Below are 101,054 nucleotides of genomic sequence, written 5' to 3'. Positions count from 1 at the left end.
TTCAATAACAATTTGGAGGAGGGCCTTTATTCCAGGGCCCAAGGGTGGGGTTTGGCCAGACTGGCCCTGCTGCATCAGGAATTCTTCCACTATTGCTCAGCAATTCTGTTACAAAGTATAGATCTGTTAAGATATTTTTAAACAGTATCAATTCTGCTCTGTCTTTGTTATAGTTCCCTTTGTCCTGAAGCTGGGCCCCAGCAGAAACATTTTTTTTTTTTGCATAAAATATTCAATGGGGTTCTTACAAAGTGACAGTGGATTAACTACTGCATTTATGATAAAGTCCCCTCCAGCATGCACACACGTCCTTTTTTTTTTTTTTTTTTTGGCTGGGCACCAGAAATCAAATACTGAAAAGGCAACAAATTTCAAACAGTTTGAAATAGGCTAGGCTAGTCCAAAACAAAGGTAGTTTCATTTTGGACACTGTGTGACCCTGTGTTTGGGCCTGTTGTTATTTTATTTTTTTGCAGGGGGGCGGGGAGGCTTTTTTGTTTTTGTGGGACTGGGTTTTGATCTCATGGCCTCATGCTTGCTAGGCAGTTGCTCTACCACTTGAGCTATTCCACCAGCCCTGGGCCTGTTATTAAATTAACAAATGCATTACCATAGTTAGCATGGGTCCCAGTGCCTGGCAGAGTGCCTGGCCCATGGCAGGCTCAGTAAATTTAAGAAACCCACACACTGGGTTTCTGTGACCTCCCTGAAAGGCAGTAGATTGGAGTTGGCGAAGAACCCTGTTATTTGAGGCTTTCTATTCTAAATCCAAGTCTTCTCATAGTGCTTTAAACTTTATAAACACATGCCTATGGACGGCATTCCCAGGATTCCTAGTGCCTAGCACAGTGCAGCTCAGAATAATTAATAAGTCATTTGTTAAATGAATGAACCAGATAAGGAATTAACGTTTCAAGATGCACTTTCATGCATCCTGCTATGTCCCAGGGAAGGGCATGGGGGACCCTTCCCTGTAGCAAATGGAAGTCACTGTATGCTGGAGGAGTGGGAAGGGCAAAGTGACAGCTCTGGGGCCTAGGGAGAGGCAACCCCCTCAACCACCGCTCTTACCCCCTGCCCACCCCAGTCTAGCTACCTGTAGATCCCACTCCCATTTCTTCCCACTTCACTTCCCCTTTTGCAGTCTTTGAATCCCCCTCCCCACTGGCTCCCCACCTCATCCCTCTACCTTCTAGTCTTAGCGCCTCCTTTCAGTTCAGAAGGCCAGCATGGTGTCAAGACCCCCTTCCCCCCATCGCCCAGTCCTCTGAGGATATGCGTGGGGTCTCACTTGGCTCCTTCTGGCCAGCATCACCTACCTTGCAGAGGAGGGGACAGGAGGTGCAGGTTGGGCCATCAGGGTGGAGGAATGGTGGGGGTTTTAGTTCCTGGGACTTAGGAAGCAGTTGCGGGGCCTAGTGGAAGATCAAGGGAGCAGATACCCACAGGAAGACTGGGGCGGGGAGACAGAGGCTAAGGCCCTTCCTCCGCCCCTCCAAAGTGTTTATCTCTCAACTTTACTCCTACACTGAGATTAATATTAATAATATTAACCCTTTCACTTATATTTAATTTTCTTCTTCCATAGTAGTATGTATGTCTTAAGATTATAGCTTTTCCTATAGAAGTTTTCTCTTTTTATGCAATTAAATCTGTCAATCTTTCTCTTTTGTTTTTCTAAAGATTACTAAAATATTATCTTTTGTTTTCTTCTATACTTTGTGGGTTACCTCTAGTGTTTTTGTTGCCGTTAGTGTTGTGTTGCTGTTGTTTTTAACTCAGGGTCTCAAGCATGTGAGAAAAGTGCTCTATCTCTTGAGCCCCATCCCTGAGCCATCTGCTTACATTTTGTTTTTGAAATAAGATCTCACTAACTTTACCCAGGCTGGCCTCAAACTCACAATTCTCTTGATTCCACCTCCCATATAGCTGGGATTAGAGGTGTGTACCACAATGCCTGGCTTCTTTTTTCTTTTTCATCTTTGTTCTGAGTTTTATTTTAGAGGAAGACAGAGGACAGTTTCTAGCCTAACTTTTTATCTGAATGACTAGCAATTTAGATGCCATTTAATAAATAATTCATTTCCTCCCCAAATGTAGTGGGACCTTCAGTAGATGTGGGATAGCCATGTGACCTGGAGTCCATACCTACTCCGGGCATTCTCTGCCTCCTCTGCTCGGTTCTCATATTTTACCTATACGAAATATAATCTGGTAAGTGGGGTGGGTAATGCCCCTCATGGTTGTTTTTGGGCATGTCCCTTCTATTTCATTCTTCCAGATTCACAGTGATTTGGTTAAGCTCCAGTGATGCACATGGGGTGTTTTATTGAGATTATACTGAATTAAAGGTGAAGAGGCCCAGGCATCCTCACTATACTAAATCTTCCTATCTACGATGTACCTACAATTATTAAAGTCCTATTTTATTTCCTTAGCTCATTAGGCTGACATTTGACTATGGGCCAATGGTGCAGATAGGGACATCACTCAGATGCTATTTATCCAGGAGAGAGATCACAATGGCATAGGACAGAGTGGTAGCCATGAGTATGGTAAGAAACTGGTGGATTCTGGGTATTCTGTAAGGATAGAGTCAATGGCATTTACTCATGAAATGGATGGAGGGAGTGAGGGAAAAGCTGAAGATAGCTTCAAAATGCCCCCCAAAACTTTAAGAATTGAGTTACCACAGGGCTGGGGATATAGCTCAGTGCTAGAGCACTTGCCTAGCATTCCCAAGGCCCTGGGTTCAATGCCTAGCACCACAATAAAGAAAACAAAGAACTGAATTACCATTAAGTAAATTGCCATTAAGGTTTAGAATGGTTGGGCAGGGTGGTTCACACCTGTAATCCCAGCACTTGGGAGAATCACTAGACAGAGGCCAGTTTGGGCTACATAGTAAGACCCTGCCTGAAAGAAAAGGAAAAAAAAAAGATATCAAATGGAGCAACTTAAGAGTTCCCCGAGTTCAGTTGGGACAAGCTATAGTGGAAATGTCTACCTCCATCCAAGCAGAGAGAGATGAGTGTCAGCAGAGTGGCCCAGATGAGCAGCCCAATTTTAGGATAAAATAAGATAATGTAATACAAATAAAGTGCTTTGCCCTTCGTGAACCTTGGAACAGAGGCAGATGGGCATGTACTAGATACTTGTCTAGCTCTCTTCCTGCTAACTAATTTGCTCTGTGTATCAGTGTGCACAATTTAAATTGATACCCCTGTAAAATCACACATTTTTAAAAAAACACATCAAAGTGCTTGCAGGCCTGTCACAGATGGGTATGAAGAAACAGCTTGCTTCAGGAAGACCTGAAGAACTTTCTGTAAATGCCCCCTCCTTGAGTTAGCCCTTATGAACTGAATTCTAACTCAATGGATTTAGATCTTTATTTTGTAAAAGTGTCCCAGGGTGGTTTTCACAGGCTCTCCACTATCATTCAGGGGTCAAAAACCTTGAATTCTAAACTCATAATGTCAAGAATACTGTAAAAGAAAAAAATGGAAACAATCTTCAAATCCATAATATAGGGAGAGTCATTCTTATCTCCACCTATGGATGAGAAGTCTGAAACTCCTTTTCCTAAGATCCCATTGCAGTCCAGGTGCCAGTGACTCACACCTGTAATCCTTGCTATTCAGGAGGCAGAGATCAGGAGGATCATGATTTGAAGCCAAATAGTTCTCAAGACTCTATCTCAAAAATTTGCAACACAAAACAGGGCTGGTGGAGTGGCTCTGTGGGACAGCATCTGCCTAGCAAGCGTGAGGCCCTGAGTTCAAATCCCAGTCTTGCAAGATAAATAAATAAATTTTATTTTATTTATTTTTTTTCATTTTTCTTTTATTATTCATATGTGCATACAAGGCTTGGTTCATTTCTCCCCCCTGCCCCCACCCCCTCCCTTACCACCCACTCCACCCCCTCCCGCTCCCCCCCTCAATACCCAGCAGAAACTATTTTCCCCTTATCTCTAATTTTGTTGTAGAGACAGTATAAGCATTAATAGGAAGGAACAAGGGGTTTTGCTGGTTGAGATAAGGATAGCTATACAGGGCATTGACTCACATTGATTTCCTGTGCATGGGTGTTACCTTCTAGGTTAATTCTTTTTGATCTAACCTTTTCTCTAGTACCTGGTCCCCTTTTCCTATTGGCCTCAGTTGCTTTTAAGGTATCTGCTTTAGTTTCTCTGCATTAAGGGCAACAAATGCTAGCTAGCTTTTTAGGTGTCTTACCTATCCTCACCCCTCCCTTGTGTGCTCTCGCTTTATCATGTGCTCGTAGTCCAATCCCCTTGTTGTGTTTGCCCTTGTATAAATAAATAAATTTTAAAAAAGCAAAAAGCTGCTGAGAATGTGTAAAAGAAGGGTGGAGCGGTGTCTAAAACTCATTCTGATGACAGCATCCTGACCCAAAAGGTGCCAAGCAAGTGTGAGGCCCAGAGTTCGAACCCTAGTACCGCCCAAATAAAAAGGTCCCATGATGGGTGACTGGTGGCCAGGGTCTGACACAGGTGTTAGGACTCAGTGTATGCTCTTGTCACCTCACCATGCTGCTTCCTGAGGGCTGGGTCACTCACAATTCCACTGAGAAGCCTGGAGGCTACTGTGATGGGTGAGTCACAGACACCTGTCAGCAAGACCCCCACCTTCACCCCTCGCTCTTTTACTCGCCTCTTCACCCTGAAAGCAGTAAGGATTTGGAATCCCCAGGGGAACAGCTGTGTCTCAGTCCCAGAAGTTATGCTGTTAGGTCTTAGTGAAAACAGCCTGAGATGCAAGTGCAAGCTGTTCCAATATTCAGTGCTCTTTCCCACTTCCCTCTGGGTGCCCGGCCTCCCCACTGGTCCCTGGGGTCCCGGCAGGAGAGGGTTAAGGTTCTGAGAACGAGAGGCTCTTCTCTCATAAGATTGGAATGTGGAGGGGAGCTGAGGGGAAGCTGGTGGTCCAGCACCCAAGCATGGCCATTGTTGCAAAACAATGAAGTCCCAGGAACAGAACAGCAGAAGCTAATTACGGGACTCTTGTGTTGTCTGTAAGCATGAGACCTTTGTGACCATTCGCAGAAGAATCTCAGCTCGCTGGCTGGTTGTGCTCCGACTTTCCCCCAACTGCCTTAGGAGTTTGAAGAAGTAAAACAGTTAACTCTTCAGAAAAGACTCAGCCCAGAGATTCTTGATTTGGTCACATGGGAATCACCCAGATGCTTGAGAAACATGCAGATTCTCGGGCTCTGCTTCCAGAAACTTGGATTTGGTGGGCAGAAGTGGAAATGGAGGGGTTAGCCATTGAAATTCACAAGTCCAAATGTAGCCCTCCTTTGGAAGGGGCAGCAAAGTGTCGGTACCACATGGACAGTACCTAAGCACCCCACTCCCTGAACAAGGGCTCTCAGTGCCCTGCTGATGCTGCCCAAGTCTTGCAGTTAGTCAGCACATCCCCCAACACCAACTAACCCCAAGCCAGCTCACCAAGACCAAAACTATTTCCCTGGCCACATAGAGCCTCAGATCTGGTGAGGAAGGTAAGACACATGCAGAGAGAACAAAAGAACAAATCTGGGGTGGAGAGAGGGTGGTGACGGGAGAGAATGGAGGAGAAAGATGATCATACCCGAGGGTTCCCTTGTCCCCGACTCTGAGCCAATCAGGTGACTTCATGCAAGGATCAGAAACGTATCTCTATTCAGTTCAGGCAAAAAAGGTGACAGAGGGGTTGGGCTTGCTTAATTAATGTGGAAAGGGCTACACAGCTGGCTATAGAAATAACCAGAACTCACAGCTAAACGCCCCCTGGGCTCACTCTCCAGGCTTCGTTCTCACACATAGGCTTTCTGGGCCTTGGGCACCACCCCTCTTCCAAGCTCTCCCATCCTCGGGAGGCTACTTCGTCCTCTTGTAACTCCAGTTTGAAAACTCCCAGACGGATAGATGCATGGCTTCACTTATGTGCCCAGGAAAGAAAGCTGCAAGGCTCCCAGGGAGCCAAAGGGTAAAAATATGAAGGAGGCCTCTTCCCTTCCCTACAGAGGGGAATCCTCTTCTAAGCATGATAGGTTCCCGAAGGTCTTCACATGCTCTGTGCACTTAAACCTAACGATCGCCAAGTGAGGCAGGTGGATGGACACAGTCCTCATCTTGACACATAAGGAAACAGACTTGAGAAGGTGAAGTGACTATAGCAGAGTCCCTTCCTAACCAGGTCTCCCTGTACACCACAACCATGCTGGCAGCTCTGTTATGCTAAGTGGCATGTTATGTGCATGAGGGACATGTCTGTGCTCACTAGAGTGTTTGGTCAAGCATCCCACAGAAAGACAAGAATGGCTGGAGAAATACTGCCCAGGAGACTGGACAAGCGAGTTGGATCATCTAGAAAGATGTGAATGTCAAATAAAAACGTTGGCTCTTGTTTACAACGCAGTGGGTTCTTGAGCAGTGTTCTATTACTGGATTTGAATCCTGGTCTCCAGAGCAAGGCCTGGGCTAGGCGGGGCAGGAGGATCAGGTTCCCAGGGCCACATGCTGCCCACAGAACCATGGAGTTTCTCAACTTCTCCATCTTAGCAGCTGTTTGTATCATCTGCTCCAGGACAACTGCAGTCCCTGGAGTAGCCAGACTCTGGGCTCCGTGTCCTAATACATATGCCCTCTGATTTCACACCCAGGAGGAAATAGGGCTGAGGATCCTTGTTATGGAATCCTAGCTCGCAGTAGACACACACATATAAACATATAACATAACTCGTAATAGGCACACATGCATGTCAAAATGACAATCACTACTCTATTGGTTCTGCTTCTCTGGAGAACCTTACTACAGGGACCAAGTGGGGCCAACGTGATGGCAGGAGGGCCTCCAGATAAACAAAACTGGTAGATGTAGGACTTGGGAGAGGTTCCTTTTACTTTTAGAGTTCTAGTCATGCCATCACCATCCTATTTTCTTAATTGAGATAATTCATATGCGGTAATACTCACCCTTTTAAACTCTGTGTTTCAGTAGTTTTCAGTATATTCACAAAGTGATTCAACCATCACCACTATGGAACTTCAGAACATTTTCATCACTCTAAAAAAGAAGCCCTGTAGCCATTAGCAACCATTCCACATTCCCTCCCTTTCCGAAGCCCCTGGCAACCATGACTGTTTCAGTTACTATGGATGTGCCTCTTTGAACTTTTCATGTAAGTAGACTCATACAATATGTGCTTCTTTCTGGTTTCTTTTGTTTGGCGTGTCTTGAAGGTTCATCCATGTTGTATGCATTGGCAGGTCATTCTGTTCTAAGGCTGGATAACATTTCGTTGTATAGACAGATCACATTTGGGGTGTCCACTCATCACTCGATGGACATTGAATTGTCTCTACTTTTTGGCTACTTTGAATAAAGTTGCTGTGAACATTCATATACAAGTTTTTCCATGGATGCAGGTTTTTCATTTGGGGAAAGGGTATAGATCCAGGAATGGGATTGCCGGATCATATGGCAGCTCTCTGTTTAACATTAAGAGAAATTGCCAAACTTTTTTTTAAAGCAGCTGCACCATTTTACATCCCTACCAGCAAGGTACTAGGACTCCAATTTCTCCACATCCTCACCAGCCACTGTCATTGTCCTCCAGTGGTGTTACAGCCAGCGCAGTGGTGTTTTGATTTGTACTTCCATGATAGCTAGTGATGTTAGGAATATTTTTACATGCTTATAGTCATTTCCATATTTTCTTTGGAGAAATGTCCACTGATCTTTTGCACAGTTTTTTAATTGGGTTATTTGTCTTGTTATTGTGAACTGTAGGTGTTCTTTATATATTCTAGATACAAGTCCCTTATCAGATATATGATTCACAAACCTTTCTCCCATTCCATTCTTTGTCTTTCACTTTCTTGAGGGTGGACATTGGAGCATAAACATTTTTAGTTTTAATCACATAATTTCATATAATTTCTGATAGGTTTCATGCCTGCCATTCTGTTCATTTATATGTCATATCAGTTTTTCATTCTTCTATTCCTCCATTACTGCTTTGTTTTGGTCTAAATAACATATTTTCTAGTATTCTCTTGTTATTTCTTTGTATACATTTTAGCTGTTTTCTTAGTGGTTGCCCTGGGGATTTCAATTAGCATCTTGATGTATAATTTGGATCAATACCATTTCAATTTCACATGTATAACAAAAACTTTTCTCTTAGGTATCTCCACTCTCTCTCTACCTCTTATTTTTGTCATACAACTTCCTCTTTATATACCAGCACAGATACATAATTCTTACTTCATGCAGTTGTCTTTTAAAACACATAAGAATAAAAGAAAGATTTATTTCTATTGTATGTTGTATTTACCTATGTTGTTACCTTTGCTGTGCTCTGAATTTCTTTATGTGGCCTTGAGTTTCTGTCTAGGAATGAACATCCTTTAGTACTTCTGTTAGAGCTAGTCTTCTGGGACAACTTGTCTTTGTTTTTGTTTTTCTGGGAATGTCTTAATGTCTTCTTCATTTTTGAGGGTTGTTTTCCTGCATATTTAAATCTTGCTTGGCAGTCTTGGTCTTTCAGTGCTCTGAATGGGCTGTCCCATTGCTTTCTGGTCTTCATGGTTTCCGGTGAAGTCAGCTGTTGAACTTATGAAGTATCTCTCATATGTGATGAGATGCTGCTCTCTTGCTAAACACCTACATGGCAAAGACTTTCTTTGTCTTTGCCTTTCAGCAGTTTGATTGTGTATGTCTAGGTGTGGATCTTTTTGAGTTTATCCTACTTAGAGTTTTCTGAGCTTCTTGGGTGAGTGTCAAACTGGAGGAGTTTGGACTATCAGATTTTTCGATATCCTCTTTTCTCTCCTAGGACTCTCATTATATATATCAGGGGTTTTTTCTTTTGCTTTGTATGGTTTTTTTTTTGAGGGGAGGGGGCAATACAGGGATTTGAACTCAGTGTTTGTTAGGCAGGCACTCTATCACTTGAGCCATGCACCAGCCCTGATATCTTAGTATTCTTGATGCTCAGTGGGTCTCTGAGGCTCTGTTCATTTTCTTTTTTTTTTCTTTCTTTCTTTTTGTTCCCAGACACATTTGATCTCTCGTCAGGACTGCTGATCCTTCTTCTGTCTGTTCAAATCATATGGTCTCCTCTAAGTGAATGTTTCATTTCAGGTACTGCACTTTCAACCTCAGAATTTCTTTTAGTTCTTTTTTGTTACTTCTATTTGTTGATATTCTATACTTGGTGAGACATATTTTCATATTTCCCTTTTGTTTCCTACACGATTTCCTTAGTTCTTTTTTCTTTTGGGGGGTGGGGTGGGGAGAGTGTCAGAAGAAACCAGGTTGATTTAAGGGCTGCCAGTCTTGGAAAGACAGGAGTAGACACTGCATCAAAGTTCCATCTTGAGAGTCTCAGGGGTGCAAAGGACTTTTACTGGAGGGAAAGAAGGAGCAGGGCAGAATGGCTGCATGCCTGGTGGGGGTCTTCATCATCCAGGGCCACATCTCCTCTCTTTTGTCTCTAGCTATAACACTGCAGATTTCAACCTCCTGTGGATTAAGGAAGAATGTTACAAAGACCATCAGATGCCCTGGGTTCTGTGAGTCTTCATCCAATTTCCTTATTGTGCTTTTTTCATAGATGAAAGAATGAGGTGCAGAGACACCTCCCTGCACACACTATATACATATATATATATTTTTTAAAATTTTACTTTATTTATTTATTTGTTCATTTATTAGGCAGTACTGGGGTTTGAACTCAGGGCCTTGTGCTTGCTAGGCAAGTGCTCTACCACTTGAGCCATGGTTCTACCTCTTTCAATAATAGACATTTTAAAGTCTTTGTCTAATAAGTCTAACATTTGACTTCCCCAGGGAAGTTTCTATTGATCATTTCTCCTCCTCCTCCTCCTTCTCCTCCTTCTCCTATTTGTAGACCACATTTTCTGGTTTCTTCATATATCTTATATTGCTTTTCTCTTGGACTTTTAAAGTAGTGTAATGTGACAACTCTGGAAATCAAATTCTCCTGATCCTAGAATTTGTTTGGCTACTTTTTGCTTTTTGTTTAGTGTCTTCTAAATGATTTTGTATCTGAGTCCATTTGCTGTCACTATAATAGAATACTAGAGGCTAGGTAATTTATAAAGAATAGAATTTATTTCTTATAGTTCTGGAGGCTGGGCAATCCAAGAACATGGTGCTGGGATCTAGTGAGGGGCTTCATGCTAGACAGAAAGCATGTTAGGTAGCTCAGGCCTTTGCTCCTCTTCTTATAAAAACATACTCCCATCAGGTCCCATCATGGCCTCATCTAACCCTACTTAACTCATAGGATCTACCTCCATCATTGACAAAGGAATTTGAGGATCAAGTTCCCAAGACAGGAGGGCATGTTCAAAGCACAGCACTCTGAAAAGTCTGTGTTCTCTGCTCCATGTCACACCAAAGCCTCTGCTTGGTTAGCTCAGGCACTAATGATTGAACAGAGACTTCCTTTAATGCCCCAGACCAATAGTTCTCCATCCTCTGCCTGGGGCTCTGTGTGGCTATTGGGGCACAATGTCAACACTCTGCCACATAGCAAAAAAAAAAGTATATGAAAAAAATCATACTAAAAAAAAGTTTAAGTTCAAAATAAAAATTTTAAAGACATGAAAACTACGAAATAGAAGATGAGAGAAGAAATTAAAAAATGCAATATTATGGGATGCACAGAGCCTGACTGAAATTGTTTTTAGTGTGAAAAAGTAATATAAGAAATAAATAATGCAATTGCTGAATTTTAAACTGTGACAGAAGCAACAGCACTGAAGCAAAATAATAGCACAACAAGCCATCAACATTGAGAAGATGCCAGGGATGCAGTGGTAAAAGAAAATGGGTGAAAATTATGAGAGAGGAGGCAGAGAATGGAGTACCGAACATGGGGTACTGGGATTTCTAAAGAAGATACTTGTTCATGCATTCATTTAGGAAATATTTATGGAACACAGGCTTGATACTAGGCACTGAGAAGAAAGTGTGAACAGATTACTTTCTGCCTTAATTCTGCCATTCTGATGGGAAAACAGCTAATACACAAGCAAGAGTAATGAAAATGATAACTGCGAACATATAACAACTATTGTAGCCTGGAATGGTGTGAGCTGTGAGGAAAAGAACAGAGAAAGCAGATTACAGAGTGACAGTGACCCTTTGTGTGTGTTGGAGAACTAGAGTTGGGAAGATGACATCTAAGAAGACACCTGAATGAAAAGATGGAGAGAGCCCTGAGGCTATCTGAAGAGAGATAGCCAGAAAGAGGAGATCCCACACAAAAAGCTTTAAAAAGGAAATGAGCTTGGCAGAATGCCAGAATGGATGGTGTGAGGTGAAGACAGAGACAGTGGTAGGAAAAAAATCAGAGGGCAGGAGCCAGACTGTGACTGGTTCTAAAGACCATTGCCAACCCAAGTGCCCTCTGTGGGCCAGCAGCTCTGGCATCATCTGGAAGTGTAATGCAAAGTCCCAGGTCCCACCCCAGACCGAAGGAATCAGGTCTGTGATTCACAAATCCCTTGTGATTAGAATTCACTCTAGGCCACAAGAAAATTTTGGATTTTATTCTCCATGTCAAGAGAATTTACTGGGAAGATCTGAGCAAAGGATTTAGGTTTTAAAGATTCCTCTGCCTGCTGTGCAGAGAATAGGTCAAGGGGGACAAGAGTGAATAATGCAGGGAGATGAGTTTTAAGGGAAAGAGAGAAGCTTGGGCCACAGTGAGGATGGACAGTAGAGGAGGTTAGAACTAACCAAATCAATGGCCAGTTTTGAACAGATAGCTAACAGAATGTGCATGAATTGGGTTGTGGGAGTGAATGAGGGAAAAAGAATAATCTAGAATAACTCATTTAGGTATTTGCACCTGATCAACATGGTAGATGACTGAGCCATTAATTGAGGCAGAAAAGACTGGGGGAGGAGGGGGAGACTGAGGAGGAGCAGGTTCTGGGGAGGGAAGGTATCAGTGTCTTCCATACTCTGTACTGGGCATTGTGATTTTGAGGTGTCAATTAGATGTGATTGGAGGTGCTCAGTTGCCAGGTGAATACACAAACTGAAGATCCAGGGGGATGTTGATATGGGAGGTACAACACTGGGAGGCATCACTGACTACTGGATCAAAGTGTTGGACCCAGAACTGAGAAGATTGTTATGGAAAGGGACCAACAGTGAGCAATAATTAAAAACAATCTATCGTGCAATTCATTCCAGATATCTTACATTTCTAAAATTTAACTCAGAAAAGATTTGCCCTAAATTTGAGTCCTGACCAAAATCTCCCTCATTATGGAAATGCTCTTCCAATTTCTTTACTTTGAACAAAAATCTCGTTTCGGGAAGAAGCACCAGCCAAGAATGACCTCAATCAATGCTGGTTTGTGATGATTACAGATGTCACCTGACACAACCAGTAAGGAAGGAAGGCAAAGAAATTTGACACAGATTTAGCAATTATTGCTGAAGGTATCACCTCCCAATTGCAAGTGTCAGATGTCTTTGTAAACAAGCCTTCTAAAGCTCGCTTTAAAATCAATACAGGAAATGACTGTCTGTGGAAACCAGCACATACACTGCCAGGACAAATTAAACAACCGAAACCCTGTCCTGACACAATGGGTTATTGGGCTTGGGATAGAAATGTCTGTAGTAGCAAAAAACATAGATTCAAACAGGAATGCATCACAGTGCTCAAATGGAAATGAAGATTCTGCACAGTAGAAAACTGTTGAGTGATTCAAAAATGGGCCTAGCAATACAAAGACACACTGATATCCAAAATGCTGGTGAAGAATTTGAATAAAATAATTTGTTAAAATATGAGTGGGAAAAAATAAGTAAATTAAATTATTTTATAATATATAATTTTAAATTATATGTATGGTGAAATTATTACAAATTTATAAGTGTACGTCTATTTCAATTGTGCCCTAGAGCTTGTTTTGTATTTAAAATTGGCCAAAATTTTAGAAGGTATCTACAGTTGGAGAATGGATGGAGGTGCTTTAAGTTCTGGGTTACCCTGTATTTAAGCATATATGATATCATATATGAACATATAATATAATATATGATAAAACTAAGGCATGAGGAGAAACTTAACTAACAACATCTACAGTTAAGTTCTAACCCAACAGAGGATAAATCCAAATTCAATCAAATATGCAATAAAGAACCCCCCAAATATCTCAACAATTGTTATCTAGTATCTCTGGAAATAGTGGAGAGGGTTTGACTAAACATTCAAGGATTGATTGAAACTCTGTTTGAAAGACAGTTGGACACCCTTGCACCTCCATCCCCTACAGAGGATGGAATGTCTCATCTCTGCACAGGGGACCCCAGATATAGTAGAAGGACATAAAGAGAATTAAGTAAACATACATATGGAATCCTGAAGTCCCCAAGCCTCTTCCCTGACTCGGTGTGCACAACCTGATGACCAGGCCTTCTTCCTCTAGGCAAGAGACAGTGAAACTCTTGGGAGAGTCTACCTGCCCCAGGAAAGACACTGAGACCCCCACATGGGGGCTGCCCAAGGAAAAGGCTTATCTTAGTACCCCCAGTACCCAATGAATTGGCTTTGCTTGTTTGCAGACTTTCTAAAATCCTTGTTAGACCCTGTTCTCACATATGTGCTGATGACTAAAGATTGCCAAACCTCTGAGGAAAACCTCTAACAAGAACATCAAAGAACAAAGCAAAGTGGGGAGGGGGTAATGGCAGGCAAAATAATGTCCCCCCCCCATCTCCCTGGCTTAACCCTGAGAACCAGTGAGTATGTTATGATATGTAGTACTTTTGCAGGGTTAAGGTTGGAAATTCAAATAAAATTGCTAATGAGCTGTCTTTGAGATTAAAAGATTATCCTGGATCATCCCAAGCACCCCAATCTAATTCTGTGACTCCTTAAGTGCCAAGAGCTTTCCTTTGTCATGCTGGAAGATGTGACAAACTGGAGAAGAGACCGAGACTATAGTATCACCGGCTTTAAAGATGGAGTAAAGGTGCTATAAGACAAGGAATGTCTGGGAAAAGGAGGAAAAGAGATTCTCCCTAAAGCCTCCAGAAGGAAGTATTCTTCCAACACCAAGATTTCAGCTCAGCGAAACCCATCTAGAACTTCCAACCTGCAGAACTGTAAGATTGTACATTCACACGTTAATGTTTTACAGCAGCAATTAGAATCAACACAGGGGTATTTAGAAAAACAGATGTGATTCGGCAGAAGAAAATCTCTTTTTAAAAAGCATTAGTTTCCTCAAAGGGATGAAGTGTTGCAAACATGAAATAGGAACAAGATTCTATTTTAAGAAAGTAATATTCTGAGACCAAAGGAGTACACTTAAAGTTAAAAATATGATAGGAGAAAAAAATTTAAAAGTCAGCTGCAGGCCTGGAAAATATAGATGAGGAAATTTCCCAGGAAGTAGATCAAAAAGACAAAGATCTAGAATGCAAGCAAGAAAAGATCAGGAAATCAGGAAAACCATCCATGAGAAGCCAGCCAAATGAAAGGAGCTCCAGAGAGAACAGAGAAACAAAACCATGATCAAACTTTTCCCAAAGAAGGACATAAATTGTCAGACTGAAAAGGCCACAGGTACCCAGGAAGATGGATAAAAACAGGCCCAGGCTAAAGTCATCAAGTGTGAAATTTCAGAACTCTGGGAGCAAGGAAGATTTTTTAAAAATCTGATTATTTTTAGACTATCAATCTATCCATTTCTGAAAGGAATATGATTTAAAAACTCTAATTACAAACAATGAATTACCATTCTCTTTCTGTGTGGTTTTCTCTATTGTTCCTTGGTATAGTTTTAGGTGCATATATGTTTGTGTTAGTTATACTTTCTTTCTATATTGTTCCTTTTATTACTTTACAATCTCTTGGGGGTGTTCACTATGATATTTTTACATTAAATGTTACTTTGTTGTATGTTGAAATTGTCATCTATTTTGATATTTGAAAGGAATTCAGTCTAATTTTTTCCAAAGTTCTTTGCCCATTTGTGTTATTTATTTCTTATTTTTAAAAGCAAACATTGGATGCCTCTTTAGCATAAAAAATAATAAAAATAAAAAACATAACATTGACCCTTTTAAAAATTTAATCTGAGAAGTCTGTGTCTTTTAATTTATTATTTAATTCATTTGCATTTATTAAATTATTGTTATATTAGAAAATATCTCACAATACATACTTGTAGGGATTTGTTTCTCTTTTTCTCTTCTTCTTTCTTTTAGATAGAGAGAATTACTTTTTGCTGGCTCAAAAGTTACATATTTTGGTCTGGTGTTGTTTGCCATTAGTTTGAGACCCGTATTCAAATTTATTTACCTTTTAAAATTTTTTTTTTTTTGCGGTACTGGGATTTGAACTTGGGGCCTATGCCTTGAGCAGCCCTTTTTTGTGAAGGGTTTTTTTGAGATATGGTCTCAGGAACTATTTGTCTGGGCTGGCTTCAAACTGTGATCCTCCTGATCTCTGCCTCCTGAGTAGCTAGGATTACAGAGCTTAGCCACCAGTGCCTAGCTTATTTATTTCTTAAACTTGACAATATTTATATCTACTTCCTCTTATTTTCTATATTACTTATAATACTCTCTTTTCTCCCTCCATGTTCACATCAGAAGGATAATGTGCCCATGTTGTAACAAGGTTTGGGGAGGCACATGTCACTCAAAGGTGTGAACACCCAATCATCATGCTTATGAGCCAAATGAGTTCTATTTGTAATAGTCTGATGTTGGTTTGATTCTTGTTTGTTGACAATCTGCTTCATCTCCAAGAACGTCAGAATTTGTCTTGGATGTTCTTATGTTTTTTGTTTGTTTGTTTTGGGCAGTACTGGAATTTGAACCCAGAGCCTTGCACTTGGTAAGCAGAGATGCTCTACTACTTGAGCCACTCCACCAGCCTGATGTTCTTATGTTTTACTTTAAAGTAGGTATAGATTTTTCTTTTTTTCTTTCCTTTTCTTTTTTTCCTTTTCTTTCTTTCTTTCCTTTTCTTTCCTTCTTTTTCTTTCTTTCCTTTTCTTTCCTTTTCCTTCCTTCCTTCCTTCCCTCCCTCCCTCCCTCCTTCCTTCCTTCCTCTCTCTCTTTCTTTTCTGGTGTTCTATTAGTCTGTCAGGGGCTCTTGTCTTTAATTTTGGAAAGTTAAGTCATTGCTGTTTCTTTAAAGATCTCATTTTCTCCATTTTCTGCTCTCTTGGAGTTTAATGAATATTGGCACTCTACTTTAGCCTCCAGATTTCAAAGCATTTTAATTTTTTTTTTTTTCTCTTTCCTCATCATTTCAAACTGCTGCCTGCCAGGAGAATTCCTTATCCTGACCCTCCAGTTTCATTAATCTGTCCTTCAGCTGTTTCCTTCTCACTAGCAATCCTTCTTGTGCTCTTTACTTCAACTATTGTACTTTATACACTTAATATTCCCACTTGGTTCTACTCAGTGGCCTCTTACTTTTTCTTTATATGCTTAACATCTTATTTCCCTTAATTATTCTTATGTTTATTTTAAATTCCAAATTCATCTCTCAAAAATTCTGCCTCACACTGGATGTATTTTCATAAGCAAGGTACTTCTCAGGTGTCTGGGTACTTTGGCCTCTGAGTTCACATTCCTATGATGCAAATGTATGAAACTCTGAGGGCCAGTCTCATCTGTGCCCTTCTGATGGGTGTCAGTTAAGCACAGGGATGAGCATCTGCATAGAGAAAGTTAGTTCCTTCTTTCTGCTGCCATTATAACCAACAAGTCCTCTGGATTTCATTTGGCACCAGTTCCAACCTCAGCTGAGCACCCAGTTGTCCTGTGTGACCCCGCTCACTGGAGATTTGGGGTGCTGCCCCCAGTTTCTCTGGTGAATTGGAAGTCAAAATGGCATCAAGGGACTTCAGGAGGAGCAGGAAGAGCAGAATCTTTAAGAAGCTTCACACCGACCCCCTGGCATTTAATCCTGGTTCTGCATTAGAATCACATGTGAACCATTTTAAAAAATGCTCTCCCAACAGGTTCTGCCTGGACGGGGGAGGGGAGGTGGCCCGAACAATGTGTACCTGTGTGAGTAAATATAAAAATGGTAACAAAAAAAATTTTTTAAAAAGATGCCACAGGCTATAGATCTGAATCATTGCTTATAAATGTTATTCTTATGCCATAGATAATCTGGTTTTCCTACTCTAGCTTCAAAGTCAGAATTTCTTATATTATGCACATATGATCATGTGACTCTTTTAATGTACTGTATAATTGTAGAAATGTTTCATGGTATGTTCAAAGGGATTCATAAATAATATATACTCTCAGGAGAAACTGTACCACATTCAGAAGGTGTTTTGGAAATCTGTTAGGGCTTTTTTGGTTGTTAAAATGATTGAGTATAAAAAGGACACATAAAATCTAGATGAGAATTTTGAACCAGAACTCTCTGACATCTGTGTATGAAAAATGAATTGGTACAACCATTTTTGTTTGGCAGTAAGTTACTAAAGTGAAATACATATATGTGTGTGTGAATATATACATATATGCCCCAGGATTTCCTCTTCTGTGTGTATATCCATTAGAAATATAATCACATCATCACCAAAAGACATATAAAGAATGTTTGTAGCAGCACTATCTCCTAGTCACCCAGAATGAAACTTAAACAAATCTCCATTGATAGTAGAATAAAAATAAGTTGTACAAAATTAGAGATAAAGGTAAAATAGTTTCTGCCTGGTAGTGAGGGGGTGGGGGGGAGAGGAAGGGGGCGGGAAAAAGGGAGGGGGCGAGGGGGGAGGGGAGAGAAATGACCCAAACATTGTAGGCACATATGAATAAAAGAAAAACAAAGAATAAGTTGTAAAATATTTGTACAATGGAAAAATATACAGCAGTGAGAATTCACACACTATTGCTAGCCACATCAATGAGGATGAGTTTCATAAACATAATAGTGAGCAACAGAAGCTGGACACAGAAGAGGATACAAATTGGATAAATACATTTGCATAAGGTTCAAACAGAAAAAACTTTATTCTACAGTGTTAGCTATCGTTTGCTTTTGGGAGGGTGTAGTGGCTGGGATAGGGAGGAAGGGGAGGCTCAAGGTACTGATAATGGTGGCTCTTGTCCCCAGCGCTGATTACACTGGTATGTTCACTCTGAAAGTTTAACAAGCTGTGCAGTCAGGATTTGTGTACTTTTATTTGTGTGTATTATATTATGTTATTACATTTTATTTATGTGTATTTTTTTTTAAATGCTATTCCATCACTTGGATAAAGGTGATAAAGCCTGGAAGTGAGTATTGGTTTTCCCAACATTGTCTTTTAGAAAAAAAAATTGTATTAAAAAAAAGGAAATGAACCTACAGAACAGTTGAAAAAATAGTTCAATAATAAACACCACTAGAGTCTTCACCTGGATTCCCCCAAAGTTGCCACATTTGCCATTCTCTCTCTCTCTCTCTCTCTTTTGCTGCAGCATTTGGAAACAAGTTGCAAGTATCTACATCTAGTACTTCAACAAGAGTCTCCTAAGAGCAAGGACACGCTCTCTCTCCCTTTGTTGTGTGATTGAGTGCTTTTCAGAGCTTCCCGAGATGTATTTAATGTGCTGCAGGACTGAGAATCAAGGCTCCACCCTGTCTTCCCACCTTTGTCTTTGGCTGCCTTGCCCCCCAACGCACATGAACGTGTGTGCATTTGACACACACCGCACACTTCAGACCCGCCAGGGCTTTCTAACAGCCCTTCTTTCCTCAAATCCATGTTTTCTCCCGTTTCAGTGGTTTCTCCAGGGTAGAGGTGAGGATAAGAGACATCAGTATGGGCTCAAGGTCACCTTGGCGGGAACAAAGCCCTCAGCTTCTGTTTATTTATTTTAGAATGTTGATATATTTGGTCAAGTCTAACTCTTGATAATGTGGGGGAGACATCAGCATGCTAGCAAAACATAGCAGTATGGAAAATCCAAAGGCAATCCTAATGCTATTCAATCTTGAATGTGTTCCTAAGTGTTCTTAAATGTGTACGAAATTATTCTTTAGTGAAAACAAAATAAAACTAACCTATGCTGTCCAAGGGCCCATATCAATTTGGCTTAAAATGCCTCAAATGGTATTTTAAGTTGCACAATCCAGCTTTTAATTTCCTTTTTTAGAAGTTTCTTGAAATAGTGTGTGTTCCCCAACACCTTTACCACATTGGATATTAGAAAATTGTAATTACTGCTTCTCAGTCCCTGGCTATTTTGCCAGTTGCTCTTGGCACTCCAGGCAGGAAGATGGTGACTGCAAAGAAGATGAAAAAGTCCGTGGAGTTGATGAACTCTAGGCTCCAACTTGCTCTGAAAAGTGGGAAGCATGTGCAGGGGTACAAGCAGACTCTCAGGATGAACAGGCAGGGCAACGTGAAACTGGCCATCCTCACCAACAACTGCCTGGCCCTGAGAAATCTGAAATACTATGCTGTTGACCCAAACAGCAGCAATAATGCTGAGCAGATACAGAATGTGAACACACTGCAGAGAATGCACGCAGACTCTCATTGACCCAGTGAGTCTGATATTAAGAAGCATGTCAGAACAAGCTGGAGAGAAGTTAACAATGCACATTATTTCTTTAATAACACTTGCCAGAGCTGGTTTAAAAAATTGTAATTATTTTTTTCCAGTCTAATGTGCAGGAGATAATGCCTCAGTGTTGTATTAATTTGCATTTCATTGGCTATCAGCAAGGTCAAGCATCTGTTTACATGGTAATTTAGTTACTTAAAAATTTTATCTGATATTCACAATATTTGTACATGCAATTTTTTTAATGAAAAGTCAGTAGTCTCTCTTACCTACCAATTGTACCTTGAAGTATCCAATATGTTCTACTGGTTTTGCTGTATTCTAATCTCTACATCATCCCCACACACATATGTACTTGTAAAGCTATAGTAAGAACATTCGGCCAGGCTCTATGGTACACTTCTATAATCCCAGCATACAGGAGGTTGAGGAAGGAGAATTGAGAGTTCAAGGCCAGCCTGGGCTACACAGTAGAAACCCTGTCTCAAAAAACCCAAGAGCTGGGGATGAGATTCAGTGGCAGAATGCTTGCAAGACACTGGTTGAAGTAGAGGGAGGAGGAGGAGGAGGAGAGAGCGAGAAAGGGGGGGTGGGGAGAAGAAGGAGGAAGAAGGGGAGGAGGGAGAGGTTGTCCTGAAGTTACCCAAACACTTAAAGGCAGAGTGAAAAGTGAGGGGAACCATCAAGGAAAATCTATTCATGCTAGGCTAAGGCAAACGCAAATCCTAAATAGAATCCTATCCGAAGATGAAGCAAAGAAGACACAAACGAAAACAAAAGAGAAGGAAAGGAACACAGCAGCAAAGAGAGATGAAGAACATGTGTCTGAAAATTAAACCCTCAAGACAGATGAAAATTTTGGACACATTAACTTTCTAGTTTTGGTGCAGTGGGGAAAAGATCTGGGACCCCAGAGGAAAAAGGATAAAAGCAGATCCTTGCACAGCATCTAGTGGAGTTGGAGCTGTCTGAGCCCCGTGGCTTTCTGTTCCAATGATTCCACCTCAGGGAAATACCCCAAAGGAACCCTCGTACATGGGCCCAAGGGTACTCACTGCAGTGCAGCTGTGATTGGAAATGCCTGTCGGTAAGGGATAGATAAGTACATTTTAAAACATTCTTAGACTAAAATGCCATTCTAAGGCAAATGAACTAGATCTACTTATAGAATGATAAATAAATCTTGGTTGCACTGGGGTTTGAACTGAGGGCCTCACACTTGCTAGGCAGGCGCTCCACCACTTGAGCCCCTCCCCCACTATAAAACAGAGAATCTAAAAGTGCATGTTGAATAAAGCTGGGTTGCAAGGATACACATATTTTATGCAAACATCAGAAGTCCATCCAGCAATGCTGCACACTATTTGTAACCATACACAATACAGAAAAACCCCAAAACAGGGGGACCGTCACACATGGGTAGTGATGGTTGTTTGCTTTTGAGACTGGGATGAGGACGGCTCCACCCATACCCATTAGGTTTCATCTCTTTAAATAAATTCAATTTTATTTCTTTATGAGGGAGAGTGAGACATGAGGACAAACTGAAACAAATATGGCTCTCTGTGACAGTTGCTAAATCTTGGAGATAGATTTGTTGGCATGATTTTGCAATATTAATCTCTGTATTTTTCTAGGTGGTCATAACATTTCTGAATTTAAAAGAGAAATTACTGGGATGGTAGAAGTATTCTATGTCTTGATTATGGCTGTAGGTAGATGAATGTGACTACCTGTCCAAAAAAACAAACTCACCGAAGTGGACACTCACAGTGGCTGCATTTGATCGTGTGTAAATTACAGTCAAGTTGATTCTGGAAGAGAGAACAACTGAGTGAGGTGCTTGCTGGTGGGCGCTTTCCTAAGGCACCTGGTACTGGATGGAAGTAAAGGGAGCAAAGAGAGGCCACCGGCTATGGCTGGGGCTTGAGAGTCTGTCCCCTGTCCTGGGATCTCAGGACAGAAGGAACATCCTCTGCTTTGGGAGAGAGGGCGGGGGGAGCCCTCCTTTCAGGGTTTTGCAGAGTCTCATTTTACAGCATTGGGTGGGGAGGGGTGGGGAGGAGCTGACTGCTTGTGATGAGTTCATCGTGTTCTTTGGCACCTCAATGTTCTCTTCATTTAATTTTTCAGAAGCACCAACAAATCAGAAAAGAAGTCTGCCCTGAAATTGCTATTTGGATGAACGTGACATTTGTAGGCCAGCAGCGGAAGCTGGAGGAACTGATGTGTTTGCAGTACGAGCCTGTGTGTCACAGCCCTGGTTCTCAAACAATGCACACACTTGTAGCGGGAGAGCAGTGGCCTGGGTGGAAAATTACAGCTCAGCAGAGAGCTCTCAACATGGCAAGGAGGGAAGAAGGAAGGAAGGCAGGCCAACTAGAGTATATCACAGCCTTGCTCTGTGCCAGGATGGCCTCCATCTATCCCCAAAGCACACTGTCACCCACGTTAGAAGCTAAGAAGTAGCCAGGCTGGTCTGACCAAATCTGCTTGATGTCCAATTCCTGATCACGTGTCTATATTCAAGGGAAGGAGCTCAGTTTCCTTCTTTTATCTTCCTGTCCCCTCTTTTTCTTCCTTTCTGAGGAAACTAAGGCCCAGAGAGATTAGGGGACGTGTTAACATTTACCAAGTTGTTTTGGAAGCTGAGTCAGACCAGCCAGGGTGCTAACTGAATGGTGAAGCTGAGGATTAAGGGAGATCCCAGCTTGTGCACTAGGTTTGTGTCCTGGGTGCCATGTGCAGAGACGAGGAGCTTTATGGGGAAAAGAGCATAACTGGGGAAGGGAAAGGGAGCTACTAGACCTGAGGTGTCTTTGGAGTGACCCAGAAAGAAGTCCTGAGACATTACAGTATCTGGTTCTAGATTTGCAGAGAGAGAGAGAGACTAGAAATTTGGGGACACCTCTACAAACAAGTCTCAGTTGATTAGACTTTCTTCTCAGAGTCAAGGGGAGCCCTCAGTGCAAGGAGAAGAATGGACACTAGAGAGCCATGCAGGGAGAGGAAGTCACAGAAGGCAAATACACGACCTAATGTAGTACACTCACAGAGGACAGTCGTCAACGGGACTGATGTCATTCCCACCCTCCCATGTCTTTATGGCATTACAGGGTCACGTTGATATTTATGATGATACCCCTTCACACCAATAAATAATGCCCCTTGCCTCACACTAAATAAAGCAAGATGTCTAGCTCTGCGTTGATTTCCATCCCACAGCAAACCAGAATGGTGTTTAAAGGACCAAGTTTCCATTTCTAGAATGTTCACCTGGGGAAACCTCCTTCAGGGAGAGGTTATATGGGAAGGAATATCTTGGAACACTTTCTTGTTTGTTCGTTAACAATAGAACACTTTTGCAAAGTGTTCTACAGAGGTCTACCACAGAAAACATGAGCTTGACTTCTTGTTTTCCTCCACACTTCCTAGGGTTCCTTGGAATAGAGTTTGAAAACCACTAGGTTTACCTAACAAGATTACTTGGCAGGTGGACAAATAAAGGAAGAAATTGCCCAAGGCCACTTCAAACCATACAGCAAAACCCAGGACTGAGCTATAGTCTGGGGTCAACTCCCAGCCCTGGAGTTCCTGAGCATAAAAACATAAAGGCAGGCAGAGAAGTGGAACTCAGAGAAGTTAGGTAACTTGCTGTTGGTCACACTGTCAAGATCACAGTGTTCTTTCCTCTACATAACTCAGACAAAGTGGCCTGACCCACAGGATAACAGAAAAGAGATACAGGCTGAAAATTCAAACTATGGGCGCCAATAGAGTTCTTCCACTTCCAATCGGCAGGGGAGAAAACCAAATTCAATCGTAATTGCACTCAGTACAACACCTGCTTTTAATGATGGTGAGATTTTGCAGTTGCTTAACAGTGAGATAGAAAAAAATAATAATAAAATTTAAAGACCCTGGGTAGTTGTTCCAATTAAGTTCAATTAAATAAGCCCTCAGGTAGAGTAGATACAATAAGCAATGTCTTGTAGAATCCAATTTCTCTGACAAATACACTCTCCAGAATACAAGGAGGTTATTATTTCATTTGGTGAAAAGGAGTGCAGTATAGTGGAAAAGACACAAGATTTAGAGTCGAACAGATCTAATCCACATCAACTCACAAGCTATGGCTGAGTGAAAGCCACTACCAAATGCCTATTTCAATAGGCTGCCGAGAATTAAATGAGGTGATGCACAGGAAGTGTCGAAAACGTGCCCCAAACAGTCATCACATCTTCTGAAATAGATCGAATGACTACCTTATTTTTGAGGTATTCTTTGAATTTATCTGAAACATTCAAGGAAAGATAGTAACATAAAAGCAAACTTACTAACAGCCCTGTCCCCAAACCGAATAGAATGAGAACAGCAAATAAAAAGAAATTTCAAATGACCAAGAACATGAGGGAGGTTTTGCAGCCAGGGATGGCTGGACCTGCTATGGGCTGAACGTGTGCATCCTCCATAACTCATGTGTCGGAGCCCTACTCTCGGGGTAGTGGTGTTAAGAGGCAATTGATTGTGAGGACTCCACCCTTATGAATGGGATTAGTGATCTTACGAGAAAAAAAAAAAGGCTCCAGGGACTCTCTCTGCCCTTCTACCTCTTCTCTGCATTCATCCCTTTAGCCTTTTTGCCCTTTCCACCCGTGAGAATGTAGCAAGAAGGTTCACATACCAAATGCCCGTGCCTTGATCTTGGGCTTTCAGCCTCCAGAACTATAGGAAATAAATTTCTGTTTGTAATCAGATGCCAGCAGCACCCTTTCCTAGTTGTGCCAGCCAGCTATGTCTCTAGGCTTTGCACATGTCCCCTTTGGGGGTGGGTCTTACCTTCAGAGGAGAATTGCTAGTCTAAGATTCTAAGATCCTTTCTTATTCCAGGTAGGAGTTAACCAAATCCAGACAAACCACCATGATTGCCTCCAGTTAAGAGGGAAGCAGAAGTCTTTGGAGGCCATAAACACCAGAACAAAAGCAAGGTTGGAACAGAAAGGAGAGAAAAAGATGTCCTGTGGGGGAGGTAGACCAGGTGAGATACAGGCCTGTCTCCCAGGGTCCCTGTGTAGACAAAGCAGCTGGAATAGAATTCCAGAAGGCAAAAGATCTGAAACTGATTGTTCTTATACCAAGGACACACTCTCCCTGGAGCAAGGACCACTGACAGCACCCCAACATTGGATGTGTGTCCAGCAGGAACAGAGGCTCCCCTGCAGGGCTTCAAGCCCTTGCTATACAGAAAAAGCCACATAAGTTTCACTCACTACCACTGCCCAGAGCCCCAGTGCCTCATCCCCTGTCTTCCAACACACAGAAAAGTAGACTTTCAACCCAAGATCACAGGGGTACAGAGAAGAGCCAGGTAGACAGGAAGAGAAGTTGGGGAGACACCTAACTTCTGTGTTCTGTATTTGGGCAAATAATAGACCTGATAAAAACATCCTGGTTCAAAGATAAATTCACTAGAAAAACCACAGCAACAACAAAACAGAGTATGGAAATTTCAAACAAAAACAGTAAACAAAAGAAGTAGTCTCCATTTTGGGAAAATACATGACCTAGGAAACTGGGAAAAAAATGCAGCACAAATGTATCATAGTCTCAAGATAATAAAGATGAGATGCTACTTTAACAGAACAAGATTAGAAGGATGGCAGAGCCAAGGCAAGAAATGTTGAGTGGAAATAATGTCTCTATAAATCCATTATATAGATAAGAACCAGTGAGGACAGAACAGACATGGCAGAAAGATAAGTAGGGAATATTAAAGATAGGCTATGGGAAAATCACCCAAAATGCAGAGATAGAGCCAGCACAAAGAAACCAATCATTATGGATGACAGACAATAGAGATGAACACACAGAGGAGTAGCATCCACAAAGGAGAGGACAAATGGATCACAAGAGTAATCAGCATGTAACAGGGCTGGACGTGTAGAGAGCTTACCAGCATAAGGCCCTGAGTTCAATGCCCAGTACCAGGAAGGAAGGAAGGAGGGAATGAGGGAGAAAAGAAGGAAGATCCTATGTCAAAATAATCACTGTATAATAAGGGAAAAATGAATATGAAAATTGGAAGAGTATAATGGCACTCAAAAACCTTTATCAGAGCCAGGTGAGGTGGCTCACACCTGTAATTCCAGCTACTTGGGAGGTAGAGATTGGGAGAATCTCATTTGGAGGCCAGACCAGGCAAAAAGTTAGTGAGACCCCATCTCAACCAATAAAGATGAGTGTTGTGGTATGTGTCAATTATCTCAGCTACTAGGGAGGTGTAAATAGAAGGATTATAAATGGGAGAATCAGGTCTAGTTGTGTAGGGCAAAAACGTGAGGACTTATTCAAAAATAACTAACGCAAAAAGGACTGGGAGCATGGCTCAACTGATAGAGCACCTGCCTAGCAAGCACAAGGTCCTGAGTTCATTCCACAGTAACACCAAAGGGGAAAGACCCTTTATCAGAGAGAGATAAAAACCCAGATACATTCTGGTGAAGATGCGCAATTTCGGGGATTTGAGAAGGAAGTCTATATAAGCACCTGCCCCACACCAAGTTACCAACAAGAGGATGCATGTCAGATGCTCTTACTCATTTCTTCACAGTGGCATTTTGGTTTGTTTTGCTTTGAGACCATGTAGTCTAGGTTGACCTTGAACTCCCGATTCTCCTGCTGTAGCCCCCAAGTGCTGGGATTACAGGTATGCACCACCATACCAAGCTTCCACAGTCACGTTTGCTCTCCAAAGTTTGAGGAGATTAAAATATAACAATACCCAATAATGTTCTAATCCCATGTATTCAGGACCACAGAATCCATCAATATTTCTGTATTTAAAGTGTTTTTTGATCATGAAATCCAGCTAACCAAAAACTAATTTAAAACAAAGAAGTCAGGAATGGGAACTTTCTGAAGGCAAGGGAAAAAGTGAGTCTTGGCTCCTTTTCAATATATAATAACAGAGAAACTTAATTTAACTCCTTAATTTTATAATTCCTAAAAGAAAAATCTGTATTATTTTAAAAGAAACAATAAAATACCTAAAGTAGACTATGACAACAATATCGGATCCTATAGAATTGGGATGGGGAACAAGTATAAATCCCCAAATCTTGTGACCTTCACAGCAGAAGGTCACTGTGGACTGTCACACGCTAGCTTGTCTCTTGAGCTGACAAATCAAGAAGACAGATTTAAGTATTTGTCTTTTGTTTCTGACTTTTTTGTTGTTGTTTTTGGTACTGGGGTTTGAACTCAGGGCTTCGTGCATGCTAGGCAAGTGCTCTTACCGTAGCTTGAGCCTCTCCACCAGCCCTTTTTTTTTTTTTTTTTTTTTGCAGTACTAGGGATTGAATTCAGAACTTTGAGTTTACTAAGCAAGCATTCTACCACATGAGGCATTCCTCCCTCCATCCTTTTGCATTTAGTTTTGTTTTTTAGATACGGTCTCATACTTTTGCCAGCCTAGCTTCACACTTCAATCCTCCTACCTTTGCCTCCAGAGTAGCTGGGATTGCAGGCATGCACCACCATTTCCAGCTAGGGATTTTAGGAGATACAGTCTCCCTGACTTTTGCCAAGGCTGTTCTAGAACCTCAGTCCTCCTGTTTCTGCCTCTAGAAGGTATTTGTCTTTTAGTCAGTAAAAATATATGACAAACTACATCAGTAACTGGGCAGTTGCATTAGGGACAGAAGGAGTGGAAGGGAAGGAAAAGGATTGAAAAACATTGGAAATAAAATGATTTTCAAAGACCTGCCAGGCAATGGCAATTTAGAAAAACCCAGAATCCACAAGACTAACATTGGTAAAATTAAACTGAACCCAAAACTAATTAAATGACACGAGCATCTCCCATAATGATACAGGACATAAATCACAGTATTGATAACTGTCATGACACTTTACATTGTACATAATGTAGGATCGATACACAAAGCAAAAACTCTAGATAAACACTGTATAGCTGGCAGAGTGGCTCAAGTAGTAGAGCACCTGCCTAGCAAGCTTGAGGCCCTGAGTTCAAATCCCAGTTACCGACAAAAAGAAAAAAAAAGACACAGTGTGAAACCAGTAAAACACAAGAGTAGGAAATTTAATCTCCTCTCAGCTTTCAACAGGTTAAATAATTAAGGATACAAATAATTTAAATAATCTAATAAAGTTGATCAAATAGAATGTATGATATATTAACCTGAAACCTCAAATTTTTTCCCTTTTTTTTTATTATGCATATGTGCATACAATGCTTGGGTCATTTCTCCCCCCTGCCCCACCCCCTCCCTTACCACCCACTCCGCCCCCTCCCTCTCCCCCCCCACCCCTTCAATACCCGGCAGAAACTATTTTGCCCTTATCTCTAATTTTGTTATAGAGAGAGTATAAGCAATAATAGGAAGGAACAAGGGTTTTTGCTGGTTGAGATAAGGATAGCTATACAGGGCATTGACTCACATTGATTTCCTGTGCGTGTGTGTTACCTTCTAGGTTAATTCTTTTTGATCTCACCTTTTCTCTAGTTCCTGGTCCCCTTTTCCTATCAGCCTCAGTTGCTTCTAAGGTATCTGCTTTAGTTTCTCTGCGTTGAGGGCAATAAATGCTAGCTAGTTTTTTAGGTGTCTTACCTATCCTCACCCCTCCCTTGTGTGCTCTCGCTTTTATCATGTGCTCAAAGTCCAATCCCATTGTTGTGTTTGCCCTTGATCTAACGTCCACATATGAGGGAGAACGTATGATTTTTGGTCTTTTGGGCCAGGCTAACCTCACTCAGAATAATGTTCTCCAGTTCCATCCATTTATCTGCGAATGATAACATTTCGTTCTTCTTCACGGCTGCATAAAATTCCATTGTGTATAGATACCACATTTTCTTGATCCATTCATCAGTGGTGGCACAGCTTGGCTCTTTCCATAACTTGGCTATTGTGAATAGTGCCGCAATAAACATGGGTGTGCAGGTGCCTCTGGAGTAACCTGTGTCACAGTCTTTTGGGTATATCCCCAAGAGTGGTATTGCTGGATCAAATGGTAGATCAATGTTTAGCTTTTTAAGTAGCCTCCAAATTTTTTTCCAGAGTGGTTGTATTAGTTTACATTCCCACCAACAGTGTAAGAGGGTTCCTTTTCCCTGCATCCTCACCAACACCTGTTGGTGGTGGTGTTGCTGATGATGGCTATTCTAACAGGGGTGAGGTGGAATCTTAGTGTGGTTTTAATTTGCATCTCCTTTATTGCTAGAGATGGTGAGCATTTTTTCATGTGTTTTTTGGCCATTTGAATTTCTTCTTTTGAGAAAGTTCTGTTTAGTTCACTTGCCCATTTCTTTATTGGTTCATTAGTTTTGGGAGAATTTAGTTTTTTAAATTCCCTATATATTCTGGTTATCAGTCCTTTGTCTGATGTGTAGTTGGCAAATATTTTCTCCCACTCTGTGGGTGTTCTCTTCAGTTTAGAGACCATTTCTTTTGATGAACAGAAGCTTTTTAGCTTTATGAGGTCCCATTTATCTATGCTATCTCTTAGTTGCTGTGCTGCTGGGGTTCCATTGAGAAAGTTCTTACCTATCCCTACTAAATCCAGAGTATTTCCTACTCTTTCCTGTATCAACTTTAGAGTTTGTGGTCTGATATTAAGATCCTTGATCCATTTTGAGTTAATCTTGGTATAGGGTGATATACATGGATCTAGTTTCAGTTTTTTGCAGACTGCTAACCAGTTTTCCCAGCAGTTTTTGTTGAAGAGGCTGCTATTTCTCCATCGTATATTTTTAGTGCCTTTGTCAAAGAGAAGTTGGTTATAGTTGTGTGGCCTCATATCTGGGTCCTCTATTCTGTTCCACTGATCTTCATGTCTGTTTTTGTGCCAGTACCATGCTGTTTTTATTGTTATTTTTTTGTAATATAGTTTGAAGTCAGGTATTGTGATACCTCTAGCATTGTTCTTTTGACTGAGTATTGCCTTGGCTATTCGTGGCCTCTTGTGTTTCCATATAAATTTAACAGTAGATTTTTCGATCCCTTTAATGAATGTCATTGGAATTTTGATGGGAATTGCATTAAACATGTAGATTACTTTGGGGAGTATCGACATTTTTACTATGTTGATTCTACCAATCCATGAGCATGGGAGATCTCTCCACTTTCTATAGTCTTCCTCAATCTCGTTCTTCAGAAGTTTATGGTTTTCCTTGTAGAGGTCTTTCACATCTTTTGTTAGGTTTACACCTAGGTATTTGATTTCTTTTGAGGCTATTGTAAATGGAATTGGTTTCATATATTCTTTTTCAGTTTGCTCATTGTTAGTGTATAGAAATGCTAGGGATTTTTCTGTGTTAATTTTATATCCTGCTACCTAGCTATTGATGATGTCTAGAAGCTTCTGAGTAGAGTTTTTGAGTCTTTAAGGTATAGGATCATGTCGTCTGCAAATAGGGATATTTTGACAGTTTCTTTACCTATTTGTATTCCTTTTATTGCTTCTTCTTGCCTAATTGCTCTGGCTAGGAATTCCAGTACTATGTTGAATAGGAGTGGAGATAGTGTGAAACCTCAAAAATTTAAAAGCAAGTATGCTACCCACTTTGATATAATAAAAATGTAAATTAATAGTAAAGGAAAACCAAAATATAGGAGACATATTCTCCTCTACGTCACTCTTGGCTCAAAGAAGAAGTCAACTTAAACAGCTAAAACTGTATTCAGAGGAAAAGTCATAGTCTTCAACAGGTGCACTCCAAACAAATGTCAGTTGAGATGTTCTTGGTCTTCAACAGTCTGTGGCCACAGCAATTTTAAGATTCAAATTACTATGACCCTTAGCCTCCCATCTCACTAGTGAATTTTAAATTGTTAATATTTTTTAAGGACTTACTACATAGTAGAGATAGTTTCATGAAACAGGTATTATTTTAATCCTTATGTTAAATGAGGAAATTGAGGCTCAGATGGGTGAAGTCAGTCTCCTGCCCAGAGTCAGATCAAACAGTTCATGAATGGCAGAGCCGTTTGGTGGAAACCGAGGTGGTCCTATTTCAAAGCCCATTTGTTTAACCACCAGGAAGCTCTATCTCTTGGTGCACTTTCACATGTGCAAATAATAGTTAGGACATAAGATGGAATAAAAGACTAATTCCCCAAAAGCAATCAAAACAAGAGATTATTAGGAATGAATGTACAAGAAATGTTTGAAACCTAGAATGCAGAGAAATAGAAACCCTGCTCAGGGTTATAAAATATAATAGATGACTTGTATGAAGAATGGTCAGTTCTGTGTAGCTCTAATATCATAAAAATATAAATCCTCCTCACAATAATCTAAAATTTACTGCAACTCAAAACTCAAATAGTTTTGGGATCTTAATAAAATAATTATAAGTTTTGTCAAGAAAACCTATAACTGGGTTGAGGCGGTGCGTGCCTGCTATCCCAAGATACTCAGGAGGCTGAGACCGTGGTTCCAGGCTAGCCAGGCCAAAAGCAAGACCCTATCTCCAAAATAACCAGAGCAAAAAGAGCAGGTGGCATGACTCAAGGGGTAAAGCACCTGCCTAGGAAGCACGTATCCCTGAGTTCAAACCCAGTACTGTCAAAGAAAGAAGGAGGAGGAGGAGGAAGAGGAGGAGAGGAGGGCATGGTGACATGTTCTGTAATTCCAGCTACTCAGAAAGCAAAGGCAGGAGGACTGTAGCCTAAGGCCAGCCCAGGGAGAGGTGTAAGACCCTATCTGAAAAACCTCTAAAAGCCTAAAGGGCTGGGGGTGTGGCTCAAATAGGATGGCAAGTGCGAGGCTGTGCGTTCAGGCTCCAGACTGAAAAAAAGAAAGGACAGAGAATGTGGAGCATCTTCCTCACCAGGTATTAAAATGCAGGGTAAAACGAGAGCAATCAATAGCACCGGCTGCCCAAAGAGACAGGACAATGAGTGAGACAGAATGGAGAAGGCAAGGCAGATCTGAATGCATGCTGAAGTTTAATTTACAATAAAGGCAGCAGTTGAAGTGGGTCAGAAGATTACGCACTGCATAATAAAAGGTGATAGGACTATGTCTAGCTACTGGGGGCAAATCCCAAACCTCTCTTAATACTAAAGTGTATTCTAGAGAGAGTCATGATTTATATTTTTTAAATGATTGAAATGTTAAAAACATATGTTTAAATAAACATTGGAGAATACAAACTTAAAAGAAAAAAATTTGGGGACAGGTCCTCTCTGTAGTGCAGGCTGGCCTCAAATTCTTGGTCTTCCTGTCTCAGCCTCCTGAGTGCTGGAATTGATTACAGGTGTGTGCCACCACATCTGGCTGAGGGAGTTTTATTTTATCATGTACATTTTTGAGGAATTAGGCTAGAGATTGAACGCGGGGCCTCAAACATGCTAAGCAGATGCTTTATCCCTAAGTTACACCCCCAGCCCATGATGTAAGCTTTTATAATAATAATGAATTCTATAAAGAAAATCAAAAGACAGACTACATTACCCAAGGTCTCTATTACATAAAGAGCCCTTTGACATCAATAAGAGCATGGCAGAACTTCCTAGAAAGATGGGCAAAATAAATATATAAGCCATTGAAATAAGAAAAACACAAAGAGATGGTCACCCCACAAATGGTTAAAGAATTTACCTTACAGTATTTCCTCTTTATCTGAGATATTTTATCTACAGTTTCAGTTACCAGCAGTCAACTATGGTCCAAAAATACTAAATGGAAAATTCCAGAAATTCATACTGGCAGGGCCTGTGGGCCTGATGACAAAGGAAGCAGGGTGGCGAGGAGAGGTGAGGACTGGCGTGGCGACGTGGGCACACATCAGTGGAGCCAAGGTGAGGGTGGTGAGAGGATGCGGGCCTGGTGAGAAGGGAAGACAGCAGGCCAGGTTGGGAGGTGGGCTATCTCAGGCAAACTAGCAAAGCAGTTGATCAAGTAAGTACATAGATTGACAATAATGAGAGCCAAGATTCTAGCTGCATAAGAAGATACTTACAAAAATAAGAGGAGAAAGAACCCTGGGGTGCTGGATTGGTGTTGGAGACGCTGGTATGAACTCATAGGTCTATAACATATATACATGTAGATTTGGAAATGATTTATAGATGTGTAAGTGTGAGGACACACGTGTATACACACACACACACATATACCCAGACTCAATACCATCCCAGATGCAATGAATGAGTCGAGTGCCCAGATCTTGGTTTTAAATGTCACTCTCCATGGAAATGAACCAAAGTTCCCCAAGGAAATGGCTGAGTCCAAAGCTGAGACAGAAAACACAAGATGAGAAGATGAACCTGGGCTCTCTCACTGTGCCTGGAAGTGCTGTCATGCTCCATGATGATGGAGCCACGTCAAAAGGGCTCAGTGGCGCCATGTTCCTGAAAGGCCTCCCTCTTGCCAAATCTGGGACCACTGGAGCTTCAGAACAGATAATGACGGAAATGGATTATAAAATAGGAACCCATGAACTCCCACTGATATAAACACATGGATGCACATGTACACACATCAAGGAAAAGCTTTTTCTCCCAATAAAATATTAACTCGTAAATGTAGAGGGACTGACGAGAATAGAAAATTGCCATTTGGTACATCTAGCTGAAGTTGTCCCTGGAGTGGTTTAACAAGATCAGAATATCTGCCCAGCTCAGAAAACCTGCCCTCGACTGAGCAATTACAGAAGGGAAGCAGTGAGTGTAAGTCCAGCTAGGGCGGGTCACAGCATCCTCTCCCCTGTCCTCTAACCCAGAAAGCTGACCTGAGCATCTGGGTTCAAGGTCATGATAGACAAGGTGAAGCTCATAGCCTTTAAGACTGCTGCGGATTCACAAGACAGAGGAGAAGAGGAACTGCTCCAGGTTGAAGGAAACTGAAAACGTGTAAGAACGAAATGCAGTATGTGTTCTTTCTGAAGAATCTGGATCAGAAGGGGACGATCCATCGCAGGGACAGGTGAATGGGACCTGTGGGGTGTCTGGTGGGGTTGGCACTGATGTTGATAGCTTCATTTGGAGTGTGGCATGAGGCTTATGTAGAGGAGGGACTCGCTTTGGGGACACGCACACAGCAGTGTTTACAGAAGAAGGGACAGGATGCCAAGATTCAGAGGAGGAACTGAGAGGAGAGTGGGAACGAGGAGAGGCAAGAGGAGAGGGGAGGAAGGGAGAGAGAGAGAAACAAATGTGATGAAACGTTGACAATTTGGGAGTCTTGGTGAAGGATTGCCTTAGAAACTTTTCTGAAAGCTTGAAATTATTTTGGAATATATGACCTTTTAAAGTATCCAGAAGAAGGAACTTCCTATCATTGTAATGTTAGTAGAAAGAATTGTTAGATGCGACATCAGTATGTTTAAAATAGATTTGATTTCTGTTGAATAAAGTGTGTTTAAATCTGCTAACTAAATAATAAAATAATGTTAGTGAAAGAAGAGAAAAAAGACTGGTGGTAGGTTATGGTTTGATACAATCTATAGAAAGGCACTTTGGAAATATCTCTCAAAATAATCCTGAGTCTAAAAAATACATAAAGTATGCAAAGACATACATGTTATAAGCTGGCTGGTGTAAACGGGAATAATAAGCTTGAAAAATGGGGACAATGTTCCCATGAGCGGTTATTGAAAAAGTCCACCACACCCGACACCAGTTCCCAAGTTCTCTTAGCGCAAGGTGGGTCCACTACCTTGAAGCAATGAGGTCCTGTTCACTGGCCAAAGGTGTTGATGATATATTTTTTGGAAAAAATGAATTCATGTATTCCCTCATCTGGTCATTGCTCATCAAATGTATATATTGAGTCCTGTTATTGAATAAGTTATTTACTAAAGTTGCATGAAATTACATGAAAGGCACTGTGTGCGAGCACACACTGGGAACAGAGACGAAGTCCCATCCCCTATTCATGGTTCTCTCGGGAAATAAGTTGGAGTGGGGGAAATTTTACTGTCTATAGTGGTTGTTTGAACTTTTTTACAGTGAGCATGGTTGCTGGTCTAATCTGGGGGATAAAAGCAGTACGAGTATCCATGACCAAGGAGAATAAACATTCCAATGGTACCTGAGCAGTAGGTCTTGGTCTCTAACACTGAGCTACGGCTTTGTCCCTGGAGAAATTGACCTAAATTAGGATTAATTGCAGTTGTGGGCCTCAGTGCTCTGCCATGTCTGCAATTTTAAAAAGTAAACAAACATCTTGTTCTCAAGATAATCCCCAACTGTTTATATTTGGTCTTCCTAAGAAAGGACGGTTTGTGACTCAGCAGGCTGAAGGGAGGAAGGGGCGGGGCCTTCACCACTCTCAGGTTTGCTGTTGCCCAGCCCGGGATTGGGGAACAGCTGCCACTGCCCTCCATTTTAGCCACAGAGGGTACAGGGGTCATGAGCACCTCCACATGCAGCAACATCCTGGGGTCCTTGCCCTCCCCCGCTCACTACTAACCCTGTTGATGACAAGGGACCTTATCAGGAGAGAGGCTAGTAAACTGGAAAACTGGAAAAAAAAAAAAATTACAATGTCCCTTCACTAACATCTATATGAAATTTAGCATTTCCTTCTCTGTGAATGCCGACAGCAAACCACAGTCACATTAGGAAACCAAAGATATTTTCATATCACAGTAAAGTTACTGCTGCTATCTCAAAAGACTGTTTACACTCATCACAGTCTCAAAATTATGATATTAATTAGACCTGCCCCTTGCTCTTGTCATTTAGTATGTTAATAAAGAAGAGCATTTATTACTCTATCAAAAATGTGGTTTTTAATATTTTGATGACTGTATTTCAATATAATTGGAATCCTTTGTAATGTGATGCATTTTCTTTTGTGCATTTTAAAGATTGGCTCAGAGAAGATTCCAGACTGAGACAGCTTAGGCATCTTTGCTGTTGAGGACTGCAGGGGTCAAGAGTCCTGGGAGGTTCAATCACCCCAACAGCCAGGCTGTCTCATCCTGACCCTTTGACATGAAATCTGATGTCCACTTGCTCCTAAAGACCACTAGCAACACTGGGCCTGCCTCCCTTCCCAGCACCCAGCCCTGGCACAAGTACATCCTGCTCCCTCAGTCAGGGCATCCTCTCTCTAGTGCCTTCTGCTCACAGTGCCCCAGGCCCTGCCTTCCATGAAATGTCAGATCTCATGCTGGTCACATCTACTTCTTGTCTCCTGGGTCCCTTGTAGGCATTTGCTTTTGTCACTCTTAATTACCCCTGGCCACCCATTTTCTAGCTGCCACAACTGTAGCCTGGCAAGCAAAGAGGCAGGATCCCATTGCTAAGTTGGTGGCAACCCCAAGATTCCCTCTCTCTTGGGCCCCAACTGTTCACTGGCCAGGCTGTTCTCCCCGGAGCACGCAGGCTGTCTCCTTATACTCTGCAGGACTTCTCCTGGAAAGATCTAGCTTCAGATCCCTGGAGTTCTGCCATGGAATCCTGAAATAATCATGGTACTACCTGAGCCTTAGCTCCCCCATCTGTAAAATAGGTGTGGTATTACCAAGTATGGATCAAGGCACAAAACTTAAGTCGGTGCTCACTGGGGTCACCTGGCATGTTCCCTCCTGCCTAGGGACTCAATGAGGCCCACAGGAAAAGAATGGGAACAAAGTCTATGTGGCTTGAGAGACAGTCCCATCCACTCTGCTGCCCTGTCGTTGACATTCTCCAGTCTTGGAATCCTTTCTGCAAAACAGAACTGATACCCACTCTTCCTAAGAGCCCTGTGCCCCATTACTCACCCTCACTTCCCTGCCCCTGTGCCCACCCATTCAGAGGACGGGAGAAACTTGCTACAAGCACAGCAGAAAGTAAGTCATTTAGGTTTTTTGGCAGTGCAGAGTTTGAACTCAGAACCTCGTGCTTATCAGGCAGGCGCTCTACCACTTGAGCCACGACTCCAGCCCTGCCAAAGGTAATTTGTCAGCAGCAACTACAAGAATCTTAAATACCCATGCCCTTTGACCTTACAATCTGATTCTAGACACCAGAACCACCTGCGGATCACCTAGGAGCAAAGCTGTGCAATTGGAGAACTCACCTGGAGCACTGGCCTTCCTGCTGGAAAGAACTCCCAGATGGCTGTGGAGCAGGAGATGGGGAAGGAAGGTGATATCAAGCATGATGCCACAGATAAAGGAGGCACACATGTGCTTGAGAGTTTTAACCCACCCATCCCCAGCTCTCCCCTCACCTCCCTGACAGAGAGGGTTCCTTCCCTGCCTTGTCCTCCCTGGAGAGTCCGGCCTGCACTTGGGCTTCTGCACAGGAGTGGAAAGGGTGGAGAGGATGCTCAAAGGTGTGGCTGAAGGATGGGAGGGGCTCCAGCACGTTTGCAGGTGTGGTGTTTCCACAGCTCTCAAATGGACAATAGAGCAAAGACCTGGCAAATCAGGAAGCACGCACAACAAACTGGTCTCCAGCTCCCACGTGGGGTTAAGATGGTCTTTCCTTCCTCACGTTGTATTTGCCTAAAGTGATGGGGAAAATGACACAGACCTTCTAGTAATGGCATGCAAAGATGTCCCCAGATTACAGCAGTGGGCAAGTGCAGAATAATAGGATTAAATCACTTTTAAATGACCTATGGATAGACACCCACAGCTGCATGGTGAGCTGTTCATTCTCATTACTCCCTGGAAATGGGACAGGGTGCAGGGTGAGGGGTCTACACTGTTCTCCTGCCTCCCTTCTTGCAAAAGTTTAGTGTCCAAATCGCAGCATGAAGCGTTGAACACGGGGCATGTCACCTAATGAGTCCTCAAAACTGTGGAAGAGCTAGCAGAATGGGGTGCTTGTTGAGTGAATATTGTGATTCACAGAGAGCCTCTGGTCAAGATCGACTCTCAAAAAAAAGTTGTGCACAACACTGGCTTCTCTTGTGAGTCTAGAACAGTGCCTGGCACACAGTAGGTCCTTGATAAATGTTGACTCGAGTGTGAGACTGAAGGAGGGTCAAGAGTTCTGGATGACTTTCGGGAGTCTAATTGCTGGATGAGAGCCCTCTGGGCCCAAGAAGAGGAGGGGCAGGTCAGGGGAGTTGGGGTCTGAGTGTGCAGACCTGAGGGCCTTGTGAGGGAACCCTCCCGGCAGTCTGCAATCTGGAACAGGAGCTCGGAGAGTTATCTGATGCTGCAAAGGAGCCTGGTCTAAATGTCCACCTCCAACAGGAAGTGTGCCCTTCCCCTTCCACCCCAAACTCAGACTCACCTGGGTCTGGACCCCAGCTCCTCCTGTTACTGACTGTGAAACCTTGAGGGGTTCTTTTACCTGGCAGAGCCTCAGTTTCCTCATTTATAAAACAAGACAGTCACTGCAAGCCTCCCCATGAGGTTGTTAGATGAAATGAGCTCATTTCCAGAGCACCGATCACGGTGGCTCCTGCCTCCTTTCAAAGGTGACAAGGCCGGCAGTGGGGCCCCAGGAAGCTGACCCGGGGACTCTGGTTCACCTCCACACCCTGGACCCTGATGCTGGCATGGCTCAGTCTTCCAGCCTGTCTCTCAAAGGGTCCCTTGGCCCCAGCTCTGCCACCTCCGGAGTCCATTCGCTGGCCAGAGCAGCCTTTCTGCTGGTGAGTTAATGGGCCTCTGACCCATTTTTCAAGCAGACCATTACTGCATGCTTAGCCTTGAAGATGCTGACTGCTGATCGGCATGGAAGCTTTCTGATCGGGGTCAGCCTCTCATGTCAGAATCAGGCAGAACGAACTCACTGACCCTAGGACTGTGTCCATCCCATCTGTGCTCCCTAGGGTCTCAGCCTGGCCTGCCTTCCATGTGGTCCCATTCCAGTCACCAGGGTGGGGAGTCTGAGAGAAGGCGCAGGCTGCTGAGGCTCCCTCAGAAGACAGTCACAGGCCAGGAAGTTAGAGGCTGTGCTGCCATCCTAGCCTGACTGTACATGGGCAGCACCTCTCCTGGGAGGCCAGCCTGGGACGGGGCTGGGTCACTCTCCAGATAGGAGAGGGCTGGATACATTACACAGCCGGGCAGTGTGGGGAAAGTCAGCAGGCTGCATCCCCCAGAGCCACTCACTGCTCCATGCTGGGCCGTTCCCCACCTGTCAGTGAAGGTCCAGATCAAATAATCCCCACTTGTGCTGGTAAACGTGACAGCCACTAGCTACATGTGGTCATTAAGCACTTGAAATCTAGCTGTTCTTCTCAGTGTAAAATACACACCGGATTTCTACAACAGTACCCAAAAACAAGAACGAAGATATCTCACCAATGAATTTCTACTGGGGTTTCTATGTTGAAATAAGAATATTTTTTATGTATTGGATTAAATAAAAACATTCAAATTAATTTCACACGTTTCTTCGTACTTTCAGTGGGGCTACAGAAATTGTAAAACCATGTATGTGGCCCGCATTCTATTTTGATGGATAGCTCCTACCTCTGTCTTAGAGGCCTTCAGAGTTGAAGTTTGTCCTGCTGTCACAAGTGGCCGGCTGGGGGTGGGGTGAGGGATCTTTGGCTCTATCCAGGGAGAAGTCACAGCCAGGCCAGGGAAAGCTCCCTTAGCGCTGACAGCCCTGAGTTCCAGTGACTCACAGCTGGGCTTGCAAACCCAGAGGCTCCAAGCTGTCAGAGACGAGGGTAACTGCCCAGAGCTCAAGGCAGAGGCCTCTCGCTCTGGTCTTGAGCGCCAACATCCGGCAGCCAGTGTCACAGCTCCTGACCTTTGATGGCGGAGCCCTGCTCGGCTTTTTAATCCTTGGCCACAGTTCTCCTAGTCACGGGGCTTGCAGTCCTTGTACTCCTAGGATCCTGTTTTGGCTCACAGCCTTCTGCCTTCTCAGTACTTCTACCGTCCCTCAGTCACTCCCGGAATGCTGCGTTCATCTCCTAACACTGCTCAGAGCTCTGGGTATCAGGGCCAGCCACCTCCCTGTGGCTCTCAGTGACTCTGGAACTCTTGCGCCTCCTCACCACCACCGCTGCCGCCAGGACTGGAAGCCCCAAGGTCTCTGACCTTTGTGCAAGTAACCCACCCTGCCTGCTCACGATGAAGACCACAAATAAGCTGAGCCCACTCAGGAAAAGCCTTTATTTTCCCACCACAGGACTTTTGTACATGCTGTGCCTTTAGCTTGGAAGGCTTGCCCTGCCCACTGCTGCCTAGCAACTGCTGACTCATCTCTCACAGCTCAGCTCCAGGTCATTTCCTCTGGGAAGGCTCTCATAACTAATCCTGACGATAATGATGACGACGACGAAGACAAAATGATGGCATTTGAAGTAACATTGTTGAACTCTTACCATGTGCGTAAAACATTAACCACTTTGCATGACAGTACTTCAATTCAACCTCACAACAAACCTACGAAGCAGGTACCTTAAGACGAAGCAACTGGAGCACAGAAAGGGTTAGCAATTTGCTCATGGTCACACAGCAGGTTAGCTCCAGAGCCCAGTGATCCATTTATAGCTACCACAGGACACTGGTAAAGGACAGGAAGCCTAATGACAGGGAAGGTGAAATGCAATTTAAGAGCAAGGGTGAATAATTCAGTGTGTGTGCCAACACACCTTTCACGGGGCCCTCTGACCAGAGTCCTTATAAAGCACACCCATGTGCTTGTAGCACCTCAAAAACCAGGGAGAGAAGAAATCCAGGGGAGAACACCACCAGTTTGACTTTCCATTATTGTTGGAGGAAAAGGCTACACTCACCACAGATCCTTGAGAGTTCACCAACACCAGCCTGGAGCCCTGTCTCCTATTCACAGATGATTTGAAACAAACCTCAAAATTAATCAAGAAACCAATGGCTTTTGTTTAAGGCATAAAATGCAAAAATCCCTAACGCCAGGCCATTAAGGCAGGTTTTCTCACTTTCGGTGACAAACACAATTAAATGCCAACGTAAGCAATCATGTGCGTTTGTTTCCTGAAATCCAACAAGGTATGCCATCCCAAAGACGCGTGTGTCAACAAGCTGTGCAGTACATCACATAATTAATTCAAAATAAATCAATCGTGTGTACCTCTTTGTCAAGGGGCAGAATAAAAAATGTCTTCATATTAAACATGAACTTTGTAACGCAATCTTTAACAGTAGGCTGATCCAAAGAATTAAGTGCCTTTACGTATACCGTGTGAAAGTCATAAAATAGATTCCAAATCTTCTCAGAGGGCTGGGAATCATTTTCCCATGATGAAGGAGGAAATGATCTCTTCAGAGGAAAGTGAGGGCCACTTTGTAAGACTGGTCACTCGGGAAAGGACGGGGGCCACAAGCCAACTCTCCTGCCTGGATGGGAATCCATCGTCAATCCCAAAATACCCCGACCCCAACCCCCTTCTGAAGGGTCTCTCCTACCTCTCCCCCAACACTTACGTACACTCTCACTGGCATCTGTCACAGCCTGCGGACCACATCTTCAGTCCTGCGGGGCTCTGAGCCCTACCCCACACCAGAGCTCGTCTGTCACCCAGCTCCTGCCTGGAGGAGGGTGTGCTGTACATGGAGGCTGTGTCAGCCCTCAGCACTTGCAGGATGGGGCCTCTCCTAAGCTAAACCTGCTCCCCTAATAAAGGACAGTGTCCCTGGGGCCAGGTCACCAGGGTGAGCAGGGCCTTGTTTGGAGGTGTGTGTGCTGGAGAGAACCCAGGCCAGGTGATCCCACCAATCAAGTGTGAGAAAGGCTCTGCTCTGGCCACAGCAAATCTGCAGATACCCCGAAGTCAGCCTTGGTCCACCCCACCAGCACCTGAGGCTCAGCTGCTAAAGCCACCTGCCCCCCACTCAGCTTTCTTCTCCAACCCTTCCACTGGATCCTGTTTCCCTACCTTGGGCTAAAATATCCTTTGTGTCCCCACAGCTGCCAGGATCACCTCAATCGCCCCCATGCCCTGCTCTCTCTTCACACCTCGGCAGCACATCGAGCTTCCTTTTAGTTCCACACACATGTGGAGCCTTTTCTCATCTTCCAGCACATTCCTTCCTTACCTTCAAACAGCTCTCGGCTGAAATGTGGTCCTGAGACAGGTCCTCCCCGACCACCCTCTTGAAAGTCCAACACCTGGACCCCAGCAACACGCTCTGCCTTTGTCACAGGAGTCCCAGGAGTTCATTAGCTAATTACCTTGCTGATTTAGCATCTGGGTCACCCCCACGGTCCCTCCCAGTGCCTGGGACAGTGCCAGACACATAGTAGACACTCAGTAAATACTTGGAGGCACAGCGAGGGGTGGTTGAGTGGGGCGCCCTGTGAAGGCCTTACTGGGTGTGAGGAGCAGCTATCTATAAACAGCATAAGACAGACTCACCAACAACTAGTCACCTGGAGGAATGTTCTCCAAAGCTCGACCTCTGTCTCATCCGAGAAGCCAACTCTGCACACCCTCCACTTCCCTCCTTGTGGATCCCCACCGCGCTGTGCTCACCTCCTCAGCCAAGCTGGCCAAGCCATGAGCAAAACTGTTTTTAAAACAACCTGGATGCAGGGGTCCAGGTTTATAAGTCCATCCCTCAGGTGGCTGACACAGGAGGATCATGAGTTCTAGGCCAACCTAGGCTACATAGCAAGACTTTGTCTCAAAAAATAAAATTAGATAATTAAAATTAAATCATCACAGGACACATCACTTCCCTGACCTCACTGTGTAGAAGTGTGATGAGTTCTGCCACAGAGATCTGTCACCCACTCAGATGCCACCACGATCTGAGCCGCCACTTTCTCGATGTATAAGTGGGGATGGGCCCAGTCACTCACAGTTGTGCAGCTGAGATGTGAGGACAGATGGATAGAAACTTGCAATTATAAGCGTGTGGCGGCCCTCGAGACCCATGTTCATCTCTCCAGTCCTGTCCCATACTTGTTTCCCCAGCAGCCCTTGAATCCGGGAGATTCAGGGACGCACACCAAACTTCTCGGTATTCAGAATCAATCGCCAAATTTCTACGGGTGTCTGGCTACCTCTTGGGGACACAGAGAGTCTTAATTAATTATGATCTGAAAGGGTTTGATGTTCCAGGAATAAAAAGGCATAAGGGAGCCCAGACTATTTTCAGGAACATTAATTATTTAATGGACACTATTCATAGAAAATTAGGACTGTTAAATATAAGTTTAGGGCTGGGAGAACTATGATTATTTTTAATCCCAAATCCCATTCTCTCATGCCTGTCATAAAAAAAGGCTGTCCATCTAGCAGAAGAAAGAGAGGTTCTAGTCTGAGCTTTGCTGTGTTCTTGCTGTGTGAACTGGGCCAGGTTGCTGCACCTCTCTGATCTTAGAGTTGGTATTAGATGGTCTCTCAGGGGCCTAAGCTCTGACAAGAGAATTCAGAAATGTCCCACGTTGAGCCCGCCTCTGAGGCTCTCATCCAGTGGGTCTGGAGTATCCCCAGAATCTATATTTAGAAACCTCATGAACCTGTCACTGAGGTCTTTGGGCCACACTCCAAAGAAAGCTGGCTGTGACCCTGTGACATCGACAGAGGACATTAGTACATGAAAAATATCCTTTTCATTTGCTGCTTACATGCTGACAGGGCTTATCAAACTACACTTAAATGACTGCACCCAGCCTTGGGGGTTCCTTTCCATAAAAGTTCATGTGGTTAATTCTGGGGTCAAAACATAAAACCTTCCTTGTAATTAGTTCCTAATCAGCTCAGCACAGTGAGTCCCTGAGGAAAAGTCACGAGTCTTATCCACAGGAACTAGAGAGGGAACACACGCAGTTCAGACCCCTGAAGAGAACCTACAAGTTAGGATGTCCTGGTGAACAGAGAAGACACTTGCATCTGAGAAGCTGGAAGCCATCACTCCTCCATCCATCCATCCATCCATCCACCTATCCATCTCTCCATCTACCTCTTCATCCATCCATCCATCCATCCACCCATCTCTCCATCTACCTCTTCATCCATCCATCCATCCATCATCCATCCATCCATCTCTCCATCTACCTCTTCATCCATCCATCCATCCATCTCTCCATCTACCTCTTCATCCATCCATCCATCCATCCATCTCTCCACCTACCTCTTCATCCATCCATCCATCCATCTCTCCGTCTACCTCTTCATCCATCCATCCATCCATCCATCCATCGATCTCTCCATCTACCTCTTCATCCATCCATCCAAGAAACACTTACTGAGGACCTACTACGTGGTAGGAACCAGAGGTTCAGACAGCAATAATGTCAAGTTGGCCTCTCCCCTCCTGCATCTACAGTCTTTTGAGGGACACAGACATTAAACAAGTAAAACAAACTAAATGCGAATTGTGCAAAAAATCATAAGAAGGAACCCAATAAGCCTCTGAAATAGATCCTGGCAGGACAGGAGAGGAAGAAACCCACATGGAGTGAGCTATCAAGGGAGGCTTTCCTGGGGAGGTGACATTAAAGCTGAGACCTGAAGGGTGAGAAGGCAGACACAGTGCAAAGGCCCTGGGCATGAAATACTTGGAAATCTGAATCCCTCCCTCTCTTCTCCCTTCCCAAGTGCCCCAGTTAAACAATTTAGCTTCTGCTCACACACTTTAGGTAACAGGGAACTCACTGCCTTCAGTAACTACCCCATTACTGAGAATTCTGATAGGTCAAAGTTCTTTCTCACTGGAACCCCATAATGTCCACTGACTGGTCCAGGACTGGCAGAGTGGCTTGAGTTAAAAGCACCTGCTTAGCAAGTGTGAGGCCCTGAGTTCAAACTCTAGTACCAACCAAAAAAAAAAAAAAAAGGCGGGGTGAGGGGGTGGGGGCAGATAAGATTGGGGAATCATTGTTTAATGGCACAGAGTTTCCATTTTGCACAGTAAGAAGAATTCTGGAGATTGGTTGTACAACGTCAATGTACTTAATTCTACAGAACTATATCATTTTTAAAAGGTTAAGATGATAAATTTTAGGTTAAGTATATTTTACTGCAATTAAAAAGAATGAAGCCCAACCTTACCTGGAGGCAGGACCCTGGACTGTTTGATTTAAAATACAATTAACCGCAGTCTGAGAGCTGAGCGTGCCTTCTAGTGCCTTCTACTCATGACCATCAGTGAGAAGATGGTTCATTAGATATCTAATGAATGATTTAAAAATTCTTACTGAAAGACTTTTATGTGTATTTGGAATCTGCTTGTCCTGGAAACCATGAAGAACGACTTATGATAGAGAGTCAGACATAATTGCTACCAGTGGAGTCGGCTGGTAAGAATATTCTGAGTATTTAATTGACTTTTAAAAGAATAACTAATTAAATATCAAGTTAGGCAATGTGTTAATTGATATTTAATAAGGATGTCAACTGATGTCTAACTAGCTAATATGTCTCTTAAAATATGTCAATTAGATGCCTCCAGATCCTTTCCAGGGAATTAGGAGTTGAAGGTGTCGAGGATGTAATTTGTTAATTTAAATTACAAATCACGTGCTGACTTTCTCTGGATTACAGAGCACTCTGAGAGCCACCTTTGCTGCCACCAAACTGTTATTTACATATAGGCCCAGAGACCTGGGTGGACTTTTGTTGGACACTTCTCCAACATCTGTATAAAAACAGGGCCAGAGGGAGTAAGTGGGCCCTCCCCTAGTTCTCCATCAGGTCAGGGTGGGGCTTTGTCTGACGCACTGTGGCTGGTCCTGGATGATCATGATCTAAGACTGCAGACACAGCCTGTGTGGACTGCTCGCCCTGCATGGCCATCCCGGCCCCCTCCTATCCTGGGACAGAAGGGTGGGGGTTCGAAGGCACAATCCCAACACCTCTTCTCCAAAGAGACTCTCCTCCCACCTGGATACCACCACACCTGAAACCTACACAGACTGTCTTCCTATCCCGCCTGCCTGTCACAGTGAGAAGGTTAATCAGGAGACAAGTTTTGGTGACTGTGTTGACTTTCTGTCACTATACTGAATCACCAAAGATAATTGATTTATAAAGAGAAAGGTTTATTGGGCCACAGTTTTTGGTGGTTCCAGTCCATGATCAGGTGGGGCCTGTAGCAAGGGAGCACACCACGGCAGGAGTGTGTGGTGATGCAAAACCACTCGCCTCGTGGCCAAGAGCCCTGCCATACCCTGAGGGACAAGCTCCTAGTGACCTAAAGGTCACTTAAAGGTCCCATCACCTCCCCAACAGCACAACCCTGGGAACCAATCTTTTAACACAAGAGTCTCTGGAGATACTCAAGATCCAAACCGTGGCAGTGAGGAAGACCCATTTTAATTATGAGTGAACTTGAGATGCCTTGGGGACATGCAGAAGAAGACGCAAAGGTCTAGAGCTCAGAGCAGAGGTGTGAGGTGGACACTCACATTGAGTTACTCACAGTTAGGTAGGAATTGAAACCATGATGTGGTAAATGATGTCATCTAGGATCAAGCCTTGAGCCACTCCGACATATGGAAGAAGAGAAAAGGCGACTGTGAAGGAACAATTGAGAGATGAGAGAAAACCCTGGGGGTGGTAGCATCACGGAGACCAAGATGGGAGATTTTCGAGCTGGGGGAAGCCATCACTTCTGGACATATCAGGAGTCTTCTTCTTAAGAAGGGTACTAGAGGCTGGGCTCTGTGGCTCATGTCTATAGTCCCAGCTACTCAGGAGGTGTAGGTAGGAGGACAATAGTCCAAGGCTGGTCTAGGCAAAAGCATGAGACCTTACCTGAAAAGCAAACTAAAGCGAAAAGGGGTGGGGGCGTGGCTCAAGTGGCAGTGCACCTGCCCAGCAAGTGCAGGGCCCTGAGTTCAAATCCCACCCTCTAGGCCCTACCTCCTGAAGGTTCCATCACCTCCCAATCACACAACCCTGGGAGTCAATCCAGAAAAAAAATAAGGTACCAAGTTGAAGGCTTTTCTTATTTCCCTGTGGTAGCTTTGTACAACTCCACTCGAAATGTCAGAAGCATTAGTTCTGAATTCTGAAAATCAGCTGGCAGAAATCGATCTGGAATATTTCAGAAGGATAAAGGGAGGAGAGAATGAGGGAGAGACAGAGACAGAGAGCCCTAAACAATGGCCAGAGGACCTGAGTGAGCAATCCCTTCACCTCCTTCAGCTTCTGCCCCCCTATAATTCTTGGGCTATGGTGCCTAGAGGTCCCACTGACCCCACTACATGTCCAAGCTAGATCACTTGGAGAATAGCCCTTGAAGCCTGTCCCCACAAATAATTTGGCAGACCGATGGCATCCCATGGGAGTGCTGAAAAGGCATCTGTGTGTTCTCAAAGAAGGGGAACATAGGTGGGACAGCTGTGTGCTTGCAGCATGGGTGTCAGCATCAAACAATTCGGGGTTCAACTTCTGGATCTTATTTGCTGGATGCCCCAGGCTTGTTTCTCAGCCTCTTCAAGGAAGCTGGCAAATGGATGCTAACTCAGTGTGTCGCACCTTCTCCAATGACAGCAGTCAGAGGGGAAATGGAAGGGTGGCTTCAGCCTGCCTGATATCAAGTGGAGAGCCTAAAGTGAGGCACTTAGGTTCCTCAGGAAAGAGCCTAGCTTCTCTTGCTTCCAACAAAACCATCAGCAGCTCCAGCCACTGTTCTCAGAGATGCTTATTCAGTTTCCCATAACAACAGTTGCCATGGAGATGGGCGGTCCAGACAGCCAGCCTGGAATTACTCTTAGGCCAGGACCAGATTAGCCACTTCCACACCCTTTCCAAACCAAAAAGGCAGTCTGAACCCCAGCTCTCCCTCAATTACCCAGTGGTGGGGCGAGGAGCACCTTTTCTTTGCCTCTGCTTCCTGTCACAAGGCGCTGCTATTTGAAAGTCAGTTGAGATATGGAGCAAAGGCATGGAAACCTAGTGGATGGCGCAGTTCCTGATTCTTGTAAAGTCAGAGGACAGCCTACATCAGGGTGGTGTGGCCATGATAGAAGAGATGAGGTGGCTATGACAAAGAGCTGCAGCTAGGACTGTGAACTCAAGACTGCTTTGGAGATCTGGGCTGGGGTCAGCTCCATGGAGAGGATCAGGGCTCTGCAGGGACATTTCTAGAGAGAGCTGACTGGCTGGGCAGCTGGAGACAGAGCCCCACAACAGGCTCTCAGCTTCTGAAAGCCCTTGACAGCTGTTCCTGCAGAGAAGACAGTCACATTAGGGAAACAAATCAACGTGCTAGTGACAAAAGGGAGCAGCTCTCACCACAGGGAAGACATTAAAATCCTCAGAGGGGCTGGGCTTAAGCACAGCTCACCTGGTCCCATGTCCAGGAAACTATACTCCCAGCCTGGGTTCATCCCTTCACAGTTTGTTCCTTGATTACTACTCCATGTGAGTAGTCTTCTAGCAATGACTACTTCCAAGGACTGGCCATTGCTGTGGTAGATACAGTCCCTGTCACTGAAGGTCAGGCGACTTTGGGTAGAGCATTTCCTGGAGGGTTACTTGGCAGGCAGGCAGGACTCGATGAACTTGGGGCTGTCTTCTCTGAGTCCCACCATCCTACAGTGAGTAGAGGTGTCTCTAACTCATCTCAAGCAGAACATGCAAACCCTGGCCACCTGGGTGTTTTGGCTGTCTTCCTCCACAGCCAGGGCTGGGCCCACATTGGAAAGTGGACATGCTCTCCCAGCTCAAGAAATGACCCAGGGGACTTCCAAAGGCAGCATCCAGTGTGGCTCTCTGTCCAGTGGTCTGGACAAGGCCTGGCCCAAAGCACTCCTCAGAAAGAGACCTACAGAAAGAGCACTGCAGGTAAGCAATGGAGGCAGTGAGGAAAGCCAGAGCCATTCCCAAAGTCCCAAAGGACAAAGATGCAGGCACAGGGCACCCCAACAGCCGACCCTGAGGTCAAAGTGAGGAGATGGCGCCATACAGCGCCCTCAGCTCCTTTCAGTGCCCTCAGTTTCTGCTGTGTGACTTAGGGGATCTCCTAACGCCTGAGGCCTGGTTTCCTCACACGAACACCAGGTATTCCTAGGCCAATAAAGCAGATTTGTTCTGACAGTTGAGAAGAAAAGGCAGGAGAGCACTCACCACAATGGTGCCATCGCTGATGATTGGGGGTTTGCTTCCAAATGATAAATGGAGGAGATGAGCAAGATGGCACCTGAGTTGATGATCAAAACTGAGGTGGGCAGAGTGAAACCTATATTCCTAATATTAAGACAAGTTTGCCTTTCTCCCTCTCCTCTCCTCAGTTTTCCTGAGCTCACAACAGGTTCAATGCAGCAGACACCAAAGCCCAGAGGCCTGTGAAACCAGAGTAGAGAGACTTGTAAAATCTGTGCCTCTTTTCTCACTGACATTTTTTGCTTGGGGAAAAATCATAGTTTATTTTTTATTGAAAATTTATTTGGGGAGAGGTGACCCAAATAATGTATACACATATAAGTAAATGTAAAAATGATAAAATAAAATTAAAGTAAATAAGAATCATTCAAAGCATTGAAAAAAGATTTATTTAACACTCATTTGGAAAGGTATTATTTTTTTCAAAAAACTAATGTTGGTGAGGATGATGCAAAACTGGACCCCTCAGCTGGGCGACAGTGGCTCATGCCTGTAATCCTAGCAACTCAGGTGGCAGAGATCAGGAGGATCACTGTTCCAAGCCAGCCCAGGCAAATAGTTCTGCAAGACCCTATCTCAGAAAAACCCTTCACAAAAAAGGGCTGGTGGAGTGGCTCAAGGTGTAGGCCCTGAGTTCAAACCCCAGCATAGCAAAATTAAAAAAAACAAACAAACCTGGAATCTTTGCATGTGACTGGTGTGTATGTAAAATGGTGTGACCACTGTAGAAAACAGTGTGTTAGTGCCCCAGAAAGTTAAACATAGAATCCAGCAATCCACACCTGGGTATATAGCACACATATTCCTATGCTAGTGTTCATAGTAGGTGGAAACAACCCAAATGCCTGTCAGCCAATAAATGGCTGGGCACTGTGTGAGTTGTGCAAACCATGGAATATTACTCAGCCTTGAAAAGGAAAAGCATTCTGACACAGCTATAACACGGATGAATCTTGGTAAAATTATGATAAGTGAAATAAGCCAGTCACAAAAAGACAAATACTAAATGATACCACTGATATGACATACCCAGAGTAGTGAAGATCATAGAGGCAGAAAGTATAGTAGTTACAAGGGCCGGGGGAAGAATGTGGAGTTATTATTTAATGGGTAGAGTTTCTGTATGGGATGGTAAGAAGGTTCTGGAAACACTTAGTGGTGAGGGTTGCATGACAGTGTAAATGAGCTTACTACCACGGTTAAAGTAGTAAGCTTTATGTTGTACATATTAAACTGCAATAAAAATAAAGCCTGCTAGATAATGTGTAACTGCCAACTAAAAGTCCATAGTAGAAATGGTGTCAAAACCAAAAAAGTTACTTATGTTGAGAGGTAATGGAATTATTGTTATTTTGGAATGGAGTTAGTAAACATTTAAAAATGTTTCAGTGTCTCATAGGAAAATAGCAACAGCCAAGCAAAAAGCAAGACCCCATCTCAACCAAAAAAGAAAAAAAAAAGATGAGTGTGGTGATGTGTACTTGTAATCCTAACTGGGGGGAATAAGTAGAAGGATCAGAGTCCAGGACATCCCAAACTCTATCTGAAAAATAACCCACTGCAGGTGTGGCTCCAGTGGTGGAGTGCTTATGAGGTCTTGAGTTCAAACCCCAGTATTCACTCCACTCCCTCCTCAAAAAAACACTCCTGAGACCAAAAAGTTTGAGAATAGTTACATTTTATTGAACTCTCATCTTTTGGAAATGTTTGTAATTTTCCATATTAAAATGTTTTAAAATGTAAAAATAGCAGTAATTGATAATTGACCATTCTCTTTCTTTCCAGTTTAGGCAAATTGCTTTGATTTAATGGCATTGTGGCATCCTCACCAGTCAAAGGGACAGCTCCTTCAGGCCAGAGTCGAGGAGTCCATCCAGACATGTGGACTGCTGTCCTGGGCTTCTGCAGAGATCCGAGCCTCTGTGCATTGAGGAAGAGAGGGCCTGCACTCCTAGGTTAATCAGATCCCATTAAATTTTCAAAGTAGACAACAGCCCACTTACTCATGCCCCCCTAGAGCCTCATCCATAATTGATCCCAGCTGCACTTACCAGACAGGCTGAGGAGATGCCAGTGCATGCAGGTTCTGGGAGGTTTCTGGTGTAATGTCTCTCTGGTAGCCAGGGCACTCACAGCAGTTGCACATTGTAACTTAAAGAGGCTGGCACTTCCCTTTCAAAAACAGCAAGGAAGAGAGAGGACCTGCTCCTCAAAGGCTCTCTCTACACACAAACCAGCTGGAGGGGAATTGGAAACGGTTGGCCTAAAGCAGCCTTCCACCTGTGTAAAGCAGACTTACACCTAGTCTATTTGGGCTGCCATAGCAAAAGGCCCCAGACCGGAAGGTTTATAGCAACAGAAGTTTATTCTGATGCTTCTGGAGGCTGGGAAGTCAAAGTCATGGCACCGGCAGACTCTGTGTCTCGTTTGTAGCTTGCACCTGCTGTCTGTATCTCACGTGGTGGCAGGAGCCAGGGGTATCTCAGACACTAATCCCACTCACAAGAGCTCCTCCCCCATGACCTAATCACCGCACAAAGGCCCCGCCTCCTAAAATCATCACCTTGGAGGGGAGGGGAGGATTTCAACATACAATTTTGGGAGAATGTAAATATTCAGATCATAGCAGTCTGCCAGGTCAACAACCCAAGACCTATGACCAACAAGTTCAGCCTCCAAACTTGTGTAACCACTAACCTCATGCCCGCTAGCCGAGGTCATGCACCTCTTGCCTCTTCCCCCACTCCAAAATAAATGATAAATTGAGGATTTAAATGTTCAAACAAAAAAGGAATTAGTTAAAACTGTTAAAGACAATGTAAAGAGAACATTTTTCAAACGAGTGAGGACTTGGTAGTGAGAAAGAGAAGTAGCCCTTGACAATGGGGGTTTGCCTGGTACTCACAGCTGGGCCCTAGTGTTTTCCTGTTGAGCACATTTTCAGAGAGACAAGGTCTCTCTGATCACGTTTGAGTAAGACAAGAGCTAGACCATTCTGTGATCACATCTCCACTATATTAGTGTGTGTGGGGATTCCAAAACAAAGAACAGCCAACTGAGTGGCTTATGTAACAGAAATTTAACTTATTGTCTCGAGTTCTGGGGGTCAGGCTCTGACACCAAGGCATGTGCAGAGCCACGTTTCCTTTCAAGATGCTAGAGAAGGTTCTATCCCATGCCTGTCTCCAATCCTTGTGCTTCCTTGGTCTGTGGAAGCAGAGTTCCAATCTTCAAAAGGTGTTCTTGATGTCCAAAATTGCCCCATTTTGATAAGGATACCAGTCATGTTGGATCAGGGATCCACTCTACTGACCTTGTCTCAATTAATTACACCTGCAACAACTCCATTTCCAAATAATGTCACACTCTAAAGTACTGGGATTAGGACTTCAACAAATGAATCTGAGGTGGAGTGAATACAATTCACGAACTCTGGCAAGAGTAAGAACACTGTCCAAACCATAAAAGTGACCAAAATACCCTTTGCATTAGTTACCTAGGGATGCTATCTCAAATTACCACACACTCTCTTAAGTAAAAAACAAAACAAAACAAACAAAAAAAAACCCACACACACTTGGTGGCTTAAAGCAATAGAAATTTATGCTCTCTTATTTCGGAGTCTGAAATCCGTGTCACTGGCTGTAATCAGGGAGTCTGCAAAGCTGCACTCTCTCCAGGAGTTCTACAAAAGAATTGGTTCCTTGCCTCTTTCAGCTTCTTCAGTCCTGGCTGCCAGCATTTCTTGGCTTGTGATCACATTGCTCTAATCCTCAACGCCAGCATCCTCAAATCCCGCTCAGCTATGTCTTCACAACAACATCCCCTGGGAGAGAAAGGCAGAGAGAGAATGTGTATATGTGCATACAATTTTCTTCTCTCACTCTCTGGGGACATTTGCCAGGACCCAACAATTAATCCAGGATAATCTCCCTAATCTCAATGTCTTTAATTTAGTCACATTTCAGAGACCATTTTTCCATATAAGGTCAACTTCAAAAGTTCCATGGGATAGGTTCAGATCTCTTTGGAAGCCATTATTCACATACTATCCTCTTCATCCTAGCTAAGAAGAGTGACCATTGCTTCTCTACTGATCACCACTTCAGTGTCACTTCATGCCTCCTGTAATACAAATAAGATTTATTAAAATATCCAATAATAAAATCGCCTCTACTTCCAGAAACATTCAACTAGAGAAAAGGTCCGCTTTCTTATAATCTTCTTAAAACCACTTCATGAAACCATAAATCCTATTACAAGTCTTTTGCCATACCTCTCCTGAGGTGGCTCAGAGTCCCCAGGATGTGCAGGCTCTCATTGCACGGAGTCAATAAACCCAACTTTGTTCAATTGTAGGTAATTCATATGGCATTTGCCTAGAGAAATTAGCAATTGCATAAAAACTGTAAGAGGTACCACCAAGAAGAAAATGCTTGTTGTCTACATAGAAATGGCATTATCACAAAGTGGCAGAGAAGTAACTCCAAAAATCTTTTACTCCATAAAAACAATGAGAACACTGTCAAAAATTATCAGAATCAATTAGTTCAGAGTTCTACAAATTAACCAAAAGCTTGCAGGAATCTGGGGGAGGAGGCATTTATTAAAAAAGAAAAACAACAACAACAACAAAAAAAACCCACTGAATCACAATAAGGAAAACCACAAACTGAATCTTAATAAGAACAGTGGGACTGGTGGCATTTTTACTTGTACTACCATTATCCCCAGCTCTTCAGTCCACCATAAGCTTAAGACTAACAGTCCATAGTCACAGGGATAACCAAGAACTTCACAATCACTCGAGACACCATCTGAGTTAGGGATCTTTGAAAGTTCCACCCAGAAAATTGTTGTGATTTAACCTGATGCCCCTGAAAAGTATCACCCCTCCCTCCACACCAAAGGCATGTTTTTATTTGGCATGGCTCAGATTCTGACTTTGTGAACAGGTTTTTTTTCTCTTGTTGGGGATTATGTCAAAAATGATAGGTAGAATTATTTAACACTGTAGCTGCCTGAGGGGGACATAACAGTTTGGGCAAGCAATAACTCAACCAAAAAAATCTTAAAAGGAAAAGTTGGAGAATGAAATTCCAAGGGAAATTTTGAGAAGGTAATGCACACACATATGTATACACTTGCACACATGATTTATGCATGATAAGGAAAGACATGAGAAGGACCTAAGCACTCAGCCTGACCTTAAGGGTCTCTACAAGCAGGAAGTGAAGGCTAAGTTGGAGTTGTAAACTACTTGACTGAGTATTGATTCCATACAAAGCCCATTTGTAAAGATTGGGAGATCTATTTGTTCCAGATATTTAATGAAATTTCTATCCAATCAACAGTGACTACTAAGCTATCACAAGTAGAGACTTCAGTGGCAACACACAACAAAGTTAGTCCAAGAAAGCCAATAAACAAATGACATAACAACACACAGCAGAAACAACAAGCCCTAGGAAGAAGAGATGTTATTTATAATATCAAGTATTTAATGACAAAAAATATAAGACATGCAAAGAAATAAGAAGGTATGATCCATAAATAGCTAAAAACAAACAAACAAACAAACAAACAAAAAACAGTCTAAAGAAACTCTCCCCAAAGAAGCCCAGACATTGGGTTTACTAAACAAAACCTTTAAATTAGCTCTCATAAATACAGAAAGAAGAAAAATAATATAGAGTAACAATACAGAAAAGAAATGATATCTAAAGAAGTAAAGAAAGCATAAGAATGGTATCTCACCAAACAGAAAGTAGCAATAAAGAGATATATAGTACATAAAGGACCAAAATGGAATTCTAGAATTGAAAAGTATAATAACTAAAATTAAAAGTTCACCTGAAATGAAAATCTGCTTCAAGAGCAAATATGAGCAGGCAGAAGATAAAAATAAAGCAAATTTTAAGATTTCAAGATCCTCTAGTGTAGGGAACCATTAATAAAAAAAGAAGAAAATGAAAAGAGCCTACGGGACTTGTGAGACACCATTAAGAATACCCATATACACACAATGGAAGTCTCAGAAGGGGGGGAGAAAGAAGAGGGTAGAAAGAATATTTGAAGAAATACTGGTCAGAAACTTTCAAAATCTGATGAAAAAGAGTTCCCTATGCACCCATGCAGTTCAATAAACTCCAAGTAGGATAAATTCAAATATCCATGACTAGAAACATTACAATTAAATGGACAAAAGCCAAAACCCAAAAGAAATTTGAAAACATCAAAGGAGAAGTGAGTCACCACACACAAAAGATACCCAGTAAGATTGGCAGCTGACTTCTCATCAGGAACCATGGATCCTGAAGTCAATGGGAAGTTGTGTTAGAAATACTGAGAGGCGAAGAGTCAAGTCAGACTCCATATCCAGCAAAACCATCATTCAACCATGAAGGAGAAATTCCAAACTTCACATGTAAACAAAATCTGAGAAAATTTCTTTCTAACAGTCTTGCCCTACTAAAGAAGTCCTTCTGGTTAATATAAAAGGACACCAGGCAAAAACTCGAATAAACATGAAAAAAATAGAGTACCAGTGAAGGCAAACAGTGAAGGCAGTGTACATGTATTTTTTTTATTTGTAACTTTTTTCTATTTGTTTTTTAAAAAGACAGCTTTGTAAAACTAACAATAAAACTGTGTTGATAAGCCTACAATATATAAATTATATAAAGATATAATTTATATATACATAGTAATAGGGAGGAGATAGATTATATAAGAGGTTTTTGTGTACTATTGAAATAAGTTAGTGTTAATTTGTATTACATTGCCAAAAGTTAAGGTGTTAATTATAATCCCCAAGGCAACCAGTAAGAAATCAACTTTAAACAAATATATGACAAAAGAGCTGGGTACTGGTGGTTCATGCCTATAATCCTAGCTATTCAAGGGCAGAGATCAGGAGGACCATGGTTCTAAGTCAGCCCATACAAATAGTTTGTAAAACCCTATCTCAAAACTACCCAATACAAAAATGGGCTGGTAGAATGGCTCAAGTGGTAGAGTGCCTGCCTAGCAAGCATGAGGCTGAGTTCAAACCCCAGAAGCAACAAAGAAAAAAATGACAAAAGAAACAAGGAAATTAAAATGGTACACTAGAAAACACTTAATACAAAAGAAAGTGATAATGGAGAAATGGAGAAACAACAACAACAAAAAAGACAAGATATAAAGAAAACAAATAGCAAATGATAAATGTAAATCCTACTTTACCAGTAATTACAGTAAATATGAAACATTTAGCATTCCAATCAAAGAGCAGACACAGGCAGGATGGATTTTAAAACAGGGTCCAACTATGTCCTATCTATCAAAATGTAATAATTTCAAAATAAAAAGATGGGAAAAAGATACAACATAATCAAAGAGATACCTGCAATTATTTAAGCAGTATTCATAATGGTAATATATGGAATCAACCAATGTATTCATCAACTGATAAAAGAAAATATGGTGTATACTCAATGGAATATTATTGAGTGATTTAAAAATGAAATCCTCATTTGTGGCAACATGGGTGGAACTGGAGGACGTTATGTTAAGTGAAATACATTGGGCTCAGAGAAGCAAATACCACATGATCTCACTTGTATGTGGAGGTTAAAAAATTGATCTCACAGAAGCAGAGAAGAGAATAGTGGTCTGCCGAGGCTAGGAATGGGGGCGGGTGGAAAGAGGATGGTTAGTGAACACAGGGATGAGTTGTACAGCAGGAATAACTTCGAATGTTCTATAACACAGGTTGACAATAATTAACCACATATTTCAAAATGGTTAATAGAAAGGATTTTGAGTGTTCACAACACAAAGAAATGGTAAGTGTTTGAGGTGCCAGTTATATCAGTTATCCTGATCTGATCATTGCACATTGCATACACATGTTAAAATATATATAAATATGTACAATTATTATGTGTCAATCAAAAAAAGTTTAAGTAGTCAGGTGCAGTGGCCCATGCCTATAAATCTCAGTTACTCAGGAAGTAGCATTTGGGAGGATTGCCATTCAAGGCCAACCTAGGCAAAAATTTAGCAAGACTCCATCTCAACAAAATGAGCCAGATGTGGTGGCATGAACCTATCATCCCAGTTATGCAAGAGTGCCTAAGTAGGAGGACCATGGTCTGAGGCCAACCCTGAACAAAAAAGGAGACCCTACCTGAAGAATAACCTAAAGCAAAAAAGGCCAGGGTGTGGTTCAAATAGTAGAGCACAAGCACCAGCCTCTAAGCTCAAGCCCCAGTATCAACCCCCCAAAAAATTTAAGTAAAAAATTAGATAATAAATAAATAAAAAATTTAAAACTATGCTATGAAAACAGTAACCAAAAGATAACTGGAGCTGTTATACTAAAATCATCTGAAATAGACTGTGAGACAAAAATATGTTACTGAAGACAAGTAGGGATATTTTATAATGATAAAAGTGTCCCTCTGTAAGTGGGGCAATGACAGAGGTGACTCCATTTGGATGAAGGAGACACTTTAGAAGCAGACATCTAAGGGGACATGGGAAACAATAGGTTTCACAGAAAAATAACAAGCCTTTCATCAAAATAACAAAATGCAACTGCAAGATGTGGGCCCTGAGGTCTTTCTGTTCAATAAGGATGTGGTCAGGCAGGTGGCCAGGTTCAGAAAGAATTGACTAGGTCTAACCAGTCACAAATGTAGTTTCAAGGCAGAACAGTTGGTCCTGAGTCAGGCAGAGCCCTATGTCACTCATAGACTTCAGCTATACTACAGCTTAGCTCTTTTCCCTAAGCCCTTCCCATCCATGTGGGAGCGTTTTCTCTGTGTTTGCTTTACTCTTATCTCCTGGTCCAGTACCTTCAACATCGACTTCACCAGGACACAAACTCAGGATCAACTATCCAGTATCACATCTCTATGACAATTGCAAATACAACTTAACAACAGAGTATCAAAATATGTAAAGCAAAAACTGATAGAATGGAAGGAAGAAATAGACAATTCAGCAATAATAGAGACTTCAATAAGCCACTTTCTGCAATAGTGGAATAGTCAGGTGGACATTCGACAAGAAAATAGAAATCTGGATGACACCATAAACTGTAAGGAGGCAATGACAGAGGTGACTCCATTTTGGATGAGAGAGGTACTTTAGAAGCAGACATGTAAAAGGGTGTGGGAAACAACAGGCTTCTCAGAGAAATAACAAACCCCTTACCAAAGGAACAGAATGCAGCTGCACAAAGTGGGTAGGGACCCCAGGCCAGGACAAGCTGACCAGACCTTCTTGGAATATTCAGTTTGATAAGAAAAGGGACGAACAGATGGCCAAGTTCAGCAAGAAGCTGATTCAGTGCCAACCAATCACAAACACAGTTTCAGGGTACAGTAGTTGGACCTAAGCCAGTAGCACCCCATATCACTCCTAGACTTCAGCCATTGTTTGGCTTAACTCTTTCACAAAGTCCCACCCATCAGGGAGCTTTGCTGTCCTTTCAGTAAACTTTGTGCTTACTGAAGCCAATAGGAGAAGGGGACCAGGAACTAGAGAAAAGGTTAGATCAAGAAGGATTAACCTAGAAGGTAACACACATGCACAGGAAATTAATGTGAGTCAACTCCCTGTATAGCTATCCTTATCTCAACCAGTAAAAACCCTTGTCCCTTCCTATTATTGCTTATACTCTCTCTACAACAAAATTAGAGATAAGGGCAGAATAGTTTTTGCCGGGTATTGAGGGGGTGGGGGGCAGAGGGAGAATGGGGGGGTGGGTGGTAAGGGAGGGGGTGAGGGGAGGGGGGAGAAATGACCCAAGCATTGTATGAACATATGAATAAAAAAAAATAACTAATCGGTAAATACAAAAAATAAATAAATAAATAAATAAAAATAAACTTTCTGCTTGCTTTCCTCTAACTCCTGGTCCCACATCTTCAGTCATGAAGGACACCAGGACATGAACTCTGGATCAACCAACCTGTATCAAAACATCTAGAAAAACATCTACAGAACGTTGACCCAGCCACACTCTCTCAGCTTCACATGGAGTGTCCTCAAGGATGGACCAGGTGTTAGGCTACATGACAAGTCTCAGCTTACACAAAAAGGATAGAAATCGCACAAAGTCTTGTCTCCCAACCACAATGGAATGAAATTAGACACCAAATACAGAAGAAAATTTAGGAAATTAACAAATATATGAATATTAAGTAATACTCCTAGTAGGAAAAATATTCAAAGGCCATTAGAAAATGCTTTGAGATGGACGAAAACAAAAACAGCATGCCAGACTTATATGATGCAGATAAAGCAGTGCACTTAGATGGAAATTTCCTTTTTTTTTTTTTTTTTTTTTTTTGTGGGACTGGGGTTTGAACTCAGGTGCTCTACCACTTGAACCACACCTCCAGTCCATTTTTCTCTGGTAATTTTGGAGATTGGGTCTCACAGACTGTTTTCCCAGGCTGGCCTTATTAAATCATAGTCCTCCTGATCTCAGCTTCCCAAGTAGCTAGGATTATAGGCATAAGCCACTGGTGCCTGTTAGAAATTCACATCTTTAAACACCTATATGAACAAACTAAGAAAGATTTCAAATCAATAACCTAAACTTCCACCTTGAGAAACTAGAAAAATAAGCTGAGCATGGCAGTGCATATTTATAATCCCAGCACTTCAGAAGCAGAGGCAGGAGGATCACAAAGTCAAGGCTAGCCTGGGGCTACATGCAGTTTAGACCAACCTGAGCTACAAAGTGAGACCCTGTCTCAAATACATAAATATATAAATAATCCGATCACATTTATGATTAAGAACATTCAACCTAAAAGCAAACATCTCCAATCTGATAAAGGCCATCTACAATAAAACCCTCTTTGGATAGTATAGTTAATGGTGCAAGACTGCAGACTTGACTCCCAAAGATCAGGAAAAAGACAAGGATGCCTCAACTTATACCTTGTACTCAGCATTGTGTTGGAAGTTCTAGTCAGGACAAGCAGTCAAGGAAAGCAACTAAGCTGGCAGAGTGGCTCAAGTAGTAGAGCACCTGCCTCATGAGTGTGAGGCCCTGAGTGAAGTGAAGGGATTCATGCTGCCTAGGTAGAAATAAAATTACCTCTGTTCACAGGAGACAGGGTTGTGTATATAGAAAATGCCAAGTTCACAAAATAGCTATTAGAGCTAATGAATATAAGATCAGCATTTATAAATCCAAGGGCTGGAGATGTGGTTCAAGTGGTAGAGCACCTGCCTAGCAAGTGCAAGGCCCTGAGTTCAAATCCCATAACACACATATACACACACACACAATAAGTTGAAAGCTGGGTGTGGTGGCATATCCCTGTAATCCCAGCACTCAGGAAGCAGAGACAGCAGGAATCATACGTTTGAGACCAGCCTGCGTTACATAGTGAGACAGTGTTTGGGAAAAAAAACCCTCACATTTCTGTACTTTAGTAATGTACAGCCAGAAAATGAAATTAAGAAAACAATTTATTTTCAACAGCAATAAAATGTTAACCAACGAAACATAACGCTTATACATTAAAATTACAAAAAAAATCGGTGAAAAGGCTTTTTTAAGATCTAAACAAATGGAAAGACATCAATGTCCATGGATAGGAAGAACTGAGATTGTTAATATGCAAAATTCTCCAAATTGCCCTAAAGACTCAATACAATTCCCACCCAAGTTATAGCAGTTTTCATTTTCAAAATTGATAGGCTAGTCCTTGATGCTCATATAAACGCAATGGACCCAGCATCGTCAGAGTGACCTTGACCAAGAAGAACAAAGAGTACTCATGCTTTCCATTCTAAAACATATTACGAAGATACAGTAAGCAACGCAGTGTGAGATTTTCATGAAGAACAGAGATAGGTCAATGGGATAAAAGTGAGCGGCAGAAGTGAACCCTGACGTTTATTGACAAAGGTGTCAAAACATCCATAGGGGGAAGATTCTTTCAACAATGGTATAGGAGAATTGGGTCTGCTTGCAAAAGAATAAAATTGAATTTCTACCTTCCCACATAACCAAAACTGAACTTGAAATGGATAAAATGATTTAAATGTGAGGTAAAACTATAAAATTCTTATGAGAAAGGTAGGCATAAATCTTTGTGACCTTGCATAAGGCAACAGTTTCTCAGATGGGACACCAAAAACAAAAGCAAGAAAAGGGAAAAGAATAAATTAGACCAGCAAAATTGAAAGCTTCTGTACTTCAAAGGACACCATCAAGTGAAAAAGACAACCCAAAGTATAGATTAAATATTTTCAAATCATATATTTGATAAGGGACAATTATTCAGAGTACTGAATATTCTCATAACTCAACCATAAAAAAGATAATCTAATTTTAAAACGAATGAAGGATTTGAATGGACATTTCTCTAAGACATACAAATGGCCGAGAAACACATTAAAAGTTGCTCAACACTTTTAGTTACTAAGAAATGCAAACTAATATGCCAAGGAGCTGTGACTTCACCCATTAGAATGGCTCTATTATCAAGAAGACAGGGAAGGGCTGGGAGTGTGGCCCAAGTGGTAAAGCACCTGCCTAACAATCTCAAGGCACTGAGTTCAAACCCCAGAACTGAAGAAGAAAAAGAAGAGGAAGAGGAAGGAGACAGAGAATAACAAGGGTTGGCAAGAATGTGGAGAAATTGGAACACTTGACATTGCCTGGTCCTGCAGCTGCTTTGGCAGTTCCTCAAAAACTAAACTTAGAGCTATTATGTAATTGAGCAATTCAACTCCTGTGTATGTAGCCAAGAGCGGTGAAAACATACCAAAACAAAACCAAGCCCTCAAATATTCAAAGCAGCACATTCATAATAGTCAAAAAAGTGGAGCCATGTAGATGAATGGATGAAGAACGGTATATCTATTCAATGAATGCTATCAGTCATGACTGTTTCTCCTGTGGTAGATATGACTGGCAGATATACCATGGATGACCTTGAAAACCATTATGATACCTGGATGTAGCTGGACACAAAAGCCACGTATCGTCTAATTCCATTTATATAAGATGCTCAGAATAGATGTACCCATAGAATGAAAAGCAGAGCAGTGAAGGGAGACGGGACTGCTGTTTCTGACCGGGTGGTCTGGGTTGGCCTCTATAGCAGTACCATGGCAATGGAGTCCTGCAAAGTCAGGTTTCCCTGCAGATTTCCTTGGGAGTACATTCTAGGCAGAGGGAACAGACAGGGCAAAGACTCTGAGCTGGAAAGAGCTTACAGGCGGGGCCTGAGGGGCAGTAGGGGGAGCCTGCAGTTTCTCTGAAGATAGACGGAAGCTTTGGGGGCCCTAGTGATGGGTGGCGAGTTGGGGATTTGGAATAGAACCCTGGAGCTGCAGCATACAGAATGGACTGGGAGGGAGCAGGTGGAGAACTAGGAGCTCACACCAGTGAGGAGGGAGGAAATGGGTGTGGCTTAGCCCTGTGGGAGCTAGGAAACAGACACGTGGACACATTGCAGAACTATCTTGGGGTGAGAGCCGAGGAGGTTTGCTGATGCACAAAATGTTCAACTCCTAGCAGGAGCTTTTTCCTCTCTTCCTTTTAGAGGCTTTTATTCTTCCCTCATCCATTTGCAGAGAGAGCAAACAAGAGTATTTTTAGAAAGTTTTGAGGAGTGAGGGCTGGAGATGAGGTGAGAGCTTCCCCCACCACTTAGATGCTCCACACTGCAGCACGGCATGTCCACAGAAAGAATGGTGCGCCAATGTTCCTGGCAGCCCAACTGGACACAGCCCAGACGTCCATCAGCACAGAATAGAAAAATGCATTGTGCACCAACCGACAACAGAGGTACTGAACAACCTCAGGAAAGGCAGTCTACTGCTACCAGAAACAGTGCAGGTGCATCTCAAAGCATGCTGTCATGCCACGAAAACAGAATCCAGCAAAACAACAGCACACACTTAGGGTTCCTCTTACATATAGTTCAAGCCCAAGCATGACCTGGTTCAAGTGTGGTGTCCCAAACCCACACACATGGGGAGGTGGAGACTGAATGGAGAGGGCCACATGGAAAAATCTAGAAATTTTCTGTATCAAGAATGTTCCTGGAGAGAGCAGGAAATGTTCTATGCCTAGAGTTGGTGGGTGGTGTCAAAAGTGTCATCCACCACAGTGGCAAGTCACCTAGACTGAATTCATGTGCCTTGTGATATGTGTGACCGTTCGTCTCTGTGGTTTTCTGTCTCCAAACCATATCCCAGTCTTAAGCAAAACACCATGAGTCCCAAATTGAGTCAGGAAAAGATTGAGACACTGTCACAGACCAGAGGTGGCTAAGAAGACGTGACAAGTCTCTTGGGACAAAAAGAGGACATGCATGGGAAAGCAGTGAAATCCACATAAATTCTGGACTTTTCTTCATAATCACATATGAACATTGGTTTCTTGGTTTCGACAACCATGTATGTTAATGTTAACATTAGGGAAAACCAGGTATAGGGGACATCGGAATTCTGTACTAATTTGCAATAGTTTTGAAAATACTTTTTTTAAATAAAATAGTTTGTTTAAAAAAAAAAGAAACAATCCATCAAGGCAAATCCATAGATCTGTGCACTTTACTGTGCATAAGTGATTGCTCAATAAAATACTGGAGGGGAGCAGAGCACATAAGATGCTCCTGAAGTGCTGGGAGCAAAGGGCAGCACTGGCTGCCTTCTCTCTGGACCCAGCACTCAGAAAAGGCTGCTTCGCTCTTGTGTTTCCCCAACAGAGGGTAGTAACAGCTGGTGCTGCAGGGCTTGTGTTGTTCTCTCAAAGGGTCTGAGTTCCCTTTTCAAACATCATATTTTCCTCTTGAATGTTATCATTGCAAATTTGAATTTGCCCACTGTTCTCACAGGTCCCCCATTCTCTGGCACTGCCCCCCAAAGAGTGGGCCCTGAGCCAGGGATGGGCTGCATGAAGAATGTAAAGAGGAACCACGGGTTTATGGCAAAGAAACAGCTCAGGCCAAGCTTCATGGCCCAGCAGTGAAAAGCATAGACTCCAAAGTCAGTTGCCTAAGTTCAAATCCCCCCTCTGCCCGTCACTAGCTGAACAATCAAGGGCATATTAGCAACCTGTTCAAAGCCTCACATTCTGCATCTTGGAGATGGAACAATACCTGCCTCTTCTCAGGCCCTCAGTTCACAGATAGTAACTGTATACCTCATCACCTCCGTTTCCAGCCCTGTCCCTTCTGGTATTGGTTCTTTACTCCGTGTCTTCTATGCCCCCCACTAGACTTGGCCTTTCATTTCACAGCAAATAGCTACCAAGAACTTTTCTGCTCTTCTTCAACATTATAGGAAAAGAAGTGGAATTCCGCCCATTCCTGTCCCCTGACACAGTCTCTTCCACCCAAGGCCAGTCCTTTCCTTCATTGTGGCTTCTTCACTACCTTCATTATGTGACTACTTCCTGTGCACCCTTCAGATCACCTGAAGCTCCAGTTTCTCCAGAGTCTTCCCTGTCTCCCCATGTCAAGTAGAGATCTCCCAGGATTTATCTTTTTGCTGCTAGTTTATCTTTGTGACTCAGTACAAGATTAAACACCTCCAAGAACTCAATGAGTATTTGCTGATGGATGGGAGGGTGGACATATGGGTGTGTTGATGGGTGGATGGATGGATGGATGGATGGATAAATGGATGGAAGGGTGGATGGATAGATGGATAGACAAATAAGCAAATGCCCACAATTCCACCTGGGGGAGTTAGGAAAGGCTTCATAGAGGAGGCAACATTTCATTAAGTCTTAAAGGATGAGGAAAAGTTAATAAGGGAAGGAGCTGGGGGTGTGGTTGAGCCTGATGCTTCCTGGGGCCCAACAGGAGATGGCAGATGAGGCAAGATGTTAGGCTGCGATTTTAGGCCTTGGTCCTCTAAGAAACAGGCTGCCACCCAACAGATCCACCCAATTGCCTGGGACCCAGTGTGAGTCACCAAGATTCTAACGGACAGCCAAAGTGAGGAGGCCCTTGCTGGGGCACCAAGAAGAAAGATGGGGAGGAATGGATCACAGCTTCAGAACTTGCCCTGTGCAGGGAGTGAGGCAGACAGAAGGCAGAAAGTCCAGGTCAGAGCTGAGGGCCAGGCTGGAGTAGCCCAGTCAGGATGGCAGCGCGGCAGAAAGTCAAGGGAGACACAGGCTCCCCTTGAATGTGGGACAGGAGGGAAACAGTGCTGAGGTTGAGCAATGAGGATGACTTTCCCACAGAAACTCCAGGAGAAGCAGGTGCTTCTGGCCTGTGTATAGCTCTGCACAGCTCACGCCGGGGCACACAGCCTTTCTTTGGCAGAGCCAGCGCCCAGCACCATGAACACACACTCATACAGCCCAGCACACAGCCTGGCAGACAGATCTCCAGCCTTAGAAAAAAATTGCCTGTGCACACATTGGCAAAGTAAGGCCCGGCACCTCTCCAATTTCCACTGTATCAGTTTCCACAGAACAAGACAAGCGGTGGCTTCTGGAAGGAGCTTCAGGCTCCAACGGTTTTGCTTTTTCTCAGAAGCAATTGCTACTTTCATAAACATGGGGATGGGGAGGGGGCCAGCGCAGACAGACTGGGGTATGCTGTGGTTCATTATAAGCAAGTCCTGCTACAGAGAGGATGAAAAACCCAGCCTGTGCAATCTTCAACTATCACAGTGTTATGACTCATAACAGCATCCACTGAATCTTGTTTCATTAAAACTGCCAAAAGGGGGGAAAATTGAATTACCATGCTAATGTCTTCTCTTTTGGTGAAATCTGTGATTCAGGTACATGGATATAAAACACATCATTAGTTGCTTTTAAACTTGTTTCTAATGACGAAAACACATCCCAGGGCATGAAGAGGCGACGAAACCAAACCCAGCCCAGCGGCGGCATCAGGAGCCTCAGTAATGTGACAATGCAGTTTCTTTCTCCCTCCGAGATGACAGTTAATTCCAGACCAGGAAGGCTGTCAAAAACGCTTAGTTCTGCTCCACTTGAGTTAATTACCGGCCCTGGGGCAGACTGCCCTCCACTCCTCTGCTAATGGGGCTAGGCTCCAGGTAAAAAATCCATTTGCAAGAGTGTTTTCCTTGCTCCAGATCTAATTTATTGAATATCAAATATTTATGCCAATGCAATTAAAGTGACAACATTGCTCTTCCTTCTCCCCTGCCCCCAGTCTCAGGCAAGTGCGAGCTTGCAGACGGAGCACCCTACCCAGTCCACACAGAGCGAGAGTCTTATTTGAGCTTCCAGAGCAAGACCTTGGAAACCCGGCCAGACCATGGTCAGCCAGGATTCTTCTCTCTTCTTTCCTCTCAGAAGGCAGCCACAGGTCTCATGATAGAGACATGACTGAGAAGCTGAAGCAGGAGACCCGATAGTGCTTTCAAATTGACCAAACACCCACTGTAATCCCTCCTCCCTGTGTGCCAGGCCCACACACCAGGTGCTACAGGTGACAGAGGTGGACTTGTTTCAATCTCGCCTGTCCTGACAGTGGTGAAAACTCAGGGCATGGGTAGAAGAGTGGTGAACACTGACAATCCAGGTAAGCGGGGGAGGCTTCAGAAATGAGTCCTTCTAGAGCTTGGATTGGGGGTCTCCAAAACTTGAAGGCCACTGAGGCCCCCTCCCACCCAAGCAAACCTACCTGCAGAAAGTACCAGGTCCAGCCACGTGTCTTCCTTTTTTTCCAAAACCCTAGTCATCTACCAAGATGGTATCAGACTGTCCAGACCCTGGAGGCTTGGGGCATATCCCTTAGGAAAGCCCCCAGACCCCAGCTTTATCTTGAGGAGTCTCTTGTGTCATAACTCACGTGATTAGACATCTGTCTTAAACAGGAATGACTGGGAAGGATGAGCCAATGAGCTATGCAATGGGTACCCTCCCCAGGGATGCCCTGGAAATGTGAAAAGAAGCTGCAGGTGGCTAAAGATGGAGAGCTTTTGCTTTTCTTTCTTTCCCTGAAGTAAGGGACCTCAGGAAGTCTAGGCCAGCAGATAACAGAGGGTCAAATACAGTGAGTGCTTGAGCTGTGCTGTGCCATCTGGATGGCTGGGATTCTTACAGAGACCTCACTGGCTACACTCACCTCTCCATTTCTACAGTGCACAAAGGCCTTTTCTTGGGTCTGAATGGGGTTTTGAAGTAGAAACACCATTCCAAAGTGAACCACATGTACGAAGGGTTAGTAGATGATGTACAGGTTATTTTGTTATTGTGTTCAAAGAACTAAAAGTAAATGGATTTTTTACTGGAGCCTGAATTGCAAGGGAGTGAGTCCTGGGAATATCCACATCAAATGAGGTAATCTAAGCATGTTAGAAAATGTCAAGTCCTGGGGAATTGTGAGTTTTCACCCACATCACCAGAGTGTTGGGAACTGGATGATATTGCTATATGTGCACTTGCTTTCCATAGATTAGAAATGTTGCAAGATATTTGGGAAGAAAATGGATTAAATTTCAATCATGAAATAAATCAGAAATAGATACATAGATAGCTATAGATATATGTTATTATCTTTGGATCCCACCTTTTTAGAACTGTTTATAAATTTAGAATTTTGATAAATTTCCTTTCTGTTCTTTTTCAGATGAACACATCATGCCAAACTTGAACATTTACTGTTTAGATATTCTTTGTTTTCTGACAATCTGAACACTGCTTCAGGTTTGAAGTTTTGTGATCATTTTTCATGAGCATATAGTTTGTGTCTGGATATGGGGGAACAGGGTTAGTATTTCTATGTCTTCACTTATCAGCCTCTTCAAAGACATTATCATGCCACACCTAAAATACTGTGTACTCTGCTCCTAGCTTTCTTTGTCTCAAATCATTTTCCTCTTGGCTGCTCAAATACCAGGATTGTTTCTGCCTTTAAAACTAATAGGAAAAGGGTTTCCTTGATAACCAATGTGATATGACAAGAAAAAGGAATGAGGTAGTACTGTTGGGCAGGAAGAGGCAAATTTATCACCATTTATTAGCAATGTAATAAATCAGAACACCTCAGAAATCACAGAGCAGCCATTAAAATAATGATAGAGGTCAATAAAATGCATAGCTCATACAAATAATATTTACATGACAGTAATTTTCATATATATAGTCATAGCCAGTTAATAATATGAGAGTCTGACTCATGATACAGTTCTAGCTACCTTTCTAACATCTCTAAGAGAATGTATCACAAGAACTTCAATGCAAAAGTAAATCTGGGATCTTTTCCTCAAATCCATTCCTCTTCCATAGCTCAGTGAAGAGCTCTTCTCTCTACCTATTTACATAATACAGAACCCTAGGATTCATCTTTTCCTCCTCCCAGTACCATCCATACCCAAATCTGTCACTAAATCCTGACAATATTGCAGTATATAGCCACCTGCTTGTTTCTCTAACCCCACTGCCTCTACCTTAGTCTAAACCTCCACACCCTTGTCTAGATGACCATTTCTTCTCTCTGGGATTCTTTCCAATCTGTCTCCATACAGTGGTCAGATGGATCCTTTTTATACATGTCCTGATGATAGCCCTTCATTAGCTGCTAACTCCACATCCTTATCATGGCCCTAAAGGGCTTGGTTTTCCATGGTCCTTGAAGATCCTTTTAGCTTTGGCTCAAACCATTTGCCTCCTTACTCCCTGTGCCCTCTGACCCTCCAATTTCTTTCCCATATCAAGGCCTTCACTCTACATTCCCTACTGGGAATAAGGATCACTGATCTTTCAAGAAGATTGAGCAGGCCAGGAACCAGTGGCTCACACCTGTAATCCCAGATACTTGGGCAGCTGAGATCAGGAGGATTGTGGTTTGAGGCCAGCCAGGCAAAAAGTTTGTTAGATGCCATTTCAACCAATAACTAGGCACAGTGGTGTGTGCCTGTCTTCCTAACAATGGTGGAAAGGGTAAAACAGAATTGTGGTTCAGGCCAGCCTGGACAAAAAGCAAGACCTATCTCCAAAATAATAAAAGAAAAAGGGCTGGAGGTGTGGCTCAAATGGTAGAGTACCTGCCTTGCAAGTGTGCAGCCCTGAGTTCAAACCCCAGTACTGTGGAGATTGAGAGAGACAGAGAGAGAGAGAGAGAGAGAAAGGTTGGGCTGGGGGGTGGGGAGGAAGAGGGATTTGGTCCTTATCAGAGATCTTCCTGACTCCCTGACTTCCTGACTCAGTTCCTGAACTAAAGGCTCTCTGGCATCCTATGGGCTGAAGTTTTAGCCAGAAATGACAGTAGTTGAACTGATGTAGAAAGAGAATAAGAAGGGGGCAGAAAAGAGAGGAGAAACAGTCCCGGGGAGACAGCACAGAAAAAAAAGCCTGGAAGATGACAGGTAAGCACTTTCAGAGTATTTAAATCACTCAGTGCTATCGCTTCATTTTTATTAGTACAACTCAGATTGGATCTCACAGAATCTGTAGCATCGTAATAAACTTGTCGTGAGCAAAGAAGAAGGCAACTTTTGGTATTTAAATATTAAATACAAGCACTATTTGAAAACTTGATTCCATTCCAAGAAAATAATTCCTGTCATCCAAAGCCAAGAGAAAGGAAACTTTCTCTTCCATCCATGCAAACAGCTTCTAGCTAGCCAAAGAAAGGGATGCATTGGCTGCTTTCTCGCCTGGCTTCCACAGACTCCTGGTTGCCTACTCAAATCTGTCTTCCTAACAGAACTCTGGTTTCACTCAAGGAAGTATCGTGTCCAATTAAAATGCTACATTTCCCAGCTTCCTTTGCCAAGAGGGGTGGCCACACAGCATATTCTGGCAAGTGATATGTAGGAAGAAATTGCTGGGTGGACTTTAGGGAAATGTCACTGAAGGAAGCACAGATTCAGCTGGCATGTGTCCTCTTGTGTCCTATGACCTCATCCCTTTCTTTAACCATCTTGTGACCTTAAGGTGACCATGAGGGACAGGACAAGAGAACCAGAGACCTCACCTACAAACTCCAAGAACCTGATAGCTTATTAGCCTCTTTGAGCCTCATTCTTGTCCAGAGAGAATCGTAATGCTGATGTTGTTAAAATTAATTGAAATTTTTTCTCACACATAGGTGATAGTGCTTTGTAAATTAAGTAAGTCTGAAAACAAATGCTAGCACATTTGTTTACTATTTCACCCTTTTCCTTACGTGTAGATAACATTCTTCCTCCTCTTCTAAATCTAAATAAATGTTATGTTTCTACATGATACACTTTCATTCTAGAAAAATCTACTTCCTAGGCATGATTATTCCATTGTAATCACATGCAGTCAGCGGTCCTGTCCGCATGCGAATCACAAACTCACTGTATTCCCCAATTTTGCATCAGTTTTCTTCCGAGTAAGTCAGACATTTCAGCTGTTTGAGCCTCTAAAAAAGTTCGGAAAGGTAAGTGTCTATTTTAGGGAGCAATTGATGGGTCTCCATCCTTCAGTACTAGAAGTTTCTCTTAAATTATTTCTTTGATGGTGTTTTCCTGGTTGTTTTCTGTGTCCTCTCCTTCTTCAGCTCCTACTGTATGGATGTTGGATAGCTCAGTCTGTTTGTCTAGTTTTCTGGGCTTTTTCTCTCCTGTTTTCTATCTCCATGTACAACGCTCTGTTTCTGAGACATTGGCTCGGCTTTATCATCCAGTCCTTCTGTTGAGTTTTTCATTTTGAGCATTTTTTCATCTTTAATTTCCTTGAATTTCTGTCATTTTTAATGTTCTCTGAATTCTATTTTGTTTATCAGCAGCTCTTACTCATTGAATGAATGCTATGTCTTTTTAATCTTGCATTGTTCCTCTGAGAATACTAATGTTCTAAGATTTCTTCCCCCACATAGTTTATCTCTCCTCCAAGTTGCTTTTGTGTGTTAATTTGTTGGGTTTCTGTCCTTCATGGTAGAGGTGCTCTCTCTCTCTCTCTCTCTCTCTCTCTCTCTCTCTCACTCACTCACTCTTTCTCAAGGTCTACGCTAGCTAGTAAGAACTCTACCACTTGAGCCATGCCCCCAGCCCTTTTTCTTTTAGTTATTTTTCGGGTGGGTCTCGGGTACCCCCCTCCTCATCAGCTGGCCTGCACTGAGGTCCTCCTACTTAGGTCTCCCGAGTAGCTAGGGCAACAGGCTAGCCACATGCTGTAGAGAACTCTTCCCATCTGCTGCCTGGCCACTAGCATTCTGGGAGGTGAGGAAGGTCTTAAGACTAAATCTCAGTCATGTCACTCATAAGCCAAAAATCCTCAATGACTCCTCACTGTCTGTAAGTCAAAGTCTACACAAGCAGCGCAGTTAAGTCCTTGTTCCACTATTTTCCCAAAATTCACTCTAGGCCAGCCCTCTTGCTGTCCACCCCCAAGCTGGGCCCAGTTGCTCATGAGTCCCCTGAGGTGCCCATGAAGCAGCCACCATCCTCTGTGCTCTTCCCTGGCAGCTCTCCCTTGGGATTCTCAAGAGGCATTGAGCCCACTTCTCTTCCTATGCAGAGTAACTGAGCCTCTACTACACTCCTTTGAAGCATTTATATGTATATTTGTCACCACTGTATATAGGCATAGGACCCTAAAGGGACAGGAATGATCTTCCCTAGAAGGTAGTAGGGGACTATAAATAATAAATCTTTCTTTCCTATCACATAAACCAAACAACCCAATCACTCATATTTTTGAATGCTTTCTTGGATAATATTGACTAAGCAGCAAAAATCAAAACTCCAAAATAGACTATTTAAAATAAACAACAAAGAAAAGCCTGATAGGAAATCTTAAAGAATGAGGCAAAGCTGATTCATGGGCAAACTCATAACCTTAAATTGCCTTTATAGTTAATCAGAGAAGAATGAAAATAGGTAAAAGAAACGTTTATTTAAACAATTTGGTTTTTATGAAAGATCAAAATAACCAGGAAGAGGAAGGTGAAAAACACAGTTGAAAGCAAACATTATTGATTAGCAGTCAGAAAAGCAGTAGAATTAGATACATTTTAGAATTGGTTCATGAACTAATCTTGCTTCAAGCATGAGAAGAAACATAAATAAATGTCCTAAATACCAAAAGGGAAACTGCAGATTTAAAATCTTAAGATTTTAAGCTGGGTGCCAGTGGCTCACACCTGTAATCAGAAGAGACATCAGGAGGATTGAGGTTTGAAACTAGCCTGGGCAAATATTCACGAAACCCTGTCTCAAAAATGCCCAACACGGGAACAAAAAAAAAAAAAGCACTTGGCTGAAGTGGTAAAGCACCAACCTAGCAAGTGTGAGGCCCTGAGTTCAAGTCCCAGTACCACCAAAATCAATCAAACCCCTAAGAGGACTGACTTGATGCATAATTATTATGCTTATTACTTCAAAACCTCAATGAAATGGATTATTTTCTGGAAAGTTACATACCAAAATTGCTTTAAGAAAAACTAGTACAACCACTCTGGAAAACAATTTGGAGGCTACTTAAAAAGCTGGACATCGATCTACCATTTGATCCAGCAATACCACTCTTGGGGATATACCCAAAAGACTGTGACACAGGTTACTCCAGAGGCACCTGCACACCCATGTTTATTGCGGCACTATTCACAATAGCCAAGTTATGGAAACAGCCAAGATGCCCCAGCACTGACGAATGGATTAAGAAAATGTGGTATCTATACACAATGGAATTTTATGCAGCCATGAAGAAGAATGAAATCTTATCATTCGCTGGTAAATGGATGGAATTGGAGAACATCATTCTGAGTGAGGTTAGCCTGGCTCAAAAAACCAAAAATCATATGTTCTCCCTCATATGCGGACATTAGATCAAGGGCAAACACAACAAGGGGATTGGACTATGATCACATGATAAAAGCGAGAGCACACAAGGGAGGGGTGAGGATAGGTAAGACACCTAAAAAACTAGCTAGCATTTGTTGCCCTTAATGCAGAGAAACTAAAGCAGATACCTTAAAGCAACTGAGGCCAATAGGAAAAGGGGAACAGGTACTAGAGAAAAGGTTAGATCCAAAAGAATTAACCTAGAAGGTAACACCCACGCACAGGAAATCAATGTGAGTCAATGCCCTGTATAGCTATCCTTATCTCAACCAGCAAAACCCCTTGTTCCTTCCTATTATTGCTTATACTCTCTCTACAACAAAATTAGAGATAAGGGCAAAATAGTTTCTGCTGGGTATTGAGGGGGGGGAGCGGGAGGGGGGGAGTGGGTGGTAAGGGAGGGGGTGGGGGCAGGGGGGAGAAATGAACCAAGCCTTGTATGCACATATGAACAATAAAAGAAAAATGAAAAATAAATAAATAAATAAATAAATAAAAAGAAAAACTGGACACCTGAATAGACCACTAATAAAGGAAAAGTTTTGAAAGGTTGTTACAGTATTGCCTTCTACGATGGCCCCGCCTCAGATGATCGCATAGGTGAGTGACTTCAGCCTTTCAGAGTAAATAACTGCCATGTGACAAAAACCCTTCAGGACATTAAAAAAGTGAAGATGTCAGTTCATTTCACAAAGCTAGAAAAGCCGTTGACAAAATGTTTTGGATGGATCTCAGATGCAATATGCTGAGTGAAAGAAGCCAAGCTCAGAGGGGTACACACTGTGATCTCATACACAAAGCTCAAGAGCAGACAGAACTAATCCCAGGGAACAGAAGAAAATCAGAGAAGTGCTTTCTGGGGCTGGCGTGGAAGGGGCCAGGAGGAAGCTTCCGGATCCTACGAAAACTTGTCATGTCCTGATTTTCATGATGGCTGCTGCGGTATGCATAGTTGTTCAAATTCATCCGGCCACACATGTAAGGTTTGTGCGTTTTATTATATACAAATTATATCTTGATAATGTCCTCTTAAGAAAGAAAACATATTACTGTGACTTAAACAAAAAAAAAAGATTGCTCAGGCTCCAGTGGTAGAGCATCTGCCTAGTAAGTGCAAGGCCCTGAGTTCAAACCCCAGCACAGCCAAAATAACAAAAAGAAAACCAAAATAAACAAAAAGATAGCCTACCAAAAATACTAAACAAAATATAGGCAAGTATAATCTTGCATTAAATTAGAAGAATGATACATCAAAAAACTGTGGGGTTTTTTTGAGGTTTTTTAATATTGGGATTTTATTACTATAATAATTCAAAGAAGAAAAACATAATCACATTGAAATTAATCTATCAAATTCACTTAGATAAACTCAAATAAAAAGAAATAATTCCTCAAAATGTTAAATAATACCTATCTCAACCCAAAAGCCCAAATCATCCCTTAGAGTGAAATACAGAGGTCACCTCATTAATGTCAAGAACAAAATGAGGACAGCCACTGTTTCCACTGCTACTTACCACTGTCCTGAAATTTCTAAGCCATGTGAAAGGACCATAAATAGAGATGAATCATAATACAAGAGAGAAAGCAACAAAAGCATCATTTTCAGCCCATGGTAATATTGTCTTTCTAGAGAACTCGAGGACTACGAAAAACAGTACTGTGCCTGGTTTAAAACAAACACGGAGCAACAAGCAGCGATCTTCACTGGAGCACCGTCATAATGAACAATCGGAAACTACTCAAATGTGCAGCAATAGGAGATGGATGAAGAGAAGTGTGCACACAATAGAATACTATGCAGCAGTTAAAAGGAGTGTTAAGATACTAAATGAGAAAGAAAGCCAGAATGATGTGTATTTTGAGTGTGGTGTGGTACTTTAAATGTTTAAAAACACAATATTCAACAATAGAAAAAACAAACCACCAGATTCAAAAATGAACAAAGGACTTGAACAGCCACGTTCTCCAGAAAAGATTTATAAATGGCCAATGAGCACAGAAAAGAGATGTTTAAGGTTGCTAATCATGAAACCAAAACAGCAGTGAGATACCACTCATCCAGAGCAACTGGAGGGGGAAAGAGAGATGAGAGAGAGGGAGAGAGAGAGAGAGAGAGAGAGAGAGATGTACTGGTGAGCATGTAGAGAAATGGGAGCCCATGTGCACTGTAGGTGGGAACATAAGCCAGGGTGCCTCTATGGAAAACAGTATGGTGGTTTCTCAAAATATTAAATATAAAATTACCATATGATCCAGCAACTTCTTGGGTACGTATGCAAAAAAATTTAAAGTAGTGTCTCAAAAACAGGTCTGTATATCCATGTTCATAACAGCATTCATTGTTCACAGTAGCCAAAAGATAGAAGTAAATGGTCATCAATAGAAGAGTTGGATGAACAAAATTTGTGTGTGTGTGAGTGTGTGTGACAGAGAGTGTGAGTGAGAGAGAGAGAGAGAGAGAGAGAGAGAGAGAGAGAGAGAGTGTATGTGTTACTTAGCCTTTAAAGGGGAAGAAACTGACACATATTATAATATAGACGAAGCTTGGATGTTGTGGTAGGTGAAATAAACCAGACACAAAGAGACAAATTCTGCATGACTCCACTTGTAGAGGTGAGTCATATAAACAGAAGTGGCAAGGCACTGCTGGGCTAGGGAAGGAAGAAAAGGGGACTTGGTGTCTGGTGGGTTTGGAGTTTCAGTGTTGCACTTGGAAAAAGTTCTGGAGATGGATGGCGGGAAGGCTGTACAATACAAATGTACTTAATACCGCTGACATGTACACTCTACATGGTTAAGATGTAAATTTTCTGTTATGTATAGTTCTGCCACATGCACAAATACACACACACACACACACACACACACACACACACAGAGTGTTTGGGGAAATACTGAAATGTGGACCTGAAAGATGTTTACCAACCTCAAGACACTGGCCACCTCTGGGGACAGAGCAAGGGGAATAAGATTAAGGAGGGCTATGAGGGGCTTTGTGTTGTGCCTTGCTTTTAAGGAATAAAAAATCCTTGGGGAAAAATATTGTCTATCTGACATCCAGGCTTATTGTGCCAAAACGAATCCCCCAAAGTCCCCTGGTGTCTCCTTCTATTCAATTCTCCAACCTCAGCAGGTACTTCTTTGATTTCTGTCACTAGAAGTGAATTTTGCAAGTTTATGTTAAAGGAATCATAGATTTTCTTCTCTTTTCTTTTTTATTGACAGTACTGAGGTTTGAACTCAGAGGCTCAGGCTTGCTAGGCAGGTGCTCTACCACTTGAACCACTCCACCAGCCCCTTTTTGTGTTGAGTATTTTTTCAGATAGGGTCTCACTTTTTGCCAGGGCTAGCCTTGAACCATGATCCTCCTGATCTCCCCCTCCTGAGTAGCCTCCGGTGCTTGGCGGAATCATGAGTTTTCTTTCAGGCCTTCCTTGGTCTTCCCCCACAAGACTGCTTCCTTTAGGTTGCCACACCTCCTTAAGGCTGAGGACCACACACTTACACACTTATGCACACTCAGGCTCCATGAAAGGCAGAGATACAGCCCATCTTGGGATGGCAGCCTTCTCGGGGCTCAAAAGTGACTCCCTGAAGACAATGAACTGAGCTCTCGCAGAGCTTGGCAGGTTCTCCTGAGTTACTGGTCAACACAAAGCTACCACAGTAGGACAGCCCTAGGGAAGCCCCCACTCTCAGTGCAGACACAGGTTTCTCAACCTCAGCGCTGCTGACAATGGGGCTGGATAATTCTGTGCAGAGGCTGTCCTGGGCGTCTAGGACATCTAGCAGCATCACTGGCCTCAACCCCAAAGATCCCAGTAGCTGGTCTCCAACTGTAACTAAAATTATCTTCACACATAATGTCCTCTGGGAGACAAAATAGATGATAGATAGATAGATAGATAGATAGATAGATAGATAGATAGATAAACAGATTTTTTTAAACCTAGGACTAAAATCATTAAGATATATGCAGAAATATTTGCGGGGGGGGCTGTTTGGCAGTGCTGGGATTTGAACTCAAGGCCTCTCACTTGCTAGGCAGGCACTCTCCCACTTGAGCCACACCACCAGTCCTATGCAAGTGTTTGGAGCAGCATGGAGACTTTGCAGAGGCAAAAAGACCTGGAGAGCTGTAGATCACACCCAAATCGAGGATGGGAAAAGAATGTCACATCCTTTTCCCATCCTATTGATCCTGCTCAAACTATCAGTAAGCTTAATGGAAATGCAATTAAAACTCCTCTGGCATCTTACTGAAACTTACAAAAATATGCATCTAAAATATAAATGGAAGAATAAATGTGGTAAGTAATAAAGACATTTTTCAAAAATATAAATAATAGATTTTATCCACCAGATATGAAATGAGTTGTGAAATTATAATTACTAAAACAGCATAGAAGAGACATAGCTATGAAAGAATAAGCAGCTTGGAAAGGACCCCAGTGGAGGGAAGAATTTAGTGCCGATTAAAATGGTATTTAAATGAATGAAATCTTGTGGAATGCTCAATTAACGAGGCAGGAACAATTCATTCGCAAGGTGGGGCAGGAAGAAATGTCAAGGCCTCACACCATATATCAAAATAAATTCCCAAAGAGTTAAAGAGTTATTATTTTAATTAAACCATAAACACTAGAATAAAATATAGAGTCATGTTTTTCTGATACCAGGAGAATAGCTTTCTAAACAAAAGGAGTAAAAAGCAAAAACATGAATTCAAAAAGGGAAAAACTGATCAACTTGACAGTGCACTAGTCTTCGGAAGCGCCTAAAAGTCAGGAAAACTATTTGCCATGTAACAAAGAACATAACACCTAACATTTCTCAATATGAAGGAGTCAATATCCCATACTCACTGATCCCAGTGGACAGAGGACACGGCCATTGGATCTACAAGAGACAAAATAGAAATGACCAGAAGACAAGAGGATTTTATCAGTGGGTGTAAATTCAGAACAGACAGGAGGACTGTGTCTGCTGTCCTGGTACACTGAATGGTGATTACAGTGGATGTAATTAGGGTACGTGGTGGCTCAGTGGTAAAGCACTTGCCTAGCATGCATGAGGCCCTGGGTTCAATTCCCAGTCCCACAGAAAAAATTATTATATCATATAATTCAAAATAGCTACAAAAGAGGATTCTGAATGCTCTCATCACAAGAAATGATCAATGTTGGAGATGACTGTTGACCTAGATCTACTGGGTTGATAGTACACACACACAGTGTATATACCAAAACATCACACTGTTCCTCGTAAAAATGTATGGTTACTATGTCAATAAAAAGACTAAAAATTTAAAAAGAAGTCAATCACATCGGAAATGCAAGCTATGCAAATTAAACTGTTGAGACAACCTATCGAACTGCCATGGATTTTTTAATCTAGTACCCAACCCTTGGGAGTTTCCACATTCTCTAGAGAGAGTCAACTCGGGAGCCTTTTTGAAAAGGAAATTAGCAATTATTCTCAAAAGCCTTAAGAACTTTCATGTACATGTAAGAGCTTCATGTTTGCTTCTCCAGCCAGAACTCTTTCCAGCACCCCGGGTGGGTGTCCTACTGCGTCCTGCCCAGCGACTCCACTGCCTGTCTCAGTGCGTCCAGCACACTGCTCCACATCGAGAGCCCCATTCCCACCCCCATCCCAGAACTGTTCTCCCAAGGTCACCTCCTGTGTTAGTCAGGTTTTTTTTGTCACTGTGACAAACTCCCGAGAAAACCATTTACAAGGAAGAAAGATTTATTTTGGTTCATGGTTTCAGAGGTTTCAATCCGTGGTCACTTGGCTCCATTGATTTCGGGCCAAGGTAAGGCAGAACATCATGGTGGGGACCAGGGCACCAGATGGTGGAGCAAAGATGCTCACTTTATGGTGGCCAGGAAGCAGAAAAAATTCTGGGGGCAAGATATCCCCTTCAAAGGCAGACACTCCCCGTGAATTCCCTTCTCCCATTTGATTATGAACTCGTCAATGGTGAAATTAAGCACCCTCATGATTCAGTCACCTGTCAATAGTGCCACCAGATGGGGACCAGGCTTTGAACATATGAGACTTTTGGGAGGATTCATATCCAACTGACAGCGTTCAACCCCTGGCCTCCAAAGGTTCACGTTCATCTCATAATGCAAATGACTCAGTCCGTCTCCAAGAGTCCCCAAAGTCTCAGAGGTTCCAGCATTTCTCGAAAGTCCAAGCCAAAGTCTCCTCTAGACTCAAGACAAACTCTTAGCTATGAGCTCCTGTAAAAATTCAAAGATCCAGTTACATGCTTCAGTGTACAATGGTGGGACCAGGTAAACACCTCCACACCAGGAAGAGGTCACACTACCTTTCCCGTGACTCAGATCAAAACCCTCATCAACATCTTTCTTGTACTGACTCCAGATGCTGAAGCACCAAGCTTCAAGACAGACGCAGATCACCACCTCCGTCACCAACACCTGGGCCCCAGCCACCACCAGCCACTGTAACATCAGCCTGCCTCTGTCCTCACCCCTCTCCAGGTTTGCCTCAATGTGGCAGCCACAGGGGGCCTTTCAGAGCCTGGGCCAAATCAAGTCTCTTTCAGGGTCTGGGGAATTGCTCAAATGATGGAATGCTTGCCTGGCCAGTGTGAAGCCCTGAGTTCCAACCCCAGTACCACAAAACAAACAAACAAGAACTTGCTCAGAACTCCCCATTGGCTCCCTTCTCAGAGAAAAGCAAAGCTCATATAAAGACTATAGGATCTGCCTAGCCCTAAGTAAGACTACCTAATCACAAAACTTAGTATTACAGAAGGTCAAGGTCAGAAGGACTGGGTTCAACCACAACTGGTCTAGAGTGCTGATATGTACAAAATGCTTCCCTGGAGCCACAGAAATTTTAATCCAACATTTCCAGTCTACAAAAGAGTAAACTGAGGGCTGGGCGCATGGCTGAAGTATTAGAGTGCTTGCCTAGGAAGCACAAAGCCCTGAGTTCAAACTCTGCTACCACCACTACCAAAAAAATACAAAAAAGCTGAGACTTAGAAAGTGAGTTCCTGGGAATGTATAAAGTCAGCAACATAGCTCCTTCAGGATGTCCCCTTAATCCAGCCCTTCCTGCATTCCCCACCAGCTCTTAGAGTCTTAATGACCTAGTCTAGGGGGTCATCTCTCTCCAATAGCTGCTGCACTAGGCAATCATAAGTTTAGAATAAATTCTGGTTTCCCAGTCAGTCAGTGGGAATTCTTCATTTTGTTATACAAGTAGCATTTGTCCTGCCATTTCTGCTGGGTTCTACAGTTTGTCAGAGTCAAAGATGATTCACCCACTAAATAATCATGGGACACAAAAACCACAAGACAGGTGGCGTACCTGGTCTCCCACAGGACTCCATATTTCATATTTGTGTGGAGCCCATACAGCCCTTCTTACTTCCAAACGACCTGTTTATCAGCATCATTTCTGCACTAATTGGCTAACTCAGTTTACTTTATCAGCACCTCCTCTGGCCCAGACCCTGTGCCAGGCATGAGCCCTGCTAAGATTGACAGCCCCTGTGAGTCCAGAAATGAGCCCAAGGGAGATGGGAAGGAGAGCCAGGTGTAGGAAGAGCTGGGCCAGCTGTGCTGCAAGCACCTGGCGCTGGATTCTCTTGTCCCCATCACAGATGAGGGAACCAAGGCCCAGAAAGATCGAGGGACTCCCTGAGGTCATATTGTAGTAGATTCAGGGCACAGCCACAGCGAGGCCTACAGGGCTCAAACCAGAACTCAGTACACTGGAGGGCTGGAGCCAATGGCTCTAATGCCTCTAGGGTCAAGCAAGACAGGAGGCCAGGCCACATCCCCGATAGTGCACTTTTGCTGATTTTCAGTTTCCTGCCAAAAACCCCAGCTTGTAACCATTTAGAGAAAAACCCCAGCTTGTAACCAACCTGCCCAGGGCCGCTGTCCCCAGTTCCTGAGTGGCAAAAATGGCTGCTCTTTGCCTTATGCAAAATCCTGTCACATCTGTGCATCTTATACCTGTCAAAGTATGGGAAGGGTGTTGTCCAGAGCCTTCCAAGGCCAAGTGGGTGCCTGGGGACTCCATTTAGAGCTCTGTGCAAGTCTTCTCTCTGTGAAGACTATTATTAAAAACGCAACAGGAGCTGGGGGTGGTGGTAGCCTGGACTACATAGTAAGACCCTGTCTCAAGCCAAAACCAAACAAAAACCAGCAGAAGAGCCAGGAAGTAAAGAGGCTGCCTTAATAACAGGCCTCAGCAGTGAGTTTTTTTATAACTCATTCTTGCTTTCAATGCCTCCAGTGAAGCTGGACCTGGACTACAGTCATTGGCAGTAGCAAAGGAGAACTCTTGACCTCCCAGGGCTGCCTTCTCCACCCAAGCTCTTTTCTCAATGGCAGCAGCTTTGGCCCCTCCAACACCATTGTTCCCCAAGCAAGTTTCTAGATCATGAGGAAGCACAAAAGCTACCCTTAGGAGAAACTGAGTCGCACGATGCCCCAGGCTGCAGCTGTCATGAATAGAAACTCAACTCCTTGCTTATTTTCTGGGCCTCTTCTCCTCCCCATCCCACTCCCATTCCAGCCGTGGGTTGGGAGGAGGGGCCCTGGGAAGAAAGACCTGCTACCCAGGCCACCGGGTAGAGGGTCTTTGCAGTTGACATCGACCCTGTGGTCACTCTCCCTTGGCTGAAAACTAGCTTTACCACCGGTTGATTTCGTGACACAGAGAAAGTTATTTTACAGCTTGGAGCCTCAGTTCAGACACATCTGAGAGTGGAAATGTCAGCATAAGGGTCAATGAGACCCTTATGTGATGGGATGCACCATCACAGAGGATGCCTTGTGCAAGCAGGAGCTCAGGAGGCTCAGCAAGGATGGCTATTGGGAAGCCCTTCCAGCATGTTCTCATGTGAGCAGTGCCCCAGGCCAGCATAGAAAGGGTTACAGAGGACCTTCCATGAGAAATGAATGAGGTCCTGAGCAGCGCCTGACACCCAGGAAGTGTGTAGCTGATAAGGCTAGGTGCAAACAGACTAGGGAGGCTCAGAGAGCAGGGATGAGGTCCAGTCCCATGGCAGGTGGTGGAGGGTACACAGATCTAAATCTTCCCCCCTGTTCCATGTTGAGGATTCTAGCAAGGTCCTCTGAGATGGATCCAGTTCCCTGTTGTGAAATGAAGTGAGAAGTCCACCAATGTTGGGTCATGTTCAAGAGTAAAGGCTGGGGAGGTAGACAGCCTGTGTTTAAACCACTCTCCCATCTCTTGATCTCTCGATCTCTTGAGCTCTTGGCCAGCTACCCAATCTTCCTAGGCTCAGTTTTCCCATCTGTAAAATATAGATATTAATGCCACCTAACACAGATGCTATAAGGATTCACCGAGACAAGATACGTAAAAGGCGTAGCATGCTACTTCAAACACTAAGTAAATGTTGTTCTTGCTGTTGTCACCATCTTGATTTCAGGCACCACTGTCAGGTGGCTGTGCCCCTTCCCTTCCCTACAATGGCACAAGTTCCCTCATCCCTAACTGCTCAGGCAAAGCCACTGTACTGTCCAACTCTAAGGGCATCATTCATATGTATGGTTTCTTCTGAACAACTTATACTTCAGTATATCGCAACCTTGCACTCTGTACTCAAGCTACTCAACTCTAGAGGACCTGAGGTCAAGGTCTGTAGTTAGCTTATGAGCAGCATGAGGTCAGTGGGAGTGTCCTGCTCCTGAGTCCTCCAGTTTATTTCTGGAGTCCGGGATGCTCCTGCAAGGCTGCGGAAATGCCTCACTGCCCGTGCCCTGGACACAGGAATGCAGCTTGGGGGGCTGGGCCATAGGGTGAAGAAACAGCACTTGAACAAGCCATGGTCTCAGCTCCAACTCAGTCTCTGAGAGGAAGCAAGCCAGAGCCAAGGGAGGGGCCCTGTGTATGCTCCATGCAAGACAAAGCTTTCAATGCAAGTTGCTGCTTCTGAGCACGTATGGAGCCCAGTCTCAGAGGTGACAAAGCTGAGTGTTCAGTGGGCCCATCATCTCTACCAAGCTGGCTGCTTCGCATTCGTCACCAGCAAGTCTCCCCTCCATCCCCCCGCACCACCAGCCCATCACTCCACTGCTCTTGCCGTGGCCAGAAGGAGCCCTGCAGCTTTGAAGATGGGCTTAACAAATGCACAGGTGGATACCCAGGTGTGATGGAGATGGGACTCCACAACAAGTACGTGCCTGTTCTGGTAAGGCCAAGTTCTTCCCTCCATAGCAAATGGGAACCACTGAATCCAGCAGCCACCAGGTCCCCTCAGCGTGGCAGAGCACCTCACTGGGGCTTGGTGAAGACATCTGCTGCTGGAGTATTGGGCACAGAACAGCACAGGGTCCCCCTGGAAGTCTTGGGGTCGGAGGCATCTGCCATGTCACATGGTCATGAGCCTCCAGAGCAATGGGGCTGGCCAGGGACCAAGGCGTACAGCACACAGCCAAGTCTTAATAAATATTCCATGAATGCATTCACCTGGTGAGTGAGAAGACAAGGACAGGGCTAGGGTGAAGCAAGTCAGGCACTTGCCTGGGGCTCACAATTTAAGGGAATGTGTCAAATTTTTTCAATCATTTAGATAGACAATATTTTGAGGGCTGAGGGCATGGCTCAAGTGGTGGAGTGCTTGCTAGCAAGTGTGAGAGGGAAGACACTATTTTGTTAAAAGATTTTTAAAAACAGAAATTAGTGTAAACAATATATGATGAATAAAATATCAAAATAGTACCTAAGTACAGGATCTGACAAGGGTAAGCTGATTGAGGCTAAACTCGGCAAGGTCAGGGTCAGATCTGCCTTTATTTATGTTTGATATTTCATTACAGTGAGTCTTTTGGGGGCTCAGTGGTCCAGTGCTTGCTTACAATGCCCAGGCCCTGGGTTTGATTGCAGGCACTGTAAGAAAATCAAAAACCTTCTCTCACAATGGGTGTTCTTTCCATTTTATTTTTTTAAAGATTGTATTATCTCTCTGATAATTCCTTAAATTGTGTGCCCCAAGCAAGAGCCTCCCTTGCCTTACCCTAGTGCTGGCCCTCTCTGGCACCATCTGCCACGATTCTCAATATTTCTCACAGGCTGCAAATTGCACCCTGAGATCTGTCACCAGGCCTGCAGGTAGTGGGGTTGTTTGAATTGTTGTTGGATCGGCTGTGTGGCCTCCTGTTGCCTGGAGCTCTGTGCACAGCTAGGAGCACTTCAGGTGGTCGTCACTGGTTGAGATAAGGTCACCTAGAAGTGAAGAGCTGCTTCTGGTGTTGCCACTTTCTGCCTCACAAGGTCAATCCCAGGAGGCTACCCCAAGAGCCCGGGAGCTTCCCAAGTGACTGGATGTGAGAGGGTGTTGGTCTTCTTTGCTTGCTTCTCTTTACAAGACCATTTTTTAGAGGAGTTTTAGGTTTGCAGAACAATTGCAACTCTTCAACTTCCCTGGCTATAAAAGAGATGCAAATCAAAACCGCACTCAGATTTCCTCTCACCCCAGTTCGAATGGCCTATTCAAAGGCAATAACAACAGTCGATGCCATGTCCCCCCGTCTCGGAAGCCAAGCAGCTTAGTGCTTGGATGGGAGACCGCCTGGGAATACCGGGTGCTGCAGGCTTAGGACTGGAGGTGTGGCTCAAACAGTAGAGTGCCTGCTCTGCAAGCTGGAATCCCTGAGTTCAAAACCCAGTCCCACCAAAAACAAAAAAAGTCATGTGAACAACAACAAATGCTGGTAAGAATATGGCGAAAGAGGAACACTTATTCCCTGCTGGTGGGAATGCAAGTTAGTACAACCACTATAGAAACCTCAAAAAGCTGAAAACAGACTGCCATGCGATCCAGTGATACCCTCCTGGGCATCTACCCAAAGAATGTAAGACAGGGTACAGTAGAGACTCCTGTACACTGATGTTCATCGCAGCACTACTCACGATAGCCAAGCTCTGGAAACAACCCAGATGCCCTACAGCAGATGAGTGGATCATGAAACTGTGGTATATATACACAATGGAGTATTACTCAGCCTCAAGGAATAATGACATGGGGTCTGAAGGTAAATGGATGCAGTTGGAGGACGTCATGCTAAGTGAAGTGAGCCAGGATCAGAAATACAAAGGTCGCGTGTTTTCTCTCATATGTGGAAGACAGATCCAAAACACAAACAAACAAGAAAACACAAACCAAGCATGATCATGTACAAACTCAGATGTAGAACATGTTTGTAATGGTGGCGCTACTCATGGAACTCGGGGAAAGAGGGAAAGGAAAAGAGAACGATAGCGCATCAGTAACATCATAAAACATAACATCTGGGAAGGTGGAGGATATAAGGATGTGTACTGAAAGCTGCTGAAAAGTGGGGGGTGGGAGGTGAAGGGATAAGGTTGAGCAATAGAAGGGGTTGAACGGACCAAAGTAAAGTACACTCACAGCAGGGGTGCATTGAGAAACCCCTTTGAACATCAACTTAAATATTAATAATGGAAGACAGAACTGTAAAATTGGTACAGTATGTGGGAGGGGGAGGGGGAACCAAGGAGATTAAGGTGAGGAATATGGCTGATGGACTTCATCTATCTATATGAAATAGAACAATGAAACCTCTCAAAGTTGCTTTAAGTGGGGCGGGGAGAGGGTTGCGGGGAGATGGTGGAGGTGGTCTAATCAATGTACCATATAAGCCTGCTTGGAACCGTCACAATGAATCCCCCCGTACAATGAATATATGCTAATAAAAAAAGTATGGAAAATTCCCATGTATCTACTGTCTTTGTCCTCCCAAGCCCCAAAACAATAAACAGTAAAGCCTTTTTACTAACATCTTTCATTTGTGTATGCATCTGTTCTCATTGGGTGATCTTACTTAATACATTATGAATAACTAAAGTTCATACCTCACACTCTTTGTGTCACACAGTCTATGGGTTGTGACAAACGTGCCATGTCCTATACCCACTGTATCATAGTTTCACTGCACTAAAAAGTGTCCTGTGCCACCTATCCATCCCTCTTCTCCTCCTGAGCTCCGACAGCACTGAGCCTTTTCCAGAATGTCATCAGATGGACTCCTCCAGTGTGTGGTTTTTTCAGACTGGCTTCTTTCATTTGGCAATGTGCTTTTAAGGTTCCTGCATATCTTTTGTGACTTGGTAGCTTGTTTTTTGGAACTAGGGTTTGAACAAGGTTGCTAGGCAAGCACTCTACTGCTTGAGACATACCTCCAGCTCTTTTTGCTCTGGTTATTTTAAAGATAAGGTCTGGCTTTTTGCCCAGACCAGCCTGGACCTTCCTATTTTACACTTCCTACAGTAGTAGTTGGGATGGCAGGTGTGCACTACCATACTCAGTTTTTTTCCATTAAGATGCTTCTTACCAACTTCTTTGCCTAGAGTGGCCAGGGATCTCCATGCTCCCAATCTCAGCCTCTCATACAGTAGCTAGGATTACAGGTAGGAGCCACTGGTGCCTGGCTTGTACCTCATTTTTAAATCACTGCTTAATACACCACTGTGGCAAGGTATCACAGTTTTGTTTTGTTTCTTTATCCATTCGCCAGTTAAAGGAAATCTTGGTTGCTCTCAAGTTTTGACAACTATTAATACAACTGCCAGAAAACATTCATGCACAAGTTTTTGTGTGGACATAAGTTCTCAATTCATTTGGGCAAATCTTAAGGAACACGATTAGCCAGTGAATTTTTGAGGCCAAACAAGACCTCCTAGACACACGCCCCTTATTTTCCAGATCCAGCTTCTCCCAGGGAGCGGGCAGTAGGATACTCTATAGGATGGGAGCCATCAGAATCACTTACCCTCAGAGCAGGCTTGACCCTGCAGCAGGGGGCACAGGTGTACTGCTGCGTCTACCAGGCTGAGGCAAGCGGTGTCTTCAGGTGCAGTTTAACAGAATCAGAGAAAAGGATTCCTCACCACCAATAACAGCCTACCCAGACAGAACAGGAGCAGGCCCAAGGAGTCTCTCCCTCCCAGGCATAGCAGGGTGCTGTCAGAGAAGGCCTCCCTGCCATGCTGCCTGCCCCAGGAGAGTGTCCTTACCAGAGAGAGTGCCACTTCTCAAAGTCGGAGCCCTGATTCCCAATAACGAGTGGAAATATAATTAACGTTCCTCAGGAATCTCCTCCAGGGAGATTGTTTTCCCCACTGGACAAACTGAAAGGGAAAAACTATCAGGAGTGTGTTATGGATTGAATTTTGTCCTCAGAAAAGAGGCGTTGCAGCCCTAACCCCTTACAATGTGCCCTGGTTTGGAAATACGGTCACTGCAGGTGTGGTTAGCAAGGATGGAGCCATACTGGGGTGGCATGGGCTCTTAATGCCACCGGACTGATGTCCTTATAAGAACAGACACACAGACACAAAAGAGGCATGGCATGTGATGATAGACACAGACTGGAGAGACCGAGCCACAAGCCAGGCCTTGGTAAAAGCCAGCAAGAGGCCAGGAACAGTTCTGCAGTCTTGGAGCAGTGTACCCCTCTGTCACCTTGAACTTGGACTTTCAGCCTTCAGAACCATAAGCCAATATATCTCTGTGTTTGCAGCCTCCTGGTTGGTGGCACTTTGTGACAAGAGCTATATCCCACTAGTACAGAGCAGAATTACCTGTCACCAAGCAGAGAGATGCCTGACAGGGCAGGGACTCACCTGAGGTCCCAAGCAAGGAGAGAGGCAGGGATGAAACTCAAATGGAGGTCACCAACGTGACCAGGGTTCACATCCCAAGACGATTTGTCTCCTGTGCGTGGCAGCCATACTGGGGCATAGGATCTGAACCCTGGGGGCCAGGCACCAGGGCAGCAGGTGCACCAGGCCTGCAGTGTGCTCTGGATGCTGGGGGATGGCTGTTCAGAAACCAAGGTGGGAAAAGTGTGCAAGACGAGCGAGAAAGAGGCACTAAGAGGAGAAAGCGATGCGGGCAGACACATTGTCTCACGCCACACAACGACCCTTTGGTTTGTGGGTATTAGCCTCATTCTTCGGATCAGAAACCTTCCCAGCCTGCAGGGGAGACTCAAACCACGGCCATGGGACCCTACACCCTGCCACCCCCACCGGCCCTTTCTGAGTTGTCCCATCCTTCCCCGTGCCTTTAGTGGCATCTTTGTGCTAAGGGCTCCCGGTCATTTATCTGCAGCCCAGCGTTTCATCTCTCTGCCCAACCTCTTCATGGCACTGTCCCACAGGTGTCAAGTTCAACATGTCCAAAGGTTAACAATGGAAGCCTGGAGCCACCCTTAGTCCCCCTGCCTCCCTCCACAGCACGAAGACCCAGGAAGTCACCAAGTCCTGTCCGTTCACCTCTTCCTATCTCCACTGCTTCCACCCCAGTCTGGACGGCTGTCCTCTTGCCCCAGTGGCTGTCATCTTCCAGTTGGCCTCTGCTTTCACTCTTTTCCTGTCCTCAGCAGTGATGAGAGAGAGTTCTCGAAGCCCAACCCTATCACATTATTCTCCTAATTAAAACCCTTCTGCAGTAATTGTAAATTTGTATGCGCTGCTCACGGTTATAAGCCTTTATGTCTATCAGCTCCTTGACTCCCAAAACTACCCTAGGAGACAGGTACCATGTGTTTTTTACACAGAAAATTGGGGTGCTGGAAGGCTGAGGAACTTGTGTGAAGTCACACATGGAGCAAGAAGCAGAGCTCACACTCTTCCCAGCTGTGCTAAATGTCTGCACCCCCATGCCTTTCTGCTCTTGGGATAATGTTCCAAATCAACACCATGGCCTATGAGGGCCATCAGGGTCTTCCCTCACCTCCTGCCCTCTATCCCCCACACCTCACTCTCTCACTCTCCACTCAAGCCCAGAGTAAGACTGGGCTTTAAGTCCTCACCGTCTCTGAGCTCCTTCCTGCCTCAGGGCCTTTGCACGTGCTAGCTCCCCTATTCTTTACCTGGCTGACTTCTACTCCTCCATGTCTTACCTTCAATGTTGTTTCCTAGAGAAGATTCCTCTGAGCACCAGACCAGGTCAGTTTCCCTGTTTTATTGTTCATTGCCACCCACATGTTTTCAATGTAGTTATCACAATTATAATAAATCATTTAAATATTTTATGCCCTGTGTCTGTGTTCCCCCCAATAGACAGCAAGCTCCACAAAAGCAGGGGCTATATCTGCCTTGTTTCTCCAGGAGATGGCCTAAAAAGTAGATGCTCAACACAGTGATGGGTTGAAAAAACAACAGAAATGAAGGCTACAGGAACGAACTGATGACAGCTCATGACTGTAATCCCAGCGACAAGAGAGACCAAGCTCCAGAGGACTGTAGCTCCAGGTCAATCCTGGAAAAATGGTAGGACAACCCCATCTTAACAAATAAGCGAAGTGTTGTTTTACATGCCTGTAATCCCAGCTACAAGGGAGACAGAGATCAGAGGATCATGGTTCAAGGCAAGCCCAGGCAAAAAAGTTAGCAAAACCCTATCTATCTCGATCAATAGGCAGGGTTCGGTGGCACACTTCTGTGATTCCAACAATGCAAGAGGTGCAGATAGGATTGTGATCTGACTCTGGTCTTGGACAAAAACATGAGGACATGAGACTCTTCTTGAAAAGTAGCTAAAGCAAATAGGGCTGGGGTGTGGCTCAAGTTGTAGAGAGCGGCTGCCTAGCTAGTGAAAGGCCCTGAGTTCAAACCCCAGTACTGGAGAGGGAGGGAGAGAGGGAGAGAGGGAGGGAGAGAGGGAGAGAGGGAGGGAGGGAGGGAGGGAGAGAGGGAGAGAGGGAGGGGATGCCCTTGGACAGCTCAGTGTAGAGCTTGTCTAGCCTGTGCAGCCCTGGGTTCCAACCCCAGCACCACCAAAAAAAAAAAAAAAACCACTAGCCCTGCCTGTGGGTGCTGGGGACAGGAGGGAAGCGACAGTGGCCACTGCCCGTGGGCAGAAGAGGAAGGAGAGGGGCTGGAAGAGGGCTACCGCGCCTGCAGCCACCCAGACACCTTCCACACTGTGCTCCCAGCGGCTTCTGTCCTGTGAATTTAAATGCATTCTGTCACACTGAGTTATGTCACCTGGAGGAAATGCCCAACTCGGAGACGTTTTTAAAGATTATTTTTTAGATCAGCTATCACTATCCATTTGAGGAACGATTGTTCAATCTGAAAAACTAAATTCAAAACTGTCCCCATCTAAGCAAGATGGAAAAATAACTTTCCCTATTCTCCCTTTTCTTTCTCTCTGTTTTTTTAAAGGTTTATTTCTGAAGGACAGATTTGAAAATCTGTTTTCACCTTGACATTCTGGCTGGATTGGAGCACAGGAGGTAAGTTGCCTATCAGGTCTTGTCCTACAAATAAACAAATGAATGTACAGTGGCTGTGTGACCTCAGGTGACTCATTTAACCTCTCTGAGCCCCAATCTCCTCAGTTGTTATGGTGAAATAACAGGACTGACCCGAATCACCAAATGGGCTTATGTCCAGGCCAGCCCCTTGATATGACACAGGTGTAGGTTGTCTGATCCACTCAGCTGTCCCTCCCCCCGGAGGCGGTGACATTCCCCCTCTGGACGAGGCTGCCTGCCCTGTGGGCCTGGCACACAGGAAGTGTGTCATAAATGGACGGATGGGTGGTTTGGTGGACAGACTTCTGGACACACAGACAGGCGGCTGTATGATGGGGGATAAGATGGATGCGATAATGTGCAGCATCCCCCAACTGCCATGTGCCTATATTCCACCATGGCTGATTTGAAGCCATCAATGTATCCGCACCAAACTCGGAGTCAGGAGGGATGTGCTTAAGCGGCTCTTAGGAGTCTGGAGCCATGCCTGTGCCGATGGCCCCACAGAGAGCCAGGTCCTTGGGAAAGATGCAGGAAGAATGGGTGCTAGCCCTGGTTCTGCCCATGACTGGCTGTGTGTTCTTGGGAAACCCCTTGCCCTCTCTGAACCTTGTTTTTCTTACCTATAAAACAAGGTGCTTGCCTTCCGTAGCCATGATTGGTTATGCATTGGGCAATTCTCTCAGGAAGCATCACCAGGCCTTCGTAAATGACTCAGTTGAATCAGCGACGCGGTCGTTTTTAATAACCACTGGATTTAGACTGCATCCATTTCTGAGTGTCTAGGATACTCTTGAAAACCTGATAATAATCATTTCTCCAATTAATTTAAATTTTGTAGGAGTGATTTTATTCTCAAGGATCCTAGTCGTGAAAATCATTTTTGTGAATGCAAAGTAATATTATTTCCTAGCACTATCTTCACTCACAATTTTACAAATGGGTGCGCAATTCAACCCATCTCTGTGGGGAAGAAAAACAGCAAGGGCTGGCGGAGTGGCTCAAGTGGTAGAGCGCCTGCCTAGCAAGCGTGAGGCCCTGAGTTCAAACCCCAGAACCACCAAAAAAACCCCAATAATAATAATAAATTAATTAAAAGAAGAAAAACAGCAGCAAAGCAGTCCTCCTCGTTGATTTACTTTCTTTGGGGCTCATGTCCCTTTGAAAAGCTGACAAAGAAATATGGACATTTCTTCCAAGAGAAATGTGACCCTTAGCCAACTTTGGCTATAACTTTGGGACGGGAAGGATGAGGACAGTGTGCCCCAGGAGCCCGGGCAAGGCTGCTGCTGAGGTCGCAGGGATCCCCACACTTGCACGTCCTCAATCAATGCAGAAAATAGTCCACAGCCGCCCAGACACTGCCTGGGATTATAAAACAAAGAATGCACTGGATAAAGAAATCTCTTAATGAAATACAAGCAATTAAGCTAAAAGTCCTACCAAATGTAGCCCGCCACTCAGTAGCGCACACCTAATTGAATTTCTTTTCCATCCCCTGGCTCCGTTGTGTGTTGTGTTGCCTGATAAACAAATTCACTCAGCACAGACCAAGTTTCCCTAACCCTGAAACCGATGATAGTCAATCAACTAATTGACACAACAAAGATTTCTACTTTATATTTTTAAAAAAGTTTCCCAATTAAAGTGGGAATGAAATTCCCACTTATACCCGATCATCATTGCTCTTCCCTCCTCTTCCTCAAGAACCTGGCAGTGGCAGGTGTGGAACCCCAGACCCAGATACAAAGTCCAAATTCCAGCTTTATCTTGGGTTTGCTGTGTGGCCTTGGGAAATCACTTCCCCTCTCTGTTTTTCATGGGATGGACTTAGGTGGCTTCCAAGGCTACTTCTGGCTCTAACTCTTACATTGTATGATCCAGAGGCCAGTCGGTGGGCACAGTCCTCAGGGACTCATGGCGTTCTCACGCAGCACTGGGCTGAAATGTAGTCCCTCTCCTCAGTGACCCCCTCCGCCTGGCCAGTGCAGCAGTCCCACCCTGGCACGAGCCCCACGCACCCCCCACACAGGCACACCCGGTCAGCGCATGCGTAGGTGCTCGTATCTCCCATGTACACGCACCCTACGCCAGGGCCAGGTGTGCACACGTGTCGGTACGCCCAAGACGTGTGCAACTTGCACACAGTTAACCACATGACCTCACAGAGGACGTGCCTTCAACTGCACGCGCGCGCACGCACGCACGCGCACGTTACATCCTCCTGAAACACACACACACCTGGATACGCACCACTGGACGGAGCAGTCCCTCAGACCTGTGCTCGCCCAGGTCCCCCCACACATAAGCACACGTGCGTGACCCTTGCACGTGCGTGTGCACACCCCCTCCCCCACACTCACGTCACTCTCACCGGCGAGCGTGGCCTAGGCCTGAGAACTCCCTGACTGCATGGACCCGAAAACTATCCACCGGCCCGCCAGAACCTTCCAGAACTGTCTGGGTCCCAAAGTGCCTTTCGTTCAACTAAGGGCTCCCTCGTGCCTTCCTGTGCCAGGCACTGCAGGAGAGCTGGTGAACCAGAAAGACACTGTCCCCCAGAGCTGGCTCCATTCCCTGCAGTCCCCAGTCTAGCCTAGACTCCCTAGTGGGTAGTGACAGCCCTGTCCCTGGACTCTGCACATCCCGGGGTCCCATTTAGAGGTGGCATTATATTGTCACCATGGTCAAGGGGCCTGTGGTCAGGAGAGGGCGTTCCATGCAGGGACACAGCGTAAGCAGAGACAGGAGGCAGCCTCCACTGTCCACGATGCACGTGGGCAGGTCACTTATCACCTCTAGCCTCCATTTCCTCATCTATAAATTAGGGCTGACCCAAGAAGACTGTCATTCACTCAGTCAATAGACTGGGCAACTCCTATCTCCCAGTCGTACCTGGGTTGTCATGTGGATTAGAGGAGGTGACCAATCCCAGCCCTTGGAGCCATACCTGGCTCAGCAGGACTTCCAGGCCCTTGAGGGACTACAGTGAGCAGGAAGCCTGAATGCCAGGAGGGAGGACTGGGCTCTGGGATGAATGTAGCTAGCTGGGGCAGCCTCAGGGGCTCTTAAGCAGGGGAGGAGGGAGTTCAAAGAGAAGGGGAGGGGCAGAGGCTGAAGATGGAGGCCAGCCTGGAGGAGGGGACCATGGAGAGCGGTGATAGAGTTCCCTCCTCAGTCTGCCTGCCTCTGCCTCAGCTCAGCAACCTCTGATGCCCCTCCCCATTCCTCCTGCAGGGGGTGGGGACAGGACTTCCAGGGTGGGGGCTTGGCTTCCTCTGCAGATTTGCAAAGCTGGGCCAGGGTGCTGGGGACCCGGAGACACATTTCTTCCCCCGATCCACAGCCGTGCTTTCAGCAGCTGGTGTCTTCTGTTGAGCTCGTCTCCCTGTCTCTGTTTTCATGTTTCCCTGTCTCATGCTGGCTGTGTGGAGCACATCTCTCAGAAAATACTTGCTTTTGAAAGTTGTTGCCATAACAACCACTTCATTACACGCCAGGCCCAGTATCTCAGAAATGCAGCATCTTCCCTTAAAAGCGTGCGCTGCACATCAAAGGGGAATGGGAGCTCATTATTTTTACATTATTTTGCAGGCAAATAGATATTTTCCAATACACATTTCTTTTCTAAGTTGATTTTCTTGTTCAGTGGGAAAGCACATTTCTTTCTTAACACTTTCCTGCCCGTGGGCTCAGGGCCGGGCAGCCATGTCCCTCAGAGCAGGAGAGAGAGCATATTCTCTGCAGGGTCCTCACCCCCCCACACACACACAGAGGCTGGTTTGCTCTAGTTCACAATTTGCCTGCACCAGAAGTTCTAGAAAAGATAGACACTGACAGTTTCCCATACACGAGCCTTCCCGGGCCTGGCTTTGTTCTGAGCAAGACTTTATCACGAGTGCAGTTAATTACTCACAGAGCAAATCAAAACCAACCAAACAAAAACTTAGCCGTTTGAGATGAAGATGCACCCAGGATTTTGCTTTCTGAAGCAGAGGGTGCTGTCAGTTTCACAGTTGTCGGCATGCCGCCATGCCTCTCTCCCCTTGTCCTCTGTCACAGATAAGCCCACAATTTTCAGCCCTTTGGTTCATTGCTTCATCATCAGTACCTAGAACAGTGCTCGGACCTGCAGCTGCCCAGTGAATATCTGTTGAATGAGACCAGCGAGGATGCCGTGATCCTGCAACTCCTAGTAATTCTGCCAGGAAGAGGGTGTCACCCCATTATTTAGAAGAAAAGCTCAAGAAAGACCCAAAGAACTTAAAGTGGGAATATTAATCATCATAATAGGACCAATCATGGGACCCAGTGGTTGTCTGCACAAGGCCCGGGTTCAATCCCTAGTGCCACAAAAAATAATAATAATAATGATGATGATAGCTAACATTTGAACTTTTTATTAAGCACAATATGCATATTAAAAAGTACTTGGGGGACCAGGCATGGTAGTGCATGCCTGTAATCCTGCTACATGAGAGATGGAGCTAGGAGGATCTTGGTCTAAGACTGGCCCAGGGCAAGAGGGAGACCTTATCTAAAAAATAAATCAAAAAGGGTTAAGGCACTAGGCACAAGGCCCTGAGTTCAAGCCCCAGTACTGCCAAAGGGGGAAAAAAATGCATGTAAGCTGGGCACCAGTGGCTCAGGCCTGTAGTCTTAGCTACTTGGGAGACTGAGATGGGATATCAGGAGGGTCGCAGTTAGAGGCCAGCCGAGGCATAGTTTGAGAAACTCCATTTCCAAAACAACCAGAGCAAAATGGATTGGGGGTGTGGCTCAAGCAATAGAGCACCTGCTTTGCAAGCACGAAGCTCTGAGTTCAAACCTCAGTCCCACATTAAAAAAAAAAAGTAGATGCAATATAAGTACGCAGTGGCCAACTTTGTATGAATTGAGCCCCTGCGTAAGGAACCCCCGCTCAAGAAGCAAAAGCTGTGCAGGGGAGGCTGTGCGGGGAGGCTGTGCGGGGAGGCTGTGTGGGGGAGGCTGTGCTTAGGCGCCTCCAGGGACCTCCCGACCATCAAGTTCCATGGGATTCTCTGCCCCATGTAATTTACACAGAGCAGCGGGAACTCCTATGTCACCACCCCCACCACACTTTCTGACATAGGTTAGTTCTGTTGTTTTGTGGTTTCTATAGGCAGAACCAGACCTAGGTGCCCTCTGTGACTGTGCACCTGTCCTTGCCGTGTGTTTGAGTGTCACCCGATGTGTAGTACGTACTTGGCCATCACTCACTTCCCTGCTGACAGCAGCTAATTCTCCTCCAGCAGTTAGGGCAGACTCTTGGCCATCCGTGGCCTGTGGTTCCAAGGGGACCACCATAGAGGACACTCTGCAACACTCGGGGTGCAGACTTCTATGATGTACTGCAAATGCTTGACTCATTTTCCCTTAACCAGGCCCACCTTGTGCCAAAGACACACCACCTTCCAACGAATCTCACATTGTCACTTTATCACTTCAGTTAAGCACATTCACTTTTACCTTGCTTTTGGGGCCCCATTTTCTTTGGGGGAGGCAGATTATCATGAAATTAAGGGCAGAGAAACCCTCAACAGATCCGACAACAATTTAAACACAACTGACAATAACGCAGGACTGTCTGAGAGCTTCTCTGCTTTCACTGAGCTGCAGAATGCGTGTGGGAATTTTAAATTCTTGTTTTGATTTTTAAGATTGATTGTTATTTTTGATGGTGCTTAGTCAAAACTGTGTAACACATCTGTGGTAAGGCAAGCTTCCTGCACTACGTATCCTGTAAGCCCAAGGGGCAGGCATCACCACGCAGGTTTTATTGATTGAGACGAGGTCTGGTGAAGGGTTTGTCCACAATGGCCTGGAATCTCAATCCTCCCGATCTCCGCCTTGGGAGTAGCCAGGACTACATCATGCCCAACTTGTAACTGTCTTACACTTGTCCAGTTCCCAGACTCATCGACAGGCTCTCAGCTGCTCCTTCCTGCCCACGGCCACACCAACACCTCTTCCTTTATTATTAACCTCAAAATACAGAAGTTACTGGAATTACACACAAACTAGAGAAAGACCGTGACAAGGGTTTGCCAGTGTGTGTAGCGACATCTGGGAGAGTCTGGCTTCCTGAGCCCAAGTAGGAGACATTTCCAGATAGTCGAATGCCACGCTAGTAGGTTTCCCCTTTTTGCTGTCCAGGTTGTAGACCCGAGGGCCTCATTCTTGTATTGTTTCTATAGCTGGAGCGGATGGTCAGTACCCAACGGGCTGCAGAGGTCTTACCAGTTCTGAAAGCCCGGCAGACAAAGGAGCCAAGAGAAGCACAAAAGGCCTTCGCACTGCAGTCCTGAGCAGCAGAGAGTGCTAAAGCAGAGCTGGTGTACTGTGACCTGGCCTTCTGTGTCTGTCTGCTCTGACTCCACTGTCTGTGGAGGTCCCCTCACTTCTCATGTCCCAAGGTCTGCAAGGCACTGACCATATCTGGGGCCTTTTGCAGGGTACCAGGTACATATGGCAGAAACAGGAGAGGATCCACCCGCCCAGTCCCATCCCCCTTTAGAGCCTCCCCTCTGCTGCACAGCCTGGGTGCCATGGTCTCACCAAAGTCCCCCGTTCCAGCTGGTCCACCCCTCCAAAAGAGTGCTCACTGGCTCTACTGAGCATTTCTTGGCTCCAGACTTTGTTCACTTTGCTGTTTGTTTGTTTGTTTGTTTGCAGTACTGGGGCTTGAACTGAGGGCCTTCACCTTGAGCCACTCCACCATCTTTATTTTTGTGAAGGGTTTTTTGAGATAGGATCTCACAAATTATTTGCCCCGGCTGGCTTCAAACCACAGTCCTCCTGATCTCTGCTTCCTGAGTAGCTAGGATTACAGGCGTGAGCCACTGGTACCCGGCTCCACTTTATTTCTAAATGAAAGACTAAATCTCATCCCACTATTCCTAGCTTCTTGAAAGAAGATAATTTTGCATCTATTAACCAGCTCGTTTCCACATTCTTTTTACAGGCAGAGTCTTGCTATGTAGCCGAAGCTGGCCTCAAACTCCTGATTCTCCTGCCTCAGCCACCCAAATGCTGGGATTACAGGTGTGCACCACCATGCCTGGCTTCATCTCTACAGTCCTCATTACCTACACTCAGGTCTGCTCTCTAGATTCTCTTCTGAACTGGTCTTTAACACATTATTGGTACCTTTGGTAAATAATGGGTTAAAAATGTCCTTGATACATGTTCTAAAAGGAATGGATGAATCTGTCCTTCTGGAGTTTTCCCCATTCTCCCAGATTCCATGCTCTTGGATCCAGGCCTGACACCAGAGAGCATCTCTCTCGTCATCCGCTTACTTTCGGACACTCTGCAGCAGCCCTGATGGCTGTGCTGTAAAAAGCCACTCCATCCTGGCCCTGAAGCTTACGTTTGGCAACTGTATCCCTCTAATGGATGCACACGTGCCTATTGTGAGTACAAACATAAAAGTCACCATGGAGACACGGTTACGATGGCTAATTAGACAAAAGAGAGCCTTGAAAGACATCCTGGTGCAATACACGAACACCATCTTAGTCAATTGTATGCCTTCCCATCTCTCCCTAGAAACATCCACAGATGGTCCCTGGCGACAAGACCTTATTATAGAGACAGACTCTTTCACCAACTCGTCAGAACCTTCTGGATCCTCCACCCCAGGGCAGATCAAGGCACACGTTCCCAAAACAGCCGTGGGGCGCTGACCACCACTGGCATTGGGAGACTGGGCTCACTCCAGTCTCAGGTCTTTGCTCTCCCGACAGCGCTGGGGCATGCTCCAGGCTGTGTCCTTGTCCTTTCCCTCTGTCGCACCAGCCTGACTTGACAATTGGCCGCCTAGGTGCTGGCTTTTCTCAACAAGGCTGAGGCAATGAGAACAAAGTATCTCACAGCCCAAAGGGACACTATGCCACTCAGCAGAGAGTTCAACCCGAGTATAATATTCTCACAAAATCCCAGAAGTGAGAGAGAAGGCATCTCCTCCAAATATTGCAGGGTTTTCCAGCTCCCTGCCCTCATCCCACCACTACCCCAGGCTAAAGGGAAAATGTCCAGAACATAAATTCACAGACCTCAAACTACAGTTACAACTGTCTCAGATACACTGAGAAATGAGCCCAAAAATCATGCCAGCTAGCAGCAAAAAGCATGCCTGGATAGAAATGCACACACAAGAAAAGGAAGAAAAAAAAGCAGATGGGAACTAAATAAACACACTCCGCCAAAATTTCAAAAAAAGACAATCCAGTTTACCAGAAAATATAATCCCTAAAGTGGAAGAAAAAAAATTTGGTGGAACTGGGATTTGCGCTTCAGGCTTGCAAACCAGGCGCTCTACCACTTGAGCCTCCAGTCCATTTTGCTCTGGTTATTTGGATGGGGTCTCGAGAACTATTTGCCTGGGCTGGCCTCAAACCACAATCTTCCAAGTAGCTGGGATTACAGGTGTGAGCCAGTGACACTCAGCCTGGAAGAAAATTTCACAAGCACTCTCAGCTATGAAACTACAAAATAAGAACATGAGCTCATTTGAAAACTCCAAAGATGAATTAATTAAATGATAGAGTTACATGAAAAAGACACCCAGGGAAATAAGCTGAGACCAAAACAACATTATGGAGCTCACAGATCAACTACAAATATCAAAAACAGAACAGACCCTACTGAAGATGGAGTTATGGCGAGAGAGACAACGATTGTTCAAAAGACAAAAATATGAAACCAATCAGAAAGAAGCTCGAAGACACGGAAGAGAGTAAAAATGTTCCTGCACCAATGATATGGAAGAAAAACATTCAAATAACATGTAAGATGTACCTTGACCAAGTCACTGAATTTCATGGACAAAGAATGAATTTTGAGACATTTGGGTGACTGTGACAAATAGCCACAGGCTATACCTAGAACCCCATTAAGATGAATTACAAGGATATTTTGAAGGCTAAACTCTACAGAACAAATGTAGCAGAAGAGAAGAGAGCAGAGAATGCATGGCATCAAACTTTGGAAGGCAAAATGTGAATGGATGCATGCATGGCAATAGGCCCAGAGAAAGCAGAGTCCTCAGTGTGCCCACAGGGTGGAGACCCCATAAAGCCAGCTGGACACTCCCGAGGGCCGGAGTACCAGAGCTGTTGCCCACAGAAGCAACACAGACTTAGGAGGAGCATTTGGGACCCAGGCTGCTCAGCCAGGCAATGCCACTGCTCCACAGCAGTTGACATTTACCCCCTGGGTATGTTGAAGCCAGAGGCTGAAAGTGAACATCAGACATGAGAAACAGTGATGGAAACACCAGGATTTAATGCAAATCTACCCACTGAACGGTCAGGGGCAAGTCTGCTGACCTTGACACATAAGATCCCTCTCTTGGAAAACAACCAAGGAGAAAAAACTTAGAAGCCAGGCTCCATGGCTCAAGCCTGTAATCCTAGTTACTTGGCAGGCAGAGAGTGGGAGGATCTCGGTTTGATGCCAGCCTGGGCAAAAAGTACACAAAATCCTATGTCAACCAATAAAAGAAAAAGAAAGAAAGCAAAAAAGAAAGGAAGGGAGGAAAGAAGGAAGGAAGGAAGGGAGGGAGGAGGGAGGGAAGGAAGGAGGGAGGGAGGGCAGCAAGGAAGGAAGGAAGGGAGCTTGGGGGGGTGGCATACACCTGTCATCCCAGCTTCACAGGAGGCCACAGGTAGGAGGATCGTGGTCCGAGGCTGGCCTGAGCAAAAAGTGATACCCTATCTGAAAAATAACCTCAAAGCAAAAAAGGCTGGGGGTGTGGCTCAAGTGGTAGAGTACTTGCAAGAGCAAGGCCCAGTACCAGAGAGAGAGAGAGAGAGAGAGAGAGAGAGAGAAGGGAGAACTCAGCAATACAGACATCATAACAAAGGACCTGAGTGTAAGCAGTGAATCTACTTAAAACTAGAGTTTACATCTATGTGTTATTTCACATCAATATAAATGTTTGAAATTTTAATGATGGAAAAATAATAAAATAAGGAAAGAAAGATGGGAGTAAGAGAAGTCTACTTCCTCTTGCCTCAACCTCCCAAGTGCTGGGATTACAGGTGTGCACCACCATTCCCTGCTAATGTTCTCTTTTTTTCTGACAAGGAGTTCATTCACACTATCTAACATATGAGCACATCATTTAAAAATACAGAATCGTAGATCAGGTGTGACAGCACAAACCTATAATCCCAGCACTCAGGAAGCTGAGGCAGGAGGACAATGAGTTTGAAGCTAGCTTGGACTACACAGGGAGACCCTCTCTCAAAAAATAAGTAAATAAATAAATTTTAAAATGAAAACAAACTATTCTCAGAGAAGTACAAAAAAAAATCTCAATGAAATGCTCTTTCATCTCTATTAGAATAATTGTTTGAGATGAGACTTCACCATAACACTCAGGCTGGCCTCAGACTCATGGCTCCAGGGAGCCTCCTACCTCAGCTGCCTGAGTAGCTGGGAACACAGGCCATGTACCCAACTCAGAATTCCTTTTTTAAATGATGGTGGCATGCACGGGGAATGACACAGCCACAGGAGCTCCTGGATATGTCTCTCCTCCTGGAGAGAGCCTGAGCCTTTGAAGAAACCCCGTGGCTGCATTCTAGAACCACACAGGGGACTTCCGAATGGATAGAGCCATGTAAAGGTCAAGTAGATGGTCCCCAAAACAACTTGGCACTCAGGAAGTCCATATTAATCATCTGTCAGCCATACTCACAAACGGTGACATGAGGGCATCTGCCACTTCACTGAGGCCACTTCACTGAGGCACGGTTTCACAGCACACTCACTGCACAACCGGGTGTCAGTTGAGGTGAGTCCATCCATTGACCAGTCAGGATCAGTTCTAACCATCCCACATATCTTGGTGGGGCTCTGTCATGCTCTCTTGGTCCTTATTGTCCCCAACTCCTCCCGTGAAGTGATAGAATTATGCTTTTGTGAAGCAAAAGTCAGCTGCTTGTGTTGGGGACAGAGCTGAAGAGGAAGTGAAGGGCCTGGAGGACGTGAGGATGTGGAAGAAGACTGTGAACAGGATATGGAATGATGCCATGCCTCGGATCGACCCATGAACGCCCTCAATATCTGCTCGGGAGGCACGCCAGAAAACGTGGCTCAGAGACTTCCAGTGAGTGCTCCTGCGGGGACAAAAACGAGTCCATGAAAGCCAGTTCCTTCCTTCCTTCCTCCTTTGTTCCATTAGACCAAAGTCTTCAATGTCCTTCTACAGCCTAAGGTACTCGTCTTGGCTCTGGGGATGAGAATAAGGGACTGCCACCATTTACATTGGAGCTTATATTCTAGAAGAGAAAAAATAATAAACAGATCCTATGTCAGGTGGAAACAAAATACAAGGACAAATGAG

At 44.0% G+C, this 101,054-nt stretch overlaps 1 non-coding gene and 1 pseudogene across 1 annotated transcript; one reads left to right on the top strand and one right to left on the bottom strand.

Annotated features, from left to right (window-relative positions):
* Positions 1-15,662: 15,662 nt before the first annotated feature.
* Positions 15,663-15,763, bottom strand: LOC141423796 (small nucleolar RNA U13). Its single transcript, XR_012448603.1, has one exon. It is a non-coding gene; the product is annotated as a small nucleolar RNA U13 (small nucleolar RNA).
* A 3,550-nt stretch (positions 15,764-19,313) lies between these two features.
* Positions 19,314-100,761, top strand: LOC109692504 (large ribosomal subunit protein eL30 pseudogene; annotated as a pseudogene).
* Positions 100,762-101,054: the final 293 nt, after the last annotated feature.

The sequence above is a fragment of the Castor canadensis genome, chromosome 5, assembly GCF_047511655.1.
Source record: "Castor canadensis chromosome 5, mCasCan1.hap1v2, whole genome shotgun sequence".
Classification (NCBI taxonomy): Eukaryota; Metazoa; Chordata; class Mammalia; order Rodentia; family Castoridae; genus Castor; species Castor canadensis.
This window is presented reverse-complemented; position numbering and strand designations above follow the sequence as displayed.